The sequence below is a fragment of the Thunnus maccoyii genome, chromosome 1 (genome assembly GCF_910596095.1).
Source record: "Thunnus maccoyii chromosome 1, fThuMac1.1, whole genome shotgun sequence".
In the NCBI taxonomy this organism is placed as follows: domain Eukaryota; kingdom Metazoa; phylum Chordata; class Actinopteri; order Scombriformes; family Scombridae; genus Thunnus; species Thunnus maccoyii.
Window position 1 is genome coordinate 37,689,353 of NC_056533.1, and position 127,135 is coordinate 37,816,487.

General features: G+C 38.2%; 9 protein-coding genes and 1 long non-coding RNA gene across 17 annotated transcripts; 3 read left to right on the top strand and 7 right to left on the bottom strand.

Moving 5' to 3' along the window:
* Positions 1–3,836: 3,836 nt before the first annotated feature.
* LOC121896404 (golgin subfamily B member 1-like) lies at positions 3,837–44,169 on the bottom strand. 2 transcript variants are annotated; one of them, XM_042410396.1, is made up of 29 exons: positions 44,030–44,169; positions 41,665–41,724; positions 39,804–39,959; positions 38,663–38,800; positions 37,868–37,981; positions 37,106–37,261; positions 36,747–36,926; positions 36,487–36,609; positions 36,216–36,329; positions 35,717–36,020; positions 34,176–34,291; positions 33,818–33,935; positions 33,606–33,697; positions 33,343–33,493; positions 29,014–29,120; positions 28,389–28,479; positions 26,604–26,737; positions 25,811–25,920; positions 23,926–24,094; positions 23,712–23,816; positions 12,050–23,530; positions 11,693–11,778; positions 10,782–10,818; positions 9,447–9,593; positions 9,038–9,166; positions 8,346–8,443; positions 8,121–8,213; positions 7,860–7,974; positions 3,837–5,760 (listed from the first exon to the last, which is right to left on the bottom strand). In XM_042410396.1, exons 2-29 carry the CDS (start codon positions 41,707–41,709, stop codon positions 5,602–5,604), a joined length of 14,868 nt encoding a protein of 4,955 aa, XP_042266330.1. In that variant the 5' UTR covers positions 41,710–41,724; positions 44,030–44,169; the 3' UTR covers positions 3,837–5,601. The 2 variants fall into 2 exon arrangements, with proteins under 2 accessions (XP_042266330.1, XP_042266253.1); XM_042410319.1 differs by having other exon boundaries at positions 29,014–29,165.
* On the top strand, positions 42,770–50,538 carry LOC121896637. Of its 4 annotated transcripts, none has more exons than XR_006096094.1 (5): positions 42,770–43,229; positions 47,620–47,832; positions 47,983–48,101; positions 48,329–48,423; positions 50,416–50,538. It is a non-coding gene; the product is annotated as an uncharacterized LOC121896637 (long non-coding RNA). The 4 variants fall into 4 exon arrangements; XR_006096086.1 differs by lacking the exon at positions 50,416–50,538 and adding an exon at positions 48,907–49,126 and having other exon boundaries at positions 48,310–48,423; XR_006096066.1 differs by lacking the exon at positions 50,416–50,538 and adding an exon at positions 48,907–49,126.
* On the bottom strand, positions 47,943–50,364 carry LOC121896524 (guanylyl cyclase-activating protein 2-like). The gene is made up of 4 exons (XM_042410483.1): positions 49,860–50,364; positions 49,494–49,643; positions 48,288–48,387; positions 47,943–48,064 (listed from the first exon to the last, which is right to left on the bottom strand). Exons 1-4 carry the CDS (start codon positions 50,133–50,135, stop codon positions 47,943–47,945), a joined length of 648 nt encoding a protein of 215 aa, XP_042266417.1. The 5' UTR covers positions 50,136–50,364.
* A 4,836-nt stretch (positions 50,539–55,374) lies between the features above and the next one.
* On the bottom strand, positions 55,375–58,667 carry LOC121900692 (guanylyl cyclase-activating protein 2-like). Its single transcript, XM_042417186.1, has 4 exons — positions 58,464–58,667; positions 58,234–58,383; positions 57,484–57,580; positions 55,375–55,496 (listed from the first exon to the last, which is right to left on the bottom strand). The coding sequence occupies exons 1-4, from the start codon at positions 58,656–58,658 to the stop codon at positions 55,375–55,377; spliced, it is 564 nt and encodes a 187-aa protein (XP_042273120.1). The 5' UTR covers positions 58,659–58,667.
* A 3,694-nt stretch (positions 58,668–62,361) lies between these two features.
* LOC121899159 (retinal cone rhodopsin-sensitive cGMP 3',5'-cyclic phosphodiesterase subunit gamma-like) lies at positions 62,362–62,938 on the bottom strand. The gene is made up of 3 exons (XM_042414810.1): positions 62,829–62,938; positions 62,689–62,726; positions 62,362–62,604 (listed from the first exon to the last, which is right to left on the bottom strand). Exons 1-3 carry the CDS (start codon positions 62,933–62,935, stop codon positions 62,528–62,530), a joined length of 222 nt encoding a protein of 73 aa, XP_042270744.1. The 5' UTR covers positions 62,936–62,938; the 3' UTR covers positions 62,362–62,527.
* Positions 62,939–66,609: 3,671 nt separating this feature from the next.
* On the top strand, positions 66,610–68,995 carry LOC121899155 (retinal cone rhodopsin-sensitive cGMP 3',5'-cyclic phosphodiesterase subunit gamma-like). Its single transcript, XM_042414797.1, has 5 exons — positions 66,610–66,794; positions 67,059–67,102; positions 68,183–68,285; positions 68,628–68,665; positions 68,827–68,995. The coding sequence occupies exons 2-5, from the start codon at positions 67,066–67,068 to the stop codon at positions 68,901–68,903; spliced, it is 255 nt and encodes an 84-aa protein (XP_042270731.1). The 5' UTR covers positions 66,610–66,794; positions 67,059–67,065; the 3' UTR covers positions 68,904–68,995.
* A 2,719-nt stretch (positions 68,996–71,714) lies between these two features.
* LOC121900340 (retinal cone rhodopsin-sensitive cGMP 3',5'-cyclic phosphodiesterase subunit gamma-like) lies at positions 71,715–72,826 on the bottom strand. Its single transcript, XM_042416600.1, has 4 exons — positions 72,752–72,826; positions 72,004–72,112; positions 71,884–71,918; positions 71,715–71,791 (listed from the first exon to the last, which is right to left on the bottom strand). Exons 2-4 carry the CDS (start codon positions 72,108–72,110, stop codon positions 71,715–71,717), a joined length of 219 nt encoding a protein of 72 aa, XP_042272534.1. The 5' UTR covers positions 72,111–72,112; positions 72,752–72,826.
* Positions 72,827–78,309: 5,483 nt separating this feature from the next.
* LOC121896959 (NLR family CARD domain-containing protein 3-like) lies at positions 78,310–84,695 on the top strand. Its single transcript, XM_042411098.1, has 7 exons — positions 78,310–78,398; positions 79,907–80,503; positions 80,644–80,817; positions 80,914–81,087; positions 81,989–82,153; positions 83,060–83,106; positions 83,488–84,695. Exons 1-7 carry the CDS (start codon positions 78,310–78,312, stop codon positions 84,027–84,029), a joined length of 1,788 nt encoding a protein of 595 aa, XP_042267032.1. The 3' UTR covers positions 84,030–84,695.
* A 362-nt stretch (positions 84,696–85,057) lies between these two features.
* On the bottom strand, positions 85,058–94,618 carry LOC121903518 (ras association domain-containing protein 7-like). 4 transcript variants are annotated; one of them, XM_042420645.1, is made up of 6 exons: positions 94,534–94,618; positions 88,592–88,720; positions 87,213–87,866; positions 86,823–87,091; positions 85,788–85,965; positions 85,058–85,168 (listed from the first exon to the last, which is right to left on the bottom strand). In XM_042420645.1, the coding sequence occupies exons 2-5, from the start codon at positions 88,692–88,694 to the stop codon at positions 85,810–85,812; spliced, it is 1,182 nt and encodes a 393-aa protein (XP_042276579.1). In that variant the 5' UTR covers positions 88,695–88,720; positions 94,534–94,618; the 3' UTR covers positions 85,058–85,168; positions 85,788–85,809. The 4 variants fall into 4 exon arrangements, with proteins under 4 accessions (XP_042276579.1, XP_042276588.1, XP_042276571.1 ...); XM_042420654.1 differs by having other exon boundaries at positions 85,776–85,965; XM_042420637.1 differs by having other exon boundaries at positions 85,058–85,965.
* Positions 94,619–101,309: 6,691 nt separating this feature from the next.
* LOC121903771 (interferon-induced very large GTPase 1-like) lies at positions 101,310–113,194 on the bottom strand. The gene is made up of 10 exons (XM_042421157.1): positions 112,303–113,194; positions 112,106–112,202; positions 111,890–111,987; positions 110,099–110,182; positions 109,921–109,988; positions 109,725–109,811; positions 109,215–109,269; positions 108,819–109,019; positions 108,676–108,724; positions 101,310–106,016 (listed from the first exon to the last, which is right to left on the bottom strand). The coding sequence occupies exons 1-10, from the start codon at positions 112,420–112,422 to the stop codon at positions 101,332–101,334; spliced, it is 5,544 nt and encodes a 1,847-aa protein (XP_042277091.1). The 5' UTR covers positions 112,423–113,194; the 3' UTR covers positions 101,310–101,331.
* Between the last annotated feature and the right edge of the window lie 13,941 nt (positions 113,195–127,135).

Sequence of the window (127,135 nt, forward strand, 5' to 3'; positions counted from 1 at the left end):
GAACGAGCCCGAGATGCAAGTTTCCAATGAGACGCCTTCTTTTATTAGAACAACGTCTGAGTGGTTTCCTCCAGAAGATATGAGAGCCAAACCAAGTTGATTTCTTGTCAGTATAAAATGTAAAACTGTGCAGTTCAGGCACATAAATGTGGATCATCAATCCCCATCAGAAGCCTAAAAAGCCTTAAAAATGTGATTGTTCGGTAATGAAATACAAGAGGTGTAATTCCCCCTTGATCAATGGCCACAGCGGCACAGCAGGGAGAGATTCAAGAAACAGTGAGAAAACCTAATTCCCCAAGGAAGCTCTACCCCTCTACAAATCTGCCTTTCTTCTTTTTATAGGACATCATGTTGTAAGAGACGAGATCGTGTCAAAAAAGAGAAGAAAATGGGAATTTCTTCATTAATATTCATGAGGTTGAAGCCTGTCTGTAGAGGCAGGAAATCAGCTATTGTAGCTGCAGATGAAATAACTAAAAAAAAAAAAAAAAAAGGGTGCAGAAAAGAAAAATGAGGAAAGATGATGGACAGTATACAAGGATGAGATACAGTATGAACCCACCTCTGTGCTCCCATTCATGATTATTCTCAGAAAATACACAAAAATATCATCCTGCTACAGAAAAGGTCTGTTTTTACAACCTGGTCTGTGTGGATGTGGTTTGTGGTGTTCTGGTGTTAAATGAGTCGACTTTGCCATCTAGTGGTTTCATGTGGACATTACATCTAACACACATATCTCTACTAAAACATCAAGTACAGGCTGGACAAAATCAAACAAATACAAACAACAGGAAAAAAGAAATCAATGTGCTGAAAGAGGAAAAAACCTATTGGGTTTATTGATTATCTAAATAATATACATACATAAATAAATATGCAAGAAAGACTTAATCAGGACTATGCAGATTATACAGATGTTTGTGTTAAAGAGGATATATTCTGCACATTTCCAGGTTTTATTTATATTCATATTCTGGGGCTCTAAAAATACAAACAAACACACAGACACAAATAATAAAAAAAACCACTGAAAACACAAAGTACCACTTCCCCAGGTGTGTTTCCCTTTTAAGATTGTTCATTGCTTGGTCCCTTGGTTCCTTGGATTTGCTGACTTCCCTGTGAATACGTGTGTATTTATATGCAGACTTGTTGTCATTTTCTGTGTGAAACATCTGATGAAAGTTGCTAAACTGAAACGTAGCTACTTAATAAAATCACCATAAGTGTTGACAGTGTGCAGGAGTTGATTTTTGTTATATTTTTAAACGGGTCTACTACCTACGACAGGTTTGAGAATGTGTCCGTATGACACAGGAGCAGATAACATCAGCACCTTCCTCTGCTAGAAATACACGGCAATTCATCACCAGCAGGTCATAAACATTATGATAGTCAGCTGTGATTCTTCCTTATATGTTTTTTTTCCTCTTGGCTGTTGTGGATACTAGATGTTCTCAGCTGTGACAACTAGAACTCTGCTCTATTAACAGCTTTTATCTGAAATATGTTAAATGTTTTTGTATTAAACTCAAACTGAAATCACGCTACACTGTGAAAGCCCAGCAGTTTAAACCCAAATGTATGTTGTTACTTCAAAGCAGATTGGCTGCTTCTGTTCTAAGGCTGCAGTCTCTGGAGAAATCTGTCTCTGTGTCCCTGAATGACTTGAAAATCGGTGTAAAATGTGGGACTACAGAGAATCCTCTGTGACTGTGAAGGCTACAGACACTGAAGCCTGGAGTAGAAATTAAACTTCAGTGAATCATTTTAGTTTGGAAATCATTAATGATAAAAAAAAAACATATAGCAAATGCAAGCTGCTCTGTCAGTACTCAGTTTTTGTTCAACAACATTAAAACTGAATTAGTTCACCAGTTTTACGATTTCTAACATTCAGTCTGCTGTGTCGGGAGATGTCATGTGACCTTATATTCAAAGGTTTGCGCCTTTCTAAGTCATTTTCTAAATGGTGAACTTTAATGGAAGTTACTCAGGTTAAATATGTGAAACATAGAGTCCCTCATGGAAGTTGTCTTTGGCTGCTCCTCTATACAATTTTCTATTCATGATCTTCCTCTAGCCCTGTCATGCATGAATTATTAAATCACAGAGTAATAATTTTTATTGTTTATTTTTACTCTTAAACAAGTGAAAAATCATGCCAATAATTTTTTTTAATATACTGTATTTTGACATGTGTCCATTGTAGTGGACACCATGCATCAACGGAGTAAAAAGTGATTCATGGAGATCAATATAGAGCCCCATATATATATATATATATATATATATATATATATGTTTTTAAGTATATTATTCTATTACTATGAGCAAATGGTATGAATACACATAGGAACATTGAATAACAACAACAATAGAGAGGATATTTGAAAAACATGTCATAGTCCCAATAGGCAGAACGTACCCTTTGTTGCATGACGTCCACTGGAGTGGACAGATGTATTTTCAGTAACGGAAGAAAATGTACAAGAAAAATAGTATCAAAAACTTGATAAAAGTATTTCAAACATCTTATTTAGTTGAAAAATATACTTTTTACCTGTTTTTTTCTCTGAGAATAAAAATACTTGGTGCATTTCCTCCACTTTACGCCATTTTGAATTTATGATTCAATATCTCAAAATCACAGAGAGTCAAAAATGATACTCAGATGGAATTGTAGACAAAACTTTGGGGGTTCACCACCTGGTAGTTGGGACATGGTACTACAACTTAAATGGTTCAAGATGGCTTCCAAATATCTGTCCACTGTAATGGACACCATGCATGAAAGGGTTAATGTTTAAAAAAAGGCAGCACGTGTCTCTATGTATGCTGATGATACCGCGATATATTTGACAGAAGCAACAATCAGTGATTTAAATACATACGTTAATAGTAATTAAGCTGTTTTGAATGTGTCTAAAACAACCAGTATTGCAAAAACAAAGCTTGATCTTAACATAAATAATGTTAATAAAGCAGGTAGAAGAAGAACATTTGGGAATTAACAATTATAATTAACATAGAAAATCAATTATGATTGGACTGTTGTATGCAGAAAATGGGAACTTAAATGGGAAACAGTTGTCTGTAATTAACAAACTATCAAACAAGTGATTCAAGCTTTGTTTTGTCTCACCTGGATTATTGTTCAGCAGTTTAGTTCAGTTCTTCATCGGATGATATTAGAAAACTGCAACCGGTCCAGAATAAGGTGACGTGTTGCTCTTTCTTGTGGGTTGAGAGAAAATCTTAAATACATGAAAGTCTCACTTGGTTTAAAGATAAAAATAGACTGCTTTACTAAATGATGATTTTCATTTGGAATATTATAACAACAAAGACTCTTTTTTTTTTTTTTTTTTACAAAAAAAAAAATAAATCTTTTAGTACGGAAACAAAATTATTTAACAAGACACGCTCCTGGAGGCTGTTTTACTTCACCAGAATCCAAAACCGCATCAGTTCATGTACTAATATACTAAGCTAATTATACTTATGACTCTGTTGGATCATGATAGATTCATTTGTAAACTGTCTATTTTGTTTGTCTCTGTGTTGTTAATTTTTTTGTTAAATGTCAATGTTTATTTACAGTAGTCCTGCATTAAGATGTGTTGTTTTGTTGATGTATTATGATTGTATGAATGTGTATTTTCTGTACAAATCGATCAGGTGGACTCAATCAATTTCAAGGATAATCAAAGCACCTTGACTTGAAGTGTCAAAACAAAGGATCTGAATATGAATGTAAATCATTTAATACATTTGCGTAAATTTTCTAAAAACATCTTTTCACTTCATCATTATGTGTGTGTAGAATTAATTCCCCATTTAAGTGAAATAAATACACTTTTCTTAAAAAACGCTGTATTCTCTGAGTGTTCTCGCATTTGTCCAAGAAAACATTTTGGTTTTGGGTTCATCATCATTTTAATATTTGGCCTCCAGTCATGATCAGATTTTCAGATTTTAAGTTAATCCAAAGCAACAACCTGACGACGGACGGATGATGCCACAGACACATCATGTGAGCAAAATGAAGAAAAGTTCAATAAGCTTTATTAAATTTCTTTTTTTTTTTTTTTTTTTTTAGAGATGGTTAAAGGGAAGGGTGATCTGAAAAAAAGCTCACCTCCAACACAGTATTGCACCAAGTTGAGCCTAACGTTATCAAAACAAAAACAGCATCTCTTACTCTTAAAAATAGAGGCAGTAGAGAAAATATGCCATCTGAACATTTATCAGTAGTTCAACTTTTTCATAAATAGATTCGGTTCATTGTTTTTGTCCATCAATCACACCTTTATGTACAGAACATTAGGACAACGTACCACAAACTCATCAGCAACCTTGTATTTCTACAAAACTGGATCAATTAACAAGCCAGAAAGCATCTTTTACACTTTATTCCATTTTCTTTGCGGTTAAAAGAATTAGATTTGGCTTGTCAGTTGATCTTGTTTTGTGAAAACTGTCCTTTTTGTCAATCGTATTTTCAAACTCTAAATATACAGTCATCAAACATCAGGCAGAGAGGATAGAAATGCATATATACATAAATACAGTTCATAACAGACACTGTACAGCAAACTATCTGAGGATGCACACATAAATACAGAAACATTAAATACATACAGTATGTACTTTCATATCCTCTGCTTTTCTGCAGTACATTTTCAATGGCACACCATGATACCGGATTAAATCTTTAAAATATCGTCTCCCAGTGACTTTAACAGACATGAGAGCACTTGTTCAAACCGCCAAGGTAAGAATACAGACACCTTTGGCTTTACAGTCTGAAGGGGACTAGAGGAAGGGGGGGGGGGGGGGGGGGGGGGGGGGGTGTAGTGCTTCTGAGCTTATGTGAGATGATTATATACACATTTGGAGTTTCAGTGCATAGTTTTAACTCAGCATCACGATTATGTGCGAGGTATGAAACCAAGCAGGCAAAACAAAGCAGCAGCTGGTGCCAACGTCTGTGACTGTGAGGAGCGATGTTTGCATGTTTGTTCCCGGCTCAGGGGAGGGCAACGAGGTGGAGAGGTGATGAGATTTAAAACAACATTTTGTACAGTAGTGTTAACCAAGAATGCGTATGGCTTTCTTCACCTTCTTAGGCTTTTATATATATATATATATATATACGGTTTACATCAAAAGGCTTTGTGTCAAAAACGACATTTCACTCCTCGTCTCCTTTTTAATGTTGATCTGAAAACAACTTGAAGGCAACGAGCCTGAATAATTATGCAATTCAGAAAAACACAAAAAAGAAGGGGAGTATTATGTTTTAAGGCTTGATTTAACAAACAATATTTAAAGTAAAAAGTTGCTGTTTGAGATGTAATTTAAGCTAATATTACCAAACCAGTGCACAGTGTAAATATAACTTAATTTCCTGGCAACATTACCCAGAACGGGTGAGTATGGAGAGCATCTCCGACTCCTGTAAATGTGCCGGTTTTAGTGTTTTACAACACAGAGCGAGCGTATCAGAGCGATGCATTAACTAGAAAAGACATAAATACAGACTTCAGCTTTGAATTTGAAGCTTTAGCCAATTTGCGTGATTACCCAGCGTTACAGGGCGCCAGTGAGGCACATGAGGACGAGCACGTGTAGTGTGAGCAAATAGGCCAGGAAGAAGTATCGGGAGCGGGCGCGGCTCGTCAGCAGCCTGGAGAAGTAGAGGCTCCGCCCTCTGAGCCACCGCCGGCATGCCACCATGCCGCCTTTCACCTGGAAGCACACACACACATACAATCAGCCACAGAACAGACTGAAAAGACACACGATCACTGTGTTCACTACTATATTTCACAGTCAGAGGCCATGAACTGAGCCCCCTGTAGTTAATAATGCTGCTACGCATGTCGAGCTTTCCATTATAGCACAACATGTATCTAGTTTCATTGATAACTTTGATACAATAACTGCTCTTAAACCTCAGTTTAAGGTCATGATTTATGACATCACAACAAGTCTGGAGCCAATCGTGGACCAGTATGCAATTTACACAAGTGTGATGTGGAAACTTGAAGCCTCCAGTGCACAAACTCTGTGAATGGACATAACAGAGAAGGAGGAGACATCTGGTGTCCAGCAGGGAAACTTTAGAAATTAACAATATTTACATATTCATATATTCTGGATTTTTTTTAATGAGGGAGAAGGAGGAGGAGGAGATGTAATTTTAAGGATTTTTAATGGGGTAATTAAATTTTCTTGTGGAAAAAAACTGTGTCAGACACAATTTCTGGTCAATATTTTATACATTTCATTAAGTTCTCTTCAATTTAAACCTGTTGCAGCTCCTAACTAAGAATATATTTACATATTTTTTATTGTAAATTTCTTCCTTTCTTTTTTATATTATTTAGGATTACTTCATTTTGTGTATAGTTTCATTGCTATGCTCTTCAACACCAAGACAAATTCCTTATATGTGCAAACCTACTTGGCAATAAACCTGTTTCTGTTGTTCAGAGTATTTTTATATTAATCTTAAATCATGTCTGGATGGGATCTCACACTTAATGATAACTTTTTAAAAACAATGTTCACTCAATTTCACACACAGACAACTGCAGGCTTCATATTTCTGGCTGCTGAGCCTCAATTTTGCCACCTGAAATGTCAACTGACGCTGGCTGTAGCTGACAAACTTTACCACTAGTTGGTTAAAACTCCGTCTCTCGCTGACCTTTTAATGTCAGTAAATGAAATAAAACAAGAACTTTATTATTATGTAGTTGATAGCTTAAAAACTGATGTGAAAGCTACATGTCAAAATATCAGCATCCTCACCAGCTGATTATCCATATAAAAAAGTGTTATGGTACAGTAATGAAATAATAAAAAATAAAGGAAGAAAGATGTGAGATCAGAGTGTTATATCATTCTAACATAATGCTTACTACAGGGATGCTGGAGTGTAAACTTCCCAAAATCCAATAAAAAAGCAGGTCAGAGCCGCTAACGTTAGCATACACTGTGATGTAACTACTATTAGCATCCAGGCCCGGCTCCCACACAGTGGATGTGAAATCCTTTAACAGGGATTTTACTTACATAAGCTGCAACTCCACAAACTAATGTAATTAATAAGTGATATCCTGCTTGGCTTTGGATGTGATGTTGGATTACTACTATAGGTAGTAGGGATGTGCAGAGGGCCCAGTATTTGTATTTGTATTTGAATAAAAGTGGACAGAGGCTTAAAATCCTGTTTTGTTCTTCTTAAGCTTATAATTTTAGAAAATTAAAGATGACAATTAAAGTGATGTCCAAATTAAGAAATATGCGTCATGTAGCAGGTGGATGTGACTCCCCGCATTGAGACCTGCTGATAGAGAGACACTGACATAGTGACTATAACTGACTTGTGCTGGTATTTAACATATTTTTTTTTTTCTTTTCTTCCCAAAAACAAGTAATTTTTAAAATATTTGAATGAAACAAATATTCGTAAAAAAAACCCACTATTTGTGCTTTGCCGAATAACGTATTTGTATTGAGCACACCCCTCGTAGGTAGTGAGACGTTAGTGAGACGTTAGAGCACATACACTCATCTTTTAACCCTTTTCTTACTATTTTGCTTCTGTGTTTATGGTTTTAGAAAGTCTAAAACCAAAACTCTTTAACTACAGAGTATCACTCTTACTACAGCTAAATGTACATTCAACATGTGGAGGAATCTAAAGCTCGACAGGTCGGACATCACTGCTCATGGTTTAAAAAACCCAAAAGGTCAGTTGAGCCCCAGTTTGCCTCTCTGGATGAAAAGAGGTAAAATAAATGAACAAATAAATAAAAAGCATTGTGTCTACTGCGTACCTTTTGTGTTAATAGAGGCTGGTTTGGGTCGAGACTGAGAGCTTCCCACTCCTCTTCTGTTTCCATCTCGATACTGAAGTCCCTCTGACTGTCTCTGGACAGACTGGAGCCAACGCTGCATAACAAAAACATCCAGAAAAGAGTTCTGCACTGCTGAATACATATATGTATGTGTGTGTCTGTGTGTGTGTGGGGAGGAGGGTGTTTGTGTGTGTGTGTGTGAATGAAAGAGATAGACAGGTGACTGATTTGGAGTCTCACCTCTTCGCTCTGTCCTCAGCAAGACGCAGAGCCTCCTCGGTCGTCTCCCTCCTGGCTCGCTCATCTGCCAGACTCTGCTCCACCTCGAGCAGCCTGAGCACACACACACAGAAATCATGGGAGAATATCCATGAGCTCACCAAATCATCTGCAAAAATCTGCAAGAGAATGTAGATAACATCACACAAAACTACACAGATTCAAAGATGGATCTGGTCTCCTCACCTTTCTCTCAGCTGACTGGCTTCAGCAGTGTCAGAGATGACGGAGTCGTTGTTCTTCTCTTGAGGGGCTCCTGGTGCAACCTCTGCATTTGCTGACCCCTGGTGGCGGGAACAAAACATTACAAGTATATATGTACAGATGAAACAGATGTGACAGCACAGAGAGACAGGAAACAAGATCAGTTCAAAAACATCAAGAATAAATTTTTGCATATTAGAATAAAGGATTTTTCCAACTTTATTATAAAATACAAAAGAGATGCTGTATCAAAAGCCTTTGAAGTGACTTGATCACGTAACAAAAGAAACACGGATACAATAGATTCAGATTTCAGAAGCAACTCAAATATACCAATGGAAGTTATGTGGTTGCCCTGTAACTATATGAAAATATCACAGGAATATTTAGTTTATTGGAGTTTATAAGAGGAAAACTAACTGGTAGATGTAAAGGAAACATGCATAGTATCTGAAAGGCAATATGGATATAAGATGCATTCAAATGGGACAAGTGATAAAGGGACCACAGTGGGTCAATTAATGTGTCTCAAAAAAGCTTAAATGCAAGTGAATGTGAAGTGTAAACACATCCAAGAGGGACTGAAATCCGATTTGAGACAGTTGAAATGACAGGTGTCCACTCTCCACATAAGCAGCACATACACATGCACATGTTCAGGATATATTGATTACCTGCGCCTGGCCTTGGACTTGGACTTGGCTCTCCAGCCAGTGGCAGCGGTTCTGGGTGTCCCTCAGGGTTTGGGAAACGGCCCTCAGCTGGGCTGCAACAGCACCTTTCTCCTCCACCGTCTGCTGCAGCTGTGGGGAAGATGCTGCATATTTTAGTGTACATGGTGATGGATCCTTTGTTTCTATTCTTTAAGAAATGCTTTTATTCTTCTCTTTCTTGTATCTTTTATAAGAAACGGCTGTAGTCAATAGGTAGAAAAGTCATGTAATCAGACTTTGATTTCCTGTGATGTGATCTAACTGCCTGCCTACACAGTACACTAACTGGAAGCATTTCTCAAACAACTTACACACGACTTCAGTCCGCATCTACACTGGTGTGATTTAGGATGCCTCATCAGTTTCATACCTTGGTGTTGAGCTGCTGGAAATACTGGTCTCGCTGTTGGATCTCATACAAGCAGCGCTGCAGGTCTCGGTGAAGATGGATCCTCTCCGCCTCCAACCGACTCACCGCCTCCTCCATCCCACTCTGACCTGCCAAAGCAACAGTTTCCTGTTGCGTGTGAACAAGATAAAAATAAGATGAAAGACTGAACAAAGCGTTTGTTTAAAGTGTGAAAACACTGACAGATATTTGTTTTTTTTTTATTAAATTAATATGTTATTGTATAATAATTATATATATTTATTATATAATATTTGGTTCACATTCATGAAAACAGTTATTTAAGATAGACAAATGTCTTTCTACCAGTATACCACTATACCAGTACCTTGCAACAAAGAAAATCATCTACAGTTTCAAATAGTATAGTTATAATTAGGGATGCATGATATTGGATTTTTTGCCGATATCCGATATGCCGATATTTCCAACTCATTGTGGCTGATTGCCGATATATGCACATATTTTCTTCCAGCTGGCTGAGACTGTTATGCATGCAAGCATAGACTGTACTAAGTATGATCAAGAAAGACAATATATGAAGGAAGAACTTAGGAAGACTGGAGTTCAGGAGCTCAGCATTAAAACTTTAATGAACCTGCCAAGTGGGAGGAGCAGTAGAGTTTTCTTTGAGTTTATTAGACAGACAGAATTAATGTGTAGGATTTAATCTTTGGTCCACACTCCGGAGCAGAAGGTGGCGGTGATGCACCTAATACACTGGTTGACAACCGCCGTTATAAACCAAAAAGAAGAAGATTTCCCCCCCCCAAACAGCCTGTCAGTCAAGGTGTTTCCTATCTGTGCAGCTGAATGTAGCAGCTCCTCCACAGACTATTTCACCCTGACGGTCCCGGTGTTTCCTCCGCAGGCTCCACTTCACTCAGCTGCCCGTCAGACCCGCTGCTTCTTCCCACTTTAACCTGAATTACAAATCAGGGCTCGGTGCTCCGGTTGGATCCACACAGAGAGCCGGGGCTAACGTTACTTGAGAGGCTAGCGGAGCGTTAGCCGCAGCATGACCGGAGGGAAGCACAGCCAGCTAGCCTCCAGCTAGAAGAAGCAGCTGGTCTGACGGGCGGCTGAGTGAAGTGCAGCCTGCTGACCGTCAGGGTGAAACAGTCCGTGGAGGGAAACAGTTATGCGGCGGAGGAGAAGGCAACAAGTTGGCCTCATAATCAGCAGAAAATGTTAATTTTTACAGCTTATATCGGCCGATACCGATGACGTGCTGATAATATCATGCATCTCTAGTAATAATATTGCAGATCATAATGTTCAGATGTGTAAACTTACCTTGACTGGTTGTGTGTCCTTCCTCTGTCTTTCAGACCTATAAAACAGAAAAATCTTTAGCGCTAAAGGCCAAAACATTACATTTCTCATTAAAATGTTGTTTGGTCTTTTTGTTCTGTGCATATCCAATGATCAAACATCTAGTATGTTACCAAAGTGAGTAACACCCTCAATTGTTTCTGTTGTTTAGAAAAGCACAGGGCTTTATGAGTTTAGTGAAGCTGTGACCTGCCAGACTGTAAATACTGTAAACCAGTGTCAGCAGTAGCGCTTTAGATCTGAACTTTGCCTCAGGAAGTGATGAACAGAACTGAAAGGCAGGTCACTGGTTCCTACAAAAATGGAACAATTTCCAATTCAGAGTCAGTTCTTGAAACACAACCTGGGGATCGTTGTCCTGCAGGATTTTCTTAAATATGGTTGAACCAGTTCAAGAACCCTCAGTATCTCATATTCTGTGAGAACAAGTGATGATCTAACAGTCATAAAAAACAGTCAGCGGGCTTGCAGCTGATTCTCCTGAACAGTTTGATGTATGCATTTTTGGAGTTTTCGTTAATTTGAAGCAAGAGCCGTTCAATGTATCTGCATTTTTGACTTGAATATGGTTTAATACGTGTACGCAGGGAACCCTGAAGTACCAAATATTCTTTTTAATATGAATTCTTTAAGAGTAACTTGACACTGGCTTGTTTAGAGGCTGAAACTGGCTGAATTATCACTTTGGTGCACTTTATTCAACAAACCATCACATCACAGTTTGGTGTTTTTACAGGTATAACAACAAAGACACGTTGCAGAGGTGCAACAGACATGAACTACAAGGCATGACTGTGATTTTGATTATGTTCTTCTTTAATAACTGAAACTTTCATTTCTAAAAAACAAAACGATCTTCAGTTTGCTTTTACCTCAGATCTGATGACTCTTCCTGGTGGCTGCTGTCTTCTTTTTCAGTTTGCATCATCTGTGCTGTTTGTTGACGCTCATCCATCGGCTGCAAAAACATAAAAAAAAAAGCAGAAAAAAGTTGTCAATCACCAAGGTAATATAATTTATCTTAAAAAATGCATTAAACACAAAATCTCACATACACCAGAACATGTGCATCCCAGCAAAAATAAAAATACCATGCAAGTCAAAGCAACGGTATGTAAAAAAAACAACATCTAACTCAACCCTGCATGCTGACCACAAAATGAAACACCACAGAGAAAGGAGGCGCAAGCAACAGCCAAACTCAAATCACAGCTGATGACTTGACTTACCAGCCCATGTTTCTCATTCTGGACACTTCCTTTTGACTTTTCCACACTCATGGAAGACACAGTCTCTGGGCTTGACCCTTGTCTGGACTCAACCACTCTTTTGGCCCCAGCCAACTCATCAACCAGCCTGTCACGATCATTTTGGAGGCTGGCCATGGATCTGGAGAACGCCGACAGCTGCCTGCTGTACGAGCCGTTTTCCAAGACGGCCTGCTTCAGTTGCTTTTCCTTTTCTGACAAAGCCTTCGACAGCTCATCCAACAACTTGTTCAACTCCGCGGGTGCGTCTTTGCTCTCTAAAGCGTTTAATTTATGAACAAGGATGTCCCTCTCTTTAGCAAACATCGCCAAGTCGGAGGTGGCATCCTGAAGACTGCGCTCAACCTTGTTGAAAGCTGCCTGAGTCTCTCGGAGTTCTTCGTCGTATCTGTTCCGCAGGATCTTGAAGTCTTCGATGAGCTGGTCTCGGTCGTTCTGCAGAGCAGCCATGGCTTTGCACAGGGACTCATTTTGAGCTTTTACGTCTTTGTTTAGCGTCTTGGCCTCTGATAACTGTTGCTCCATTTCCAGCAAGTCTTTTGCGAGCTCTGCCACCCGTTGATCAGCCGTCTCTCGCTCGTTCCTCATTAGCTCCACCTCGCGCTCAAAGGTGTCCAGCTCACTGTTGTATTTATCCTCGGCATCGGCCAGTTTTTTGTCCGTTTCATTCTCCAGCAGCTGCATTTTTTCCTTGAGCTCATCAGTTAAGATTTTCTGAGACAGAACTTTTTGCTGGAGGTCATTACATTCAGCTGCTTTGGCCGCCACAGCTTGCTGCAGGTCAGCGATCACTTTGCCCTCGTTTGTCGTGGCTCTTTCTTCCAGTTTTGTAACCTGAGCTTGAAGTTTAGAAATCTCTGCTTTTAAAGTATTGCTCGCCTCTTCTTCCTTTTGGAGCTCCAACCGTGACTCCCTGTGCTGCTTTTCAGCTGCAGCCTTTTGGTTTTCAAGGTTTTTGATCACATCCTGCTGCTTCTTGAGCAGCACCTTCGACTGGTTGTCCTTCAGGAATAAAACTTGATTCAAATCTTCTCTGTAACGAACCAGCTGTGCCCTGAGCATGGCGTTCTCTGAATTGAGGTCATCCATCTGATGCAACAATTTCCTAATTTCATGTTTGAGTCCTTTGGTTGCACCACCTTCCCCGTCAGCAGAGCCCTCTTTACCCTTTAGCCCTAACTGACTTTTTGCTTCAAGTATTCTGTATTCTGACATCAATCGCTCCCTTTCGCTCTGTAAAGACACCATTGAGTTCTTGAATGACTCTATCTTAGCTGCCATCTGCTCCTTTTCCTGGCCAGACCTGTTAACTTTAATTTGCAGACTTTTGACCTTGGCCTCAAGCCCTCTCATCTCTTTGTCAGCCTTTTCCCTTTGGTAGTGTAAAGATGTTAACCTGTCATCATAGACTGCCACCTGGGAGCGATAGTTAGCCTGGAGTTGTTCCAGATACCCTGACATCTGTCCATCTTTACAAGACAGCAAAGATGAGATCTCAGCATCTTTGCTCTGGAGAAGTGTTCTCAGTTGCAGAGAAATCCCCTCCTGCTTCTCAAAGTCAGCCTGAAGTTTGTCGTTTTGAGACTGTAAAAGGAGCAGCTGAGCGTCTATGTCTGTATTTATCTTCTCTGTTTGCTGGAGATTAAGCTGCATTTGGGAAATGAAATCTTCTTTGTCAGCGAGCTGTCTGTTGAGTGTATTTTTATCCTGGTCTATTCTTTCAACTTGAGCATCGAGCTCCTTTACCTGCACAGTCATGAGCTCTACACTCTCAGCAAGTTCAGCGTTGCTTGCGCTCATTACAAACAGCTGCCTCTGCTGTGCAGCGGCAGCGACAGAGTAATCATTCAGCGTCCTTTCAAGTCTTGACTTGGTCACTCGTAGTTCGTTCACCTCTTTTTCTTTCACTCTCATGTCTTCCAGGAATCTTTTGATCACAAAACCCTGTTCGAGGAGCTGGTTATCCTTCTCGTGCAAGGTCTTTTGGTACAAGTCATTCCAAACTTTTGTAGCATCTGCCCCTTGAGGAGTGGAAGACAGAGCCGACAGCTTTGCTTCAGTAGTCTCAAACGCTCTCTTAAGGGTATTGATCTGTAGATCTTGAGAGTCTATCTGCTGCCTCAGTTCATTCACTTTTTGACTTTCTCTGTCTTTTAACTCACTGAGGTCATCTATCTGTTGCTGCAACATAATTTGATTCTCCATATAAGAGTTTATTTGTTTCTCATCTCTATTTTGCTGTGATTGTGTTTTCTCGATGACCTGATCCTCAGATTTTTTACTTTGCTGTGATATTTCCAGAGCCAGCTGGTCTCTTTCAGACTGAACACTCACGATCTTCTCTGTGGCCTCCTGAAGGAGATTCTTGTTTGTGATCACCTCAGCTTCAACTTGTTTTCTTCTCTCCTCTAAAACAGAGGTCTTCTCCAAACTTTTCTTCAGTTCCTTTTCCAGGTGTTCACAGGATGACTGCGAGGTCTTCAGAGAGCTCTCTAAGTCTAATATCAGTTCTTGGTATTTAATGCAGTTTTGCTGCAGCTGATTGATCTCTTGATGCTTTTCTTTAAGTAGCTCTTGCAGTTCTTTCTTCACATTTTTGGACCCCTCATTGCCTCTCTGAACCGTCTTGAGTTTCTCCTCAAAGACTCTGACTAGTTTGAGCTGCTCTTCCTCTTTTTCTTGACGGACCTGGTTACTCATCTCCTTACTCGCTGCCAGTTGAGAAGACAGCTGCGTGTTTTGGGTTTGGAAAGCATTAACAGACTCGGTCAGTTCATCAATTCGTTCAGAGTTTTTGAGAATCACAGTTTCCAAATACTCATTTTCATTTTTCACTTTGTCTGAAATCTCCTGAACATTTTCAAGCTCCTCTTGCAGAAGAGACTTGTCGTCCTCCAGGATTCTGACCTTCTCATTTAGGCTAATGGTCTCTTGGCTGTGCCTGTTAATGATGTCTTTGAGCTCTTTAATGGCATCGTCTTTCTTTCCCAACTGCAATTCATGATCGTTCTGTATCTTCTCAATCCTTTGAGAGAGATTTTGCCTCTCCTTTTGTAGCAAATTGTTGATTTCCAATTGAGCGCCAAGTTCTGTTTTCTGAGCCTCGATCTGGGCAGTCAGTGAATTATTCAAGCTGAGTGCCTCATCAAGTTTAAGCTGCATATTGTTTGTGTACGAGTTTGATTCCGAGTGCTTCTTTTCTAATGAAGAGCTAGCCTCTTCAAGCTTTTCCAACAATTGGCCATTTTCAGCCTGTATGTCTGTGAGCTTCTCTCTGAGATCCTCTGATGACTCCTTCAGTTTGCAAATCTCAGCCTCCAATTGTTGATTTTTATTAGTCAGCTCACACGTCTCCACTTTGTGGTTTCCATCAATCTCACTCAGTTCTGCCCTAATTTTCTGATTCTCTTCCTCCAGCTCCTCAATCTTGTGCCGTTTCTCTTTTGCAAATTTGTGCATTTTCTCTTTAATTCTTTCGTTTTCCTCCTCCATCTCTCTAGCCTGCCTCTCCAGATTCTCCATCTCGGTATCGTGTTTGTGTATTTTTCGAAGGGCTTCCTGTCTCTCTCTTTTGGCCCCTTCCAAAAGCTGTCTCATCTTATCCATTTCACTGCTAACGTTTTCATAAGCTTGTAAAAGAGACTCGTACTCTTGTTTCAGCTCAGAGTGCTTCGACTTCCATTTGGTCAGCTCCTCTGTTTGAGAGTCTTTAAGAGATTCTAGCTGGCAGGAGAAGGCTTGCTTCTGCTGGGTGATGTTTTCTATGGTTAGTTTCAAGCTTTCACAGGCTGCGGACAGGCTGTGATTATCATTAAGGACGCGATCAATTTCGTTGCTGAGCTTATCTTTCTCCTCGTTCAAAGACGCCACAAAGCTTTCCAGATCCACATTTTGTTGTTTCAACTTCAAAACTGATGACTTCAGAGAAACATTCTCAGCTTCTTTATCTTCATGGTTGACAGACAGCTTTTCTGCGTCTTCTTTGAGTCTTGCATTTTCCTTCATGAGTTCTTTCCTGGAAACTAAAGCTGCTTGAAGTTTCCTGGTTAAGAGAGTTATTTTGCTCTGGTTGTCCTGATCATTCATTTTGGTGCCATCATCTCGAGATTTCTGAAGCTCCTCAGCCTCTGTTCTCATCTTATCAATGGCTACTTCATGCAGTTTAATTTGTTGCTGTAATTGCTGTTCAAGTGCTGCAATTAGTTCTTCCTTTTCTGAAACTTGAGCCTGAGAAACTAACAAGGCATCATCCTTCTCTTTTAGTTTCACTTCAAAGTCTTCAGCACGTTTATGAGTAAAGTCGACCTCATCTTTGTTAACGTGTTCTTGTTTTACGCACATTGCAGATGTCTTTTCACGAAGCTGCTCATTTACTGTCTCAGACTGCTGCAGTTGCTTATTCACCGTGGTCACCTCATCTCTGAGTTCATTGATTAATTTGAGCGCATTTTCTTTTTCTTGCGTTAACGATTCCAAATTCGTTTGTTCTTCAGTACAACGCAGCTGTGCTTTTTCAAGCTCTGTAGTCAGACGACCTTTCTCTTCACCGAGCTGCTGCTTTGTTTCTGCTAATGTTTTTTGGATGGTTGACACTTGCTCCAAAAGAGCCTTGTTGTCTTCCATCAAAATGTGATACTTTTCTTCATTTGCATAAGTTTGTTCCTCAAGTGTGGACTTGGAGTTGTTGAGCTGGGTCTCCAAAGCCATGTTTTCATTAAATAAAGCTTGCTTCTCCTGGTGGGACGTAAGCTCAGCAGCTTTAACCATTTCCTGATATTTCTCGACTTCTTCCGTCTTCTCTTTTACTTCAGCGTGAGCTTTCTCCAAGTCGCTCTCTGCCACGTGCAGTTTTGAGTTCAAGGTTTCTGCTCTTTGCTCCAGGACTATGAAAGCCTCGTGTTTACTAACCATCTCAAGAGACATGCCCTCAAATTTGGATTTAACAGTTTCTAGCTCTGTTTGCAAGTTTGATAGAGAATGGCACTGGCTCTCTTTCTCAGCCAGAGACATCTTTAAATCTTGTAGAGTTTTATCTCTCTCCTCAACCAGCTGCCTTAGAGTGTCCAGTTCATCTAGATAAGACAAAGAGGTTTTACGGAGGTCCTCCAGTTCCCTGACCTTCTCATCAAACTTTAACTGGACAGCGTTAAGCTCATTTGTCTGCTGACAGTGTTGTTCCAACAGAGCTTTATAGTCGTCTTTCAGTTCAGCTAGTTCTTGAGTTAATTTCTTTTCATTTTCTTGAGCTTTCTTCATGGACTCTTTTCGTGCCAGCAAGGCAGCCTGGGCCTTTTTCTGTAGCATCGCCTTTTCTAGCTTCATCTGTGCAAGCTCGTTCTCTAAATCAACAGCAGTAGCAGTGGAAGATTTGTCCTTTGACTCGTCTTTACATGTCTTGATTTCGTTCTGAAGCTCCTCTAATTTCTGCATCAGGCTGTTTCTGTCTCGCTCGAAGGCATCTTCTTTCTCAGCAGCACTGGTCTGCAGTTGTTCCATCAGGTTGTTTTTCTCACTGAGTGTTTGAATTGTTTCTGACAAACAAACCTCCTTCTCATTTAATGTTGCTTGCAAAATGTGTTTTTCTGATTTTAATTGCTCAATGAGTCTTTCACTTTCTGTTTTGTGTTCAAGAATCTCCCCCTCCTTCTCAAGGATTTTCTTTTCAAGAAGAGAAACATTTTCTTTGTAAGTTTTTTCTGAGGCTTCAGCTTGGTTTGTCATGTCCTGTAATTTAGTCTGTAAAAGTGGAACCTCAGTTTTATAGTTTACACTCTCCTCCTTTTGGTTTTCATATTCTTCAATTTTTTTCAAAAGATCCTTTCTTAGAATGAGAGCAGCTTGAAGCTTCTTCTTCATTACATCTTTTTCTTTAGATACCCTGGCTAGCTCACCTTTCAGATCATCATTTTTCTTTTTCAGCTCGAGCTTCTCTGAATTCTTGATTTCGATTTCACTTTGAGAGCATGAAATACGTTCTTCTAGTTGCTGAGAAATCTCTTCGAGTCTCTTCATGGAGGTTTGATGTGCTTGCTCCGTGTCTTCTAATTTTGCTATCAGAGAGGTATTTTCCTCACTAAGTTTCACTCTTTCGTTTGAGGCAGACTCCATGACTTGAGCGATGGATGCATCTTTATCCCTTAACTGCTGACTAAGTCCAGCAAGTAACTCCTTCTGTTGACTTATTTGAATGCTTATGCAGCTTATTTGCTCATCTTTTGCTTGCAGCTCACAGTGTAAAGAAGAGTGTTTGACAGCAGCTTCTTTCACTCTCTCTGCTTCGGCACTGAGTCGAGTCTGTAAATGCTCCACTGTCTCTTGAAGAAGAGCGATTTCTTGACCCTTCTCCGAATGACTCCTCTCTCCTTCATTAAGTATATTCTGCGTCTTTTGTAATTGTGCTACAGTCTTATCCAACTCATTTTTCAAAGCATCTACCTCAGACTGATGACGCTCCTCTAATTGTTTTATCATGTGCTGTAAATAGGCTTTTTCTTCATTTAAAGCAGATGATCTCTCAGATGCCATCGGTGGAAGGACAGCAGAATCTTTGTCAGTACCATTTTTTCTCGCTACAAGTTCTTCTAACTCATGTTCCACGGCTTTTAGAGCCTGTTGCAAATTATTGTTCTCATTATCCTTTTCTTGGACAGATGCTAATACCTTTTCCAGTTGAATCCTGGATGTCGATGCCTCCAACTCTTTTGCGCTGAGTTGATCAGAACCCTTCCTAATTGCCGTAGAAGCCTCGGCTAGTTTCTCCTGCAAACTGTCCAAGTCTTGTTTCAAAGCATTAACTTTAGCATCTTTAGATTTCATTTCATTTTCAACACTTTTCAACTGTTCTGCAAGTAGATTCTTATCCTGTTTTTCTCTATCCAGAACTAACAGCCACTCTTTCTCAGAGTCCTGCAGAATTTGTTCTACCTTTTGAATGTTGTCTTTTAATTGAGAAAGTTCTTCGTCTTTTGCACTAACCTTTGCTTGAAGGCTCTGCTTCTCGGACACCATTTTCTCCATGTTTTCGTTCATGCTGCTGGACTGCTGCTCCTGCGATGCCGAAAATTGATGATGTCTTCTTTCCAGCTCTTCTTTCTGTGCAAGAAGTTTTCTTATGTCTTCTTGCAAATGTGTGTTTTCCTTACTGACTGCAGTAAGATGCCTCTGCTGCTCCTCCTTTGACAAACTAATCTCCTCATTTAGTCTCTTATTTTGCTCTTCTAGTTTCTGCATTTCTGAAACCAGCTGAGTGGTGTGTTTGGCTTGGGTTGTGTACTGACTGTTAATGGCATGGAGAGCCATTTCTCTCTGCTCCAGGTTTTCTGTCAGTGCATTCATTTGTGCCACAACTTGAAGATGTTGTGACTTCAGTCTTTCTATTTCCACGGTCAGCAGTGATACACTTGCTTGATGAGAAGCAAAAGCTTCATCCTTTTCCTTTGAAAGACTGGAGTTCAGGTCTTGTGTTTTATCTAGATTGTGTTGGATTGCTGATAACTCATTTCTCAGTGTTTCTATTGTGGTCGTTGATGTCTGATGTTCGCTATTGGTATCATCCAATAACTTCCGAAGGCTGGACACCTCATCGGTCCTTTGGGACAGCTGCTTTCTTACGTCTTGCAAATCCTCTAAGTTAGCTGCATATTTCTCTTGTAGGTTGTTGAAGGCACTTTGTGTTTCTTCTGTTGACTTTTTAAGGTTTCCAGAGTCTGTGGACAGTATCTGAATTTGACTCTGAAGCTGAGACACCAACTCTGTGCTTTCCATGAACTGAGTTTTGAAGAGCAACGCCTCATCTACTTTTCTCTGCATGTCCTGAAGAGACTTGGATTGGTCCAAAAGAGCTGCCTCTTTTTCTTCCAAAACCTTTTTCAGATTTGCTGTTTCAGACATCTGCACTTGGAGGGTGTTGTTGAGCTTTGCGACAGATTCTTCGAGGTGTAAAATCTGTTCTTTCAAGGTCACACACTCTTCCTCTTTGGTTTGTAGATTTGATTTGAGATTTTCAGCGACAGATAAAGAATTACTCTGAATTTCAAGACTTGCCTGTTCTTTTTTCTCCAAAGTATTTTTCAGTACGGATGACTCTGAAGTAAGGCTTTCAACTTGACCTCTGAGTTGACAGACTTCATCTTCAAGCTTTGAAACCTGTGCTCTCGAACTGACACTGTCATCTGTTTTCTGTTTCAGCTGCTCCTCCTGCTCAGCAATCCTACTGTTGAGTTGCTGGATCAAATTCTCTTGCTGTTTCAGGGAGTCATCTTTTCCTTGCGTAGTCAAATTAAGCCTGTCCTTCTCTGACCATGCCGTTTTGAGTTCGCCGTCCTTCTCACAGACTGCTGTTTTGAGATGTGTGACTTCTTCATGTGCTCTGGACAGCTCTGTCACTGTTTTCTGGAGTTCAGATTTTAACCTTGTATTTTGCTCATTCATTGCTTGAATGTTATCTTTAAAATCAATTACCTCTGCTTTCCTCTGGCCCTCGTCCTGCAGCAGCTGACTATTTTCTGCGGTGAGTTTCTGCACAGCAGCCTTTAGGTTGGTAATTTCAACCTCCATCTCTGCGCAGTTCTCATTCATGGCACCAAGCTGACTGCTGAGTGTAATCACAGACTCGTTTCGTTTATTCAGCTCATCTTTGTGGTTTTGAAACTCATTTGTTACTTCTTTAAGGGTCTGATCTTTTTGCTCTATCTGCCATTTCGCCTCCAAGCACTCTTGCCTGAGTGACTCTACCTCAGCCTGTCTCTGAGATATGAGATCCTTCTGTTGCATGACTTCATTCTGATAAACACTACATTCCTCTGCTTTCTGTTGAAACATTGTGTCTTTCTCCATTAGCCCTGACTTGAGGACAGATCCCTGTTCCTGAAGCATAGATATAGTGTCCTGAAGTTGCAGCAGTTGGTTCTGCTGGGCCTCCAACTGAGAACTCTTTTCTGACGCTGTTTGTTCTTTCTCGTTCAAGAACGTGTTGAGTTGACTAACCTGCATATTTAGGCCATTAACTTGCTCCTGTAAATTCTGAAGCTGTTCTTCTCTCTCCCTCAGTGTTTTTGACAGATGAGTACATTCATTTGTTTTCTCAAGCAAACCTGCAGAGTTTGACATTTCGCTTTCCTTGAGGATCTTTTTTAACTCATTTGCAGCTAAAGTAAGCTCCTCCTTTTCCCTCAACAGGCCGTCGATTGTTTTCTGATTATCTGTGATTTTAATTTCAAGCCCAGAACTTTTTTCTTGGAGTAAACTCCTCTCAGCGGTTAGTTCAGAAACTGATTTAATGTTCTGTGCCAGCTCCTCTTGTAGTCTCTGATTATCTTCTGTTAGAGTGGTAATCTTCACACTAAAACTAGAGTTCTGTTCTAGAGTCGTTTTAAGCTGCCCATCAAGGTCAGATACGACCTGTGTTTGCTGAGCAAGCTCCTTTTCTCTGGATTCACAAGCAGCACGGAGTTGGTGGTTTTCCTCCGCGACTGTTTGGATTTGATTCTTTAAGCTAGTCAACTCTGTTTGTCCTTGCTCTGCTTCAGATTCAATCTTTCTGGCGTTTTCCTCCATGACACTGATTTGGTCCTTCAGAGACTTAATAGTCTTGTTTGTATCATTCAGTTCATCTTTGTGTTTTTGACACTGTTGGGTCACATTTTTCAACTTTTCTTCTCGCTCTTCAAGTTGCTGGCAAAGTTGTGAGCGTTCCACATTACGTGATTCAGCTTCAGCTTGTAGTTTGGTCATTTCATTCTGCACACTGTGGTACTCTTCCTGTTTCTCTTTCAACATTGTATCTTTATCCATTAACCCAGACTTCAGAGTGCATTCCTGTTCCCGAAGCATAGACAACGTTTCTTGAAGTTGCGTTTGCTGGTTTTGTTGCGCCTCTATTTGTGCTTGGAGATCAGTGGCAGTCTGCTCTTTTTCTGCCATGTCATGCTGCAGCTGGTCTACCTTTGACATCAATTTTTGCACTTGTTCTTGCAGTTTCGCCGCCTCGCCCTCCTTCTCCCTGAGTAACTGGTTGAGATTACTACATTCGTTTGTTTTTGCCAGCAGAATCTCGGAGTTTGAGTGTGTGCTTTGCTCAATAACTCTATTCAACTCATTACTCTGAACAGTCAAATTCTCTTTATCTTTCTGCAGCCCTTCAATGATTGTGTTGTTTTGTGTGAGTTGTGTTTCCAACGTGGATATTTTAGCTTGCAAAGACTCTTTCTCAACTGTAACGTCTGAAATGGCTTTTACCCTTTCAGACACCTCCAGTTCAAGTCTCTCGTTCTCCTTTGTGAGAGACTGTACTTGCTTCTCCAGATTGCTGTTTAGTTCAAGAGAGGATGTAACCTTTTCATTAAGTTGCTTTACATTCTGCTTCTGTTGCTCAAGCTCTTCGGTCAGGCCTTTGAGCTTTTCTTGCAGCTGCTGTTTCTCGGTCTTCATGTTTTTTAAGACGGTCTTGATTTTAGAGAGGTTTTCAGATTTGGTCTGAAGATCTTTGCTCAACTTCTGATTTTCTGATTCCTGGACTTGCAATTTAGTGTTGAATTTCTGCCTGTCATCCTCTGCTTGTTTATCAGTTGCTTTTAGTTGGTTTTCCAGTGACATTATGGTTTCCAGTTTTTCCTGCATCTCTTTTTTGATATTTTCCTCACTCTGTACTTGCTCCTCTAATTGTTTGGACAATGTCTCCACATCATTGTTATATTTTTCCACCTGAGCCAGAAGTTTGTTCTGTTCGTCCTTTAAAGATTTGAGTTCTTTTTCATACGTCTGCTCTTTATCATTAAGCTGTTTCTCATCGTTGGTATTTTTGTCCTTGAGCTGCAAAACGAGTCCTTCTGATTCCTGTAGCTTTTGAGTGGATGAAGTCAGCTGTTCCTTTAGTGAAGTGATGTGTGTTTCACATTCAGAAAGGTGATTACGATGGCTCACAATCTGTTTCTGGATCTCCCCCCGAAGGTCCTGAATAGTTTTCTTGTCCTCTTCGGTCTGATTTATAAGATGTTCCACCTCAGCCACCTTAGACTCTCCTTCCTCTTTGGTCTTGACTAACTCCATCTCGGTATCCTTGAGTTTCCCGACCAGCTCTGTGATCTTGCTGTTCAGGGATTGCTGGTCTGAATTCTGTGAGTCCCTGATAACCATGGCCTCCCGCTCTGCCTTACTCAGTGCGTTTTCTACTTGAACAAGGTGTTCTTCTTTCAGTTTGAGCTCCTTCTTCAGCACTGTGACCTGTTCTGCATACTCCGCCATGTTCCCAGACAGGGATGAGATCTCCTTGTCCTTTTCCAACAGGACATCTTTAAGACTATCGATTTCCCGCTCGCGGCTTTGAAGGTCATGAATGAGTTGGGCTCGTTCTTCCAAATGGGCTGTGTTTAGTTTGTCCAGCTCCTCGTTTGTCTGATCGAGGTCAGTTTGTAAAGTTTCTATGGTGACTTCCTGTTTTTGGGTCTGCAAATGAGATAAAATTAAGCACAGAGTGAGTGCAAATCATTAAAATTTAAAAATCAAGCCATATAAGATTACCCCGTATTTGATTACTGAAGTGTACTGAAGTATTAACTGGAATCCACATATGCAATGCATTAAAAAAAAGATGAAAAGATTGATGTTTTAATTCATTAAAGCACACCTTCTCCTTCAGCACACTCAGCTTCTGCGTGAGGTCGACGACTTCAGTTTTCAACTCAGAGCGTTGTTTCTCTGAGCTGCTGCATTTCTTGGAAACTTCCTCGAGCTGAAAGGAGGGAAAAAAAACAACAAACCATAAAACTGTTGAATACTGAACAGTGACAAATCTTAACAAAAAAAAAAACAAAAAACAAAAAAGGAGTCAAAACTCTTACTGTGTGCTCAGTCTGAAGGAGCTTCTCAGATGCCTCTTTGTACTGAATCTCTTTTTCACTCAGAGATTCTCGGAGGCTGCTGATGAGCTCCAGTTTCTCGGACGTCTTGGCCAACGTGTTCTCCTTCTCAATGAGGGAGCTTTCCAGGCACTCTTGTGTGTCACTCAGCCTAAAAAAAAAAAGACCATAACAGCTAAAAATTTAACACTTCAAGATACTAATAGTGAAAACCAGGCTGCATGCAACGATGCCAGCGGCCAAAAAAGTGCTATTTGTGTCTTTGGTGCTAGTTTTGTTAGAGCAGTAATGAGATCTACAGAAACAACACCGCTATAAAAACTATTTTAGTCTATTGTAAATAATGAGCGCACTCTTCTTTTAGACTACATGTTTGTCATTGATAATTTCCTGCTCAACTATGATGCTGAACCTGTGATCCTGGGATAACAAGTGTAATATTCTAACATATCAAAACACAAGTGATCTGTGGGTTTTTAATGTTGTAATCTGCTTGTTAAAAGTCAGATAAATGGGACAAAATCAAATGAAAATAAAATAAGGTTGAAACAGGAAATCATTGACAAGAAATTAGCCAGATACACACTTATGAATAACAATGAAATTATTATTTTTTATTATTTTTAGCATCTTCAAAGTGATGGTTGACGCAATATCTGACAAAAATCAACTTTGCACTTTCTATTTTATTTTGTCACACAATTTTGGACAAAACTCTTGGTCTAAACATAACCTACGAAGAAAAAGTCAGTGATGTCAAAGAAGAAGCCAAGACGTAACCTCAGATTTGGCCAGTTGCTGACGCTGGATGAATGTTTGAGAATTGCATGCAGGTATTTTGATGACTCGTCGATGCAGCGAGCTGTTTTGATCGCGACAGGGCAGCAATGAAGACAAACTACTTGCGACTTGTTTGCATCTTTTCTGCTTTATTAATTTGCATCTGACTGTTTGGAAGTTTGGCTTAACAATCATCTGTTAATAAACCATAATCGAGGCATAAGCTGAAGAGTGGAGAAGTGTTGTAGGAGAAGAAGCAAAAACCGACTCAGCGGCTGAATAAATTTGCTAAAATTACCCAGAATAACTAATAAAACAAGGCACCATTAAGTTTTTACCATTTGTGTTTTTTAATCCATGATGAGAATCTTAACAGAAAAAAGGTTAAATAATTACTTTACAATCAGAGAGAACTGTGTCCTATCTATCTATAAATGATCTTTCAAACTGTATACTGTAGAGCAGTGATTCTCAACTGGTGGGTTGCAACCCACTTTTGGGTCATGAACCCCTTCTGGGTGGGTCGCGCAGACAGCTGGTCATAAATAAATAAATAATATTTAACGTGCATCTGATGTTGGACTTGTCTTTTATTTTGAAAAAAAAATTTTTTGACAGACATGCGTCAGAGACGTGCAGCAGTCTCGTGCCGTAGCCATGGTAACCATCATTTGATTGACGCTCACTTTAAGTTTGTGTTGATGTTTGGAGACAAGATGGCGGAGCGCAAATATGACCTGGAAGTATTTAAAATGTGGATTTTTGTACATTGAGGATAAAAAAGGGACAGAAACCCCCAGTGTGTCTTGCTCCGAACAAGGTCTGGCTCTTCGGACCTCCTACCATGTAGCTCGCCGTATTGCGAAGGCCAAGAACCCCAACGCAATAACCGGAGAGCTTATTTTACCTGCCGCCATGGACACGGTAAGAGAGGTGCTGGATCAATCAGCGGCGGATAAGCTGAAAACCATACCGCTGTGCCGCTGAATTCTATAAAAGTGGGTCACGACTTAATGACTGTGGGAAAATGTGGGTCCCAGAGTGAGACCGGTTGAGAACCCCTGCTGTAGCAAAACTGACTGCTTACCCTTTGAGCTGTTCATTGAGACTGCTAACCAGTAGCTGATGCTTCTCTGCATCCCTGCTCTGTTGACTTCGGACGTTGGCGAGTTGGCTCTGTAGTTTCTCTGACTCATTCTGCAGTGGCAAAAAAACCCCAGAAAGATCAATATGCAAAGATTAAATTCTTAAAAGTACACAGATAAAGAAATTCTCACTGCACACAGACGGGGATGACAGCAGACCCGCTGGAGAACAGCATTAATGGAAGATTAGTTGTTATTGTTCTTATTATTATTATTGTCAGTATCAGAAACATGTCTTATTATCACATATTTGTTTTCCCCATTCATGTGATAAAAGTGAACTTTGATTTTCACTGTTTATAACAGTTCCAAAGTTCAGCAGTGAAGTTTAATTCACCAACCCAGTGAGTCTGCCACAGAACATCGCACTTGCTTAAAAAAGATTATTTAAAAAAGCATCAAGTGTCCAAGATTAAACAAACACGCCACACCATTAGCCGTCACCGCCAGAGGTGCTCTCTAGCGCACACATACATGAGAGACCCAACACACCTGAGAGACCCAATATGGCTGCTCATCTTCATCTACATCAAACGTCACCTGTGTTAGAAGGGTTTGTTACAAAATCCTAGTCCTCAGGGAGGGGGAATCATGCAAATCACTCAGCGTTTACTCATCAGTTCTTTACAGTGTTAGCATAAGATCATATTTAACGGGACAAATACTGGTTTGACTTAACCCAGGGGCTATGGGATAGTGTGTGAGGTTGGGTGGGGTTGTGTAGGATGAGGTTACCTGTAGCGACTCGATGCGGGCCTGCAGCTGCAGCCGATCCTCTAGATCTTGACAGCGCTCCTCCAGGCTCAGGATCTGCTCCTGCAGGTGGTTCCTTTCCAGCTCCAGCTCCTCCACGACAGACCGCAAACCATCTGGAATCATCGGAAAGGAGAACAGGTGTTGGGGACATCGTCTGATATAAATATATAAAAGCCTGTCACAGATAAAGACAGTGAGGAGGGGTACTTTCATCTATACTCTAATAGTTCACATGATAAATTCAACATAATGGACATTTCCATATCATTCATTTACACTAATGCACAAATAATTTAATCAGTGGAACAACAGAGTTATGTCATACTCTTCTTTTACAGATGTTTCAGATAAAGGCCTGCAGCGGCTCAAAGGGAACAGTGATTTGGGAATTTATGATATTTCTATGTTGTAGGGCTGTCACGTTTTATTCAAAAAGTGGGAAAAAACGTCATATTCGATCTGTAATGACGTGTCCAAATAAAAAATCCAAGGTGTATAAGCGCAACAGGCTGTGTTTTTACTCCAGCAGGGAGTGTTCATAAAATGCAATATCACTCTGATCTATTGGATGCAATGCTGCCCTATCGATAAACTAGACTGTTGTTGTTTTATTTTGGTAACACAAAATGGTTTAAGTAACGTCATGATCAGCGAATAATCAGGAAACTGAACCATGTGTAGAATTATTGTAGATTCAACACCATAGATGGAAAAATTGTGGATAAATGTGAGGATGTTTGCTGAAATTTATAGCAAAATATCATGACAACAAATCTCTGTTAGCTCGAGCTTGAGAGTTTGATTATGATAAAAAGTGACAGCCCTGCTGTGTACCTAACTAGGCAGAGAGAAGGTAAAAATCCTGAGTAAAAATGCATCTCTTATGAGAATGAGCTACTAAAACAGATATTCTATTAGCAGAAGAATTATACAAAGTGTGAAATACAGTTTATCAGTAAGGGACCAAAAATCACATCAGTCAGTTTTCCAATTAAAACTCCTCAATTCTAATTTCGTTTTTTTTTTTTAGTTTTTATTTATTTTCTGTTTTTTTTTAAGAATTGCTGATGTATTTTTGTTATATTTGTTTTTTTTTTGACAAGCAGCACCTTATAATAACACAAGACAGGATGAGAGGAAATAAAGAAAAAGAAGCAGAACATGCAAACAATGAAAAAACACAAAAAACTTACCACAGATGGAGAGTATCTTGCCACCTACATTTATATAATCTCACAAAAGTTCAGTGCATTCAGTGGACCAATCCCATCAAACACTAGCCAGCTCAACCAGCATGCACGTGTCCAAAGAAAATACTGGAAACTGATGAAAATGCAAACCAACGTATGAATGTTTTACTCCATGGGATTAGATCAATTGTCCCAGAGTTGTTTTTAATAAATTGAGGATGAGTTTATATTCAGCTTGCTACATTGTGTGACCCACATAAAGAAATGAAGGCAAGCTGAACCAAGCTAATCCCTTTATATATAAAACCCAAATGAACCAATATAGATAGCCCACAACTTACATTCACAATATCGGCAGGTTAGATGGAAAAAAAAAAGACAAAAACCAACAAACAGCCACAATCCAAAACTCAATAAAATAAGTTTGGAGTGTTATGGTGAAAACCGCAAAATATCAACCCAAAAGACAACTTAAGTTTCCCGAAGTAATGTGCAGATGACCGTGTGCATGCCGGTGTAAACTGTCTAGCGGGTCTCACACCTGTGTCGGGAGTACTGTACTCGGGCCACCAACCTCCCATGTTCTCTCCCTCCATCGGGGTCGTGCTCTCTGAGGTGCTGCGGGGGTCCTGGAATGAGGCCTGCCCATCGAACTCAAAGTCCTCCTACGAGTCAGATACATTTAATATGAAGCAGGGCAGTGCAAGGTTATAAAGCACACGTTTCTTTTTAAAGGAATAATTCAACAGTTTGTCATGTAACTCAACTTGTGGTTGACTTTGTACTGATGTTCTTTGAGAAATTTATAATGTAGTAACACAGTCAAGTTGTGATATGTAGCCAAGCTAGTAAAGCTTCCATTTCTACACAAGCTACAGTAACTGGAACGACAGAACGTCACCCAGTGCAGCAGTGTGGCTCACTGATGTGTTTTTAATAGTTTCAGGACAACAACAGATGTCTACGGCACAGAGGAAGAAGATAAATCAGGCTTTGGATGCACACACAATACTTGTAAGTAGGATGAGTTCATTGTTGGTTTGACTCCAAACAACAAAAATACAGAAAATTTCCAGCGTAATACTTTCAGTCGTGGACTTTTGCACACATTTGGAGATGCTGTTCTTTGTCCCTTCACTTGGATATGCCATTTGAAACATCACAGCACATACCACATCAGTATCAGCCCGTTCACCTACCTGCAGGCTTCGTTGGGCCGGAGCCGTCAGCTTCTTGGGCCTTTGTTGGCCGAGCCCCCGAGATTGAGCCAGCTCCTCCTCCAACTCCTGCTGCCGAGTGGCCAGTGCTGGATCGGAGCAGCCAGGAAAGAACCAGTCATCCTCAATCAGTTTTGTGCCACAGGGAAAGGGGAAGGTTGGGTTGGATTGAGATGTATTTATGGGTGGGAGGAGGGTATAAAATAAGGGGTTGGACAGAATGGAATGATGGCAGAGTGGAAGAAAGACATTTTTTTTTTTTTTTTTGAAGACAGAATGACAGCGATGGAAGAGTAGATAAGCGCGATGGCACAGATGGTGTTTGGTGGTTTTCGGTGAAGAGGGCAGATGAGACACTTTCAACACCACAAATAAACTTTTGTAACATAGAAAAAACAATTTTCATCCAACAGTGGAGGCAGCGAGAGAGAGAGAGAGAGAGAAAAGTATGGAGACAGAGACTGAGTGAAACAAGGATGGAGAAAGAAGAGAGAGTTACTCCAGATATGTATCCACTTTTTGTGTTTGCATAAGGTAGGCCTACGTGGACCTGAGAAACACTTTTCAAAAGCAACATTCTGGTCAGAGCCATGCACACCTAATTTGCATTGCAAAGGAAAAAAAACAGGCTGCATTCAAACATGTGGGAGACGGGGGGGGAGTAAAAGTGGCTGTGGGAGGAAGGAGTGGAGCCATTTTCATGAGTCACACTTGAAGCCAATGTTTCATCGCTGTGTCCTCACTAAGGAGACCAGACGGTTATTTAGAGAAACACCAGACAGGTACAGATGTGAGGGGGGGAGGAGGGGGGGGGGGGGGGATTCTTTCAGTGCTTTTAATTTTATTTGGACTTTAATTTAGCAGGACATGATGCAAGCAGGGTAATGCCAAATTGATTAGGCTGAACAAAAAACATGTTCCCATCTGTTTTGTGATAACAGGCTGATGTGTAGGGGAGGGAAAGGGATGGCGGGGGGGGGTAGCTCAAAGCAAAGGGAGGTGCAGAAAAACAACAAGAGATCAGTGGGTTAAGCAGGGGTTAGTGTGGATTTAGTGTAGAAGCAGGCACAAGCAGAGATGGGCTCTATGCATATAATATGTTATAATAAAAGCAGCAATACAGAAGCAGAAGCTGATGTTGGTGACGTTGCAGTCAGCACGCCCTCGAATAACGTTTAAAGGCAACGAACAAGCTCGACTCAATGAAACACCTGCATGCTGTTGTCGCCATAAAAGCCACATCAGAGCAACTTGTGTATCACACGAGCAATAAACTGGTAATTACAGTATTTCCAGCAGCACTTGTAGTCAACACCGACAACATAAGCAAGTGTACGCTTCACATAGTTCCTCCACCTGAGTTAAATCACCCAAAAAAAAATGATACTTAGGAATGATTGGACTGAAAGCAAAAGGCAAAAAAAAAAGAACCACCTCTACTTAGTAGACGTGATGTTTCTAGAAAGGTTTCTGTCAGCATCAGAGGCGGCAAAGTGAGAAGCACCGCTCGATAAAAAGTCTGGCACCAAATTAACTGCGGTAGTCTTTCATCGAATTACCGTGAAGGCTTTGAGTCTCATTATTCACGCTGGGATCATTAATTGCTCCTCCACCTCAGTGATTCAGTTTAACAGTCAGTGGCACAAAGATAAAAATCAACAATCACAATTCATGTAAAAGGGACCGTTAGCAGATTTATTTTAAGCAGGACTTTGGTTTTATTTAACAGCTGGATGTCCAGAGGGATGCGATAACAGGCACTTCTCACTGTTTCCCAACATTTTCTAGATAAATTATCGTCAGATTAATCAATAATGGGAATAATCATTAGTTGCAGCCCTATATTCAATACACCGACCTTCTGAACTATTTCAGTGTTGCATGTATGTAGCATCTTAGTCCTCTTCCCAGGGTTAGTGCAAATACAACTGTCCCACCACAGAAGAAAAAGGATGTTGTTTGATTATATTTGGTGTATTATTCCAAAATATTTTAGTGTGGCCACACCAGAAATCACAGAACGGTAAGAAGAAACTGTAGGACAGAAAAACAGGAAGGGGTGAAGGAATGGAAAAGAACGATACTGGGAAAAGGGGAGGAGGAGGAGGGGGGGGGGAGGAAGGAGAAACAAAATGGCAGACTCAAATGTGCAGCCTGCCACTGTACTGCCTGTAGCTCACCCCAGAAAAGGCAAACTTTAGGGAAACTACAGGCAGTACAGTGAGCGAGAGATGCACAGGGAGGTGTGGAGGAGCCTGCATGCACAAAACTGATGGGAAACTGTTCTGTGTGGCTGCTCCCATCCCTGGAGCAGGGGCTGGAGAGGGAGAGTGGGGGTGTGTGTGGGGGGGGGCGGAGGTCCATGAGATGGGAGGCAGCGCAGGGTCAAACAAATGCTCCCCATTAACGACGGTGAGGACAGGGAGGGGGGGGGGGGGAAATAAAGAAAAAGAAAGTAATGTTCAGTCAGACAACAGAGGACACGTGGTAAAAACAGTAAAACACAAACTATAAATCGCTCTTTCAAAACATGGTGGTGCAATGTTGGGACAAAATAAAAGGTGTTATGATATGAGCTGAGTTATATATAAGTGTTTCTAGCATTTTGTCTGCCTTGTTTATGTCAGTGAGAGTAGAGTAAATATAATAAACACCTCTCAGTGTCACATAATACACTTTCAACAGCTCCACCAGGACTGTCGCGGTGAAGGAATTTCCCCTGCGGTGATTCAGGACGGCTCAACAGCGCGTTACGTCGTCTATGTGGCATTAGCGCCTGTTTTTGTTGTTGTTGTGAAAATCAAAGTATATTAGTCTGATATGTGTGGAGCAGCAGTGTCTGACAAACACAGAAAACAGCCAAGTCCCCTTAAACCTGGACGCCGCTTTAGACTGTATGACTGGTGGAAAACGACTTTACCTCACAGGTTAAATGGCAGCCTGCTCAGCCAAAGAGAGTTTAAACATACCGAGACAACATATTCATACAGACGTGTTTTTAACTACCGAGCGTCAGCACCGACCCTCGGTCAGCTCACCCCGAGCCCGGCTCTGTTATGAGGGCTGGGCGCCAGGTTAGGTGACACTCAGCGTATGAGACGCTGCGTGTGGCGGGCGGGATCCTACGGAGCTGCCACACTGGAGCGTGGGAGCCGCTGGACATTCAATATACAAGCGTTGAAGTGTAAAACAAGGGTGAACATAACGTAGCCTCCAAAATGACCAAAGAAAAACAGGATTTCATAAGATTCATGAAGGTATGATTTACTGCAGGGCTGTTAGATTAGTTTAAGCTAGATGCACCTGCTAAAATGCCAACTGGGTATATTTAAGATGAACCGTGTTCTGCTTCTGTTTGGGACGGTTTCTGTCTGTCCACTCGTACTGTTCGGTGGTGTGGAACTGCACACTGTGACTAACAGTCACGGGCACTGCACATCAATCCTAAACAGCCAAACATCCTGGAAAATGTATAAGAAAAATTCCACTTGACTCACTTCTTCCAGAAGTGTCTGACCACTGGGATATGATGTGGTAGCTTAGTGCTCCTTTATCAGTGTTGTACAGAAACAGAAATGATTGTACAGCATGTAATCATTTTTAAACTGTCCATGAGGATCCATGAGTTTGTATTTAAACGGACAAAATGATAACACAAAGTTATAGCTAACAGGGTTCCCCTGCATGGTGACTATCTGTGCCATTTTCTGTGTCCATAATAGCGGATGTGCAGAAGTGTTGTCATTTCTTTATTGCATGCAGCTGTAATGTTGAATTCTTAATGATTATTTATATTAACGCAGGTAATTGTCTACATGTATTTTACAGAAGGAAGGACTGCAACTTCCACATGAACTTCAAGAGTAACTAATCCATAATAATAAATAGATATATTCTAAATTATTGAGATGTATCCCTCTTAGCTAATTTGTTGATGACTGATGCACAAAAGAACAAAGAAGTACCCACACTCTGCTATCTCGTTCACCGTTCCTCTTTAACTCTAAGTGGACATGATGTTTCGACCACTAACGGTCTTCCTCGAAGATCTCTGGCCCTTCCTGCGTTCTGCACTCGCTGTGCATTCTTAGTTTAATGTGTGGGGTTTTCTAAGCAGATTAGGTGTGCATTAGGCAAGTTTGTGCACGTTTAATAAATACTAACATCCGTGTGTTTTTTTTTCCTCTATACAATATAAGCGACTTCTGACCCTGATAGTAACTCCTCTTCTACGTTGCGGTGTTAACCAAATGTTGATTTCATTCAGTCAGTTTACATGGTGTTTGTGTCATCCTCTAGCAAAGGCCTTACCCTCTCTTTCCTCCTCCATGTGGCTGATGCGGAGGACCATGGCGGCCTTCTCCTCCTTGGCCCGGTCCCTGGCGCTGACCGCCTCAGCGACCATCTCCTGCCACTCGAGGACCTGGCTCTGAGTGTCATCAGCACTGCCTGACTCACTCGCCTGTGTCCAGAAGGAGCAGGGAGAGACGGGAGACAATGAGCAGGTTTACAACATAGCGACTCATTAACTATGCACCAAAAGAAGGAGACTATAAAAAACCTGGATCCCTGACCTGAGAGGCGGCCCTCTTGGTGAACTGCTCCAGGTCTGCTTGTAGTGTCCTCTGTTGCTCCTCATACACCACCAGCTTGGCCTCCAGCATGTCTAGCGGTGAAAAACAGAGATATATTCAGTGTGTGAGTAAAATGTATGAAGAAAAATATGGTCTGCTGGTGTTTCAGCAACACAAAAGTAGAAGCCACTTATGTTTAATTATTTTGGTACCGTTCTTTGCTTTGAGTTCGTCATATTGCTCCACTTTCCAGAGGTTTTCTTCTCGCTCCTCCTCCAGCGCTGTGATACGACTCCGCAGGGCAGTCAGGTCAGGGGGGGCAACTCCAGCCTTAAGAAGACAAAAGAAGGTAAACATCTCATTTTTACCAAGAGTTCCTTCTTGCCTTTAGATATGTTTTATACTCTATAGTTTGTATTTGTTTAAAAAAAAAGGTTAAAATGATTGATGCCACATTAATATTTGACAGGAGATAACAAATCAATACATGTTTATCCAATCTAATATGTAAATTTCCCACATGGGTGATAACGGTGCATCAATAAAAAAATTACATAATAAACATCTGACCTGGCTTTTCTTCAACTCGTCCTCCAACTGTCTGATTCGTGATTTAGACCAGGCTTTCATCTTCAGGAACTTGGCTTCTGATCTGCTGGCTTCTTCTGTTTTTTGCTTTGCTTGGGCTGCAAACGAAGAGAGAAAAGTCTGATGAAACGGTGATGTTCAACAAACAAAAAGACACGTTAACGTTCAAATGTATGCAGATGATACGCTTGTCTACGCGCACGGCGATAACGAAGATGAAGCTGCATCGAAGCTGTCATGGTACGAGTTAAAATGTGGTTAATTCAATCCAGCCTTCAGCTCAACATTACAAAAACAGTCAGCTCAACACCGCATCCAGATATAATAGTCTCTGGAAAAAACTACAGATTGTGTCTGAGTTTAAATACCTTGGCATCACAGTTGACTCTAATCTGTCTTTCACGTCTCATGTAAAAAGACTTGAAAGGAATGTTAGACTCAATCTAACCACTTTCAAATTCACAAGGAGCTGCATGACCACTTATGCAGCTAAAATATTCATGAGCACAATGATCCTCCCACACATCATGTACTGTCTGTCGGGAACACATCAATAAAACCACACTACAGCCGACAGAATCAATGTACAAACAATAAAAACCCTCGACAAGAAGCTACAAGGATACCGTCATTGCAATAATTTGAAAAAGCACAACCTATTAAGCTGGTTAAATAAAACAGACTGTGTCTTGTTTTCAAGGTATTACACAATATGGCTCCTCCACCACTCTGTACTTACATCACATTAAAAACAAGCCAAACTACTGGAGCAACAACTAGAGGAGATGGTCTCATTCCAAGAAAAAGTAGTTTAGGCTGATCTGCTTTTCCTGTCAGAGCCTCTCAGGATTGGAACAACTTACCGCAACACATAAGAAACTCTGCCAACTACCATTCATTCATTACAACGTTAAGAGCCTGGTTCATTAGAAATCAAACCTGTCAACACTAGAGCAGTGACGTGTTTTCATGTTGTTTGTTGTCTTACTCGTCATTATTATGCTTAGTGTAGAGCTGCTCTTGTTAATCATAGGCTTTGTACGTAATCTCCACACTTCACCAGTCCTGACATTGTGTTGTGCTGTCATCCTATTTGTTGATTTGTTTATTGTTGCCATGCTATTGTTGATCTTGTGTGTGTAAAGAGCTGTCTCTCTTGTCTCCATGTAGTGCAGGCTCTGTTTGTATCTGCATATTCTCACCACTTTTATTGTATTTTCAATGCTTTTATTTGTAATGTTTGTGCTTCCAACTTTTTGCCTGCCCAGGGACTACAGATGAAAATTAGCCTTTCTGGCCTAATCTGGCATATTTTGTGAAGTGTTATTAATATGCACTATCCCTGTCAAATAATGTAATGAAATAAAAAAATAAAAAACTAAAACATCCAGAATCAGTATGACAATCACTATAAATAGTAATAATTTTTCACTTTTCTCATTAAAACAAATAATGAAATCATAGTAATTCCATTTTAAGAGCAAAATAACGCAAAGCAAAACTAATGTAAGAGAACAACCTACCCTCCAGGTCAGCTATCCTTTGGATAGAGGCTGAATCAGCGGGTGTGGTTACACTTCCTGAAGCCTCCTGACTGACAGGCGGAGCTGCAACTGAGGTCCTCCTCAGCTCCTCCAGCTGCCCCAGGAGATCCTGCTGGGTTTGGGCCATCTGTGCCTGATGCTGCTCAGTGATTCGACGCACCTCCGCCTGCTGTTTCTCCATCAGGTCACGAAGTTGCGCTCGCATCACGTGCTTCTCTGCCTCCATCTTGGATTCCAGGCTCTCTCGCTCAACTTGTAGCCGACGCAGACGCTCTGTTAGCTCCTGCAGGGGAGGATGGAGAAAGTATTTCACATAGATTATGAGGAAAAAGAGTCATTTGACTTAATATTTGGAGAATTAAAACTGTTTAAAACTGGCTAAATACTGTAAGTAGGCATCATTAAAAGCACATCATTACAAACAGCTGGAAAGAAACATTTAAGATGCAGAGAGAAGTAAACAGACATCTTTCCTGACCTTTATCTGCTTGTCTCTGCCGTCCACCTCGCCCTGGAGAACATCGATGACCTGGGTTTTACCCAACAGCACCTCCTCCTTCTCGTGAAGCTTCTGTTTTAGAGCCTTCAAAAGCTGAGGAGGAAAAAAGAAAAAGATGTGTTTTCCGTTAGAGAATCAATGCAGTAACAGTCACACACACACTTTTACAACAACAACAACATGACAAAGAGGAGACAGAGGGTTCTGTTAAACAATAGAAGTTGAGTGTTTCCACTCCTGTTGTCATTACCTGCTCTAAATCAGCGCTGGCATCAGACTTCGCTGCTAGCTTGAAGAGCTCCTGTTCGTGCATCTGGTTGATTTCCATCAGCTGGTTATCTTTCTGGAGAATGATGTCTTTGAATGTTTGGATCTAAAAAAAAAAAACACAGGATGCACCATTATGTAAAAGAGCTACTCTGTGTTTTGAAAATGTTCTCAGGAGAAATACAGCAGTATAACATCATTGCTCCACTGATAGATGCCAGTGTAACAACAACAACAACCTACGTTTTGCTTGTACATGCTCTCTTTCTGACTGTACTGCTCCTTCTCTGTGTCCAGCAGCTCCTTCAGGCTGTCTGTCTGCTCCTGGAGTAAACTGTAGCGCTCGTCTGCTTCTCCCACCTTCCTGGTCAGGCTCTGCACCAGCAGCTGGAGCTCCTGCATCGCTCGGCTGTCCTCTGTCACCTGAGGAGATATGACAGCATTGAGCATCAACGAGTGGATCAAGGTGTCTCAGAGAGAGGGAGGTACGCAAAAAACATATTATAGCCTCTTGAGTTGAATGTCTGAATGCCTGGGGATACTGTTATCTACTTTTCTTATTTCTTCAGTTTATCTCTAAAGATGTGATTGACTCGTATGACCTGTTGTTGAGGTGCAGGCGTGACGGGCTGATCTCCTGCCAGCGCTGTCTGCAGGTGGACGATGTAGGCCTCCTTTTCTCCCAGCTTCTTGTCCTTCTCTATGAGCATGACGTCCATCTCCTCACCTCGCAGCCGCTGTGCCTCCACCTCCTTCCTCTAAAAAGGAAAATAAGGGGATGCTTTTAGTTTAAGAAATGAGCAAATGTCTTTTAAACTTGTGAAAATACGAGCTGGTCACCTGAGGCGGTTACTTACTCAAACAGAGAGAATGTTTAAACTTGTTATCTGTGCATTTTCTAACGATGAGAACAAACAGAGGGAGGCGTCGCTGCAGTTTAAAAGGTTCAATGCTGCTGTTAATGCAGCGAGATTAATAAAGTTCTGTGTGCTTTCAAATGACACTTTGTTGACTTGAAGGCAGTTTAAGTGCTGCACACTGAACAGACCATCAGAGCAGTGTTTGTTTTAAACACCATTCCCAGAGACGGAGACGAACTATTCACCACATCACAATCATACTCATGATGACTTACATGTTTCAGAGCTTCGTTTAAATATCTGAACATTTAAAGCAAATTCATGCAGTTGGATTTTTTATTATAGTGTAAAAATGAAGGCTGTTTTCTATTAATTTAAATTGTCAAAATTATTTTAGTACCAAAGATTGATGAGTAATCATAACAAAGCAGAATTCTTATTATAATATTATTATTAAAATGGTTCATACACGTGTTAATGAGAGGAATGAAAGAGATACTTTACCTTGTTTTCCAGTTCGTCCTGTCTTTGTGCAAGCTGCTGTTCCAGTTCCTCCACCTTCTTCTTTAGCAAGACGATTTTGCCCCGATTGGCTTGTTCTCCTCCCTCTGATGCCCCCTACAGGGCAACAAAGAGACGACACACTATTAAATCAAAACAGCACGGCTGACTTGGCTGTGAGACGTGGATGGGCAATACATCAACTTGATTTATTTAATGAATGCAGTTTTAAGGCCGGTTGTAACACAGTGGAAATAAGTTAAAGCAATATTACACAATAACAGGCTTGATGTTCACAACTCTCATTAACTCATTAAACCTATTTTCAACAAACATGCTCACGAGTGTAAGCAGCCTGCTCATCATGAAACAGCACAGAGCTATTAGCTAACTTATGCTAGTAGCAGATGAATAAAGTTGAGAGATTAGCAAGTTTAGATGTTTTTTCTCAGGAATATTGGATTACATTTGCCAGACGGCCAGAAAACAACTCCAATGAGACATTTATATGTATTTTATCTGTTTATGCTGGTTGTGTAAGTAGGCAAATGTTTGCTAACATGATGGCCGTAACAATTTAGATGAAACACTAAATAGATTTTACATCTGTTTTAATGACTTTGGATTGGAGTCTTTGTGTCCCCTCGTCGTAAACTGCTGACTGCAGCTTTAGTCTGAGCCAGAACGAGGATTAAAATGAGATAAGTCGAGAGGTTTAAGGATTTCATGTATTCATTGTAGGTATTTTACTTGATTAAAGACATAAAGATGGACGTGTGTGTGCTCGTGTGCTGATACCTTCTTGCCGTGTGTTGGAGTATCCTGACCTCCCCGCTGTTTCTTCAGCTCCTCCAGCTGTGTGGTGAGAGAGGTCACCTTGGCCTTGTTCTGGAGACGCAGCTTTGACAGTTTGGTCTCACACGTCTCCTTCTCCGCCTGAGTCACAGACAAGTACTCTCTTTACCTCCAGTCTGATATAATGTCAGTTTAGTGTTTGGTTACAGTTAGTTAGTTATCGGCTACAGCACTTCATGCAGAGGAGTCCATATCGGAAAATTAGCAGAGATGCTGCCAAAAAAAAAAAGAGGACTCTGGGAGTGTGAGATGTGACTAGTGGTGTGATACTGGCTTGTAGCAGAGTCAGTGTGTCTGTTTACACTCTCCTGAGATATTTATGGCTTCTAAACCAAACATTTGCTGTGCCATAGCTGAACTCTAATCTCACATTCCTGTCTTTAATACTGTACAGTCGACTTTGACTTGACGGTTTAATAGTTAACCAGATCAGAGTTACAAACTATTTCAGGATCACTCATGTGACCACGTTTGACTCTGTAGTATTATGCACTTTAACCTCATAGACCGTAGAGCATGCACTATTGGATGTAGTAGTAGAAAGATGATGTTATAATATCACACTTCATAACACACTGAATGATCATATCAGTATTATAAATACACAGTGACTGAAGTAATTAAGATCACTGTGCTTGGCTTCAGTGTAGCTGCAGTTCATGTTTGTGTTTTAATATTAATATTTTGGCAAATAGGGTCATAAAGAGCGTTCTCTTAATTAGGGAATGTGCAAATACTGGTGACAAATGGTTCAGGTCATCATTGAAGTTGTCTCAAATGAAATGAGGCCCCTCGTTGCCACAAGAGATCTGTTATTAACATGAATACTGTACGATGAGGTTGCTTCAAAATCCATCTGAATACTGATATATTGCAAGTTGTACAAAAATGTATTTAAAGTTTGGCTTCAATGTTGATTTCATAGAGCCAACAGACATTCATCATGTGATTTAACATGTTTAATATGTTGACACTGACCTCTTCAACAGAGCACATAATGTGGTTGTTTCATTTATGTTGTTGTTTACACATGAATTGGCCCTAAAGGCAACGTTTGTGAAGATAAGGTAGAAGTTGTCCTCACCTTTAGTTGTTCATCTTTGGCGCGAAGCGTTGCATCCTTCTCCCGGATCATCTCCTTCAGCTGACTGACGAGCTGCTCGGTTTGGGCCAGCCGCTCGGCCATTTCCGCTACAGCAAGCTCTCCACCTCCACCTGCACCACGGGGAGAGCCTGGGCCCTGCGGAGGGAACGGGGGAGATGGAGGACTTGAGAACAAGAAGACGCGCTGCCTTTGGTTTTCAATGCTGCAAGATACACACCCTGACTAGCAGGATGTGTTTCTTTCTCCAGTAGACTGTAGTTTTGGGTCAAATGACAGTTGAACTAGTTATTATAGTTCAAGTGCTGAACTCCACCTGGTGTTGCAATAAGTGTGTTATTAAAGTTTTTTATACTGTGAATAAAACAAAGATAATAATTTGTGGCCTAGAGTTCAGATGTTCCAAACATTCTGTAAATTGGTTTATGGTAACTATATGGTTGTAGGTTGTTTACAAACTGTGTTTTAAAGCTGCAACGATTAGTCGATTGACAGACAATTAATCGCCAACTATTTTGATAATCGATTAATCACTTTATGCTAACATTCTCTGGCTCCAGCTTCTTAAATGTGAATATTTTAGTCCTCTATGATGGTAACCTGAATATCTTTGGGTTGTGAACCGTTAGTCGGGACAAAACAAGATATTTTAGGTTGCATTCTGGGATTTTTGGGAAACACTGTTATGTGTGGCCGATGCACAATCTATTTAATAAGGTCGGTATAAGTTGCAATAGCAAACTAGTGTATCAGATGGCTCCACTGCAACAAAAGAGATGAACATTGGAGAGAAATTCAAAAGAATATGATTTAGATAAATGTTACCAGACATATTTGTGTCTAGAAGATGAGTTAAAAGATAAGAAATGTATCTCTTGTGCAACCTCAGATTAGTGGATGAGTGTTTATGAAGTGCAACAGTTAACAGTTTTGAATCATTTGAGCGATTTTCATCAATCACTGAATTCCTAGTAAGTAATAATATGGAGATAAGCACATAGGCTGCAGAGTAAATGTGGATGGGGATGCAGGGGGATTTAAGCTGGAGCAGTGGTTCCCCCTCACAGGAAGTGTGATTGTCTCGTTAAAGCCCTGTGCTCAGCAGTCTACCTAATTCCAGTCTATCTGGACATGAAACAGGCTGCAGAGCTTTTGCTGGGTTTCCTCTGAGTCAGTTCTATCGCTAATAACAAGACCGCACAAGATAACATGAAATGACTCATGGAAACGGCTTGTCGATAATGACTAAGATCCATTGTCACTCCAGCATTTATTTATTTTTAGCTGTTCTTGAGACAAAAGTACGATGATGGACAAAACATTCAGTACTTCTGCAGAGTTCAATGTTCTGGTTACTGACGTATGAATCGATCAAGAGAAAATGAATCTGCAAATATTTTGATAATCAATTGATCGTCGAGTTATTTTCAAGCAAAAATGCCAAATATTATGTGGTTCAAATGCAAGAATGTGCTGCTTCTCGTTGTCTTATATTGTAGTAAATTGATTACTTTGAGGTTTGTTGTGTGGGGAGGAGGTTATGATGTTGATCAGAAAAACAAGACGTTTGATGAGAGATTAACCAATAATGTAAATAACTGTTAGATGCAGCTATAAGTATAGCAACAATTAGTGTTAAATTCAGACAAACGCTACTGTCTCTTGTTCAGTTTCAGAACCAGCCAGTGAGACCTGCCACTCATGCACAAAATATAAATATTTTTCTGATGTAAATGTGTAGTTGTTGGATAAGTAACTGCTGAAAAGAGGGGCCACAACATCACCTGACACTGATTACAATGTGACCATTCAAGTAATGAAACATAAGCACATGAGTACTTACTCCAGACCCAGGCTCTCCCTCCTCACCGGACAGCCATTTCAGCATGGTTTCAGATTAGACCTAAAGCACACACACACACACACACACACACACACACACACACACACACACACACACACACACACACAGAGTAAATACATTATTCAGTATCCTCTGTACTGCTGCTGTTGGATTCTCCAGTTTAGGGTTTTGGAAATCTTTTTACTAAAACAAATCAGTATTCATCAGCAGGGTGGAAATATTAACTCTTTAAAATGTGAACATCTACCAGCCACTGACAGATAAATGTTCAAATTCACCAGCCACTCAACAGAAAATCTTTATTTAGTGTCTGAAATCTATTAGCCACTCTCATATTTTACCAGTATTTGGCAGGTGGTTGGTGCTAATTTCCCACCCAGTTCATCAGACCTGCCTCTGTCTTCATTTCCTGCCACGTCATGGTGACAGCATGACTAGTCAGTTATTCCAACCAATAAAACCAACACAGACCTTTTAACAGCTCTGCTGCTCCTGTCAAGTTAAAATGCTTTAGAAACACTAATCCATTGATTTGCATTTACGTGATACTCCCATGACGCTCAACTCCAACATCCTGTTTCAGGTTAAACCGTATCAAACGTATTTAACGAGATTCTCTCTAAATGGTTACATTTCTGCTGCAAACTTATATGTCAAATAATGTTTAGAAGGTTTAGAGCGACGCACCCTGAAAATATAATGGTTAACCAGAAATAAACAACTGCACCTACTAGCATAATCTTATGTTTTGCATGAAATAATACAGGTGATGGTTGATCCTTCAAAGAGCATGACTGCTGAAAGAAAGAATAAATGAGCGAACAAGTCAGGCCTCATAGTGTTGCAGAGAACACAAGACGACGATCTCACTGAGTTGCTGCCTTAAAATATTTATGAGCATCCTAGAATAGCAGATAATAGTCTAACGCTGTCGGGCCAGTTAATCATTCCTTCATCATTAGACGAGCTTATAGGTAGTGTTTTGTTACTTTACTCTTTTATTTATTATTATCATTATTGGATTATTTTTATTGCCTGTATTAACTTTTATTATTTATCTTTTATGATCTTAACTACCCATCTTTTAACTTATTTTGGTGTGCATTAGTCTGCAAATCCATATTCACCATCCTGTACGTGTGTTAATCACTTGTAAAGCACTTTGAATTGCATTCGACTGTATGAGAGGTGCTATATAAATGAAGACTGATTGATTGATTCATTCATTCATTCATTAGGCAAACTGACAAAGCAGGCCAGTTGTAGGCCAAGTCAGACAGGTGATTGCTGGGATGAAGGCCAAACGGAAATATAATCATAAAGGCGTTTTCCTCTCAGCTGCTGGTTGCTGTATTTCATCATCAGAAAGGCAGAACCTTGTTTGAAACAGAAAGGTGTGTCACTTGATTTTTCGTTGTAAGCAACCTCCGCAGGAGATTAAACTGGCCACGACTTGAGGCCTGGTACAACATTGAACACACTGCCAGGGAGCTGGATCAGCCAAATTCATTCAGCTCGACCCACGTGACGCAGGAGAAAATCAGGTCAGACTGGTTCTCTCACGCATACCACAGCAGGCTACACTATATTGTCCTGAGTGTCTCTGTGGCTATCTGGTGTCTTTCGTCAGTTAGTGTGTTTACCAAGTTTTATGCAATTTATCTACACAATCACACTATGTATTTGCTTTTGCTGAGCAATGGGCAAAAATATGATGCAAACCGCAAAATATGACGCACAAACAGTCTCCTAGTTGTGACTTTGTTATCGTTTTATTATCAACGTCTGTACTCTGCAAAAATATTGAGATAGAGAGATTAAAAAGACAGAGAAACATGAGAACACACGGCAGACAGCAGGCGATCTGAAGCTGATCATTCAGCTGAAGATAATCGATGCTTTCAAGAAACCTAAAGCGCATGATGCACTGCTGACTAAGCTGGCAAAAACTCTAATTAAAACACAACATTGATAACAGTCTAACGTCATTAAAAGTTGTCCGCAGGTAGTTAGCTGAGGTGTTGACATTAGCTAAATTACTAGCTTGCATTTCCGAATGCTATAACTTATTAACCGTATTTCTAATGGATCATTTCAACCGCAAAGGCTTCACATTTCTACCCGGCAGAAGGCCTCAGGGGTTGGGGTGGGCGTCGGCAAGTCGAACAGCTATTTAATTAATCAAATACCATTTATAGCTAACGTTAATCCAGCTAGCTAACTTTATCTTGTCAGCTCTGTATGTAGCTACATGCTAATCTAGCTAGCATTGAACTACATCAGTTGATATATTTCCGCTGTCAAGCAGCTCGCAGCCGGTAAAATATCAATTTTGAGTGCTTACCGGATTCACAACTTCATGAAGAATCCACCTGAAACTTCGCTATGTCGACAAATCCTGTGAAATTACATTTTATTCCACTTGGTGACCAGACGGGACAGAGATAGGCTTTGGTCACGTTTGTCAACAGACAACTGGGAGGAACGTGCGCATGCGCGGTTCGGTCACTCATTGACAGCTCCGGGAGGAGACCGATCTATACATCTGTGTAATTATCTTTAACAACGCTAAATAATGTGCCTGAAGGTCATGGTTATGCCTGTACAAGTAGAGCTATGCAGAAGTGAAGTACACTTTTAGTTCATCATATGATTTTCCTCCAGAAGAGGCCTGTTGTCCCGTCAAATAGAAGAGAGGAAACAAACACCAAGATAATCACCTGCTACCACTTCCGTTTCATCTGGACAGCCTCTTCCGGACCACTCCAGTCGAATAATCAATTAGTTGCCAACTATTAAATAATCGCCAACTATTTTGACAAACAAATTTCAAACAACACACAGTGAACCTGGGGCCTTTGGGGCCCCTCAGGGCCTGTGGCCCCAGAGCAGTTGACCATTTGTCCAAGTGTATTGGGCAGCAGGGACTAAAATAAAGTTGATTTTTTTAGATTTTGTTACATATTGTTGCAACATTTTACTTATTAAAAACTCTTAAACGAACTTAGCAATATTTGCCCATTAAAAAATGTAAAAATATTAGGCTGGTTGACTGAATAAAGCTTGGGGGTGGCTGGTGGTGCACAGGCACATGTAGTCGCTGTCACCTCAACCCTCGAGTCACCTGCAACCTTTCACTGTATGGATTTAGCTTGTTTTACTAATCTTAGCCAGTAAGGCTCTTTGCCTGAATGACCTGCAGTGGAAAATAACTCCTCAACATATTATTCAGTCTTTTCAAAAATGACTGTATGTACAACTGCAAAACAAAGCAAGTTTGACAACAATACAAGCAAACATGATGTATCACCGATAAGTCTTTGCAAGTTGATTTTCACACCACATAGGAAGACACCAAAGCCAGTTGTTTCCTGTTTCCTACATTAAAAATGTAAAAGATGTAATGTTAAAGATGTAAAGATTTAAACATGCAAATATGTGTGTGTGTGTGTGTTAAGGGGGTGGGGGTGGGGTGGGGGGGTGGGGGGGGGGGGGTCAGGGGCATTAGTGTCTCTGTCAGGGGCATTGGTGTCTCTGTAAAGCCAAAGGTAGGTAAAGAGCCTTAAGTCTAAGAATAGTAAGTCGAGCTAAGTCCATAGTGTAGTAAAAGCTCCCAGTAGGTGAGAGTTGTGTTGACTCTGAATAACAAAGCATGTTTGAATATGAGGAGATGACAACTTGTTATGTGCTTCATGTAGTCTTGTATGTGATAAATGCAATAGTCAAGACGATGTAGGGAACACATAACATAACTCTACAGACTGCTTTATAAATAAAATTGGTCCCAGAATAATAAAATAGAATATGAAGTAAACACACACTGGTATGATCTTTTGTTTATTTTCAATTTAAGAATGATGTCGAGGATATTGCTTTATTTACAATATTTACAATATAACAACAGTTGACAAAAAGGGGAACAATAGAAAGAAAGAAAAACAAAAGCTACCAAATTACAACAACAGCTTATATATGTGATCAATTAATTTCTCTCACTTTCCATATTCACATGTACACACCTTCCTGTTATCATCCTCTCCTGCATCTGTGTACTTTATTACTGCAGTTAAAAAAAATAAAAAAGCTGCAGGAACAAAAATGTTTGCTGGGTTTCAAACCAGGCACACAGTGATAAAAAAGAGAACAACAGTAACACTGTGACTTTGTGATTTATACGGATGCGCTGACCTCTGTATCGACTCTACAGTGACCTGCTGAAATGTCACTATAGGCCAACCTAGTGGTGGCTCAAGTTTGGAAACATGTTGGATAAAAGTTTGAGAAACGTCTGTTTCATAATGTCTTAAAGCATATGAAACAACCCCCCCAAAAAACATTAATACATTTTTTAGATATTGAAATTTTGGCCAAATTGTACTTGTCAAATTATTGTAATCATTTAGTCCCAATTCCTTGATGATGAAACAAAACATCATAGTTAGATTTCTTATCTGTGTGGGCTAATTTATAAAACACTGATGTTCATACAGTATGTTGCAGTGTATATGAGTAAAAAAAGGCAAAAAAAAACCTAACATTGCTTTTTTCTAAAACCTGTTTTGGAGGAAGTTAGCCTGCCATTGTGTGATCTAGTCTCTTAAATGTTTGAACTTTAAAGAAACAGTTTGATATTTTGGGTGATACACTTTTTAAAATTCCTGCAGAGAGTTAGATTAGAAGGTCGATACCACTCTCATATCCGTCCATTAAATAAGAAGGTATAACCAGTTAGCTTAGCTTAGCATATCGACTGGGACAGGGGGAAAGCTAAAAACATCCATCATCCATTTGTATTTAAAGCTTTGCATGGTCAGACACCAGATTGTATCTCTGAACTCTTCATACTTCATTCCACCTCCAATGAAGCTAATATGAAACTTCAGTCGTCCAAATGAGTCAAATCAAGTAGATATCTTTCAACATTACAGTCTTTTTAGTGCCAAATTCCCTCTTTTTGTTACTATGCTTCCACCTGCAGCTCAACAGGGAAACACTGTCCAAGGAAACACAAAGAGGGAATTTGATGCTAAAAAGACTGTAAATGTGTCAGATATCCACTTGATATGACTAACTCAGACTGCTGAAGCTGAATATAAGCTTCACAGAGACTTTTAAATGACTGTGTGGACACACTGTGGATTTTGGCCTCCATCACTTCCATTGAAAGCACATTTGAAGGATCTTTTAATATCCAGTATGAACAGGAGGAATGATTACAGCGAGGAAAACCTCTTTCACTGTTCATGTGGACACCTGACTGTTGTTTTAAGACACACTTGATAAATTGTGAAAGTGTCCTTTAAGCCTCATCTCTTTTCTTTAGCCATGACTGGTCACACTCTGTTTTTATTTATTTTTATATAGCTTAATGAGTCTCTGTACAATGCAGTTGTGTTATGGGGATTTTATCCAAATGTATTTATTCCATTCTATACTTTAGTAATTTTCCTCTTGATCCTCAAAATTATGTCTTTTGTCTTGTGTTTTTATTTGACTTTATTTCTCGGTCTCTGTAAAGCACTTTGGTCAACGTTTGTTGTTTTTAAACGTGCTCTATAAATAAATGACTAGTGCATTTTTGAATTTTTGGACTGAGCCATGTTAACTAACTATCAGCAAGAAATCAAACAAGAATATTCCCCAAAATGTCAAACTGTTCCTGAGACAGTTTAAATGGCAAATGGCAAGACGAACAGGTGACAAAGACAAACAAATAGTTCCAACATGTTGGGAAAACTTATTAACCTGCAGAAAACCAATATAACACAACAGAAAATAAACATTTGGTGTGTGTTGTAATAGAGTGAGTCTTGTCAGTGATGAAATGTCAGATGATTGGTATAAACATGCATCCACTTAGAAAGTGTATCACTTGTGAACATGATGATCCACAGAGATACCAGATGGGAAAATGCTTGTCTTCATGTGGTTTAGGTGGGTCAGGTTGCAGTCAGAGATCTTCATGCAACAGTTGTGTCTGTGTCCTCACACTTGGTTGAAGATGAACTTCCCCGAAAAAGAGACCCCAGTAAGACGGATGATTTAACGGATGATTCAAGATGCATCTCAAGACAGTCCAGTTTTGGCATTTCCCACAGCTCAGATCAAAAAACATGATGCTTTGATCATCATAGAACCTCAAACCTGGTAAGAAAATGTCTCTGATGTTGGTGTGTGTAAACAAGATAAGGACCAATCGCTCAAGGCTATATCATCATCACTTAGTGTCCATATGTACAGTTTATCATATCATGAAGTCAGGTTTTCTTTTCCTGCTGTACAATGAACCAACCACAGGGCTCGATGTCCAGTTTGAGCTGATCCATCACCCAGGGGTCCTTTTCAGCCCCCTCGATAAATTCCTCCAAAGAAATCTGACCTAGAAGATTCAGAGGAGGAACAGAATGATGCACAAGGTGAAAAGTCAGTCGCACTATGAATTTTATAACATTTAAACTGCAGAAGCTGCATTTAAATGTGAATCGTAACAATTTATATTCATCAAATTACAATTTTAGCAGCACGAGAACATTGAGCAGCAGGATTCGTGTTGACGCTGTACTAATGTGGGCACGTAGTTCTACAATCAAGTCAGAACTTACTGTCTTTATTTTTATCCACCAGTTCAAATATTCTGTTGCAGATATCGTCAACATTCTCGGTGACACTCGGATCTTTATGCCTCTTTAACTTGGAGATGATCTGAATGGACGGAGAAAAAAAAGACAAAAAGTTGAGGTTAGTTCAAATGTTTGAGAGAACATATCACATGCTAACATTTGTGGTATCTTTGCAAAATACTGTATAAATGTTTTGACCCTTACTTCCCTCTGTAAATCCAGTTTTATGTATTTGTTTTGCATATTTATATATTAACACGTAAAGATTTTATTATCCCTTTGAAATTTTTAAGTTACATTTTTGACAACTGCACCAAAACAAATTTCCTGTATGCATGTATTTGGTGAATAAGTTTCTGTTTCTGATTCAGTATCTTCTGTCCAGAGGCAGAAAGTTAATATCTACAATGTAGTAATTATGTTTGTGTTGATATAGAAACTGTTAAAGGCCCCGAAAACCAGTTGTCTCAACCAGTTTCTTACTGTGATTGATGGAGATCCACATGAACGCAATTCACAATTTTCTGCCAAAATTACAGTTTTGATTATTTCACGAGAGATTTCTGTATTTTCTTTCTTTTTTACTGCGTTATGCTCACAGGTTTGAAGTGGGCAGGGCTCTGTTGGGAAAATGTGATGTCATGTTACTCCATGCACCAATCAGGATTTATATATTTTAATCAAACTCTGTTAACAGTTGTGAGTTATGTTATATTTTTTCTTCCTTCTTTTGTTTTTGTCTTCCTCCCTGTGTGCTGTGACACACTTTGGATCAACTGTGTGTAAAGTGCTATATAAATAAAGTTGATTTGATAGTTTAATGTCTCACTGAGAAATGTGGAGTGTTTATTAAAACACATTTTAACAACCTTATGATATACAGTAACAGCAACACAACAAAATCTGGGGACAGAAGCTGTAACATCATGGAGTCAGAAGCTGTTCAGATATCTGCAGCTGAACGGTGGAAAACTGCATTTCCTGCATTTTGTTCTGAGGGTTTTTGTTGCAACATATTGAGGTTTTTGGATTTTAACACTTCATAAGAAGTAGAGCAGAAAACATGAAGGTGGATCAAAGTGTCTCAACAAAACTTGTTGGAGCAGAACATTTTCTAAAAATGAGAGTCCAATCCAATCTTTCAAAAAATTGCAGAAGAAACTGATGTAATAATAACTGAAAACTTACTTTGACAAGGTGTCTCACTTCCTGTCTATCCAGACGGCCGTTTCCATCTCTGTCATAAACTTTAAAAGACCATCTCAGTTTGTCCTCGAGTTTTCCACGAAGAACGAGGTGCACAGCTGCCACATACTCCATGAAGTCTATGTGACCATCCTACGGAGAGGGACGGACAGATCAGTCAGTCATACTGTCTTCCAGCAGCCACTGACATGATGTCATATTGTGCCAAATACTGACGATAACACTTTACTTTAAGTATCTTTATGTAGCATTTATAAGCAGTTTAAAAACATTTAATAAATGGTTCATAACACACTTTAATGTAATTGTAAATCTAGGGAGTCACTGTCACAAGACACCGTTACTTACCTTATTTGTATCAAAGGATCGAAACACGTTGTCCATATATGCAGATTCTTCTTCTGTGGAGTTGCTGTTGATTCCAAAGATTTTCTTGAACTCATGTAAGTGCAGATTGCCACTTGGACATTCACTAGCAAACTTACGGTAGAGCTCCTGGATGTTTTGAAGAGTCACTTCCTTATCTGTGTCACTCTGTCCTTGACCCATAATGTTAAACACAAGGAGGCAAAAAATAATCCTGATAAAATAATGAAAAACCTGCACAGAAGTCGTCAAGCACATTCATCACTGTGCACTCGCCACGCGTCCATGGCCTGTGTCCCCCAGCAGACTAGCCTCTGTAGGCTATTTCAAGTTAACCTGCTGGACAAATCCAATTGACTTTTCAGTGATCTTCTCCAAATCCCTTTCAAGAGATGCTCTTTTTTTTCCTCGATATGTTTGGGTTTCTAAAAATCTGAAGTCCACTCCTCAGTGTTCTGAAGAAAAACACTGATTCACTCTCACTGCTTTGAACAAATGAATTTACATGAAAGTAACAGATCCGTTGGCTCTTTGACAGCAAAGAAAAGTGGATTTCCCCCAAGCAGACAAAAGGCCACCACCCAGCTCAAGGCCAGATTAAAAGACAGATGACGTCAAAATCCAGCCTGAGCGTGGTCTTGGAAAAACTGTTGATCCACTGAGGACGTCTGAGTTTATCCAACCTGACCTGCATAGAGAATAATATCATCGTTCTTTTATTAAAAAACACATGAAAGCTCCATTCTGCACCTGTTTGACCATAAAGTAGATGTGAATGATATTGCAATTGAAGGGTTTAGGTTATAGATCTGCATTTTCTGTGTTTCTCGACTTGTCATTGTCATGATCCTGTCACAGTCTGGCTCCATGTCCTTCAGTTATCATTTTCCATCAGTCCACCAGATGTCCTCAGACTTTTCTCCCTGTGGTGTGAAGACTGGACTGAGTGGCAGAACATTGCTATAGATGCCCTCTGTGTTAATTGATCTGTACATGAATAGATTGTAAGGGAATCTGTAGGTGGATGTTCTGTTATAATCCAACTTGCTAAAATGATTAGACATTATCAGTCTTTTGGATTTTTGTTGTTTATGTTGGTTTCATGTGTACATTGAAGAGTTTAAATGTCGTTGTGACATACAGAAAAGAGGATTGTCTGTGTTTTGTCCTCCTGTGCCCCTGTTCTGCCCGATACCTGACCCGTATCAGCCTCGTCAGCACCGCCCTGCTCCTTGTGTTTCTCCCAGCCAATCAGTTCCCTGTCTGTTCTCCTGTCTCCCCACCTGAACCTCATCTCCTTGTTACCTTGTTAGTTCAGTTAGTATTTAAATCCAGCTTTCAGTTAAGTCTTTGTCTGCTCAATTTGCCTGTTCCTGTGTTACAGTTTCTTTTGACTTTTTTTAATAAATAGTTCTGCTTTTGATCCTATCCGCCTGCCTTTGGGTCCAACTGCTGTGGTCTCTTTGTGACAATCATAATCGTATCAGAGGTCAAAGCCTTCATAACAAATAAAGACAGACTTCTACAAGTCACGCATTTGACATTTTTAGCCTTTAAAAGGTGGCACAGATCCTCTTTCCCTCATAAAGTGTAGACAAGTCAAATTTAAGTAGTGTAAATGTTATAAATTTGCTGAGCAAGCACACAAATTAAAATTATCCTTATTATTTTATCCTTTCATCTCACAATGGTGTGTAGAGTCAATCAAAATGAATCTCACTATGACCTTTTTTCATCTTTTTATTTGTTTGCACACTAGTATTGTGCATGTCCACAATATTTGTGTCAGCTCATACTTCCTCTTGCACTGTGGTCAGATAATATGTCAATCATAAATCATATCAAACGATCTAATCAGAAGAAGCTCAATCAGTCAAAAATATTCAGTCTTTTAAAGGGGATTTTTAATGTACTACTTGTCTCAGTTTCCTTGACCCACTCTAATCCTTCCTCCCCTTTCCTTCATCCATTTACCTCTCACTTAATCCCTCTCTCTCTGCCAGTCCCTGTTCACACTCATGTCCTCTCATCCCCTCAATACTACACCACAGGGGTAGGGATGTGCAGAGGCCCCAGTATTTGTATTTGTATTTGTATTTGTTGAGGCAGCAAAATTATTTGTATTTCTATTTGTATTCGAATAAAAGTGGAAAGAGGCTTAAAAATACTGTTTTTGTTTTTATTACGCTTTTAATTTTAGAAAATTAAAGATGAAAATTAAAGCGATGTCCAAATTAAGAAATGTGCGTAATGTAGCAGGTGGATTTGACTCCCCTCATTGAGACCTGCTGATAGACGTAACGGTGGAGCAGAGGAGAGACACTGAGATAGCGACTATAACTGACCTGCTCGCTGGTATTTGACATTTTTTTAGTTTTGTTCTTTTCTTCCCAAAAAGAAATAATTTTAAAACTATTTGTATGAAACAAATATTCATAAAAAAACCCCACTATTTGTGCTTTGCCGAATAACGTATTTTTATTCGGGCACACCCCTACACACGGGTCAGCAATTAGGTTCAATCATGGGCCAGATGTGTCATCATTGTTAAATGGGGGCGTCGCTGTTTCACAGGTGTGGTATTTTTCCAATATTTTGTTTTTTAGTTTCTATTAATTCATTTAGGAATATAACTGATAGATGAAACTGTTTATTTTAGGACTGTATCCAACAGATACAAATTTGGCAAAAATGACTCATATATGAAAATGACTCATCTTTGTTGCCCCATCCAGCGAGAGATGTAATTGTAGATTTGCTATTTACTGATAATTGAATTTTGATATATAACATAAAATATATATATAACATAAAAGTTTTGATAATGAAAAAGGCCACATTTGGCTCACAGTCCACTATTTGCCTGCTGTATGGTGTCTGTCCTGTTCAGAGCGATTCAGTGAAGCCGTCATCTCAACACACATTCTTTTAAATGTCTGTGGGACCTTTGGATGTCTTGGCACAGATGTCACCAATATTTGTTCAGTTAATTCAGTTTGCAGAATAAATTACATTATCTTTTCATGTAACACTTTCATTACCATTAGTGATGTGCACAATGTTGTCTCGTCTTTCTCACACACTTTACATCAATGACCTGAACTCCTGCAGACAAACTGATTGGCATCAAAGTAAACCACTGAGGATTATGTCGAAGGCCCCACAAATAGGATTTGAACATTCCTGACTTGAGCGACACCCAGTGGCACAGTCACAGAAGACACGCGCTGAAAGCAGTAAAGAAAATACGACATGAAATATGTATAAAAATATGCTTTAATAACAAAATAAATGCATATCTGAAACAGACAATAGTGGGACAGACACAGCATGGGTCTTCAATTTCAACTGAAATCTTTTCTGTTTTCTTCAGACTTATGCAAAAAAACATTATTTTGTATAATTTTCTGCCATATGGTACAAGATGCAGGACTCCAGACCCGGGTTCACATCCTGAGTCCTGTGTAGGGTTGGGTTTAGGCAACAAAAGCACTTTGTCGCCTAAATACTCAAAAATATGTTTTTCTTCTTGTTCCTTCAGTTGGATGTTTGAACTTCACTGTGCAGAATGATGTATGTGCAGAGTTTGCTTTTAGATTCATCTGCTGAAAGTGTAAAGTTTAGTGACATCACAACTAGTTTGGAAGAGGATCCTGGTCCAATATTCAATTTACACAAGTGTGATGTGGAAACTTGAAGCCTCCAGTGCACAAACACTGAGAATGAACAGTGAAGTAGGAGACACGTTGTGTCCAGCAGGAAAATATTTTAAATTAACAATATTTGCATATTCACAAAAGAAGGAGTAAATGTTATTTTAAGGATTGAATTAATATAATATATATAATATAATTGAATTTATATATACATATATATACATCTTAAAACATGTCTTGAGGGGATCTTTAAGGTTAGTGAAAGATTGTGGCTTAAATATTAATAAACCTGTTGTGCTTCAAGTCACTGCAGACTTTTTTTCTGTATTAAACCAAGATGATCTTTCTCTAATGTTAACCAAGTGCAGCCAGAGTCTAAACATGACCATAAGATGTTTAATATTGCTGTAGTTTCTACTGGCGGATATTGTGCTGCAAGATCAGACATTTGGCTGGAGAAAACAGTTTGTGTCATTAACATTTCACTCTGACAGTATGTTCAGTATCAACATTTTAGCAACTGGCCAAATATGTTAATTCATTTTCTCATAACGTTGAGAGAAAATGTAATTCAGCCAGTGTTACGTTTCTAGCAAAACGTATTTGTTGCAATTTAGTTGAACATTTGGCTTTATCAGATAATAGTTTGGTGACACCAGCTCACATAAAGCCACACTAATCAATATGGTTAAAATTATAATGTGTGATGTGAAAGCTCTATGTTTAGCTCATTGTTATGATTTTGTACGTCTTTAGTGTACAGCTCAGTCTCACTGCTCTTGTCAGTTGAGTTTGTAGCTGCAGGCAGCTGTTTCATGTCTGTGCACCACCTGCTCAGTACAGTTAGAGACTCGCTGCTGAAGAAAGTATACAGTATGTTTTTCTCAGGAGGTGGTGGAGACCAAAATTTAGCTGAAAAGGATTTTTTTTTTTTAAATATTGGACTTATATCCGTCAGGTGGAGACAAACATGACTCCAAGTTAATGTTGCTTTTTGTCTTCTGGACATGTAAATAAGAAGCTGTTTGCCACATTCACCATAACAACTTTGTAAAGTGATAATATGTCAATGTTTTGTTTTTAGCTTGTACAACTGTATATGAGCTGCCATGAAAATAATTCTGCTTTAATACTGGAGAGTCTAATGCTGTGGACCACCACAACTGTGTAAACAGAACTATAAACTGTGTCGATAAATTATCACAATATACAGTGATGATATGTTTACCAGACCTCTGCAGAGACGGTTAGCAATATATTTGTATATTGTCATAACTGTACTGACATGACTGTAAAAGAAGTATTTTAAAAAACATATATGTTTAAAACATACAACAATAAATAACTTAATTGCAATATGTATATGTATATGTAATATGTAATGATTAAATTACATAAATAAAGATTGATTTGATTTTTGTTGATAATGTAAGTTGACTATTTACTTTGGAGGTATTTATTTTCTTACATCATCCACTATGACCATCCTTCCTACACTAAAAATACATGCAATGATTATGAATGTGGTAAATACACAATAATTGGCTGCAGTGGATTTAACATCAAAGTTCATGTGACAGTATCGGGCGTCCTCAGATACAGACATCAGCTCGATGCTGAAACAAATCACCAGCATGCAGCGAAGACTCTGACCTTTGGACCGGCAGTCAAAATCACAGCAGAACTGAAGCTGTGAAAAAAGTTTCTGCACTCCAGCTTCAAATCTCAGGCAGCTCAAGGTGGAGACACAGACAAACCTTTCAAACTCAAGGAATGAAGACAGCACTTCTCTGTCAACCTCAAAACAAACCATGTGGGCGGTGAACCCACAAAGTGAGAGATCATGGAAATTTCCCAGAGTTCTGGATGACCCAGCTGGTGGCGTTGACATCAAGCTTGAGCAGGTTCATGACCCATTCATCCTTCTGAGCTCCCTCCATGAACTCGGACAAAGTTATCTGACCTGTGGGGCACAAAAACACAATCATGATGATGACTTTGCATGTAAAAAGGAGGCAAATCACGAGTAAAACAAGAGTAGAGTAAAATAATGTAGACCTGAACTTTAAGTGCATTCTGCATGTTAATCCACATTCATCACTGTATGTCTGTAGTCAAAGTGTCAAACTTTTTATCTAAAGCCACAAGTGTTAACAAGTGTTAAAAAAACAGTGATGCTCATTTTCATGGGCTCTTTAAGCACTTTTATTGTGCTGATGTGGTTTGTTTGGTCCACCACTTTCAATTTAGAGTCTGAACAACTACTGGATAGACTTTGATTATCATTAGGCCTGCAACTAACAATGATTTTCACTGTTGTTTAATCTGTTGATTATTTGCTTGATTAATTAATTAGTTGTCTGGGCCATAAAACATCAGAAAATAGTGAAAAATGTTGATCACTGTTTCCCAAAGCCCAGGATGACGTCCTCAAATGTCTTGTTTTGTCCACAACCCAAAGATATCCAGTTTATCACCATAGAGGACTAAAGGAACCAGAAAATATTCACATTTGAGAAGCTGGAATCAGAGAATTTGGACTTTTCTTCTTGAAAAATGACTCATAAATGACTCAACCAATACTTTGGTTTATGACCAAATATCTGCAAAACTAATAACATTTAAATCAGCCTCAGCTGTATATTAAGTGCTAATTTGAAAATGTTTGCATGCTGACACACTGAACTAAGATGGTGAACATGATAAACATTATACCTGCTAAACATTAGCATGTTAGCATTTAGCTCAAAGCACCGTCTCAGCACAGCAGTCCTACTGATATGTGACGTGTGTCCGAGGAAGTGAGATGATCTGGAGGATGATGAGGAGCGAGGCAGACAAGACGCTGCTAAAGATAATAATCCAGGACCTTATTCAAGTTTCTGGTGACCTTTATCTACTTTTTATAAACTTTCGTGAAAAAGGTAAAAAATCTGAAAGACAGACTATAAATTGTGCTCACACATAATTTACAACTACATTTCTACACCATGATTCAAATTGTATACTTTTAGCACTGATTTTTAGTCAAGTAAAGCTAATTTATTAAGGGTTAAGGTGACGACTGAGAAAGCTGGTTAAAATAAGTGGATGGTTTATGTTGTGATTAAATAGGTTTACACTAAAAATTAAAACTTCACTGTCACAATATTATTGCATTAGCTAAGAGATTTTAGGTAAATTGCTCAAATTGTTCATCAGATATTGAAAGTCAAACCAGCAGGTATATAAATGACTAATGATCAGAACATTGTTTCTACTTAAATGTAGATGTGTTTGACCAGATTTATCCTGCTCTTTACTCATATTTGTGTAACATAAATTAGAAATATTTTCTCATAGTTTGGTCTCCGTTGACGGATAGGTTCAAATTGTTTTATCTTTAGTAAAGTACTCACAGACCATATGTGCATTAAAAGAGTTGTTGGTGACTGTAATAATTACTCCTCTCTATACTGGCCGTGAAGTGATTCCTTCCAAACTCCTCAGTCCTGCTAAAATGCATTCTGAAGTTTAACCATCAGCCTGAGATTTACATATTAATCTTACAGTCTGTGTAGTTCAAAACACCATCTTTGGGATAGTAACACAGAGACGGACTTCTGATTGTGGCTTTGGAATATACCAACTGGGTTTGACTGATAAAGACGGTGGATTTTGTCCCCCGTCTCCTCCATAGGACTTGTATTGGGAAAGGACTCATTCAGCACCAGTATAGACAGGAGGAACTATTACAGTGACAATAACTATAGGTAGGTCTGTACTATGATAGACTAGGAATAAAGGGACATTATACTTTAAAAAAACAAACATTCGATGTAAGATAACATTGAAATTTTCATAATCAATTCAGATAAAACTGCATTTTATTGTAATTCTATATTGATACAATCACAACATGCCAAAGTGCATATTTTATATTTTCTAATGTACATCATGTTCTTACTCACCGTCATGATTCTGGTCAACCAACTCAAAGATTCTGTCACAGATTTCGGACGGCGTCATATCGACATCACTCGTCTGGAACTTGATTTTGTAAATAATCTGTGTGAGAAACATGAAATGTGTCAACGTCTGATAGAGTTGAACATGTCGTTGACTGTCGGGCACAAAAACAGCATATCATCATCAAGTGTTCACTCTATAGTTAAATAAAATGATTGAGATTCTGGAACAAATGAGCAGACGATACAAAAACAAATCCAACTACAGTATTTTTGTATTTCTTTAGAGGATCCCAAATATGTCCCATAAATTAACAATACTTAGATATAGTAATGATGTAATTCTATAGCTGCAGTAATTGAATGAGGAATAAAATATTTTGCCTTTGCATGAACCCATTACCTAATTCATGTCCAGTAAATCAGATCATGAGGAAAGTGGGCTAATTTTACGTCTCTAAATTTAGAGGCTTACTGTAAAGTACAGCAAAGATGTTCACTTCTAGAATAGCCCTCACAGAGTCCACTGACTCCTCATGTAAGATCCTATGACCCCTGCGGCCCTAAGCCTTGTCACTGGGGCAGAACTATAATCTGTCTTAAAAAGGATTTGTGTTATGAAACCTGTTCATTTTTAAACACATCACCCCAATATAGCCACTCTGTTCAAATTCACAAAACATATAAACTGCAAAAATCAATTCAAAGACAGTTTCATAACAAACAGTTGATGTCTGAACTGGTCTTTCTTACCCTTATGAGCCGTTTCACCTCATGTCTGTCCAACTTGCCGTTTCCGTCCTTGTCGTACATCTTGAAAGACCATTTGAGCCTATCTTCAAGATTTCCCCGTAAGATCAAGTGAAGTGCCGCTACGTACTCCAGGAAATCAAGTGTGTTATCCTTTAAACAAATAATGCAGAATTTAATACAACAGAACTAAAAATCTAAATCTATTATGATGTATTGGTGTGTTGTTTTACCCGATTTGTATCAAAGGAGCGGAATACTGTCTCAATGTAGAGGGACTCCTCTGCAGAGCTGCTCGGTACTCCGAAGATCCTCTTGAATTCGTGTAAGTGCAGGGCACCACTGGGACACTCCTTCATGAAAATGATGCACAGATCCTGAATCTGCGCTAAATCCATCTCCTCAGTGTGACTTTCTTCTTGTCCCATGGCTTCTGATTGCTGTATAAAAGAAAAAGAAAAAGTCCTGATGTGATAGTTTGTTTCAGGCTTCAGACAGTCTGCAGGTCACTACGGCATCTACTCGAACACTCTCTCATCAAACTAAAGAGCTTTGCACTACTTTCAGCCCAGCAGTCTGTCAGCAGGCGGAGGGATGAGTTAATCTGATTATGTCGTTAATCACTTGCTCTTTCACCAACAAGGTGTTGGTGACGAAAACCTGGCAATGCTGTTTTTACCAAGAGTCAAAAACAATGACATCTGTAATATCTCTTCAATTGCAGACTTGGCAGAGTCAATTAAACCTGCTGGCTTTGATGTAGATGTGATGTATTTACAGTCTCCATTACTTAAATTTATAATTTACACTGCTATTGAGACCCAAAACCTACAAGAGACAGTAGAAGTTTATCAGATGACTCAAAAATAATTGTAATATGTTTATATTTCTAACTTTAAGAACACATTTAATGATCTATGTTTTCTCTCTTTTCCCAAAGTAACTTTTCCCATTTTCCTGATGCTTATATGATAATGAGATGGGCGTGTCCATTATATCCAGAGCAGTGATTGGTCCAGGGTGTGTGTGTGTGTGTGTGTGTGTGTGTGTGTGGCACTTTATTTGATCATACGACTGGTGATAAAGGAAATATGAAGTTTTTCTCTTTTCTAACAGCTTATTGGAGGTTAAAAGAAAAAGTACAAAGTAATATATTTCTTTTTACTCTCTGTTTTAATTATTTAACCAACAGTATTATTTTTTGATGTATTCGGTTTTTGGCAGGTTTGGGCTTCCATACACTGCAAGTTCCTCAGCAGGCACCTTGATGTGAATGAGGTCATTAATAAAGAAAACAAATGCAATAAATAGTTGATATTTCTGTCAACATTTGACAGATAAACAGTAAGCTATGTGAAAGCATGCATGTTAACAGAATTAGCTACTGAACAAACTTTTGTTCTACTCCATTGTTGATGTTCCTGATATTTTCCATGAACTCTATCATAGGTGGCACCAGAGTGTGTGTTATATACTGGTGAGGATATCATTTCAAGTATCATATGCAAACTTTTCTTAAGTTAAAAATGAACAATATTTTTTGATCACAGAGGAAGTTTCTATGGTAACCGGAGGTGCTGTTGCACTGGATCAGCTGGAGAAAATGAGAATTAAGCAAATAATACAGGAGTTTATGTCATATTTGGTCATTTCTTGGTGGGCCAATGGTGGGGCCACTTTAGAGCCGGTTTTGCAATCTACGAAATTAATTCTCTCAGATTATGGACACAAATTTGTTGATTGTGTCTGTCTTTGAATATTTAACTCAATGCCAGCTGCCTGAGAGGTGTGACATACAGCATCAACATGCTGATTAAACAGCATAAACCTCACACAGGTGTTTGTTATGATGGGGCAGGGAAAAAAAGAATCTCTAAAAAGTGCAGTTTTTGCTGCACAGCATCATGACACAGATGCCAAATATCGTGAGAGATCATGCTGTTGGCATCCGTCTCTATCTCCTCACTACAATTTTCACATGAGCTGGTGGTTTGGTTTAGGTTAGTCAGGTTTTGTCCAACGCTAGGAGTTGGTTTAAATCTACATCTGGAAAATTATTCAACACTTTTGTCACATTTGCCAGGTGAAATGGTTACACAGTACCTACAGAGCTGCAGGCTCCCACAACAGTTTGGGAGAATCTCAAACATCCAGGACACAGAGTTGTGGTAACACTTCTTCCTGTGCATAGAAACTGTACCGATACTCGCATGACTTGGCAGTAATTCAGCTTTTAATCAGGCTGAGGTTGATTCAAAGCTGCTTGCTGATTGGCTTGGCTCAGATTATAGCAACACAAATGCAGGCCAAGTGCAGAGCATGGCTGGATTAATTTGTTGGCTACAGTGCAGAAATTTGTAGTAAAAGACAGGATGACAAGAAGACGTAACAATGAAGGACCTGCATTAGTTGATATTGTTCTCTTTAATGCGTAAATTCCCTGACAAAAATACAATTAATCCAGTTACCATAAACTTAGTGACACCCTGAGACCTGCCCTTATACTCAAATATTAATAGCGCAATATATAATATACTTAATTACAAGTGAAAGTCATCCATTCAAAATCTTGCTTAAGTAAAAGTACTATCAGGAAAATGTATTTAAAGTATCAAAAGTAAAAAATTATTATGTAACACAATGTCCTCTCTCAGATTGTTTATTATGGGATAATTATTACTGATGCATTAATAGTTAAGAATAATTTTGATATTGATACTCATTTTAATTACTTTACATAGCTGTCAAATAAATATAACAGCGTAAAAAGTACAATTTTTCCCTTAAAATGTAGTAAATTAGTAGCATCATATTTTTACCAATAATGGTTGATAAAAATAAGTCATAACCTGTATTGTACTGTATTACTGTATTGATTAAAACTTTTTAGCTGACTAAACAGACATTGCAAATTTCATTATTTTCTTGAATAAACTTCTTTTTACATTCATTTTTGACTTAATTCCTTAAGAAAATAAATAACTGAAAATTATCTATAATACCTTCCAATGATGTTACAACATGATGATGTGATGCAACATAATTATGGCCTGAGGTTGGTGTGTATTCCTCCAGATTGTTCTTTTAAACATCATTACTATTGTATAACCTACTGTGGCATCTTTCCTTTAATGTAAACCCACTGAAGTGCTGAATGAACAGATAAGCTGTGGTGAGAATGTGTTTTTGAGTCTTATTTCTTCATCATGTGTAACAAGTTTTCATGCAAATGCTACCAAAACAATCTAAAGATGATGACATTTAACTTCCTATACACGATGTGACACACATACTGTGGATTTTCTTGAATAATCAATGAATGGAATTTATATTTCAATAATCACAACCAAATGAGTCCAACAGATACTGGATATTAAGAGAATTAAAAAGCAAACTGGCAAACTTAAACACATAAGAAAATAATGATAGACATCCTTTAAATGTGTAGAAGATATTTACTGAGTGGAACATTTTAGATTTTGAAAATAAACTCATTGGACAAGAAATATATGTAATGGAAACACAGTTTCTAAATGATCTCATACATATCTTTGGCATTTCCTTGTTACTCATTGTCAAACACATACCAATATAATAATCTGTAAAAAGCTATAATATCCACTCTATACCAATAATCAAATATCAAAAATATCATTTCAGCTGATATATTGGTCAGGCTGTAGTTAAAAGTCAACAGATAAATATCTTGTAACTTGTTGGCAACTGGAGGAAAACCATGAAAACAAATGGACTGAGGAAAATAACTTTTATACAAATGATAATATATACTTTATGCATACACTGACATTTATTGTACTTATACAACAGTGCAGTCACATGTGAACTAAAGAAAATAAAACATATGTTTCATTTCTGTTGGAGAATGAGTGTAGGTAGAGCTTTTTGAAATTTAATTTATGGATAAAAGCTGAATGACATTCAGTAGTCTAATCTATGTTTATTATATTTATTTTATATATATATATATATATATATATATATATATATATTTAGAGAGCACCTAGAAAAATATAGAAAATACTTTATGATTAAAAATAAATTTCAGATATATTCTAAAACACAAAGGTAGATTTTTTTGATTATGGCAGGGCTGATTGCAAGAAAAAGCCTCCGTATGACCCTGAGCCTGCAGAGATCTGTCCCACAGTGACTGTTGCACCGACACTCGATGAAATCACTCGTTCACGTTCATATTCAGCACTTGACGAAGCGTAGAAACACTGTGAAATCACATCTGTCCAGGACCAGGGTGGGAGGAGACCCTCCTCTGACACGTCTAGACGATGCCAAACTGAGCCAGGTCGCTCAGCTCCATGTCACCAAACGCCTCCCAGGGGCAGACCACCGCAGAGTCTGCAGAGAGAGACCACAACGTGAGTCCAGACTCAACATCTAAACGTTCAGCAGCTGCAGGTTAAATATGAAATTCATCCTCACCTCCGAGACCCTCCATCCCTGGAACGTCGTTGTCAAACCTTTTTGAAAGAACATTAGAAGCAAAAGTGAGATATTCTGCCAGTATGAGAGTTGTCGGATGAATATCGTGATGTATAAGTAAAGAAGATGATCCTGCTCACCCCTTCTGTCCAGCTTTGGGAGCCTTGCTCTTGAACTGCCTGGTCTCCTTCTGCTTGAACTTGGGAGGAGCGGCCTTTCCTCCTTCACCTGCTGCTGCTGCGTTCATCTTGGAGACTTTTGATCACAAAGAAAAATACATATTTATTCCACTCATCTTCTTCAGCCTGGATGATCTATTTTAAACTAGAGATGAAATGGACATGTGCTGCTGCTCCCCCACAAAATCCTCTTATTTTTTCAAACTTCTTTGTTTATGTAATTTCTATTTATAACTTGTCCTCTCATCAACAGCTTCTTATCTGTGTACTTTTAATAAACATATTTTACAAAGCTAATCCTATTTGTGTCAGTCCTAAAGCCAGAGGTCGGCAAGTTGGTGAGTCAGGGATCAGTGTGCATCACCTGAGGATCAACTTCTGCCACCAAACAAGATCTCATTGATCCATCTCATGGTCTGGGACAAGGCTGGATTACAGAGAGGATTATAATCTATTTTTCAAAGATAATATTCAACAAATTTAGCAGCTGAATATCCCTAAACCAGCAGTCAATCCCTAAGTCACCCCACGGGGATCAGCAGCATAACTGGCAAATATTCAAAGAAGCTTCTTGTGGCATGTCTCCACCTTCTCACAGAAGATACAGAGGACATCTTAAATAGATTATTCAATTAATAAAATGTCAAAGATAATAACACATATCAGTCATTATTGTTACCAGAATATAAAAAGGATCTTGAAATGGTAAATTAAGTTTGAAAAAAGCCTACAAAGAACAATTTTGTTTGCACGAAAAAGGGAAAAACAAAGTAATCAGGAGAAAAATGTGGTAATTTTACTTGCTGAATACATTCATTAACTATTATATTTGTTGTTGGCTGATTTAGTTTAACTTTATTTAATCAGGAAGTATCATTAAGATCAAAATATCTTTTAAAAGAGAGACCAAAACACACATACTGTATATACATACACATACAAACAACATGCCAACAGTTCAGTCAATTAAGGAATAATTTAGTCTTTCAGTCATATCTGTGCTCATTTTCAACTTTAAACTTCAGATTTAATATTCTCATATTAAGTAAAGGTCATATTGAGTTGGAGAGATGCTAAAGTTAAAGAAACGCAGCGGTAGAATAGCTTTGGTCTCGTGTTTTGTCACGTAAAATGGGAAATTTTTTGAAAAGCAGTATGAATGAAACAAGATCAGACAGTTGCAGATTAACAAGTGAACGATGTATTTCAGTGTCTGATGTATCATGATTTATAATATATAGACTGAGGTGGTTATCGAGAAAACTGAGTAAAACAAACTTTAAAGTTCTAATAAGACTTTAAACTCATCTATTATATATTACAAACCATTATTTAGCTGTTGTCATACATCAGAGGTTTAAACTTTGCAGAAAGATGTAGAAACTCCACATATGTTTTGTTATTTTTAATACCAAGCTACTGTACATACCATTAAAAGTATAAAAGAGAGACCTGTCATATGCAAGTGCAGCTAATCAGGAAAAAAATCTTTATTTTTATGCTTTCTTATCTGTTTTCTAACTTGGCTTGTTGGAAAACGATTCTCCAGACTAACTACGTGCACTTTGAGCTCACTACTTTTCTCAGAAAAAATGCACTTACTTGGTTTGCTGGAGGACTGGACGTCAAAGAAATGTCTCTTTGCAGAGAAGAAGCAAAGAATCAGCTGCAAGACAAAGATGGAGTCTTCTTTCTTCTTGCAGTGTCTCTATTCTGTGTCATCGCTGCATCCTCACCCTGCTTTTATAGCCTTGGTTTAACCACCTCCCACTTATAGCTCGTCGATAACCTGGTGGTCAAACAACAATGAGGGCTGAGGGGTATTTTGAGTGTTGGCTTATGAGTAAGCTTGATCAGTTTAGGATAATCACAAAGCTGTCAGAGGGTCAGACGACATGTGAAAATGATCTTATTTTAGTTTGAGGTATTGAAATTCAAGCGTCTAGCATTCTGTTTTTTCTTGCAGCATTTTCCATTAAAATCTAAAAACTACAGTCTCCAAAAGGCAACTGACTGAGGGGAAAAAAGTAAATTGACAATAGTTTGTTGTTTTGGGAGTTTTATATACTTGTAACTGATGATCAAATGACAAAATAAAAGATATGATCACTATTCGCTGTAGTTTAGGGCTCATACATGGAGAATAGCACAATGTGAAAATAAGGGAGTAAAAGTTATAATCTCTCACACTCATGAGACCTTTGCATAACAAGGAACATGCAAACTGTGTGAATCTGCTTTACAGGATCCTGTGAACAGCATCAGAGACTGAATGATTGACTGAATGCGTCATTGTTTCAGCCTTTAAGTTAGGAGATCATATAATATAAAAACATCACTTTTCCCAAAATGACTCACTCTATGATACACCAAATCCATAAGTAGTTTTGGGGAAACAAGTAGTGAACACAACAATGACATATCATCAGCTTTTAAGTTGATATGTTGAACTTGTTAGCAAACAGTTGCTTATTTCCACATCCAGCAGTCACGGAGCAACATTATCAGTCATTTGGAGTTGTGTTTCTGTCCACCTGGTGAATGTAAGTCCAATATTCATTCTCTTTTAGCTCTGTTTTTGCTCTCTACCAACTCCTGAGGGAAATATCTGGCTCTTTACAGCTAAAAATAAATGCTCCACTATGTTCACCAGCTAGTCTACAGCTAACTGTGTCTGTTCGCCGTTTGGTGCTGAGCACGTAGTGTACAGCAGCTTTTTACTGGTTTTCTCTGAAAACAACTGCAGAGTCACTGATAATTCTCTGTAGATTCATCACTATGAGCGAAGCTCTCACGTTAAAAAGGGTTAATTCAGTGCTAAGTCAGCAATGATACTCACTATCTCTTGGGGAGTATTTCTTTGTCTGTTTCCATTCCCACATTTGCAGCTGTTTAATATTTGTTTTGCCTCATTTAATTTCTGATCAAGCCTGTAATTGATCTGATAGGGCTGAATTTATGATTTTGACTGTGTCCACATGTGTTCCCAATTTTGCAAGATAAACTGTACTATACTATACTATGTAGCCGAGGTCTTCCTGGAGCCACCCAGTTTCTAGTAATTGTAAGACAAACCAAATTATATGAATTCTAATAAGATCCAGCTGTATCACTGGTGTCAAAAATGTGTTTCTTGAGGTGGACAGGATGAGTGAACTGAGAAGTGCAAGAAAATGACAGATACTGCTCTCTTCGACTGAGACTGAGACTCTGTCTCAGGTTTATTAATCCTCAGGTGTATTCGGACCTGGTCTGAAATAGAAGAACTTATGCATTATGTCATGTTTGTGTAGATTTTCCATCGGTCCAAAGAACTTTATCACGTTATTTATTCTATAATATGTTTTGTAGTGTTTTCTTCACGTCTGATTAGAATTCCTGTATCCAATGGGGCTCTAACAACAGTACCTCACAGTGCAGCATAAAAAGTAGGTCAGTGGTCAAAAACTAAGAGATGACTATCATACATTACATGGACAAAAAAAAAGTTCAGTTTTAACAGTTATTGTTGTTCCAAACAGATTTTTGATTGTGCTGTCTGACATAAGTCTTCTACATACAATTCCCTATAAAGTTTATAATGAAGAGTGAATAAGTGAAATCAGGGATATTGTCACGTTCTATTTGCATTTCTATTTCTATTTTTTACAGACTACACTCATACATGAACATCTCTGCATACCTCTAAACATACTTACATAATGTATGAACATTACACAATGTGAAAACTGTGACATCAAACACGTCTGCACACCTGAGCAGGCTTATCCATAAGGCTGTCTGAAAATACCCCCACCCCTAGGACAGGCATTATGAATGACTGGATTACATACAAGACTAAGACGCATATAAATGGTGGGAATGAAGAGAGAGAACTCTTTAAACAGTTCACTCCTCTCTGGACGAGACAACAAACTGACGCTTATGGTAAGAGACTTTATTTTTCATCCATGTTGACATGTTTTCTGTGGTAGTGACGTGTAGTTTGAGACATATTGAGTAGATTTTTATGAAGAAAGTTAACACTGTAAATAATAAAACTGGTAATGTAGCTGGTTTCCACCTTGCTAACAAAACCAGCCAACAATCTATTGCTATTTATGAATTGAAATCACACATGGTGCTAAAAGATCACATTGTCAGCATAAGTAGAGAGTGCTGTATGTATTTATGAATCTATTTGTCTTGCAGTTTGTGAATGGCCGGCAGGCACGTGCAGTGGGCCTCACCTTTGGGTAAGCAGCAGAACGAAAGTCAAAAATAGAGACAAAGTAGAATCATGGGTAAAACAAGTCAATATGCAGTGTTATACCCACCCAAACCGAACCCATTTAAATCTGACAAAGTCTTGCTTGCATTTCTACAAAAAAATGACAAATTAAACACGTTGGCGAATCATTTGTGCACAACTTTGTGTCTCCAATCAAATACTGAGTTGGAATTTGAACACTGCCTATTCAGTCTGTCCTGCTGCATGTGCCATGGCGGGAGAAACAAGGATAAAGAAACAAGAACACGCCTAAAAACTCAACTATCCATCAGAGAAAGAGCACCAGGAGCAACAGTCTGTAACAATTTATGAGAGTAATCTGAAACACACAGAAATCATAGTGACGCAGTATTTTCTGAAAGTTTGGTTCCTCCACACACTCTTTTCACCTGCCTCGAGTGTGTGCTCCTGTGAAGTTTAATGTTGGACAGGGTTTTGCACCAAAAAAAAAGGTTTCGGTTATGTTTTGGAAACTGTAGGAAAATAGGTGTTGTAGCTCTAAGCTTTTCACACCATCTCAATACTCTGATGTCATGACTCTTTCTCCTTGTGTCTGCTGCCTTTTAGTGCTGTGCTTTGGGGCAGTGGTCTGGCTTACAGTAATCTCTTTATCTTAAGGCTTCAATGTGCTTCAGACAAAGTGCTCATCGGATCTTCTAACAAATCCCATTTGTCTGCTCCATTATACAATTGTTTGAATTTTCTGAAATAGCCAAGCTGAACTTCTTTCTCAAACTCTCGTTTTTCATTCTTCATAAAACTACTTGTCACTTTTCATTTGGACAACTCAGTGCAGCACCACCAGTTCTTTTGAGGAGATATTTGAGTTAATAAAAGTTATCTCCATGAGTTCTTGAAGAGAGAATTAATTCAAAGTAAACACTCTGAGACTAGTTTGGCATCTTGTTGCATGATCTAGTTTGTTTGAAGCATACTGAGGCGTTTAATGTTCACTGTAACTTCACTGTTAGGACTGCTACATTTATCTGACCCAGATGACATGACAGATAAAGTTCCCCAATCCTTTTTGTTTCTCACTCAATAGAAATGAACGCAGCAGCAGAAGGCACTAAGGCTGCTCCTCCCAAGTTCAAACAGAAGGACAGCAGACAGTTCAAGAGCAAAGCTCCTAAACCTGGACAGAAAGGGTGAGACACACTCATGAGAGGTGCATCTCCATCCACCTCATTTTATTCACATTTTCAATGTGCACATGAAAAACTTGAGTGGAAATGCTGAAAATTATTTTTTTTTATATAGGTTTTAAACTTGGCTGAGTCAGAAAAGCAAAATGTGACAAAGTGCATGAATGTAACCAGACTTAGTGAATAAATGATGATGTACACGAAGCATGTGACTTAAACATCACTCAAACTTCCACTGAAGAGCTGAAAACATCAGATCTGTGTGGAGTGATGAGGAGACTGTTTGAAACACCACAAATGTTGTACTGTGACAATTAATGAATCTAATTTTTGCTTATTTCACAGGTTCGATAATGATGTTCCAGGCATGGAGGGTCTTGGAGGTATAATTGTTCATTGTGATCATAGATTAAACACTTATAGCTCAAGAGCTACGTAAAAACAATAAGATACTGGTTAAATGTATTGGAATAACTTCTATCTTTTTTATTTTTTTCTGTGACTAATCTCATTAAGTTAATCTTTTTGTCGTCCTCTCCTGCAGACTCTGCGGTGGTCTGCCCCTGGGAGGCGTTTGGTGACATGGAGCTCAGTGACCTGGCTCAGTTCGGCATCGTCTAGACCTGTTAGATCATCTACCTGCAGAAACGCAATGTTAAACATATTCTCCTGTAAACATTGTCCCGACATAGAAGTTAATTCCTGTGTTTTAAGATGAGAGTTTATCTTTGAGTAGACATACATTTTTGTACTGTATATGTATGTGTATATATGTAAGATGTATAAGATGCTTACAGTGGAGAAAGGTGATCAATGGAGTGAAAAGGATTGTCATGGTGTTTTATCCTTAGAAGAATCTAGGATATAAATAATTAATGGAAGTGTGAATATTTGGGACATTGTAGTTGTAAAAGTTTTGACGTTTGAAGGTATTCATTTAAATATTTATTTTCCTACAATAAAATCTATTTTTTGAATTTTACACACTTTTTGAATGCACCAAATCATTTTCTCCAAATAGAGTACTAATAAATATATTATTTATGACAAAATATGCAGCAGATTCTTGTTTGTTTGTTTTTTTGGGTTTTTTTTTTTCAAGAATCACCTACATTACAGCCAATATCCAGGAAAGACACAATGAGCTGGAAACAAATAGTATGTATTGTACATCATCAAAGCAATACAGTCAGATATAGAATATTCACAAGGCAGGCAACATTTTCTAATGTGTAATAAATTGTGTGCACGCCAACAATAAACATGTTCAAAGAATCTCATCTGTAACAGGGCGGGTTTAAGACACTGAGACAATAAACAAGATACAACTAGTGAGTTTTAGAGGTGTTGGTAGGTGTATTTTTTTTACTTTGGAGAAAACCAGGCTAGCCGTTTCCATCTCCTTCCATACTTTATGTTAAGCTAAGCAGCGCACAGACATGAGAGATATCGAAACAGTCAAAAGTGAATTTTATTGTCATTAAAGAGCATACAATGAGGAGTGCACAGCAGGATGAAATTGCGTTTCTCCTAGCTCATTGTGTAAAACAACTGATGTAAATAAGATGAACTAGGGCAGTAAAAATACTGTATGTCTATAGAAATGCACCTTCTCATCTTAATCTTGCCAGGAAAGCAAATAAGTAGTAGAGTAGTTTCCAAATGTCACACAGTTCCTTTAATAAATGTTAAAACTAATGTGTAACTAATATAACAACTCTTGAGAGAAGGAGTATTTGTGTTAAAAATGAGTCCCCTGAAAATGTAAATGAATATGATGGCATGAGCGTAATACTTGCATTGGTTTTTAATGAGGATATGATTTTCTATAGCATCACTAACCTGCAGCAGACTTCAAAGAGCCATCACACAGATGGACTGATGAAACTGGGAAACTTCCATTTCGGCTTTGTTAAGTTATTTATAATATGTTGCAGTTGATGATGAATTTATGAAGATACAGGTACAAGTCATAACACATCAATTAACCAACTGAAAGATCTAACATATTGTATCCTCTAAAACTGGAGTCATGTTCAAATAAAAGCAGTAGGTTACTCCCAGCTCCTTCTACATGAAATAAAAGGAAATATAATAATTTGAGGTTTAGAAGTTGTAAAATCTTACAACAAATCATAACAAAAAGCATATAGAACTATGTGGTTACACATAATATCATTGTTCCACCTTTACATTATGTCAGGTTACAAGAAGGGAACTGTACGTTGGTGAAACACCGGGAAATATGCCAAAAATGTTTAATGGAGGTATTCTGGTCCTTATTTTGAACACAAAGAAACTAAAGGCCCTACATGTGTCTGTAAAACCCAGCCCTCTCATTTTGATTTTTGGTGCTATGGAGGATCAGGGTGCTGTGGGCCTCAAATCAGCCAAAGCTGATGTGCTGAATTTCTCTTCTTCAGTTGCTTGTAGAAGATTGATACTGCATTGGAAAAGCTGAAATCCTCCTCATTGCACCGCATGGCTCAAGGACCATTTCTCATTTTTACATTTAGAGAAGATCAAATATTCTATCAGAGGCTCACCAGGACTATTCCAGAAACGGTGGGATCACATGCTCTCTTCTCATACCTCATTTTCCACCTTGAGACCTCAGGATGGAAATTATATTAAATTAATGGATTGATTTGATTGATTGGAACCAGTACCCAGTCACCCGTGTTTCTGATTTAGATCTCTTTTTAGATCTATTTTTTTCACTTATCATGTGAACAGCTTAATACAACATCATTGTAGATTTACACGAAGAGGGAGAATGATGCTCAGAATGGAGAGACAGACAAAATAATGTGATCAAAATATAATTTATTATAAGATATACAGCATTAACCACACAGTAAACAACTCTACTTGATGAGATAGATAGATAGATAGATAGATAGATAGATAGATAGATAGATAGATAGATAGATAGATAGATAGATGGATAGATAGATAGATAGATGCACAAAAAATATTTACATTTTCTGTGTGAGTGATTTGTGATTACTGATTTAATTTACCCACTTTAAATGAAATATGTGTTGATTCTCAGTTGATCCCTGATCATCGTAATAGTTAAACCCAAGCAGCGGTACAGTGTGTGACACTTTTACACAAGTGCTGGGCTACACAGGACAACAAGGCCTCAACTGAGATCTCATTCAGATGTAACCAGAGACATTATAGTGCTCAGTGAGATGATAAAACTTCCAGGTGGTGAGATGTAGCGGCCCAAGACGGGAGAGAAGTCATTCTTGGGAGCTGCTGTCCAAGAGCTTCTTCCTCCTCTTATCGAGGGGAGAAAACAAAATCCCTCTCAGTCCGTCAGTCGTTCCTAAATGGTTCCCATTCAGGCTCAAAAGAGGAGAGGAAAAAAAAGCTGCTGGATTGCAGCCACAAGAAATAAACAATTTCCATATGGCATATGGTCTAGACGATGCCAAACTGGGCCAGATCACTCAGCTCCATGTCACCGAAAGCCTCCCAGGGGCAGATGACCGCCGCATCTACAGGAGAGGAACCACAGATGAATGCAACTCGCCTTTATCTACTACTTTAAAATCATTTATAATCAGTTATCACTTTGATTGATAGTTACCTCCAAGGCCGTCCATCCCTGGAACATCATCAAATCTAAGAAAAGGACAAAGACTTGTGTTGAGATTATCTTACAGTTGTAATGAATCATTTGCTGTGTTTTTTATTCCCTCCATCTCACCCCTTCTGTCCAGCTTTGGGAGCCTTGCTCTTGAACTGCCTGGTCTCCTTCTGCTTGAACTTGGGAGGGGCGGCCTTGGTGCCTCCAGGTGCTGCTGCGGCGTTCATTTCTATGAAAACAACAAAGATTCATGTTATCACACGAAAAAAAGAAAAAGCAGAAAAGGAACAGAAGGAAATACTGAAATAATATATTGTGTAAAAAAAGCATTAAATTAAAACCAGTGTGTTAACATGCTTTAAATAACTGTTAATAATTTGTTAGGTTATGTATCAGTTGATTAAGATCAACAGCAATAAAAAAGCAAACTGAATCACTAAACAGTAAAGAATCCTGAACTCCTCCGCCAGAACAAACCCAGCAGGGACCCAAATATATCATTATCATTAATAAACAGAAAAATGTCAAATGTGAACATAAAAACACATTAGATGAACATCCAACTGTTGACTTACTTCTTGTTTAATAAATGTTAAACACAAGTGAAAATGTTCCAGTGCAAAGATATAAACACCAAAACACTTGTAGAATGCAGCAAGTTTGGTGTTCTGAAAATGAAAATGTGCTAAAAATGCCAACAATTATTGCAGATACAATGTGCTAACGTCTTTTTACCGCCAATCAACTTATAGAAAAAAAGAGACTTTATAACTCCAAGCTTAAATATTTGTCATGAACTTTTGAAATGTCCCTTTATAAAGCAAAGTCATTTCAGACTGCAGCTACAGTGTGTGCTGTTGTGTCTCACCTGCGTGTTAGTTTGGTGGCTGTCTGGTCGGTGAAGAGAAGCTGCCTGGAAGGTCTGAGCGAAGAAAGAAGTGCAAAACAAAGAGAAGGTTCTCTTTCTTTTTGCAGTCTCTCTGTTCTGTGTTCTCCCTCAGTCACTTCCTTTATATACCTGCTGCGCTCATACCCAAAGCCGCTAATGGAGCTGAGGAGGGGTATTTTCAGGGATAATCTTATGAACCTGAGAACAGCACGTACCTGTGGTGCCACATGTACAGTCGACATTAAGTCCCTGTTTGCTCTGAGTCTGGGGGAGTTTACATGGAGCGTTTTGGGTCATCATGAACTAACTGCTCCTCAGTTCAGTCAGGTTTATTTACACTCTCCAGTTTATTAGGTACACCTATATAACACTAATGCTGGCCTGCAATAAATCTTTTATGATTTTATTTAAACTCTTTTTGAGAGGCATTGATTTATTTTATGGTAATTTTAGAGACTGTAGTTTGTTGTGCTGTTGAACTGTATCAGCTCATACTGGGAGGTGTAATATTTAGTCTGCCTAAATTAATAATAATAGTAACATTTATTTATATAGCACTTTTCAAAGATATGTTTACAAAGTGACTGCAGACATAAGAGCAAAGTAAAAACACTCACAGGGCACAGAGATTACAAGAGAAAATATGTGAATTAATTAAATTAAATTAAATTAAATAACTAAATTAAAAGCCAGTATAAAGCCAATCTATAAAAATAAGTCTTTCATAGAGATTTTAAAGAGGACACTGAGGTTGCTTTCCTAATTTCCAGTTGAAATTACACTACTGGTCAAAAGTTTTAGAACGTCCCAATTTTTCCAGTTTTTAATGAATTTTTACTGCAACAGTTTGGGGAAAAACTTTCCTACGATATTTGATTTCCATTGTAGAAAGAATTGTGTGTTCAGCTGTTACATCTGCAAAAAGTGTCTACTTTGATGAGTTGAAAGTTTTAATAAAATGTTGTTGAACAAAAAGATTCCATGTTTTCTTTCTTTTTTTAAATCTATAATTGGTTATTTGTTCAATGCTTTAATTTGACCGTACAATGAGACACTGAACTATGTAAATTTCGATAAAAACTGGGAAAATGGAGGTGTTATAATATGTTTAGGTAGTGTAAATGGGATGGAAAAAATATTAGAAACACATCTCAGTATAACCCAACACTGTCCAACAGCACCACAAACTATGTACAGCGTCCAAAATGACCATAAAATAAATCAACACCTCTCCAAAACAAATAAAATAAAAACTGATTATAACCTTCAGTTATTGGAGGTCTACAGTAGTTTTATGTAGATGTACTTAATAAACTGTCAAGCGAGTGTATGTAGCCTTTAATTACAGCAAAGGGGGATAAAATAAGGAGAAACTATGCAGACATCGGATGGATAAATGTGCAGCAGCCAAAAGTGACAGAACAATAAAATGGTTAATAACACAAACGATGAGATGTGAAGAAAATTGAAAGTTATTCACAGCATACAGCTCGCTGAAATGGTTGTTTCTTTGTTTTTTGAGAAAGATCCAATTTGGAGAAATCAAAATGTATGAAACTGTAGCCAGCTGTATTTTCTGAATATATTCAACTTGAGCACAGAGTAGATGAGCTTTGATTAGATTAGATCAGAAAAAATCAGATTAGACCAGATTACAAGCAATTAGATCAGACTAGATTAGAGAAAACCCCATGGGAAAAACACTGCCAACATACTGTACTCCTTATACTGGATATGAAAACGACCAACAATGAATTATTGTTTTGGGTTTTTCCCAACTACAAAATATGCTCAACCATTCTCTAAAATAGCAGACTGTTAATTTTCTGTTTCAGTTTTAGGATCCATGAGAGTCGTCGGGTCAGTGGAGCGTCTGACACACAGCCAGACAGACAGCGGGTTGGCAGCAGCACTGACAGCAGTATATTTGGAACGTGGTGGTAAGTGTTTAGATTGGATTGCACTTGACGACCCTGAATTATGAGGGTGTGATGTAATCTTCAACCCACACAAGCATCCACTTTGTTACTTAACACACCGCTGAGCAACTGTAACAGGATCTAAAAGGAGTGAGAACATGTCAGTGCTACATAAGAGCAGAGATGCCCTCTTGTGTCAACACAGCTGAGTTCATGTTGGGGAATTCCTTATCATGTTTAAATGCTGAATGTTTGCATGTATGTTCATAAATTATGTTGATGTACTAATTTCCACCAGCAAATACGTTTTGTGAGAAATGTTACGCTCCCAGAATTAGGTTTCGTTTTTCTGTTTTTTCCCATGGGTGGGATTATGGCTTAGTTTAGGTTATGTTTAGGTGCTGCAGAGATAACTGGCTGTGGGGTTAAATCATAGTTAAGCATCACAGAAGATGATTGGTTGTGGTACAACAAGGGCCAGTGTAAGGCTAAACATGAATTGATGAAGAAATAGACTTCACCATAACACCAACAAATAAACAAAAGCATTTATTTAAAGTCTCCCTCCAATAAAAAAAAATAAGATTTTCTTATCATTACTTCACTTGAATGTTTGAGTTTCTCTGTGCAGGATGATGTATGGAGAGTTTGTTTTCACATTCATCTGCTGAAGGAGGAAAATTTCTTTGTGCTCACCTACAGTTTAAGGTGTGTTCCATATTCTGTATATAAAGATGGGCGTAGCGAGATGTGACGTCACATGTTGGTTTGCATTGGAGCTGCTGTGAAGCCCAGAGTTGCAGCTTTTGGTTGGTGCCATCTTTTCTTTTTGGCACCAGGACCTTCCAGATAAGGAGTGTGGGGTGTTGCCTTTCACGCTCTGGAAATATGCCCTGCTACCTTAGACCCAAGCTTACGCTAACTTACTAAATCATGTTAACATGGCAGGTATCAAACCAAGTAACATTAAACTTAGTGAAATATTGCGACAATAGTGCAACTCAGCAGGTGAGTCAACTGTCAATCACAGCTGTCAATCAACACCCACACAGCAGAAAAATCTTATTAATGGAGCAATAATTTCCAAAATAACCACCAGCACACTTATTAGAGGGCCTGAATTAAGAGATTGAGACCATAATGACTCATTGAAAACAATGATTGACTTAATATTTCTAAGGAGAAGTTGAGACTTTTTTGATTGGGAGTCAGTTGGAGCATCTAGCGGCCGTCAATTACACTTCAGCCTCAAGATGTGATAACTGCTGCTGCCTATGAGCATGATTTGTAACATCACAACTATATTGGAGCCAATTTATACTCTACTATATACTACTCTAACTATTTTTATCTTCTCTATCTAGGTACATATTGTACCTGCCCAGAAAACTGGTTTAGTGTTGAGGGTTGACAGAAAGAGGAACAGTCAATCCTAATATACCCTGGAAAATGACATTAATTATGATCCTATCAAACAAAATCTGTTTTTCAGAAGAGTGGTTTGACTACTTCCCTGTTTCTGTGTCATTCTTTCTGTGTGTGTGTGTTTCTGTCTCCCTCTGTTTGATTTCCTGTATGAAGTTGTCAGCTTTCACTTCCATAATGTTATCATGCAGATTATTTTCTACATTCGAAGGTAAGGTAACAGAGTTCTAGACTTGAATGACTTTCAGATCATCTTTGATCTAATTTTTAATTGATTTGACACTAAAAAGCAGAAATCTTTGTTAAAGGTAGTACTTGTGTATGAAAAGCTAATGTTAGATTTCAGAACAGTTCAGCAATCTGTTTGTTTGTAATAATAATAGAGGTAGTTGTAGTAGGATGTATTGTGTTGAATAGAATTTTGAGGTGCTTGTACTCTACTTTATTTGGGTATTTCCATATTATATCTGTTTTTACTGTTACTCTGCTACATTTATCTGAGAAATAGAGCTACTGGTTACTTTGCAGTTTAATTTTTTTAACTAATCTAACTAAAATGAACAATACAACCACATGTAAATTATTTAAAAATGGCTCCACCAGCTGCATACATGTTGATGCATAGCAATAACAATCATTTAATATACTTACTTTTACCTTTTATCAATAATGCTCAAGTTTTAGTTAAGTAATTGTGGACATTGTGGTGGCGGTAGTTACGCAAAGGGAGTTGGCTCTCAGTGAGCTTGGCGGGGCTACACCTGCTGTGAGGCTGTGGTGGAAATGCATATATCATACAGCAATTTTAAATGTTTTAGACCGGATAACTAAAACATTCTTCTAGCAATGTTCTCTACTTTCACATACAACTAATACACATAACACGTCACAGTTACATTCTATAAAATAACACTAGACAAATTGCCGGGGTTGGTCCACATTAACCAAGACATTTTCAGTCAACTGTTTTTGTCTGGGCTTCTCCACAGATAAAACTGCTACAACATGGCCAACAGATCTATTACTGAATGGTATGATTTCTTTCTCAGTGGCTTTTTCCTTTTTTTGCCAGACACTTGAGAACTTAAAATAATAATTCAAAAAATGAAGTACTCGGATGCAATTTGGTCATAATTTCTTAGTTGTCATCAAAACACCTCCAACCAACATTGTCACCAGTGCCCTGTGATATTCATGTACCATAATGCTTGCCTCTGTTCCTCTTTTTCAAAAAAATGAAACCCGTCAGGAAGTTGCAGGTCATGGGACTACATCACCCAAATTGGGAAAACCTTAAAAATCCCCTCCAGAAATGTTTTAAGATGTATATATAATACTCTACTTTGAATAATAATGTGTGTCTGATATGGTTTTTCCACAAAAAAGTTCAATTATTTTGTTAAAATCCTTAAAATTACATCTACTATTTCTTCTTCATTAAAAAATTCAGAATCTATAATCTGCAAATATATTTAATTTCAGAATTTCAACTGCTGGAGATGATATGTCTTCTACTTCACTGTAAAGTTCATTCTCAGTGTGTGTGCACTGGAGGCTTTAAGTTTCCGCATCACACTTGTCTAAGTTGCATACTGGACCAGGATTGTCTTCCAAACTATTTGTGATGTCACAAATCACGAGTGCAGGTCCACCCCTTGAAATTGGATTTTCAGTGAGCTCAGAGAAACTTTTCACTTTCAGCAGATTAATGTAAAGACAGTCTTCTGTGTCAAACTCTGCACTTACATCATTTTGCACAATGAAGCTCAAACATTCAACTGTAGGAACAAGAAGACAAGCATGTTTTTGAGTGGAGGGGGACCTTAAAAGATAAAGCTGGCATTTTTCTTATTATCAACAAATCTCATGTTTGGAGTCAAGCCAACAATGAACTGATGTACTAACAAGTACTGAGTGTGTATCCAAAGCCTGTTATATCTTATTCCTCTCTGCCGCAGACCTCCGTTGTTGTCCAAAAACTATTTAAAACACATCAATGAGTCAGACTTTTGAAACATTTAAAACAGTATAGCACTCTCTCTGTGTTTCCTCCACAGGTGATGGTAGAAATTCTCTTTGACTGGATATGAATTAAGCAGGTTTTCTAAGTTAGCATTTTCACAGCTGTTGTTGAAATGAGTGAGTGCAGCTCTGACAACATGTTATGTTTTGTGCTAAGGTCTTGGTTGCACTATGAATCGGTGTATGGAGAAAAAGGAGGGAAATACTCCCTCCAAAACCACTCTATGTGGGAAACATGACAGCGAGACAAAAGCTCAAAGGTGAGATGAGGATCTTTAACTGTTCATGACTCAAATCATCCCATCATCATTATTCACACTCAAAGCTCTGTTTGTGTTGTGTTGAAGCCCAGAGCAGCAGCAGCAGCAGAAGTCACCCTATCCTGTACCCAGCTGTGTGTCCATGAATCTATCGATCTATGGGTCGCCCTATAGAATTCAAAGATGGACACTTTCCTGGTGAAAAGCTGGGCTTTTCTTCTGAGAAATCATCAAATCATTATAGATTCATTTGAAAGCTGCTTTTGTCCAAAGTGACACGGATTTTGTCCCTTCACACATCCAGCATTTTGGGGTTCAGTTTCCTCCTCAAGGACACTTTAACATGTAGACAGTAGGAGCTGGGGATCGAACCATCAATACTTAACCCTTAGAGTAATGGGTAACATACTCTACCACCTAAACTAGAGCCACCTGTGCACTTCATACTCACTTAATTTAGTGTGAACATGCCCTGTTCATTTATTGTAAGGATCTTTAACTGTTCATGACCCAAACCCATCATTATTCACACTCAAAGCTCTGTTTGTGTTGTTTTTTATCTTATTGACTCATAAAAATACAGACAGAAAGACAGAAAATACAGAATCCTGACAATTAATTTAAAAAAACAAGTGAGTCCTACCATCCTTAACCTTCCCAAACCAATTTGCAAATCTGAACCAACCCTTTACCCACCCCTCAAACAATATTAGTCATAAACATTATTACTACTTATTACTTATTACTGCAGCAATAATGTGTTGTTCTATCATAGGCAGACCAGACAGTCACACTGAGCTTGATAGCATCCTGCTACACAACACAAGAGCCACAGACTCTGAGCAACAACTTACATTAGCTTTCCTGCTACAGTCTCCTTCTTATCTAACTCACAAACATGAATACGTCTTGAGTGTCGACTTGCTCTGGACTTCCACAACAATGACATCCTGACTGATGTTACAGAGTCCACCTCAGTGGATGTGCTGCTGACAAACCTCATCGGGGGAAGCTGATTCCCTCTGCTCACCTCTGGATAACCACACGACGTGCAGCAGCCAATCAGATCCCTCCTAAGTGTGTTGACATGGTGACAGAGGTCAGAGGGTTCTCGGACCTGCAGAAGGAGGAGTACTTCAGGAAGAGATTCACAGATGAGGAGCTAGCCAGCACCATCATTTCCCACATCAAGACATCACGAAGCCTCTACATCATGTGCCACATCCCAGTCTTCTGCTGGATCACTGCTACGGTTCTGGACGATGTGTCAAAAGTCAGCCAGAGTGGAGGGCTGCCCAAGACCCTGACTGAGATGTACATCCACTTCTTGGTGGTTCAGTCCAAACTGAAGAATGTCAAGTATGATGGAGGAGCTGAGACAGATCCACACTGGAATCAAGAGAACAGGAAGATGATTTTGTCTCTGGGAAAACTGGCTTTTGAGCAGCTGCAGAAAGGCAACCTGATCTTGATGAATCAGACCTGACAGAGTGTGGCATCGATATCAGAGCAGCCTCAGTGTACTCAGGAGTGTGCACACAGGTCTTTAAAGAGGAGAGAGGGCTGTACCAGGACAAGGTGTTCTGCTTTGTGCATCTGAGCGTTCAGGAGTTTATGGCTGCTCTTCATATCCACCTGACATTCATCAACTCTGGAGTCAATCTGCTGGCAAAAGAACCACAGTCAACCTCACAGAGGTCTGAAACAACAAAAGACAAATCTGCTATGACACACTTCTACCAGAGGGCTGTGGACGAGGCCTTACAGAGTCCAAATGGACACCTGGACTTGTTCCTTCGCTTCCTCCTGGGTCTTTCACTGCAGACCAATAAGACTCTCTTACAAGGCCTGTTGACAAAGACAAGAAATAGCTCAAAGATTAATGAAGAAACAGGTAGGTACATCAAGAAGGTAATTGGGGAGACTTACTCTCCAGATGACAGCATCAATCTGTTCCACTGTCTGAGCGAGCTGAGAGACTGTTCTCTAGTGGAGGAGATTCAACAGTACCTGAGATCAGGAAGTCTAACCACAAAAAAACTCTCTCCTGATCAGTGGTCAGCTCTGGTCTTCATTTTATTGTCATCAGAAAAAGATCTGAAAGTGTTTGACCTGAAGAAATACAAATACCTGCACTAAAGCTTTGTACGTATACACATACCTAGCCAAAATAAATGTAGCCTTTTCTGTAGGCAAGGAAAAATATTTGTAAACATTTTCTTCTGTATTGCTGATTCCTCTTCAGGTTGTGTGGCTGTAACCTGTCAGACAGGAGCTGTGAATCTCTGTCATCAATTCTCAGCTCCCAGTCTTCTGATCTGAGAAAGCTGGGCTTGAGTAACAACAACCTGCAGGACTCAGCAGTAAACCTGCTTTCTGCTGGACTGAAGAGTCCACACTGTACACTGGAAACTCTCAGGTCAGGAATGTGGTTGTTTTTAAAAGCTGACTATGCAAGCTAATAATTATTTTATGTGTTCAATATGTGAATTGACTGACTGAAATCTCCCCTCAGGCTGATTGGCTGTAACATGTCAGAGAGAAGTTGTGAAGCCCTGGCCTCAGTTCTCAGTTCCCAGTGCTCTCGTCTGAGAGAGTTGGATTTGAGTAACAACGATCTGCAGGATTCAGGCATGAAGCTACTGTCTGCTGGACTGAAGAGTCCACATTGTGCAGTGGCAACTCTCAGGTCAGGATTCTGCTGTGCATAAAAGGGGACCTGGAGAGTTTGACATTGAGGCTTTTAGATATTTTTTTAAATCAGGTTTTCCTTCATTATATGTGGCAGCAGTATCACACTAAAGGGATTAGTTGATGCAGGAGTTTGTCACCAATAAGTTGTCTTTAGTTAAAGACACACAGACTTGACCTGGGTTTATAGAGCTTATCAAAGTTGTATGTTAGGCACATAGAAGGAGGTTGATGACAGTCATCCTTTAATTCTTACTTAGGGAAATTTTTAAGGTGGCCAGGCATGTCCTAAAGGGACACTTATCTTAACCAAGGAAAACATGAAACAGAAATTGACTTCTATGCTTCACAGTTCACTCCTCCATGCACACCTTGTCATGATTAATCCCTCAGAAAGGGACCCTAACTCTATCTCTTACCACGGTATCAAATGTTGTATATGTTTCATTTTGCTTGTACTTTTCCGCCTACTGTCAAGTCGTGCAGCAACACTTTCAAAGGCCCACACTTCAAAAAGTAGGATCATGGGGTACAAATAACACCTGTGGAACATCAGTCAAGCACGGTACTTAGGTACTCCAGTTATATAAATTTGGATGCAGATGTCTGCAGTAAAGTAGATTAATAACAAGAACTATTCACATTACTAATGCAACAAACAAAAACACAGGCTCCAGAAATAATTACTGAGTTAGTGAAGTGGAGCACTAAACTCCAGCACAAGCTAACAAGCTGACCAACCAACACGCACTGTAGCGCTTTACAAGACCTCAAGTCAACCCTAATCAGACAAAAGAAGAAAGAAGAACAAAGAACAAAGAGGTTCTTAATTTATATGGAAATGTAACATGGAATTAGTTTTACAGTGATGGTAAGGAATTGTTTGTGTTTATATGCAGGTTGTCAGGCTGTATGATCGCAAAGGAAGGCTGTGCTTCTCTGGCCTCAGCCCTGAGCTCCAACCCTTCCCATCTGAAAGAGCTGGACCTAAGCTACAGTCATCCAGGAGACTCAGGAGTGAAGCAGCTAAAGCAGGATCCCCACTGGAAACTGGCCACTCTCAAGTATTACATTACTTCCATCTGACAGATACTTTTGTCCATATGCACACCAGACAGGCAGCAGCATTCACGACCAGCTCCTAAGGTTTGGTGGCAGATACAGGGGCATCACAGTCACAGTGCTACAAGTGAGAGTTGACAAGCACCTGGTCTTCCTAGTGAAGAAGTAGTAAATCCTATGCAAGATTTACTGAATGAAGCTACAGTATGCAATTTTTGAAGTGAACAACAATTTGGTATTGATGGATTTTGTTGCAAGATGCCCTTCCAGGTTGAGCTTTAAGTGGTGCTGTGACATCCACTCCAAGATGTCTACCAGCCAAGCAGTAATGCATGCTTCCACCAGAGTGTTAGATAAGAGAAATGAGAAGAATAGCTGTGTGTCGTCAGCATAGCAATGTTAGGACATGCCACGCTCAGGTATGACAGCACCAAGGGTCCTTGTGTTCAGAGAGAAGAGCCGGTCTCCAAGCACTGAACCCTGAGGAGCCCCTGTTGTCAGACTGCATGTTTCAGACATAAATCCTTTGCATGTCACCAGACTTGAGAGAGTGCAGAGCCAGGGACACTCAACCCTTCAAGGGTGGAGAGGAGGATGTGTTGGTTCACAGCAGACAGATCCAGAGTATGATGACAGAAAGACTTGCCTACTTGTCTGGTTGTTATGGAAGAGATATGCCAGCAGTTGATAAAAACTGCTCCAAAACTTAAATGTGTATTGGAAAGAAAGAGAAGTAGAGGTGAAGGTACACATTTTTCAACTTCTGATGGACCCAGGGGGAATGGAGGGTGACAGTGGCAGATGTGAAAGGAGTGGGAAAGTTTTTAGACCACACAAGTGTGGATTGTTTAAATTATAATATGAATGAAAGTATATGAAATTGATTCTGGTTTTGTTTGTTACTCCAGGGTGGACCATGGGGGAGTGCAGAGGCTGAGATCCGGTGTTAGAAAGTGTAAGTGTGTTTAAAGTTTAATTCATGAGAACATAACCACACATGTTCAACTGTTTAAGATATTTTGTTGCAATTTGAAACAAATATGATTGGATGATATATGAGTGTTATACTCGTGAGATGCTTGTTTTACATTGTAAATTATGGGTGTGGCCTAAAGGGACATTTTATGTTGATCCAAAGAATAAGTGAAACAGAAATTTACTTCTGTGCCTCAAAGTTCATTATCTCAATCAACACAGTTTCAACATCTTTTCATGATTAATCCCTCTAAAAGACTAACCATCATACACTGTATCCAACAGATTACATAGAATAATTTAAGTTTTTAAGTAATTGTCATCGTGGATTTATGTAAAGTTGTCTTGTTCTCTCCATCAGATGCTTGTGAACTCACACTGGACCCAAACATAGCACACACAAACCTCAAACTGACCAACAACAACACAAAGGTGATAGTGAGAGAGGAGCAGCCATATCCTGATCACGAAGAGAGATTTGACTTTTGGTCTCAGGTGCTGTGTGAAAATGGTCTGACTGGTCGCTGTTACTGGGAAGTGGAATGGACAGGAGACATTCGCATTGTGGTGACTTACAGAGGAATCAGAAGGAAAGGAGATACAGATGACTGCAAGTTTGGGAGGAATGATCAGTCCTGGAGTCTGAACTGCTCCAGCGGTGGTTACTTAGTGTGTCACAATGACAGAGAAACCAAAGTCCCTCTCCCCTCTGCCCCCTTCTCTAAAAGAGTGGCAGTGTATGTGGACTGTCCTGCTGGCACTCTGTCCTTCTACAGAGTCTGCTCTGACGAACTGATCCACCTCCACACCTTCCACTGCACATTCACCGAACCTCTCTACCCGGCTTTTGGACTCTGGTTTAGGTGTTCATCAGGGTGTGGCTCCAGGCTCAGGGCTGGTTAATTAGTGTCTCTGTGCTCTCTGTAGGAGGGTCCATGTACAGAAAGACAGACAGATGACCATCACACATACTCTGCACTGAGCAGATTTCAGGCAGTGTTCAGAAAGACATTAGCTCTGCAAGAAAAAAACCCTCTCATTCGTTTGAATGGGAGTAACATGAATGCTGTGTGTCTACAGTTTACCTTACAATAACTTTGCAGAGTTTGTAAACTCTTGTCTGTGAGTATTATGAAACGAAGTGCAGTATTTTGGTGTCTAATAAGCCCTAAAGTGTAGAGATTTGTTACATTTAATTGTAATAGCTTTTTTTTAGAATCATTCTTTTATTCCATGTGTAATTTGTTTTGTATCAATTTGCTCTGTTATTGTTACTGTCTGTACTGAGCAGCATTCAGCTCTATTAATATTTTAATGTCATAAAATATACCCAGCCCTGGGAGTTTGGTGATGTTTTGTTTCAAGACCACCATTTCAAGATCATGTCTCAAATACTGTATCTTTTCATCACAAGGTCAGAAATAATGCTTTTGTGTGGTTCTCAGTTATTTTATTACTCTTCTACACTATAGATAATAACCTAATGATCAGAACCTATAAATCTCATTATATGCAGACAGTGAACATGGGTTGGAAATGTATGAGATAAATTTCCAGTCGCTCCTCTAATTCTTGGGAACTTCAGGGACTCAACTAATAAAATAGCCTCCTTAAGTAAATGTGGCGGAGGAGGCTGAGGGTTGGGTGATGTGTGTGCAGTAAATGTAGCATCTCATCATAGATGAAGCTTTGTTGCCCTCTAGTGGAGAAATATCTTTATGTTTAACGTGAACTTGACTTAATACAGGGGACACATGCACGTTTTGAAATATAAAAAAATAACTTTATTATGGTTGGTAAAAGGTATATGAGCTATGCATTACAATACAGTCATATTGTGGCAATATTAATAGGGGAAAATACATTCATTTTCATCACTGGCATCTGTTTTATTTACACACACATCCACACACATCCACACACACACACACACACACACTCACACACACACACACACACACACACACACACACACACACACACACACACACACACAGAAAGGTCTGGATGCCCCTCAACATGTTTTACTTCCAGTCTATGCCCTGCAGTAGAAACAGAGATAATGCCAGTGTCACATATCCATGTTTAATTATTCATGATTGTTTCTGTTAATTTGAGCTTGTAATCATTAAAATTGGACTTTCTACTTTTCCTCTGCCACAATTCAGAGGGGAATATTGTACTTTTTACACTTATCCGACAGAGTAACTTCACATTTAATATGGGATAACTTATAAAATATGTCTGTTGTCAGGTCAAATTCTTATACAGTATCTCTAAAATTCCTTCCTTCCATCTTTCTTTCTTTCTGTTTCTTTTTCTTATATTGCTTCTTACTTCACTTCCATTTCCGTTCATTCTTTAATTCCTTCTTTCTTTCCTTCTATCCTGCATTTCTCAACAATTTCCTTCTTTATCTTATCTGAAATCATGAAAATCCCCTAAAAGTTGAACTAAACTTGACTCTTCTTCGCTGTCCGTATTTATTTCTTTTGATATCTTTGAACATTTTACTTCTAATACTTTTTTGCATTTATTTCAGTGAAAATGAGAAAACAGGATTTTCTTGTTTCAAGTTGTGGCACTACTTTTAAAGATCTGTGAATGACTTTTATAATAATCATTATTGTAATAATCATTTTAAACGACCTGATGATGTACAGCAACAGTTTCTTGGCTTCTGTCACTCCATAATTCCAGCGTTGCTGAGGTAAACGTCAGTGAAGGGCAGGGAGTTTGTCTGGTCTGTGTGTGGAGTGACGCCGGTCTGCTGGATGAACTGCTGCAGTTTACACTGTCGCAGCTCTTTATTCAGTACCTCAATCATCTCCAATCTGTCCTAGAGGATGCAGGGAATATTATAATACCAACATCATCAAATTTGGGTTGAATACATCTGGTAGGCATGCAGTATAAGTTAGCAACAAATCCCATGAAAAGACCCAAACCAATAATGAGTTGATCCTATTAACAAGTATTGCGTCTGTATCCAAAGTCACAGACAGGCTGGGGAAGTCAGAAAGTATTGAGAAACAGACAAACACATGTTGGTTTTAGTCTTTTCATGGGATGTGTTGACAGTAACAAAATTATTCTTCATTTAGATGCAACCCTGTTTCAAAATTCCATTCACATACAACTAATGTGCATCAGAAAATATGTTTTGTAGGAAGCGTAATGACAACGAGATTAAGTTTTTATCAACATAAGGAGGAACAGTTTTTCTTGAAAATATCCTGTTCAACACAAAATGTTCATTCTGGATGAATCTGCAAAACGTACACTGTCAAAGTTTTTTTTTTCTATAATATACACTCCATGTGGACATCAAGACAATCAATATGTTATGTGAATAACTATTTGAAAAACATTGGCAAGGAATACTTCACACATCCTTGTCCTTGATCTAGTGACTTCTTGTGGTCCATGTGATGAAGCTAATATGATAGCTCCAGCTCTCTCAATTACTCAAATGTCAGAACTGTCAAGATAGGTTGCTATTGGTGAAGAGAACAAATTTGCGTGTCATAGTTCACTATAAAATTGAACTCTGCGCTAAAGTGCTGTGCAAATTTACTTCACACACAGATAGTGACAGTTTCACATAAATAAATTTATTTGGGTCTGAACTTTTGTTGTTGTAAATGCTGGTGCAAGTTGTGAGAGAAAAAATATTAAATGAAGGAGGAGTTATACCTGTAGGCTTTCCTCTGCAGCTTGTAGCTCTCTCTCTGTCCCTGACAATGATGCATCCAGTTCTTCTGCCTGCTGCTGGCGGTAGTGGAGCTCCTGCTTCAGAGGTCTCAGGGTCTCCTCTAGTTGCTGAGTACTCGCCTGTGAGCTTTGTCTGTGGGCTGTGAGTTGTATGTCCTGTTCTAGATGTGCAGAACGGTCTTGGAGCTCTTTGACCTGATAACTGTGATCATCCACTGATGATTGTATCTGGTGTAGACGCCTGTGCATATCTGTTGATAACAGTGTTATCATATCCAGTTTTAGACATGTCAGAAGACAATAAGACAGATAGAGGATAATAAAGTCACTTGCTAAAAAATGTAGAAAATGCAAACAGATTTGAAAACATACCTCGTTCTCTGTCAATCTCTGCCTGTAACTGTTCCTCCAACTGCTCTGCGTGCATCATCTCTTCTTCATTCAGCCTCAGCTGTTGCTCCAATTCCTCCAGTTCCTCTATGAGGCCCAGCATCAGACCAGGAACTGCAGCAGATGACTTTTCCTGGTCCAACACCTCTGTCTCCCTTTCCAGAGATTCAATTTGAATCTCCAGGTCTTGTAGCTTCCTCTGTTTTTGCAGAACCTGTCTAAACACCTCCTCCTTAGGGGAGTAAGAAGGAATTGCCTCCACAGAGTTAAGAGGGTCTAGGAAAAAGACAGGGGAAGCCCGCGGTTCTGGAGAGGCTCTGGGCGATGGTGAACAAACCCTGTTTGATTTAGTCCTCCTGGGAAGCGTTGAGGGACCCAGACTGAAGGTGAGAGACTTCTGTGGTGCCCTATGTTTGAGGGGTCCTGGCTCTGATGGTCTGGGCAGGGGAAGAAGTCTTTCTCTGGTTGGTTTGTCTTGACCATCACTGACGCTGGGACCTATTCGCTGCAGAATGAACTGGACCTCCGCAGCCAGCTGTCCCAGCTGAGCCAGATGTTGCAGAGGACAGTCATCAGCAGCTAGCTGTCTCTCTGTCCCTCGTATTTTCAAGGTAAGAATGTAGCGACCTGTCTGACCTGTCGAAAATAGCAATACATGAAGGATTAATATTTACCAGCATGCATCTGTATATTACAACCACCAAAGAGCTGAATATACTGTTAAGTGTGTAAAAGGGGTGTTAGAGAAGAAATTAACAATTTAATGTAAAATGCTATAAACATGTAAACATGCTGTAGTAAAAGCCAACATATTCACCAGTCTACAATGGTGCCACTGGTATCGTGTTAAAAATGTCTGCAGCAAAACTTTTGTTTGTGTACTGGTGTGTTATAAGGTAACTTGCAAAATGCAAAAAGTTTCAGCCGGTCTCCACCAGAGTGTGTGTTCACCCCACATTAGGAAAATATAGGACAGAATGAACTGATGATGTGCTAATTGAAGAGCGTAAAGTGAAAACAAAAACATGAAGTTTGTATGAAGGGTGGTGGAAGAGGAAAGGCTGTAAGGTCATTAAAACCAACTGTAGTCTGCAAATCTTATACGTGTATAAGATCTTATACGTGTATAAGATTTGCTCCTGCAAATCCTATGGGTGTTGTTACAGGAAAGCTAATGTTGTGTCCAAAATGGACAGTATCCTTTTGGGCATGAATGCTCCCAATAAAGTTATAAAGTTGTGTTAAAGCTTAAAAGTAATAAAAGTAATATCAGAGAGACATACAAGAAAAGAAAAACTTTGGAAATCAAAACATTTAGGTGTTTATGACTCTGTGTTGTATAAATGATAAAATTGACTTACCAATTGCTTGTGCAAGAGCAATGACGACATCCTGACAGGAAGTGTTTAGTGATAGGCCACACACCACTCTGACCACACCCTCCACCCAAACCTTCAGCTCCATCACTTACACTCAGCACTACCAGTGACCTGCAAGAAGACAGATAAACATCAATAAATTGTACTTTCAAACCAAGTTAATATAACTAAAAAAAATGAAAATAAAAATCTAATCTTCAATATACAGGAACATAAGCTGTAAAAAAAACACTAAACCTATACCTTGAGACAAAAATGTGTCAACCATCAGAGATTTATACCATGGTATCTCTCACTTTAATATTGCTGGTTGTATTTCACATTATAGGCAATATTTCAGATTGATGAGCAAGATAGACAATATTGGATTTTAATTTGATTTTTGCATCAGTGAGAACTTTAAGTGCTTTAGTACTTAAAGTTGCAGGGGTGGAAGAAGTAGTCAGAGTCTTTAAGTAAACGTATCACTACCACAGTGGAAATTTATTATGTTACAAGTAAAAGTCCTGCAAAATATTACTGAAGTAAAAGTACAGAAATACTCTCAGCAAAAGTAAAAGTGCTTGTTAGGCAAGATGTCCCCATTCAGAGTGTTATTGTTTCATTATTTGAATGATACATACATTAACCTGTAAGCTGTATTTTACTGCTGTAGTGGTCGAGGTGGAGCTTATTTTAATGGCTTTATATACTATGAGTCCTTTAGTCTGTAAAAAATTATATTTTAGAGGCAGATCATAAAATCTAGATAATAAGTATTTCTCTGAAATAAAGTGAACTAGGACTATAAAGTTGCATAAAATGAACATACATGTACTCAAGTAAAGGACAAGTAAATTAAATTTCTATTTAATTATAGTACTTTAGTAATCAGAATTAGAATCAGATTTATTATGGAGGAAATTTGCACATACAAAGAATTTGTCTTTGTGTTGTGGTGCATGGCAATCAAAGATTGGAAGATAACAGAAAAAGTATCTTTACAAAGGAAGAAAAATACTACCACAGCAGACAGGTGGTATAAATATATATAGATAAACTTGTACAATAAGGAATAAGTAAAAATGTATTCTATGTGAAGAGAACTGTTGAACAAGACATTGACTGGGAATGTGCAAATGTTCACAGTATAGACACTATAATAATATGCAAATGTAGTAATACAAAGAATACAAATAATTGCGTTAATGTAAAGTGCCATGTTAGATGTTATGTGAGTAAATATTCACATATCCACCACTGCTGATTTGACAGTTATTTCATTCACTGGACTAGCAACTAATAGTCATTCCAGGTTAGCAATTTTATTCATTAACAGTCAGTTGAATATGTTGTATTAGTGTGCACTGTCTCTTTAAGAACATCCGTAACAGTTCGTCGATTCGTCAGATAGCTCAGAGTGCTTCAGAGAGAAGCGCGTGAGAGACCGTTAGCCTACATGCCAGGAGTTAAAGAGAAGCTAGCTACTTTGAGCTAATTTATATGTTGGGAAAGTCAAAGACAGAGAAAAGAAACCTGTTTGGACAAATGTGACCCTCCTAATTTACAATTTTAGGAGTGACTTTGAGTCCCCTTCTGTCTTTGTTGCTGAATGCTGTTATTTGGTCGAGTTTTGGACCGGGACTCGGTGAGTTTTTCAAAATGTGTCAAAATAGTTTTTTTTGTTTTTCGGACCAAGTGTAGCCAGACTTGTCAATAACTAAACTAAGACAGCGTAAGTAAGTTTTATGTTGTGTATTTTGTCATTTTTTCTTTGTGTTAAGTGAGTTGTGTGAAGCTAGCTGTTGGGCACAGTCGAGCTGAGCCAAGTAGAGGATGGAGGGTGAATTTCGCCGCCATTACAGGGATTACAGGGTGTGGGTGTGACGCAGGTTTAATTAACAATTAACCTAACGTTACATGTAAGTTAGCAGGGGGCTTGCCTTAAACTACGCACACCTCAATTAAAAGCAACCCAGTGTGAAAAACGTTCATATCTGGCTCCAATTTGATTATTCCAATTTCTGAGAGCTAGCCTATAATATATTTTCCTTGGTGAGAAAAACTGACGTTACATAAGTATCAAAAAGGTTGCTTAAACAAAATCCAGTATCAAAACTATTTCAGATGATTCAACCATCTAAAAATGAGCTATACGCTGATTGTACAAGCCACTAAAAATATTCAAAACAACAGAAATACTATATTTGGGCTGTCGTGTGACAACAAGGCTAACAATGCGAGTAACCTTGGAATAATGAGTGATTATTCCCAAATCCAAATTATGTGTGGTTTTCTAATGTTTTCCTTCCAGTGATGCCAACATTTTTTGATTGCAGCATTATGTGAATGTTTTGTTGTTAGTTAATGCGTAAGACTAAATTATGCATGTGTACTGTATGTGGTGCTGTTTTACAGCAGGTCGGATAAGGATTAATGAAGTTGCACACAGCGGCTGCAGGATTAAGATGAACAACCATGGGAGGAATCATGATGGATGGACATCTGCTTCAACAAGACCCACGAGAATCCACAGGTAAAGACACTGTTCATACACCTGAATTGTAGGACTACACCATCAATCAATAAGCAATGGGTCACATGGACTGTTCACGGCCTTAATAAAAGACACTGGTTATTATTTAATAGGTGGATTTGGGGTTTTTAAGTGAGTTTGTGCTTTTATATTTATGTTATTTATTTTTCTATATTTTCTTGTGGTAAATTGGTGTTACTGTAACATCAGACTCAAGGTGTTTACCAGTTAAGGCAAACTAATGAAAAGATTAAACTTATATGAAATGCTCCAAGGTAGAATAGAATGAGAACTGAGTTATCTCAAACATAAAGGAAAAACTACATTTCATTTTAAAGGAGATTAAATCAGAAATATCTCTTAAACTCAACTATGTTGGAATAAGTCATTGAGAAGTCACCAGGTTATGAGAATAAAGTTGTAATTATACAAGAAAAAGGTCATATTACTCCAACATACGACAGTTGATTAATTATTTCAAGATATTCATGAAACCTAATGAGTTTTAATCCTTTTTCAGTGCCAGTAACTTGTGTTTTGAGGAAACCAAGTCTTTGCTGTGCTTCAGGCGTCGCTTCATAACACATCAGGTACTGTGACTCATGTACTGTATCATGTAACTGGTGTCATTTCATGTCAGTATCCTAAATTCTATGATAATAATGTGCTTATTGGTGAGACCTATGACTCTAGGTCATCCACATTCCTCACTAGTCAGGTAAACTGACAGAGTACTCTTAATATAGCAGAGTGTTAATAAATAAACATTGCGTAGTATTATGAGTTTGCTCTTATTATATTGGGTTTACTTAACTTTTTTTTGTAAAATTGTAACTTGTAATATAATGACTTTTCTGCAAATTACAACTTAATTCTCATGATATTACAGATTTTTTTTCTCATAATATTTCAAATCACCTGAAATCTCAGACTATTTCCACGACACAGTGGCCCACAAGGGTACATGTAAAAATGTTTGGGTAAGAATTGGTTTAACTGACCCTTTAATAATGTTTTTAGTTGGCCAATGCAGATATTGTCAGAATAACCAAATGAAAAATGTTAGTAGTCAAAAATTGCTGCTGTTATGGGAACACAGAGACTTTCTCATGTTTCTTTTCCCATACAGTACAATTCTATAACCTTCCTCCTGGATGATGCATGAAAGTTGAGCCAGCTGAAGAGAGTGGTATAAGATATCACTTTTGTGGTGTCAGTATCAAGATTATAGTGTGAACTGACATCCAACACGCATGTTTAGGAATTTTCTCACATACTGAATACCACAGGAAAAGCAAACAGTCAGACTGTTTGCAGAAAAGTGATGATAACATCCAGTATGGCAGCGTAAGTCAAACAAACATGTACTTTTTCTTCACTTTCACTGTTGTCCCACCTCCTTCCTTTTCAAGTTCAAAACAGGAGAGATGATCTGGAGAGAACAGTTCTGACTTCAAAATTCAAAGAACAAAGTGGGAAGCAGCTTTTTTACTCCATGATAGCTGGAGTTACTGGTTACTGTACATACATTATTAGATCATAAAATATCATTAACGTGGGTTGGATGGAGACTATGCACTCTTCAAACAAAAAACAGCACACAGTAGATACACTGTGAAAACTCACAGTGCAGTTTTGGTAAACCAATCTCTAATCAGTAACCTAGTACATACAGGTGCTTTTCGGTTTCGGCTGAAACTGACTGATGATTACTTAAACAAATTCCGTTCAAAACTCAAAATGGTGAATTAAAGTATTGGTAATTAAGTATTGACTTAAGAAATCATATTAGATGTTTGCTCATTCGCAGACTTTTCAGCATGCAGCACATTTGAAATGTTTAACTCAGAAAATGTATTCTTACTTATGTCTCAAGTTATCATCCTGTACTATTATGACTTTTAAAAAAGTATAAATCTATATGGAAATGCAGTTATAGTTCATTGATTTACCTGGAATCTATAGACAGAGAAAAGTTACTATATAATCCCAAAAGACAAAATCCTAAAATCCTTTGTGAAAACACAAACAGTGAGCTGGGAAAAATTTGGTGGACATGGGGACCTTTTTAATGACAGTTTTAATTTAGATATAGGGCTATAATCAATTTTGATCCAGTGCATGATATTAGTCTAGGCTGGTTCTAGACTCCTGCTGCAATAATTCCTTATCCTTTTGATCTCTGGGCAAAAAAAAAATCTCAGAAATTTATAACTGGCTCATTTACAATGTTTTGTAGTTTATTAAAACTAATTTATTTTCCACATGTGACAATCAAGTGATGCGTTTGGTTCGTGTGCAGTGTAAGACTGCCATCACATTAGCATAACAATGTGCGTGCATGAAAGGGGCTTTAGTTAATATTATGTAATTTAAGTTTTATTAATGACTGTCTGACTGGAACAGACATTTCTGACTGAACTTCAGTTGCAGTCAGTAGAACCCTTAGAGAGATCATTTAATTCACCAGGAAAGTATACATTTTGCACAAGGAAACAGGTGTTTGGGTGTGAAATGTGTGAAGGTTTGTGTGTGTATAGTTGTCCCGTATTTGCAGGAGACACACAGGTTTGCTGAAGCAGGAATGTGGCAGAACACGCTGACATTCCTGGAGGACTCAGACTCCACCCACACATACCTCCACTCTCAGTTTACTAACTTCCACTGTTTAAAATAACTTTCAGTATCACCACCATCCAGAAAATAATCAATAGGAATAATAACTCCTCAAAACCTTGTAAACTACTGCTACAAGAAATGACTTTCTTTATGTGGATAATCATGAATTTAAGTCATCTTTGAAATTATTAAAGAATTGAAGTGGTTGAAAAGGTGCTCCTCATTTTCCCCTCATAAGATTTTTTTCTACTTGGATTAAAAAACATTAAGTGAAACATTATAAAAGTAAACTATTAATCCAGATAATTCAAGTTGTAGAAAAGAATCTTAATACAAGGTTCTTTTTAAAGTTTATTGTATTGCCTATTATCAATTGACTGTATTCTACAGTCTACAACTCAACTCAAGTAAACCAAATAACTACAGTAGCTCAAATTTCTTCAATCAATGACTTCTAAACCAAGACTCACCATGATAGGACATCATAGGTATCTGGCTTCTCTTGAGCTGATCGTAAAATGTTTTAAAAGTAATTAAGGTACTCTGCTAGTTAAGTAAATAAGCTTGTAGATCATGTACAGTATGATATTGATTATTAATTAAGACAAATTAAGATTAAAGCATTTCCATACTAGATTTAAATAGAGTTCATAGTAATAGACCCAATGTTCCTTAGATTAGAAAGTCCTGAAGTGCTGACTCATTTGTTTTATTTTTATTTTTGTGAGATAATAATTATCATCAGTTACAGAGCTATTAGAGCTCAAGAGAGAAATGTTAACACACTTACCTGTTGGTTCAAGCTTCTCTTCGTTTCATTGATGATTTTCGTTCTGTCTCACTGTTTTGTGTTCAGGCTGGTGAGAAGCTGAGCGACTGTGACCCAAACACTCACCTACAGGCACGCTTCAGCTGAGGAGGAGGAATGAAGCTGTGGAATGCAGTTCTTCAGGGTGTGCTGCATGAAAAATGATGTCACTCTGAAAGTGGTGGGAGGTAATTAAGCACATTTACAAGTATAGTTGTTTCTTCCACTTATATCTCTGCATCTACATTTATCTCGGTGCTGGTGTTACTTTGCTGATATAGACTTTACATTCAGTGTTACTTAAGATCACAAAATATCACAAATGCCATCTCTTGCTTTGATTTCTGAAATCTGTCTCTTTTTCTTCCTTTCCTTCATTAAAATCCCCAAAACATGAGATACATTTTAATCTGACAACCAAACTAAACTATTCTCTCCCTCATCTCTATCAGTAGCTTTGCTCTTGATGAGTCATTTACATTTCAGTATATTTTAGAACACTTCACTGAAGAAATGGTTTGAACATCAAAGCTTTTCCACAAAAAATGGTAACATGAAGGTTTGAATACTTCTTCTATCACTGCCTCTGGCTCTCTAAACAGTGCTGTCACTGTGACACTGAAACCAGGCGCCTCCCACTGTGTGTAAAAGATAAAAACTAAGAGGAGTGGCTCCTGCCGCCGCCTGCTCTTTCTACAAATTTCCAGCATTCCACTCAAGTTATTTGTGCATGTTTGTATCTGTGTGCATGTGTATATTTGTGCTGAGGATTAACAACTCTGCTCAGCTGGTTTTCGTCAGCCGCATTTAATTACAGCAAACAGAGACACACACACACACACACACACACACACACACACACACACGTTACTGACAACAGATGATGTTGAGCAGCAGATGGCACTGTACTTGAATGCTGTTGCACTGGATGGCAGCGTCTCACATGCAAAATGTGCATGAATTAAATTAAAGGTACATTATGGAACTTCGGGTTAATATTTTTTGTCGAAATTCGCTCCAAAGCATATTTTAATGTGGAGAGTTGTTGCAATTAGGCGTCTGTGACCCCAGAGTCAACAGACTGGCAGCCTAAAGTTTTCTACACGAGCCTCGCCCCTCTAACCAGTCAGAGAAGGCCGAAGTTGGGGGCATACGTGAATATGCTTCTGGGCTACTATTCCCATGACTACGCTCCTCTCCTACCAGTGTTCTGGTTTAACTGGTGTTGAATTATCTGGTGATATCTGCATGTGTGATGCTGTGGTTGCAATGGCGATCTCAAGACACTTGAGGTGAGGACTTGGGAACAGCAGCAAGTAGGTGACTATCTATGCCTGTTCAAAATATCACAAATGTCAATAAATAGTTCACAAAATGTTTTTGTTAGCTTTAACATTTGTCACATATATCATTATTACTCTGATATCAAGTTGATTTATGAAATGTTCAGCCTAGAGGTAAAGCATATATTTCAATGTATAATTTAACACTCAGCTGGAAGACAGAGTAGAGACAGCTTTATACTGTGGCAAAATGTGACATGCCTGACATCTGTATCTGCCACCTATCATGTTTCATGTTAAAGACCAGAAACATATATAGTACTTGTATACATCTATGTACTGTATCTCTATCATTACAACGATTTTATGTACTGTCAAGTAAACTCAATCATCGATATTAGACATGAAAGTCAAATGTTACATAGGGACAGCAAGGACAATAGGGACAGTAATTAGATAATTGCATACACACAGAGAGAGAAAACAATAATAGGGGCATAAAAATGCTCCATAAGTATCAGGATCAATTTGCACTAACATGTTTGTACTTTTGAAATATTTGTCCATTTAGATTGCACGCTGTCCTCAGTGCCAGTCTAAGAGGGCTAATATTAAAGAAAAGAAGGCATATAATCCATTTGAGGTAAAGAACACAATGGCATATACTGGCTTTTAAACACATCAACAGTGATATAATATTCTTGTCCTTTTATGTTGTTTTTTCTCCAAGGTAACAGAGCCTCTTGAACATGTAGGGATGGACCTGGTGGGTACACTCACAATAACAGATGGTAGCAACCAATCATGGAACCTAAATTTTATCCTCCTTCCTCATGCCTGTTCTTAATTCTGCAATTTAAAGTCCCTAAATACACTGTTGGCTGATCACCCCAAAGAGTGGTACAAATTTCTACAGTCGACAATGTTTGGTCTCTGCACCAAAAAGAAACTGACCACCAAACACAGCCCCTATTTTCTGATGTTTGGGAGGAAGGCAAAGTATCCCTCAGAGGTACCAAAGGAGTATGAAGTAAGATGATCTAATGTTCTCACCTTAAAATGTTCAGATCAACTTCCAGATATTCCATCAATGTCCTCACTTTAATCTTATTCTTTTGGCAGGTTACAGAAGACAAAGTCATTGCCTCAAAGAGCAAGAATCTGTCTTCCAAGAAGTTAAGGACAGCATTAAAAAAAGTAAGGGAAAAGTTTGCAAAAGAGAGGAGAGAGGCCAACCGAACAATTTTCAGTTGGGAAATCTTGTCCGACAAAAATATCCAACAAGAGCAGAGAAGAGAGGGGAATATGGAAGTGGACATGCTGGGACCCTTCAAAATCATCTCTTTTCATGGCAAGAGTGTCTAAAAAGAGGAAAAAATCAAAGTAAACATTGATCACATCACCCATTACATTGAGCCATGGGAGAGGATCCCTGTCAAATTGAGAAAAACATTGGGTCCCCCTGGCTGGTCCATCACAGACAAATCCACCACATAAACAAACCTCGACACAACACATACAGACTCAACAGACATGCAATTCATTACACCCAACACCTTCAACATCTTCTGAAGGGCCATCCACACACATCCAGACCCCGGAGTCCTGTAACAGGGTAGAAACATGTGAGTAAACTGACACAAATTACACCTCAAATGATGCATTTCACAAATAGCTGACATTGAACCTTTTCACTATAATATAAATTCTGCTTCAGATGTGTATGCATGTTAATTTCTGTTTTTGTTTTTAGTTAGAACTACTGAAATATATGGCAGCTGGAGCAGTCTGTGACAAAGGACACTGGACACTCATTGTAAGTAATCTTAACAAATTTAGACACAGCCATGAGACTATTGGGTAAAGGAGAGTATTGGCTTTAGTGTTTGATTTAATATTTTTAAGATCATGTATCTGAAGGAGAGGAGGGCCTTGTTCTTGGACCCATTCGATATTTGATATTGATATTTAGAGAGCAATTCAGGGCACATTAAAACTTAACTTCCTGAGTGCTTTTTCGTGGTGCCTTAGATGAATGAACAGAAAAAAACAATGCTGAGGGTCATTGCTGCCATTTATGGTTGCACTGCTTCACACACACACACCAACACACACACACACAGCAGACAGCACAGCAGTGAGGCCACAGTGGAGAAAGTGAACCAGATGAAGTGAAGAAGTTGAAGTTTTACTCAAGTTGGCGACAACTTGATGCTCGTTACTGTGAGTGCAATAAAACCTTTGCAAGTAAAAAGCCAATAAGAATAATTTATCAAACCACCTGTTCAACAAGCATAAACATGGTGAAAAGTGATATTTCCAACTGCTTTGCCGGCAGTGTCCCGGTATGTTTTACACAACCACAGCGTACTGGTTAGGTTAACAGCAAATTGTTATGATCAAGCTAAAATGAAAGCTGTCAGTATGTAGCCTAACTGTTTAGCTTAGTTTGTAATGTCAATTAAAACTAGTCAAGTTCTTGTAAACTTAGCTACTGGCTGAAACAACAGCCTGGACAGGTGTTATGATATGTTAAAAACAGGAGTTATTAATATATGCATAAGACTGTGCTGTCTCTGATTTCAGACACTCATTAGAATATGGCCTCTTAACTTTCCATTTGAAAAGCTGCAATAGAGTGAAGATTTGACACTTGTGCCCTCATGTGGTAGAAGGCTGAACTGCTCAGTATTGTATAACTGGACTTCTTTGTTGGATTCACTGTGTCTTCTTCAAATGGTGAAAGGGTGTTTAACTATGTATTCATACAACAGATAGCCTTTAATATTCTGCAAATTTCATGAATGACATACTTAAGTGCCAAATTAACAGATCATCTACTGATGTCCACTGGCTGAGTTTTTTAGAGGACCGGTCCACCCATTACAATATGTAGCCATGCAGATAATTTTTCAATTTATTTGCCCAGTTTTTGAAATGTTTCTGTAATATTTCTGCTGTTAGCCCAATTCAGTCAAGATTAATAGGATTCAAGTTTTGGTACTCATATCACTGAGAAGTCACATTTAAAAAAATCAACAGCAGTGTGTTTTCAAGAAAGTGTTACTGTGCTCTTACTGTTACTGTGGATAATCCACAGAAAATACTGTAAAAAGATGTCAGATTAGTTTAGTAGAAGGTCTTTCCACTCAGAATTGTTGAGAATATGTCCTGTGGATTGTCCAGAGTAAGCCGGGACATTGTTTTTTAGAAAGACATGATACTGTTGCAGTCTTTTAAATGTCATTTGTTAATGCACCTCCATTGTATTGGGATGGTGGCAGAAAATTCAGAGACAGATATCTCAAATACTGTGAAGAAAAAAACAAAAATAGAGAATAATCCTCCAAATACCTGTAAACTACTCTTGGAATCATATTTTATAACAATGTGTCCTAATTTTATACAGTATAAATCTAAACGTGCTCTGAGTCTGTAGTGTTGATTAATAATTGATAACTGGTGTTGATAGACACTGTTGTCCCATAATGCAATGCACAATGGAAATAAAGGAACTACTGACAGCTGGTAAAGAGTGACACCATTGTTGTCAGTGGTGCAGCGGCTTTGATTACAGCTTTAAAAACATAAAACTAAAGTAATACATTTGTAGAAGAAAACTTACCCAATATATTATATCCATTTTTTGTGAATTTATCACATTTGGAAATTGTCACATGATCTTTGTACTCACTTATCATTATACACATAACTATACGGTGTGTCAACCTGTAATAAAGAGGGAAAAAAACACTGACAAAACACAACTTTTTTGTATCTTGTTTAATTCATTGTGTCTCATAAAAGTCTGTCAGATGTTCAACGTGATCAACAGAGCAGAAGATGCCACATTATTCCCACAGTTGGCTTGTTTAGACAATATTTAAACATGAGCTAAAAGGTCAGTTACAACAACATAAAGAGTCTTATTCACTGACTTTTATCAAACACATCAAAAGATCAAATGTTTTGCATATTCCTATTAGAAATGAAATTAAAAATAAAAAAGAATAGTGATGACATGTTAGAAAACATCTGTTTCACATGACCTTTGTTCTCCATCATCATCATCATCATCATAATCAACATTAAAAGTATTAAATAAACAATAATATGTTTTCAAAATATAAAACTATTTTCTGATCTTTAACTTCACTTATTCAACACATCATCACCTGTCAAAAATAATGAAAAAGTTGTACATCAAAACATGAAGAATTTGAATATGCATCAAAAATTAATTTGCATCAATGTGCAAACTTATGAACTGATGACAATTTATTTACTTTACTCTCTAAGAAAACATTAATAACTATTTTCATTGTAGCATGTTACATTTTGCGAGAAATGTTAAAGAATAAAACTATAAAAAATGTAAAAAGTAGTAAAATGTGTTACAAACAGCATCTCATTATATGACCTTTAAACTACATCATCATCATCATCAAATTTTTATTTAAAAGAATAAAATAAACAAGAAAAAATATGGTAAATATTTAAGTCTGAGTAATTGTTTCTGTGCTTTCTGCCTCTTTGTTTCATGTTCAGCTTCAGAAAGGCACCAAAAGTCAGTTGTATCAATATTTGTTATTGATTGACTGGTAGTAACCATTAGAAAGCCAACTGCAAACACTGAATGAACCATGCTGACATCTTCATCATCGTCATCATCATTATTATCATTATTATCTTGCACACTGGTTACTATTCACATAATCATATATCAATATGATCAAAGAAAAAATAAATAATTGTAATCATAAAAAACGACAAAAAAACAAATATTGTAAATCATGACGCTTTTTTCATGTGGTCTTTGTAGAACATCATTATAATTGTCATCATCAGCATCATAATTGTGTATTTACATGTATGCATATAGAAACTTGAAAAAACAAAAAACAAAACATTTGTAATTATTACAAACCAAAAAGTAAAGATAAAAACATAAAACATTGTCTCTTTTTAAAATGATCTTTGTTGTACATCATTTTCTTTATCATCATCGTCAATATCATCGTCGACTGGTGTTCATTATCATGACCACCAGTCATTAATTATGAGAGAAGAAAACAAAACATCTGTACTCTCCAAAAAATAAAAACATTTAAACAAAAAAGTAAAAGGAATATTATAAAAAAAGTTTAACAGTCTAACAACTATTTCCAGCTCTTCAACTTCTCAACAACTTGTTCAACTCATCATTTGTCATTCATCATGTTCACCAGACTAAAAGATGCCACAGTATTCACTGCCAGCAGCTGCTTTAGTCTTTTTGAACCACAAAGTCAGTTACATAAAAAACAAAACAATATACATTAAAAAAATATTGATGTATTTTGAATTTAACTGATTGAATTTGACTGATCTGATCTGCTGAAAGTCGTAAGGTTTGTAGTCCTCATGTCCTCATGTTCCTCTCCGAAGAGTTTATTTTTGTTAGAAAAAAACTTGCATGTCTAAAATTTGGTTTTGTTTAAAGACATTTGTACGTTGTTCACTTTATGTTGAAGGCATCTTTTAACCCCTTCAGTGCTTGTTCCTTTGTGATTCTCCTCCAGGCCTCTGGAACATCAGCTGGCTTGGCCTTATATTCTTGAGCAAATCTGTCATTGTATTTTACCAGTACAAACTTCCAGTAGTCAGATGCCTCCATGCTGGGATCTGGAGGAATGCGCCAGTCTGGATAGTACTTGGTGTAGTCTTTGTATGGATGCCACTCTCCTTTAGTGTCTGCATTTTTAAATCTACCTTCACTTTGCACATCAGTTGTACACAGTGTTTCATTCAGCTTCTGAGTTCGTTCATTCCTGTACCTACCAAGACCTTGTGGTCGATGAACAGCTGCATGATGCTTCTCGTGTCCTTTGCCTCCTGCCTCACAGGGAACTTTACAAAATGGACATTGTTTTCCACAACCAAACATGCGCTTGAAAAGCTCATTCTGTGGTTTGATTGGAAGTTTGTTCAGAGTCTCAGTGATGTTTTCAGACTTTGAGAATTCCTCCTGAAGCTGTTCTTTCAAGTCTCCTATTGACATTTTGAGGCTGTTGATAAATGGATGACATGTGCTTTGAATTTGAAACAGGGCTCTTTTTTCATCCTCCACTGAAATTGAGATGTCTTTAATCAAATACTTCCGCATGTTGCTGATGAGCTCTGTGATGCTTTCATTGTTATCTGGCAGTTGAACACCATCTGGTCCTTTTGTGGCCTGTTCTAAGGCTTTTGTGATTTTGTGAACTATCACCTTCAGATTCTCTTGTTTGAGTTTGCACAAAGTTTTGTCCTCTAACATTTGTTGCTGGATTTGCTGAAATATCCAATCTTTAACATATATTTCATACTTACAAATGTACTTGACAAAACTGTCAAAGTCATCCTTTTGCAGCAACTCTTCCTGAATGTTGTACTGGAAAGGGGAGCGGGAACTGAACTCTGCTGAATGACAACCTGTCAAAATTTCATCCACAATGTTTATCCCCAGAGATCTGTTGATGTACTCTTCCACAGCAGGTTTGATACAAAACTGGACAAAATGCTTTGCTTTGCGCTGACAATCATCTCTCTCTTTGTATAAATCAAGAAAATCTGACAAGTAATGAGTCTTGTACTTCTGCAGCTGAATTTGAGGATCTTTATCTGACAAGAATTTTTGGTGCATTTTGAGGAATTCCCTTGAGGCAATGCCACAAATGTGAAGTTTCAGGTCAATCTCAAACTGTGTATTTGTTTTGTGATGCTTGTAACTTTGTTTAAGGGATTCATCAATTTTTTTAAGAAGCTCCCTTGTAAAAGAGTCGTGGTAATCTGTGTTTTCCTTTGTTTTATCAAGCACAAACTGTATGCAAGACTCAATGACACTGTCAGCGATGTTCTGCAAATCTCCCCAAAGCAGACATTCAACTTTCTTCATGAAGGGGTCTATATGTTCATATCTGGTTTTAAATGGAGTCTTCCCAATCTCCTTTAGGTCTTCAATGTTTTGGAATTTCTCATTTACATTCTGGTTAGCAAAATTTTTTCTCAACTGGTTGAGAATTTGTGCTGCGATATCTCGCTCTTTCAGGCCAGACACGTTTTTAGTGGCTTCAGTCCACATCTTTTCAAACTCATGTGTCAGCTGTTCATCAGACAGTTTATCAGAGTTTTTACAGTCACTCAGGAGCTTCTTGACCTTGTCTTCAATCCTGCCTCTGTATTCCTTTTGAATGTCTTGAGCCTTTTTTGAACTTATTTTTAGCTCAAGGACATAATCCAATCTGTTGTTCACGGAATAAACTATTTCCTTTGCGAGACTACTGATGCTGTTGAAAAAGTCAGTTTTGTATTTTTCTATCAGATTTACATTCTGGTCTTTCTTTTTGTAGTAGTTTGTAAGTTTCTCCTTCATTTTCCTTTCTTCGGATGCTATTTTTTCTGACACCTCTGATTTCTTCGGTTCAAACAATTCATTTAAATGTTGGAGTTCAGATTCATTGTCAGAATTTAAGATTTCCAACTCTGCTTCTGTTTGCCAGGAGAGAATTTTTTTTCTGAACTGCCATTCCCATTGACTGAATTCTTTGCAAAGTTTATCATAGGCATGAGCCACAAGAGTGTTTCTGAAACTAAAGATGAAGTTCTCATATTTCACTGCTTTCCAGAGACTTCTCATCCATTCTAGAAACTCTGGGATCTGTGAGACGTCATTGCTTTGGTCTGTTTTCACTGTTGCCAAAAGATTTTTCTTTAAATCTGCTACAGCTTCACTGTAACCTGTGTTCACTGGTGCCATCGGAGGGGTTCCATGCCAGAGTCCTGGGATGTTCCAGTTGTTTTTGTCTATGTCATAGTCCAGCACATCTGTGAAAGCTTTAATAGAAGGCTTCTTTTCCATTTCAGCAGCAATTTGTGTAATTTCATTGAGCTGCTCCAAGAGATTCTTTCTATCGGTTAGGTTCTTTGCATGAGCTGAAACTCCAGCAACATTTTGATGCACGAAATGACAAACTGGCCTTTTTCCAATATGTCTCATTCTCAAGAAGGCGTGAGCTGCAATTTGCAGGATGTCTTTCATTTCTGTTAAGTTCTCCATGGCGAGGTTGATGATGGTGACATCACTTAAACCAATCACAAAGGTTGCCAGCTGGTTGTCATGCACATAACTTTCTTCTAGTTCTGCCAAATCAGGAGATTTTAGACCCTCTGTGTCAATGAGAACTATATATTCATAATTCAACTCATGTTTCATGTCCTCTCCAACTTTGAGGAAAAGCATATAAGCTCCTCTTGTGCATCTGCCGCTGCTGACAGGAAACTGCACACCAAACATGGTGTTGAGGAGTGTTGACTTCCCTGTACTTTGAACACCCAGCACAGTCAGTACTAACAGTCTGCTCTTCCCTCCAACCTTCTTGTGAAGCTCCATCAGCACATCTGTCACCCATCTTTCTGGGATGTTGGAAGCATCTCCATCCAAGAGCTCTAAAGGATATCCATCCAACAGCATTTCAGCAGCCAAACCAGGGAGACGAGATATTTCATCAGCAGTGTTTCTTAAACCATCAATTGAGAACTCATAGATGAGTCCCATCTCTCTCATGTAATGCTCTACTCCTAAAGAACTCTCCATCAAAGCTTGATCTAACTTTGCAATGAGTTTGATGTCTTTCTTCTTGCATTGCTCTTTGAATTTTTTGCGCAGCTCAGACAGTTTCCTCCGTGAATGTGTGTTAAACTTGAGTTTCATCCACTTAAGGAAAAAATCTCTTTCTTCTTTGTCACTTGTGGATAAGGTTTTAATGAAACTCTTCATTCCTTTGGACAGTTTTTGTTTGCTTTGCTCCTCCATAATTTTTTGTTTTTCTTCCTGTAGCTGGCATTTATTCTGTTCAAGTCCTGAGTCACCATATTTCAATCTACACTCCTCCTTCTCTAGCTGCGATAATCTTTTCCACTTAACTCCCTGAAAAGGAAGCTGTTCTTTCTTGTAGTCTGGTATACTTCGCTCCTCAATGTCGATCATGATCTCCTCAACTGCTTTCTTTTGTTTGTCACTTGTGTTTTCATCCACAGACAGACCAAGTTCAACAGCTTTTCCAACCATATTGACAATGTTCAATGTGGGAGTTTCATCTGGCAGTGAGGTCTTGATGGACACACAAAGTTTCTTTAAGAACTCTGCAACATTTACCTTTGGGTCTTTGATTTTCACGCTGCTTTTTGGTAGCTCTAACTCTTTCAGTGTTGTCTGGACAGACATCATGTCCTCTCTAGAGTTGTCCTTTCGATTAACAACAAAAAAGAGTTTGGATTTCACATCTTGAAGAGAAGTCAGAATCTTGTGCTCATTTTCTTCAACTTTGTCCAGGAACACAAAGGTAGCAGTTGACACTTGATAAAGAAAATTGAATTGTGCGAGTGACTCAGAAATGTCTCCTCTCAAATTGGCAAAGGCAACTGGTCCTGGAAATATGTCAAGATTTTTTTTGCCACAGGGAAGGTACCAGCAAACCTCGACCAAACCATTTGCAATTTTTCTTTTAAGTTCTCCTCCTTCCATATCTCTGTGTATGAAGATGTTGTGATTCTGCTGGCCACGACTGAGAACGTTATTCAACATCTGTGACTTGGACAAACTACAGATTTTCAGCCTCACAAAAGTAAAGAATGGTATATTTGCTTGGACAATGTTGTCTTCAACAAACCCTCTTGATTCAGACAAATCCTCTGGACACCACTCTTTGACGATGTCTCTTAGAGCCCACAGCATCAGGGAACACTGACTGTTATCACCATGAGGCAACAGCAGTGGGACAGAAAACTGGCACATTGTCATCTTGAGGGCCATTTCCTGTTGCAAGAAGCTGTCAGCACAAAGAAAGAGTGCGACTATGAGGTCGAGAGGGTTAACCTTGTTGTCTGCAGAGTCATCTGCAGTGACCAGGTCAAAGTCAAAGAGATAATTGTTTTCCTCATCATCATCATCTTCATCATCATCATTGTTTGATAGTTGTGTATAGTTTCTGCATTCTGCTTTGATTTGAAAGAGTTTCCTGAGAAAGCACCATGGTATTTTCTCCAATGATTCAACAGTTTCATCATAAATGCTGTTTTTGTTGATTTCCAGAAGAGACTGAAGAGTGAGCTTGTTGGGATAAAATTTCCTCAGTCCAAGTTTGGAGAGAAAGTTGAAAAAGACTAGGAAAGAGAAAAAAATCACTTTAAAAATAAACAACATACAAATCAGCAACCTTTATAACTATATGTTTGACTCTGTGTGTGTGTGTGTGTGTGTGTGTGTGTGTGCGTGTGTGTGTGTCACTACCGCAATGTAAAAGATTTGACATTTTCCCAAAAAATATTTTCTGTTTTTAGCATTATAGGTCTCAAGGTATTCTGTTGGTGGTGTTAGTCTGTGATCTGTATTTTTTAATTAATTAATATTTTTAATTAAATTGTCAGGTCTTGTTGGTAGAACTGTAGCAAAATCAGGTCAAAAGATTGACAAAGTATTTTGGTGACTTTTTATAGTGACTAAAACTGACTGTTGACACGGGACCAAAATACAGAATGACTGTAAATATTCTCCCTGAGACTTTGTCAGTCTGAAATAATGTAAACAGTTTTCATTGGAATTACCTCTCAGTGGTCAACTTCCAACCCGATATAATTACACACTTGAAACCTTCTTTGTTCCCTCTGGACAACACATCCACTATGTTTTATTGTGTGTGTGTGTGTGTGTATGTGAGTGACTGATAGCACAGTGAGAGGACATGCACTCTAATGAGAGCACATTTTTTCCATACAACAGCAAATATTTCTGAATTTTACAGTTAACTATTCAGCTGTAGAAACCAACTTATTCAGACCTCTAGACATAACTTAGTGTCAGTTTCAGTTTGAGTTGGATTTTATATTTAATTACTTTGAATAAGAGGATACATGGCTACATATAATTATCTCTGTAATGGTTAAGTGTATACTACATGACAGAGAATTCAGTTCTCTCCAGGAGAGATCTAGCAGGGGAAATCAGGTTTCTCTTGCCTAGCTCTGATTATGGAAACCAGGTTTCCCAGATGATGTTTAAGCAGTCTGATTTCTGTGAGATTATAACCTGGTTACGTTAGTGTATGTCATATTACAAAATATTACAGTCTAAATAAGCAGTCTTCTTTTTTTATTTTATGTATTTGAAGAGTTTTGTCTGATGTCATGTATTCATGCACAGTTTATTGCAATACATAAACGTCTATTCAATTATTTTATGGATTTTACATAAAATTACCATATTGTGATATAATATTGTGATAAAATATTCAAATTAAAAGTATCAGTAAGTGTCAGGGAAAACTGAATGTAATCCTCTTGTCCTTAAAGGGTTAAACAATATCTCATCAATATTTTATCTAATTTTTGCCTCCATGCTAACACAATGGAGGAGAATGGAATTTAGTTTTTGGTGCTTACAGCATTGAAAAACTACTTTGAAATAATTCAAAAGTAACATTTCTTTCAAGAAACATTGTTATTCAAAAGAATGGAGACAGAATTCTCAGAGACAAATATCTCAAAACCTGAACAATAAAACTAAAGTTTTCTGCACTGCTTGATACCACTAGGGGTGAGAAAATATGATGCTTTGGTCCTTTCAATTACTCAATGTAAAATGTCTTTGAAAATGAAAAAAAGAATTACATAAAAGTCATGTTTTGGGCAGATTTTATCAGCATACAAGGCAAATGTTTTGCTGAATGAAACTTCTATTGTGTGTGTGTGAGAGAGAGAGAGAGAGAGAGAGACTGTGTGCCTGTTTTTCAAGTGCATATGTGACGCATTTGGCACCAAACGTGCTGCATTTATCAAACAGTCATACCAAGCTGAAACTGCTGTTTGCAATTCATTTGTGTGAGTGTTTGCAGTGTGTGCATCTCTCCTTATTGTATATGCATTTCAGGGAAGATTGTGTAAATAATAGGAGACATTTTTGCAGAGGTTGATTATGTATTCTGCTGGATTTAAGGTCATGTAATATGCGACTGTCAGTTATGTGGGGAAAATTCTGGCCTCTGAAGGCCAGTGCAAACACAACACAAATATTTAATTAAACATAGACTTGTATATCTAAAAAGCAACTATTACAAACAAAAATTAAGCAGTTAGGCTTTTATTAATGAACATAATATAATTAATAGTTTTTTGTTCATTAAACTTGGATTTGAAATTGATCATCAAGAAACTGTAAAATCACTAAATGCTGCAGCTTTCCTTTTGTGGAGACATTTAGGCTCAAGTGTGTGTTTGTCTGAATTTATCTCAGTATTAACATCTATATCAACACCATCTTCACCTCCACCTGCTTCACTCTGAACTGATGCTGCTCCGTCTTTCTCTCTCTCTCCACCTGTTGAGGTGACTTTGAGGTGTTTATTTTTTGCGACTTTGATTTGTCTCATCACTTCATTTCCTTTTTGTTTCCCATTAACATGTTTATTTCATCCCCATGTATTAATAATTAGATTATGCTAAAGATTATAATATCAAAATTAAGAGTTAATAATTGATAAAGGAAATTGCAAGTAAACTTAAAATAATTTGTTTCTTTTATTACACAAGTTGAACGTTTCTCTACACAATACACAAACAGTACTTCCAGTACTTTTCGTGGGTGTTTTAGGTCTAGACAACATTTCGGCCAATGCGTTCCACCTCTTTTGATCCCCACAGACTGTTTGTGGAAAACCAGAAACATAAACGGAAACCAGAACGTTTCAGATATCAAATCTTGTCCCTTTCCTTCAGATTCTGCATTTGTATGCCGATATCTGTTTATAGAGATTAAGAGTTTGCTTACCTGGTTGCTGCTTGTGAAGAAAGGCATGGCCAAATTCCTGAGCAATGATCTGGAATGAGTAGAGAATAAATGCTCTATAACGGAATACAGTCTGTTTTATGTAAATTCAGGTTGTATCAAAGACAACTAACTGTGCTCTCCACCTGTGGTGTGAGGAACTTCTGTATCCTACAGGAGAGGAAAGGTTCTTCCAGTATGCTGCTGACTGAGGGCCTCTCTGTAGGGTCGTGTTTCAACAGCTGTGCCAGGAGAGAACGCAGTTCTTGGGAGTAGTGATCAGACACAGGAGGGTAGAAGCCACGGACTATCTTCACCTCCAAGTGCATGCTATTGTCAGCATTAAACTGAGAGGAAACACATTTAGTACACAGTTATAACCACTGCAGAAAAAATGAAGAAAGGAAAGATGACCCATTCTTGTTTGTCAACTATTAGACATACAGAGAACAAATCTAAATCAGTATGTGAGCATTATAATGCTGTTTAAGATACATTAAATTTACATGAATTAGTAAACAGCTCACACACAGAATACTTACTGCAGGCTTAAGAGTGCACATTTCATACAGGACACAGCCGAGGGCCCAAATATCACTGCAGAGGAGAGAAAGTCAGAGGAGAGAACAAACAAATAGACAAACTGGGATCAGTTCTGAGGGTAGATTTACATTTATTCAATAACAGTGGCTTCCAAACATATCAGACTTTATCAGTTTTTCAGCAATAAAGTCCTAGACTTATTTTAATTTTTGTCCCTGAATGTCTGCTTAATTTACTTCAGTTAACTAAATCAGGATCAGGTTACATTCATACTTAAAATAGTTTAAGAGGAAATCAATACTACAGTAGCTTCCTGTTGTAGATATAAACAAACAGGTTCGCTCAATAAAGAGGAGACATGATACCTTCACATCTCCCAGAAACCTCTATCTAATCCTGCATGACTCACAGTCAGTTCAGTGGGGAGAGAACTTGTCTGCTGGATTACTATTAAATGTTAATTTACACCACAAAAGAGACAAACACAACGTAGAGCATCAAGTTAGTACCTTTTGTTGTTGTATGGTTCGTCTTCATAGATCTCTGGTGAAAGGTAAAGTGGTGTTCCTGCAAATGTTTTTGCCAGTTCTTCAGTGCTGGAAATAAGAATAGAATAGAACGTAGACTGTATTATGCTTTACTATTTCCATTTTAATCTTGGCTTTATAGAGATCTACAGATTAATTTAGGTGACATTTTAAATACCTGTTCAGCACTCTTGAAACTCCAAAGTCCCCGAGCTGTACAGTCCCATCTTTTGTCAAAAATATGTTCTATGCAGACATCATGAAAAGACATGTAATGTCATTATCATGAGTTTATACAATACAAATAAAAAATGCATCATCACTGAGGCAAGATCATGTGGTGCATGAAGCAATACCTCTGGTTTAATGTCCCTGTGGAGGATTTTTCCATCGTGGACGTGCTTTAGTGCCAGACAAATCTGCACAAACCAGTCCAGGATCTAAGAAAGGGAGAGGAACGTAAAGCCACACTTAAGAGTATCAACTTGCACTATATACATCATTTGTAATTCTAATGACAGAAAAAGCCAAAGAAATAATATAGAAATATATAAAGGAGTCTAAATACATGTTAAAGACTTGGGGCCCTATCTTACGCCCGGCGCAAAGAGGTGCCAAGTGCAACGCAAGTGTCTTTGTTAGTTTAAGACCGACGCAGATGTAATTCACCTGTCCAGTGCCCACGTTATTTAAACAGCAAATGCACTTGCGCCAATCAAAGTGCCCATGGGCATGTTGGTCTTTAAATGAGGTGTGGTCAGGCGCATTGTTGACGCATTGCTATCTCTAGGCAGCAGAGAACGATTGCACTATTGAGCAACAAAAACCTGATCTGAAGGCAATGACGTAATGTTTCACTGTTATTTTATGGGCGCATTATCAAGACAGTAATGTGCGTGGGTGCACAACACGCGTGCACTCTGCTTGTTACACACACAGGACATGCAGCAGTGCAAGAACATGCAAAAGATTACAAATAAAACGATTACAGTGTGAAAGAATATTGTGTACATCAACATATTTTTAATTTTAATATTTGATATTTAATTTTATATATTTTTAAATACATGTCTTAATGCTTAGTCATAATATTTATCAGAATTAACTAATTGCAATTGAAAACAGATAAAACTGTCTAATTATTTGACCAAATCGTGGCAATACACAGAGGTATTTAAACAGATGGACAACAACGGATCAGACACAGATCTGCTTTCCTGCTGCATCAGTACATGATGACACGAGGAAATAAATGAGGTGAAAACAATGACTAAACTAAAGGAGATAAATCTGGACAGCTTCTAGCTGCTGTCAGCAGCAGGATCAGCACCTTGGAGACCTGATCAAGTCCTGATAACTGTGTTAACGATTCTTTACATGATTAAAATTAATGATGTAATTTCTGAACTATATTTAACAAATATTCTTTTTTGAGAGTACAGTGATCAGGTTTCCATACTTTCAATAATTAAAACCCTAATGATTTTATCTGTTACTCCATTACTGAACAAAATGATTTTAAAGAAACCAAAGCTGTAATAAAAAAAACTAAACCTTTTCAAAAACTGAATGAAAAATACATTTGCAAGAAATTAATGAACAAGGTCTTAAACTGGTGGTCTTCGGCTGGCCCAGGGAGGGTCCAGGAGCAGCAGGGGCCAGTGTGCTCCTTATGGATCATGCGCTTTCACTTTTCACACGAGCAGATCCATTTCCTCTGCAGAGAAGCGTTCCTTATTTCTACTTGGCAAATGCACCATCACAATATTACTGCCAAGGTGCAAATGCACCTGACTTTTAAAGGGAATGGGAGATGACACTCTGATTGGTTTATTGCATGTTACGCCGAAAACACACCCATGATTAATAAGGAGACTATGGACAACCCCTTTGAACCATGCACCTGGCATATTGACCATTTTTCCGCCGTTAAAATAGCAAAAGTGGATGTGGACACACCCTAAATGCCCTTGCGCCATGTTATTCAGACTGTGCGCTTTAGATCATTAAAATAGGGCCCATATACAGTGAAGTGGAATAGCGAATGTTATATGATGAATTCTATCCACATGTTGTACAGTTTCACCCTAAAGATTATCAGGTTTATCCTCAACAGTCATGATTGTCTTGAAGAGTTAGTAGCTTACTTGTTCTTCTGAGAAAAGTTCTCCTTTCTGAGATTTGATCTTCTCTAAGAGGTCTCGGTCCTCACAGTAGTCCATCACAATACACAGACAGCCCTCCTCTAAAAAGATTTTTATACAGCATAAGGAACATGCATGAAAACACGTGTATGCATCAGGATATCATTGCAGTAGATGATCTCTGTGATTCTTTGAACTTACAGCTAAGATCATTTATACCTTCAAAAGACTCTTTATACTTGACAATGTTGGGATGACTCATCTTGGCGAGGACTTCAACTTCTTTTCGAGATTTCTGCCTCTTTTCACTTGACATCTGTCAAAGTGAGAGGGACAGATAATGTGAAAGAGCAAGGTCGTAAAGGGGAGCTCAAATGAACACTGATACTGTGGAATATTATACAAAGGGTTCTTACTCGAGATATGCCATATATCTTCTTGATGACATATTGGTGTCCATCCTCTTTGGATTTGACAAGGATGGCCGTTCCAAATCCACCTTTCCCAATTTCCTTCACCTTTTCGTACCTCTCCATGTTAGTGGAATGACTGCCACCTCATGCTGGCTCTGCAGAGAGATGAAGGAGCATATTGTAAAGCTATGCTCGAGCTGATCAGGCTTTGATAACAAGAACTTAAGAGACTGTAAAATGTAATTTAATACACTGCTGTTAATTTCAATTGTTAGGACTGTGTGTCATCCTGTAGGCTATCTATCTGTGGGTTAGGAAGAGTCACCAATGTCACAAAGATGGTTCACTTTTAACTGGTGTAGATAACCCCAGTATCCTGGGCTACACTGCCAACCAGCTCCGGAGTGGGTTCAGTTTGGAGAAAGAGACTGTGGCGAACTGGGTCATGTTAGCACAAGAACCATCAAACTTCTTTCACAGCTAACTTTATTTGGCGCAACAGCACTGTTTTAGCAAAACAGTTTTTACAATACTTTCTGTCTAAGAGGGGTGAATGCCATTATTGGTGCACGGAACAAAACTCATGGATTGACATCTCTGCTGACACTTACATAAACTGAGGAACATGTACGGATGGATTTAAGAAGTTGACATTTTAAGTAAAGGAGAAATAGAAGGAAAATCCTGCTATTATAGTTTGTTTACATAGCCCGTTTATGTACCCGGAGGAAGCTTCGTGAAGCTGACCAATCAGAACAGAGTGGGCTTGTCGGGAAGGGGGCCTTAAAGAGATAGGACCTGTGTCGGACAGAGGCTGAACAGAGGGGCTGCATAAAGGACCAGTATAAGATAAATAAGGAGTTTTTAATTGTAAATCATAAAAAATATTCTAGTAGAGCCCCAGAATATTGATATAGATCTTTAAATGTGCAGAATATGTCCTCTTTAACAATTTTTTTTTTCCTTTATTGAGAGGTGCAGTATGGGTGTGACAGGAAATTAGGGGGAGGAGAGGGGGAACGACATGTAACAAAGGTTGCTGACTGGAATCCAAGTGGAGAGACTATCTGGATGCGCTGCACAACAGTAATTTGGTTGTACAATCATTTGCTTGTACAATGATTTTCTCATCCTTTCATTGCTCTGGCTGTACGACTATAAGACTGTTTTGCTTCTCATCCAGACATTCCACCTTATTTTACCTTCTTACAACCAATAGAGGAGTTATTTTCAACATGAAGCTGTTATGTTTATGACCAGCATCCATGTTGGCAAACTACCCTCCATCAGGCCTTGGACGAAGCATGTTATGACAACTTTGTATTTGCTGTTGTGTGTCTAACTGGAAACAGCTTGAAATTGAGTCAATGCAGAAGTCCCTTAAAGTGCAATACAAATGCAAAAAATCCTCCAATAGACTCCCATTTAAAAGGCATCAACTTCTTTCATGAAATACTTAGTCAATACATGTTTTTTCAATGAGTCATTATGGTCTCAATATCTAAATCTGGACCCTCTAATACAGTGTGCTTGTGGAAATTATTGCTCTGTTAGTAAGATATAAAGAAGATTAGTAGCTTTGATATCTCCCATGAGGGGGTTGATTGACAGCTGTGATTGACAGTTCGCTCCCCGGCTCCGAGACTCACACAGTCGGACTGTCGTCGCAATATTTCACAAAGCTTAATATTACTTGATAACGATTTCTGCCATGTAGTTGTTTTTCCCAACATAAATCCTGAACAAATGCATTCCAGGTTGCAATTACATATGAGACAGAGACACAATCAGCTTGGAATAAGGTGCGGATTTTTTTGTTATTTTTACAGGAAGCTGGTAAAAAACATAATTTTCCTATAGGCATGTCAACTGGATCAATTGAAGGTGTCACAGCAGAAGGTAAAAAGATATAACCCTTATAGAGCATGATAACACCAGATGGAATGGCATCAAAAACAGTAGCAAATTGTTTAGGGTTCACGAGGATCTTATAATAACAGAGAAATTCTTAGTACCTAAAAAGCTTTCCCTCTTTGTTGAGAAGTTGACTCACTCATACAATACCATTCCTGAACCAACTGTCAAAAAATAAAAATTTCTTTTTGTAAAACACATCCTTGTTCCATATAAAATATCTATTCAGAGAAAAATTGTGCATATACATAAGAGACCACGCCGTGAATGTTTGCTTTTGAAAATTTGAGAGACAACAATCCGATCAATATTATTCAAACCCCTCAGATTAGAAAACAAATGATGAGAAAGACAATTCCAAACAGAGGTAGGGTCTTTTAAGTGTTGTCTAATCCAATTAACTTTGAATGTGTCATTTAAAGTAAATTAAAATTTACAAAATTAAACTAAAATTATGAAAGTTGAGGCTCCATTTTTATAGTTATTCATTAAGACAGACTTTTTACTCTGGGCTTCAAACTGGCTCCAATGCAAACCAATGGGTGACGTCACAGTTATATAGTCTTTTATGCCAGCAAACCACTGTTCCTTTCACCTCATGCAGTGTCTTAGGCTGCGGTCGTCCTATCGTCTTTTCCAAACCACTTTTCTTTGACCTCGATGGAGTTCAAGGAAAGATGTGAAGGAGAATTCATAAGGAATTTGGAAAAGAAAACCACGGTGCTAAGAGAATCTGACTGCACTTACACTGGCCTACGTGTTATTGACGTGGTCTGCCATTTTGAAAGTACAATGTTCTGAAGATGGACTACAAAAAGCGCATCTTTGCCCCATTCATTCTTACTGTGTTGTTTCATGCAGGTTATATAAACGTAGACATCATGGTGAAAAATATTGTTTCATTACCAAGGTTGGGATCGAATTTAACCAACTGGATAGCTTCAACGTCAATCAGCAAAATGGCACAGATCAATAAAAAATACCGCCAGTATTCTATTGAACACTTTATTATGGATACATATCCTTCTGCTTATTTTCCAGTAGCCTCAGACTTTTTCCTTGTTAGACTGCTCTCAGGGCGACTAAAGGCATAGACCATATAGGAGGTTGCCTAGGGCACCGCCGTGTCTGGTGGGCGCTGGTCGCCCTCAAAGGATATAAATAAATTAAAATAAAAAAATAATTTGATGGCTGGCGCCCTTCCTCATTTTCTACCTTGAGGTAAAAATTAACAAACACATAAAGAAAGAAAGAAACACTTTGCACTCCTGTTCCTCACAATTTTCCATCTGTCCTGCACCTGTACTGTGCACAGTGAAAAACAGGGATGATGCCTCACAGACAAAGTCTGTGACCAGATGTCAAAAGGCAGATACTCACATTTTTATCTCATAATGTAAAGGTCCAAACCTTTGTACATTTGTTTCTGTCAACAGATCACAAATCTCACAGATTGGATCATTTTTTGGATCAGGAGATTTTAATGCACACAATCCACTGTGGAGAAGTAGGAACATAGATGGGAATGGGCTGGTGTTAGAAGACCTACAGCCTCAGCACTCTTAGCTCAAGTGGGTGAGTGGGATATAATGGACAATTACATGCATGTGGTCACGCTGGCAGTGATCATATTCCAATTCTGAGTAGATTTGGCAGAACTTTAGTTAGGGAGTCACATGTTAAATTAAGAACTCTTAACTATAAAAGGGCAAGGTGGGAAGAATTTGAGAGAAGATTTCAGTTGGAGTTGTGAAGGGTTTGTAGCGAGGGAGGGGTAGACACATGATATAACCCAATATGTGAGGTGATAATGTCAATGGCATCTGAGCCAATCTCAATGAAAAAAGCACCAAGTGCAAAGCCATTAGTCCCTTGGTGGAATGACGCCTGTAATTCTATCGTCCATAGCTCGAAATAAGGCATTACATCCGATTGAACAGTATGCTATTAATACAAAAGACTAAGAGCAAAAGCTAGAGGGGTTATAAAAGAAATAAAGAGGAATAGCTGGCAGGACTTTTGTAGTAAACTAGGGCCGCAGACTAGGGTTAGTCAGGTCTGGAGCTTGATTCATCGCATGGCAGGAGCATTTAAGCAGGCAAATATCCTGGTCCTCTAACACCTTGAAAATATGTCTGTGTGAAACAAAGATAAAGCAAATATGCTTGGAAAGTCAGCGAGTACATAGTTCAGAGAGTGTAGGGGCAGAAAAGAGATAATCAATAGAGAGCAAGATAAGTTGCAATATAGCCATGACAACTCAGATGCCATTAATGTATTTTTTACAATGCAAGAGCTGAAACCTGGAAATGACCCTCATATGCCAGGATCATATAGACCAATAGACCTCATGTCTGTAGGGTGTAAAGTTATGGAGCGTATGGTTATAGATTGGTTAGTATCAGAGCAGATTTAGACATGGAAGATCAAAAATGGACTCAGTGCTAAAACTGGATATAGATATTAAAAAAGCCTTGGCCAAAAAAAAGCAGTGATAGCAGTAGAAAAAGCATATGATATTTTGTGGAAGGAAGAATTAATGATCAAGCTGTGTGATGCTAGGATACAAGGAAGAATGTTCAACTGGATAAGGTATTTTTTTACTTTATCGCACAATTCAAGTTAGAGTATGTACAGCATTATCAGCAGAATTTAGTGTGGAAAATGGCACACCACAGGGCATCATGTGATCGGCCCTCTTTTGTTTATATCATGGTAAATTACATGTTTAGTACAGATGAGAGCAACTATGAGTTGTCCCTATTTGCTGATGATGGACATGGAAAAGGGGTAGGAAACAGCCTTTTATCTTCACTCAAATGCAAAAAGCACTGGACAGCATAATTGTGTGGGCAAATGAATGGGGATTTAAAATATCTACCGACAAAACTAAATACATAACGTTTGGTTACAAAAGGAAGAAACCAAATCATATTTTTTCAATGTATGGCACTAGTTTAGAGAGAGTTTAGACATTTAAATTCTTAAGTGTGTGGTTTGATGAAAAAATGACCTGATGTACTCGTGGAGAGAACTATTAATAAGTGTGAGAAAGTCATAAATGTTTTACATTGCTTAGCAGCATGCTGGTCTCTCACTTTCATCACTCAGGGTATTCAACTGAACAACAAAAGGATTGTTAGGAGGACATAGATTCTATTGTTCATATGGTTATTTTATAGTTCTTTCTTTCTAGGTTGTATTTTATCATGTGGGTGTTATTTTTTAAGCCTTATCTGTTTAGTTTAGATTTTTTATTAGACTACAGTCTGTCATACATTTGTGCCTTTTAATACATATTCCATGAAAATGTCACTTGCCCTAGTTAGGTGTTTTAGTGGTTATGCATTTTTAAATGCAAACCAGAGCAAATCATATTTAGATCTCAATTCTGGATCACAAAGATTAAGGACACATTTTTCTTGAATTTTGTTATGTCTGCATTCACAGTAATTTTTATTTACATTTTTGCATAAAGAAAACTTTTAAGTCGTTTACATTAATCTACAGTTAGAAACTGTTAACCCTTAGAGACCCACCATAAACCCATTTTTGTCTTTTTTAGGAGAGGGACAGGGGATCTTTAGGGGGAGATAGCAGGTCAACAGTATCTGCCACATAGAAGTGGTGAATATCATCTGAAAGCTGGGAACCTGAACATTAATCTGAGATGCAGTTCATTGTGTGTCAAGTTTTTCTAGTCATAAATCTGTAACAAACATTTTGTTTTGGCTAGGCGCCTATTCAAATTTTGAAAGCAATTTTTGGGTTGATATCATTTGTTACACAGATTTGGTGCAAAATTTAACCATTTTTGACCACTCAAGAATTGATAAAAAAATGGTCAGAAAACCTCAAATATCACATTAAGACACCAAGACCTTGAGGAACACTACATAAAAATTCATGCCGTGATTTGGTATCAAAAATTTTTGACATTTGGAGATATCTGTATGTGAACTGCATTTTTCAGTGATAGGATGGGGAGCACTTCTGTTCTGTAAATTGCTTAGAAACCCCTTATTGTCAATATACCTGGGAAAGTAATACATCCTCTGAATGCCTGAGGACTCTAGTTTGTGGTTGTAAAGTTTCATGAGGCTGTGATTATCCTAGAGGTCACAATAGGTTATTTTATACAGCAAGACCAAGTTTCCAAAAATGGTCTCACTACAATGAAATGGCTACTGTGGGGACTAACATCATCACACATGCCCCAGGTTGTCTAGTTTCATGTAATACCAGTACTAAATACCAAAATACTGGCGACCACAGCTGCCATTGTTTACTGAAATTTTACAGGAAAATTGTTACAGTATTGAAATAATAATCAATTCATAATCAATTTATTAAAGCTGTGTACCTGACTTCTCTTCTTCTGTTCGTTTTTATGATGTCTGATTCTGAATTCCTCTTCATAAACCTATGGACAAAAGCAAATATTTATTTGTACATTGCACCAATGAAAAAATGTACCTCTAAATTAACTTAAATAAATCAATGATATTAATCAACAAAAATTGCATTTTTCATTACTCTTGTATAGAATTGATACAACAGTGACTAACTATGAGGCATTATTTTTCTAAAAACTCAACAAGTCTGTGACAATTCTCTGTCATCCAGTATATCCAAATATATCTTTGTTTATGCCACTGACAACAGCAACACATTTTTGCAGAAGAGCAAAATGATGTGAGTGTATGCCTTACCGGACATCAGGCTATACAAGGTTAAAGCATCTCTCTGTTGGCTTGAATTGCTGCTTTAGATCTGGTGGCTGTGATCATCTCACCAGCATTTATACTGGGATGATGCCATGCCTCCTGATAGATAACTTGTTGAAGACATATGCTCATAAAACACCTTTACAGCTTGCCGCACCATCTAGAGGTCATGCCCCACTTATTCGCTTTACCAGTATGGAGGAGTTATGGGATGGTGGGTGTGCCATATTTTCCACTCAGCTCTGGTCCATTGGAGTGATGGAAGGACAATGAGCATTTCTATCAACTTCCTGCTCCCCTGGTCAAAGCCCACTTATCTATTCTCTCCACATCAGTTCCAGAAAATGTTGACTATTTGGTTTTCCTTTAAAAAAGGACTGTATGCTAGGAGGCTTGGCTGGGAATGAAATTTCTCCTGAATGCTACAGTTTTGACTGAAAGTAGTCTTATTCTTCCTGGATTCAGAAAACATTTTGAATTGACTCATTAATAACTGATTGTTATTAATGATTTTATATTTCAATTCATTGGTCAGTTTAGTTTTTTGGACTGATACTACTGGTATGTAAAATAATATATTCTCTATTTCATTAATCAGACCATAATCTGTAGTATAATATAAAATAAATATAATACTAGATATAAAAGATATCCAAAACATATGAGTTGGGAAAAGTGAAACCAAAATTAGTTGAGGTAGTTCCCCATATGTTCAGAATTTGCTCATTAACCAATGATTTAATCTTGACAAGATGGTAAAAAGTCTGACTTGTTTACTATAAGGACCTCTAAAGTAATGTTTAAATGTCATGTGAAGAAATATTTTCTATGTTTCTATGATGTAGCCTAATAGTTTTGTTTATAATACACTCTTTGGTTGCAACATTGTGAGCAACAGTACCTGACAAGGAGAGCATGAAAAATATGAATGACAAAATCTTTACATTCTGCTGTATGAAGATCTAACCATGTAGATTTGTAGAAGCTGTGATTATGAAACATTGACAACAGATGCAACTTTCGAGTTACAATACTGATTTTCATTATCAGTAGAGGAGATTTGGGAGAAGAAGACAGTAATTTAACCCAGGTCTATTTAAGTATCTCATAAAAAACACTTAAGCGTTGTTCACTTAAATTAAACCATTTCTAGAATCTACAGCACCTATGATAAAATAATATTAATATATTAGAAAATGAAATTAATGCCAGCAAATGCTCGGAGACTGGAGGTTGGCTGGAATGGCAAAGAGAACGTTAAAATAAATTATATTGGTGTTTGTCTGTGATGATTTTTGAGGTCATGGAGGATTAGATACCAGGTGTACGATCCCATTGCATGTAGACAACATGTACTGATGTACTGAATGTAGTGACAGGCTGACGCTGCCTTTCAAAAACACACTAAATGCTGTTCTATCACTTCTATCACCCCAGATATTATGAGTCCTGATAATTCAGCACAATAAACCTGCTGAAGTGTGAGGAACAAGGAAAAAGTTTCACCCGGAATAATGAGTCTGAGGGATTATATAGTTTATAAGTTTAGATCATTTATGACTTAGATCATATGTGTTGAATATCTACAAGCAAAGAGGGGAAAGAAATTAATTAGGTTACTGAAATATTGAACCTAAAGCTGCTCTAATCTATATTTTATGTATTAAATGACTTTGTGTAACGTGAAAGATGTCACTTATGTTATCACCTGACTGCAGTTCACTGCAGCTCTACAAGGTGATTTGGCGTCTTTTGGGTCATAGGCTTCACAACTTTACAGTTTTGAGATAAGATAATAAAGAAAATGGTACATTTAGCAATTCTCATGTCCAAACTTTAACCCTCTTAATTATTTTACAACTCTTGTTGCTTTGACATATAGAATTGTGAGGTTAAAGTACAATGTAGGAGGACAACCGCTTGTTCTTTAACTGTGTAAACTAATCTTGATTCCTAAAAAAAATAAGAGACAGACGTGCCTGGTTTCCAAAGTTTTTAAGAGTGGACCCTCAGCCTGCAGGACTGACCTTTGTAACCCTCTAAGTGGGGGTTGATCAGGTGCTCAACAGACTCAGAAAGACCTCCCCAGAAACCATCTTCATAAGTTGAATTATGACATGAACTAAAAGCATGAACTGACCCTAAAAGCCACTTGGACCAGAGAAAAACAACTCCCACCTGAGATGGAACACAGACTGTCTTATCACCAACGCCATAAAACTAACACCATTCCTGAGGACTTTGTGAAGCTTCCCTGCAAAGCTGCGCTAATCTGTCTAATCATTATGCAACTTAGATCATGTTATTTGTTATGTAAATACAAGAAGAATGGTATAACTTCCATAGTTGTGTGACTGTCTACTAAAGAGATACAGGACTTTGAATTTAGTAACGTTTTATACTACATGTAACCATAATGCCCTCTATTGACCAGAGTTAAATTCCCTTATGTTAAGAGTTCATGAATGTTTGATAACCATGTATTTTAAAATCACTCAAGTGTTAAACTTTTGACCCATTAACCTCATAGACAGTCATATTAAAGTTAAATTAGATAAGTAGTTATATTGAAAGAATGACGTTTCTGAAGAAATAGGAATGTAAAGATATAATATTTGAAGGATTTGAGTTTAAAGTTTTCTTTAATTTTTAAACAATAGTCACATTGAATGCTTTTATATTATGAAGTAAGGGTTATGTTGAATCATATAATTAAATATGTTTCTGAAAGTAATCTAAACACATAAGTGTTTTCTAACTTTATTTCCTTTCACTATAAAATTTGAGCGTAGTCAGACTAAACTTTAGTCGGCACTCAGTTACTACAGGCAAACCAAAGCCTGAATCTTCAACTTAAACTCTGAAGAAGAAGAGGAACAACAACAACTGAACCTCTACCTGCTCTCTGAGAGCAATACTGCAAACTAGAAGTGAAGCCGGCCTAAAGACTCTTTCAGAGCAGCCTGAAACGACTTGATTCTTTACCGGCATTCAACATCTCTGCACCAACGAAGACGTGCCAACACCTGCAGGTGATCCAGGCTCTTTAACTGCCAAATACCGCTGGTGATTCTGTCCCAAACAGCGCTTGACCTGCCGAGATGACGCCTCTACCACAACTAAACACCTCAACAGTAAGACATAACATGGCTTTGTGATCAAAGGTTGATGTCAAATAATGTTAAAATAAAATTATTTATTTAAAGAAGTTGAATTAGCTTTCCCCTTAGCATTCTCCAGTGCAACACGTTAAACCTCGAGTCACACACTTCAAGACACTCTTGCTGAATAACTTTATTATTTTATTACCATTTGTAGACCTTATTTATTTATTTTTCTTGCTACGCTTTATCATGTGTCCTTATGACGTTTAGCTATTAATAAATGTCTTTATTTATCCTAAAAGTGTTTGGTTGTTTCTTTGAGCTGCTGTAAACAGAGGTCACTGTTTGGTACAAGAACTTGTGATTATGAGACTGATTCATCGATTAAATTGAACAAGGGTTGGTGCTTCCTCTTGGCACTAACAAATCCTAACCAAAAAGGAAGTGGTGCCCCCAATAACAAGGTAATTGATTAATAAAGCAGTAATATTCATACAACAATGCTTTGCTAAATTCTGATCTCACAGTATTTCCATGATTCCTAAAGGAAAAACTATATTATACTATAATAATGTAGAAACAAGGATTTTATCTAACTTCTTTGTGACTTTATTGACATAATTTGAGTGTCGGTTAAACACAGTTAACTGATTATAATCAACAAAATGTTCATACATTTAGGAGGAGAGTAAATGTGACCTGTGAGACGTTTCTTACCTGAACCTTTTCAACTTGTTACATAAATTAATAAAAGATGGACAGAGAGCTGGGCGAAGGTTATGGGAATTAATTGTTGAGGAATTTGAGCTTTGACAGATGTGTTTGTGCAGTGAGTGTGTGTATTAAGATCTACACAATATATACAATAAACATATACAACTAATTTGTGTCATCAAATGTGTTTTTAGGAAATGTAATACTATCTGCCATCTTAACCAAATGCTTTAAGGAAGGTTTACAGTTTTTCAAGTGTGTCTTAAAACAACAGTCAGGTGTCCATGTGAACACTGAAAGACGTTTTCAAGTCATTTTGTGTAAAAGTGCATTTAAATTATTACTTGTAGTATGAGACATCAGCAGTCTGAGTTAGTCATATATTTTTATATTTTTACGTTTGTTTTCTTGTCGTATATGTTGGCATGTGGTGATTATTGTAGTTTCCACTTTGGGGATCAATAAAGTATATCTATCAATAAAGTGGATATCTGACACATTTACAGTCTTTTTAGCATTAAATTCCCTCTTTGTGTTTCCTCGGACAGTGTTTCCCTGTTGAGCTGCGTTGGAAGTATAGTAACAAAAAGAGGGACTTTGGCACTAAAAAGACTGTAATGTTGAAAGATATCTACTTGATTTGACTCATTTGGATGCTGAAGTTTCATATTAGCTTTAAATACATTTTTGCACAGAAGGAGGACTGTGGATTTTGTCCCCCATTACTTCCATTGTAAGTGCATTATGAAATTCAAAATGTCTATTTACCAACAGGCAGTTGCTGATAAAGTGGTAAATAATAGTGATTCCTGAGTATACAAGTTCAACTTCATCACGTGAACAACTGCTAGGGTTGAACTGAAATCTTAATTCTCCTCACTACATATGATATAAATTATAATGATTCTGCAGCTATCATGCATACATTTTTCAAAAATTCGTTTTTTTTTTTCTGTCACATCCAGAAAAGTTATTAAACTTAAATTGCTTCTTAATTGCAGTGTTAACCAAATAAGTACACAAGTCAAAACAAGGATTTACATATCAAGGATATGTATGATGATATCTCAGCAAAAATGAATTCTAATTTCAGGTTATTAAGTGTAAAATGTTATGTTAAATACACTTTATCCACATTATACATTTTATCTTTAATGCTCTGTGATTAACATAATGTCCAGCAGTTCAAAGTTCATAAAACCCTCTGACCAACAACATCCAGTGTGCTGTAAATAGATGTTAACATGTAACAAGCTCCTCTATTGTGCACCTTTACTGCAAAATGCAGAATTTCACAAAGAATTGTTACTCATCATTTTAACTACTTTTCCAAATCATTTTCACACTATTTTCAATTATTTGATATGATTTGATTTGATTGATATGATATAAATTATTTGGTTTGATTTTCATTTTGCAGGTATCTAACATTCTATGCTTGTGATGGATAATCTTTGCTGCCCTCCAGTGTTGTGATGATGAACAACTCTGCAAACTTTGATGAAAAAAATTCAAACACAGAAAGAAGTGAGGAGAGATGACGGCCTTCCTGCTCCCCAGCAGCAGATGTCACTGTGCTTAACATGAATGTTGTTCTGCAGTGGAACCACTGGATGGCAGCGTCTGACATGCAAAATGTGCAGACATGAAATGAATTGAATTGAGCAAACCGGCAGCATTTATTTCTCTGTCTGTGTTGCATGTGTCCCACTGCATGGACTCATTTATGGTGGTGCTACTGAAAATATCAGTTGCCAGTTTATTACATCCACCTGGGTAAAAAAAAAAAAAAGTAATTGCACCTCTGATGAAGGTTATAATGTTGAGTTTTTGTTGAAACTGTTTAGAGAGGTGATGATTCGTCTTTATGGTCAAGTTGAGACTGCATTAGTGCTGATGTTGACTTGTATTGTCTTTAGAGGGGTTTCTACATTTTTTTCTACCACATTGTTCTAAATGGAGAAGAAAAAATATTTGAAACACAAAAACTCAACATTATAACAGTCATAAAGGTGGATTTATTGCAGGACTGTTGAATTAGCTGCATTAGTTTTAGTAGGTGTGTAAATTGTAGACAGCAGTATTTTTCTCACCTGAAAGAGTGAACAAGTTAACAGGATGTATAGTTAAAAAGTCAAAGAGAAGATTCCATGTTTTCATTGGAGATATGGAGGCATAATGACTGCATGTGCAATACAGCACAATATATGCAACATGCAGCACTCCTATAGACACTGTATAAAACAATGTGATGAGACAGGACTGACTGGAGAGCCTCTGACATGCAGAGTCATGTTATATAATATTTGAAATTTTATATACATGTTTATTTTTTAAGGACACAAGTTGATGTACTTACAGCCTGTTGGAAATAGCTTAATGGTAAATATTTGTTTATTTTAGGGTTACCAGTAAAACATTTTTTCATTATTGATTAATCTGTTTATTATTTTCTTGGTTTGGTTGTTTTGTCCATAAAATGTTAGAAAATGGTTAAAAATGTTGAAAAAATCCAAGTTGACGCCCACAAATGTCTTCTTTTGTTTCAACCAACAGTCCATGATGGAGGTGATGGAGTTTCTTCTTCCTCAACATTTTTTTCAAATAACACATAAAAAACGTTGTTTAGTCATTGTTGTAGCGTTAATGTTCCATCACCTGAAAAGCCAGAGAGCTGGCTGAAGGCAGCTCAGGAAGGTCTGCGTGTCAGAACCAGAGGAACTAATTACATTCCAGAGACTTCCTACAACTTATTTCAACAGTTCTGTTTTAATCAGACGACAAATTCAACTCACACGTCAAATCAACAATAAATCAAGTTTATATTCATTTATTTCCTTATATATATGTTTTATATTTATTATCAAAAATTGTATTTTGATCAGACTTGGCTGTGAGGGTCGGTGAGTGATTCAGATTCAGATTCAGATCAACTTTATTATCCCACACAGAGAAATTCATTTGGTCCAGTGCTCCAGACATAAAAGCACCAAAGAATCCACAATAAAAACAATAGATACCCGAAAAGACCTCAACATAATCATAATAAAACACATCTGATCACACTGAGAAAAAATAAAATCAAATACAAACAGTCGATACAAAATCATTAAAATCACATTTGATATAAAAGTGTAAGTAATATGATAATGTTGGTGGGTCAGTGCTGCTCAGACACATTACTGTCTACACACCTGGTTGAGATTGAACACGTTAGTCAATAAGTGACAGAGACTGACAGGCAGAGAGATGAAGGAGTCAGTTAAATTGTCCGTCAGATTATTTGTCATGTTTTCATCTTGTTGGATCAAACACAGACAGGAGTTATTAATATATGAATAAGACTGTGCAGTTTCTGATTTCAGACACTCTTAATTTTCCATTTAGAAAGCTGCAATAGAGTGTAGACTCCACACAAGGTGGACTTGACTCTTGTGTCCTCAAGTGGTAGAAGACTGAACTTATCACTACTTCACTACTTCTCTCTTGTTCTCAATATTTGGTCTTTGAACTGTGATTCAGTGTTTCACTGTGTAGTCATACAACAGATAGACTTTAATCCTCTTCAGATTTCATGAAGAACTTACTCCAGTGCCAAATTAACAGCATCTACTGGTGTCTAGTGGTTCTACTTCACCCAAAACTGCAGAAAAACATTTTGTGAGTAACCTCTTGTGATATGTTTAGTCATGGAGATAGTTTTGGTTTTATTTGTCCAGTGTTTGAGATGTCTGTCACCACACCAGTTCAATGGAGTTTCATTTGTGGTTCTCACAGCACTGAAAAGTTACATTAAATTAAAATCAACAGCAGTGTGTTTTCTAGAAAGTGTGACTGTTACTGTGGATAATCCACAGAAAATACTGTAAAAAGATGTCAGATTAGTTTAGTAGAAAGTCTTTCCACTCAGAATTGTTGAGAATGTGTCCTGTGGATTGTCCAGAGTAAGTGGGGACATTGTTTTTAGAAAGACGTGATACTGTTGAAGTCTTTTAAATGTCACTTTTTAATGCACCTCCATTGTATTGGGATGGTGGCAGAAAACTCAGAGACAGATATCTCAAAAACTGTGAAGATAAAACCAAAAATAGAGAATGATCCTCCAAATACCTGTAAACCTCTCTGTGAGTCATATTTTATAACATTGTGTCATAATTTTATACAATTTGAATCTAAACATGTTCTGAGTCTGTAGTGTTGATTAATAATTAATAACTGCTGTTGATAGACACTGTTGTCCCATAATGCAATGCACAATGGAAATAAAGGAACTACTGACAGCTGGTAAAGAGTGACACCATTGTTGTCAGTAGAGCAGCAGCTTTGATTACAGCTTTAAAAACATAAAACTAAAGTAAAACATTTGTAGAAGAAAAC

Excerpts from the sequence above, each read along its gene's own strand:
- LOC121896404 (XM_042410319.1), bottom strand. The coding sequence starts at position 41,709 with ATGCTGAAATGGCTGTCCGGTGAGGAGGGAGAGCCTGGGTCTGGA. Across the intron at positions 36,927-37,105 it reads CGCCTGCACCTCAACAACAG|GTGACAGAGGACAGCCGAGC; the intron begins GTCATACGAGTC and ends ATATCTCCTCAG. Across the intron at positions 34,292-35,716 it reads AAGGATAGCTGACCTGGAGG|CCCAAGCAAAGCAAAAAACA; the intron begins GTAGGTTGTTCT and ends CTTCGTTTGCAG.
- LOC121896524 (XM_042410483.1), bottom strand. The coding sequence starts at position 50,135 with ATGTGCTTGACGACTTCTGTGCAGGTTTTTCATTATTTTATCAGGATT. Across the intron at positions 49,644-49,859 it reads GATCCTTTGATACAAATAAG|GATGGTCACATAGACTTCAT; the intron begins GTAAGTAACGGT and ends CCCTCTCCGTAG. Across the intron at positions 48,388-49,493 it reads AAGTGAGACACCTTGTCAAA|ATCATCTCCAAGTTAAAGAG; the intron begins GTAAGTTTTCAG and ends CCGTCCATTCAG.
- LOC121900692 (XM_042417186.1), bottom strand. The coding sequence starts at position 58,658 with ATGGGACAAGAAGAAAGTCACACTGAGGAGATGGATTTAGCGCAGATT. Across the intron at positions 58,384-58,463 it reads GCTCCTTTGATACAAATCGG|GATAACACACTTGATTTCCT; the intron begins GTAAAACAACAC and ends ATTTGTTTAAAG. Across the intron at positions 57,581-58,233 it reads AGGTGAAACGGCTCATAAGG|ATTATTTACAAAATCAAGTT; the intron begins GTAAGAAAGACC and ends TTTCTCACACAG.
- LOC121899159 (XM_042414810.1), bottom strand. The coding sequence starts at position 62,935 with ATGAACGCAGCAGCAGCAGGTGAAGGAGGAAAGGCCGCTCCTCCCAAG. Across the intron at positions 62,727-62,828 it reads CCCAAAGCTGGACAGAAGGG|GTTTGACAACGACGTTCCAG; the intron begins GTGAGCAGGATC and ends TCTTTCAAAAAG. Across the intron at positions 62,605-62,688 it reads AGGGATGGAGGGTCTCGGAG|ACTCTGCGGTGGTCTGCCCC; the intron begins GTGAGGATGAAT and ends CTCTCTCTGCAG.
- LOC121899155 (XM_042414797.1), top strand. The coding sequence starts at position 67,066 with ATGGCCGGCAGGCACGTGCAGTGGGCCTCACCTTTGG. Across the intron at positions 67,103-68,182 it reads GCAGTGGGCCTCACCTTTGG|AAATGAACGCAGCAGCAGAA; the intron begins GTAAGCAGCAGA and ends CTCACTCAATAG. Across the intron at positions 68,666-68,826 it reads AGGCATGGAGGGTCTTGGAG|ACTCTGCGGTGGTCTGCCCC; the intron begins GTATAATTGTTC and ends CCTCTCCTGCAG.
- LOC121900340 (XM_042416600.1), bottom strand. The coding sequence starts at position 72,110 with ATGAACGCCGCAGCAGCACCTGGAGGCACCAAGGCCGCCCCTCCCAAG. Across the intron at positions 71,919-72,003 it reads CCCAAAGCTGGACAGAAGGG|ATTTGATGATGTTCCAGGGA; the intron begins GTGAGATGGAGG and ends TCCTTTTCTTAG. Across the intron at positions 71,792-71,883 it reads AGGGATGGACGGCCTTGGAG|ATGCGGCGGTCATCTGCCCC; the intron begins GTAACTATCAAT and ends CCTCTCCTGTAG.
- LOC121896959 (XM_042411098.1), top strand. The coding sequence starts at position 78,310 with ATGAATCGGTGTATGGAGAAAAAGGAGGGAAATACTCCCTCCAAAACC. Across the intron at positions 78,399-79,906 it reads AGCGAGACAAAAGCTCAAAG|AGCAGCCTCAGTGTACTCAG; the intron begins GTGAGATGAGGA and ends CATCGATATCAG. Across the intron at positions 80,818-80,913 it reads TGTACACTGGAAACTCTCAG|GCTGATTGGCTGTAACATGT; the intron begins GTCAGGAATGTG and ends ATCTCCCCTCAG.
- LOC121903518 (XM_042420645.1), bottom strand. The coding sequence starts at position 88,694 with ATGGAGCTGAAGGTTTGGGTGGAGGGTGTGGTCAGAGTGGTGTGTGGC. Across the intron at positions 87,092-87,212 it reads AGAGATTGACAGAGAACGAG|ATATGCACAGGCGTCTACAC; the intron begins GTATGTTTTCAA and ends TGTTATCAACAG. Across the intron at positions 85,966-86,822 it reads CTGCAGAGGAAAGCCTACAG|GACAGATTGGAGATGATTGA; the intron begins GTATAACTCCTC and ends TGCATCCTCTAG.
- LOC121903771 (XM_042421157.1), bottom strand. The coding sequence starts at position 112,422 with ATGGAGAGGTACGAAAAGGTGAAGGAAATTGGGAAAGGTGGATTTGGA. Across the intron at positions 110,183-111,889 it reads AACTTTTCTCAGAAGAACAA|ATCCTGGACTGGTTTGTGCA; the intron begins GTAAGCTACTAA and ends TCCCTTTCTTAG. Across the intron at positions 109,270-109,724 it reads GAACCATACAACAACAAAAG|TGATATTTGGGCCCTCGGCT; the intron begins GTACTAACTTGA and ends TCTCCTCTGCAG.